The sequence below is a fragment of the Pan troglodytes genome, chromosome 6 (assembly GCF_028858775.2).
Source record: "Pan troglodytes isolate AG18354 chromosome 6, NHGRI_mPanTro3-v2.0_pri, whole genome shotgun sequence".
Lineage (NCBI taxonomy): Eukaryota > Metazoa > Chordata > Mammalia > Primates > Hominidae > Pan > Pan troglodytes.
The window spans coordinates 998,746-1,142,924 of record NC_072404.2 but is presented as its reverse complement, the minus strand read 5'-3'; positions in this window follow the sequence as shown (position 1 = coordinate 1,142,924).

Genomic DNA, 144,179 nt, shown 5'->3' with positions numbered 1-144,179 from the left:
TGGTGGTGTAGATATTTTCATGCTTATACAGATAGCGGTGTGGCTATTACCATGTTTATACAGATGGCAGTGTAGATATATCCATGTTTATACAGATAGTGGAGTAGATATTTCCATGTTTATAAAGATAGCGGTGAAGATATTTCCAAGTTTATAGAGATAGCGGTGGAGATATTTCCATGTTTATACAGATAGCGGTGAAAACATTTCCATGTTTATAGGGATAGCGCTGTGGATATTTCCATATTTATACAGATAGCGGTGTAGATATTTCCATATTTATACGGATAGCGGTGTAGATATTTCCATGTTTATACAGATAGCGGTGTAGTTATCTCCATGTTTATACAGATGACTGTGTACATATTTCCATGTTTATACAGATGGCGGTGTAGATATTTCCATGTTTATACAGATGGCGGTGTAGATATTTACATGTTTATACAGATGGCGGTGTAGATATTTCCATGTTTATAGAGATAGCGGTGTAGATATTTCCATGTTTATACAGATAGCTCTGTAGATATTTCCATGTTTATAGAGGTAGCGGTGTAGATATTTCCATATTTATACAGATAGCCGTGTAGATATTTCCATGTTTATTCAGATGGCAGTGTAGATATTTCCATGTTTATACAGATAGCACTGTAGATATTTGCATGTTTATACAGTTAGCGGTGTAGATATTTCCATGTTTATACAGATAGCGGTGGAGATATTTCCATGTGTATAGAGATGGCGGTGTAGATATTTCCATGTTTCTTCAGATGACTGTTTAGATATTTCCATATTTTTAGAGATGGCGTTGTAGATATTTCCAGGTTTATACAGATAGCGGTTTAGCTCTTTCCATGTTTATTCACATAGCGATGTGGATATTTCCATGTTTATAGGGATGGCTGTGTAGATATTTCCATGTTCATACAGATGGCGGTGTAGATATTTCCATATTTATAGAAATAGCCATGTAGATATTTCCATGTTTATACAGATAGTGGTGTAGATATTTCCATGTTTATAGAGATAGCGGTGTAGATATTTCCATATTTATACAGATAGCGGTGTAGATATTTCCATGTTTATACAGATAGCGGTGTAGATGTTTCCATGTTTATGCAGATAGCGGTGTAGATATATCCATGTTTATACAGATAGTGGTGTAGGTATTTCCATGTTTATACAGAAAGCGGTGTAGATATTTCCATGTTTATACAGATAGCAGAGTAGATATTTCCATATTTACAGAGATAGATGTGTAGATATTTCCATATTTCCACAGATTGCGGTGTAGATATTTCCACCTTTATACAGATAGCAGTGTAGATATTTCCAGGTTTACACAAATAACGGTGTAGATATTTCCATCTTTATACAGATGACTTTGTAGACATTTCCATGTGTATACAGATGGCAGTGTAGATATTTCCATGTTTATGCAGATAGCGGTGTGGCTATTTCCATGTTTATAGAGATAGCGTTGAAGATATTTCCATGTTTATAGAGAAGGCTGTGTAGATATTTCCATGTTTATACAGATGGCAGTGTAGATATTTCCACGTTTATACAGATAGTGGTGTAGATATTTCCATGTTTATACAAATGACTCTGTAGGTATTTCTATGTATATACAGATGGCAGTGTAGATATTTCCATGTTTATAGAGATAGCAGTGTAGTTATTTCCATGTTTATACAGATGGCAGTGTAGGTATTTCCATGTTTATACAGATAGAAGTGATGTCATTTCCATGTTTATAGAGATAACATTGAAGATATTTCCATATTTATACAGATAGCGGTGTACATATTTCCATGTTTATACAAGTAGCAGTGAAGATATTTCCTAGTTTATACAGATCGCGGTGTAGACATTTCCTTCTTTCCAGAGATGGCAGTGTAGATATTTCTATGTTTATACAGATGGCGGGATAGATATTTACATGTTTATACATATGGCGGTGTAGATATTTCCATGTTTATGCAGATGGCGGTTTAGATATTTCCATGTTTATACAGATAGCGTTTTAGATATTTCCATGTTTATACAGATAGCGGTGGAGATCTTTCCATGTTTATACAGATGGCCGTGGAGATACTTCCATCATTATACAGATGGCGCTGTAGATATTTCCAAGTTTATACAGATAGCAGTGTAGATATTTCCATGTTTATACTGATATCGGTGTAGATATTTGCATGTTTATACAGGTACAAGTGTAGATATTTCCATGTTTATACAGATCGCGGTGTAGATATTTCCATGTTTATTCAGATGGTGGTGTAGATATTTCCATGTTTATAGAGATGGCGGTGTAGATATTTCTAAGTTTATAGAGATAGAGGTGTAGATGATTCCATGTTTATAGAGATGGTGGTGTATGTATTTCCATGTTTAAATAGATAGTGGTGTAGATATTTCCATGTTTATTCTGATAGCGGTGTAGATATTTCCATGTTTATACAGATAGTGGTGTTGATATTTCCATGTTTATACTCATAGCGTTGTATACATTTCCATGTTTATTCAGCTCGCGGTCTAGATATTTCCATGTTTATACAGATGGCAGTGTAGGTATTTCCATGTTTTTGCAGATAGCGGTGTAGATATTTCCATGTTTAAAGAGATAGCAGAGTAGATCTTTCCATGTTTATAGAGATAGCGGTGTAGGTATTTCCATGTGTATTCAGATAGCGGTGCAGATGTTTCCAGGTTTATACTGATGGCTGTGTAGATATTTCCATGTGTATACATATGGCAGTGAGGATATTTCCATGTTTATAAGGATGGTGGTGTAGATATTTCCATGTATATACAGATGACTGTGTAGATATTTCCATGTTTATACACATGGCGGTGTAGATATTTCCATGTTTACAGAGATAGCGGTGTAGATATTTCCATGCTTTTAGAGATAGCGGTGCAGATATTTCCATGTTTATAGAGATAGCGGTGCAGATATTTCCATGTTTATAGAGATAGCGGTGTAAATATATCCATGTTTGCACAGATTGCGGTGCAGATATTTCTGTCTTTACACAAATTGCGGTGTAGATATTTCCATGTTTACACAGATAGCAGTGTAGACATTTCCATGTTTACACAGATAGCGTTGTAGATATTTCCATGTTTATACTGATAGCAGTGTAGATATTTCCATGACTATACAGATAGCTGTGTAGATGTTAGTCATGTTTATACAGATGACTGTGTAGGTATTTCCATGTTTATACAGACTGCGGTGTAGATATTTCCATGTTTTTACTCATGTCGGTGAAGATATTTCCATGTATATACCGATAGCGGTGTGGATATTTCCATGTTTTTACAGTCAGCGGTGTAGATATTGCCATGTTTACACTGATAGCGGTTTAAATATTTCCATATTTGCACAGATTGCGGTGTAGATATTTCCATCTTTACAAATACAGCGGTGTAGATATTTCCATGTTTACACAGATTGCAGTGTAGATACTTCCATGTTTACACAGATAGTGGTGTAGATGTTTCCATGTTTATACAGATAACTGTGTAGGTATTTCCATGTTTATACAGATGGCAGTGTAGACATTTCTATGTTTATACAGAGGGCGGTGCCGATATTTCCATGTTTATACAGAAGCCGGTGAAGATATTTCCATGTTTATGCAGTTGGCGGTGTAGATATTTCCATGTTTGTGGAGATGGCGGTGTAGATATTTCTATCTTTATAGAGATAGCTGTGTAGATATTTCCATGTGTATAAAGATGGCGGTGTAGGTATTTCCATGTTTATAGAAATAGCGGTGCAGATATTTCCTTGTTTATACAGATAGTGGTGTAGATATTTCCAGGTTTATAGGGATAGTGGTGTTGGTATGTCCATGTTTATACGGACAGCTGTGTAGATATTTCCATGTTTATACAGTTCGCGGTATAGATATTTCCATCTTTATACAGATGGCAATGTAGGTATTTACATGTTAAAGCAGATAGCCGTGTAAATATTTCCATGTTTATACAGATGGCGGTGTAGGTATTTCCATGTTTATACAGATCGTGGTGAAGATATTTCCATGTTTATACAGCTCGCGGTGTTGATTTTTCCATCTTTATACAGATGGGAGTGGAGATATTTCCATCTTTATACAGATAGCGGTGTAGATATTTCCATGTCTATAGAGATAGTGGTGTAGGTATTTCCATATTTATACAGATTGCAGTGTAGATATTTCCATTTTTATAGAGATGGCGGTGTAGATATTTCCATGTTTTACAGATAGCGGTGTAGATATTTCCATGTCTATAGAGATAGTGGTGTAGGTATTTCCATAGTTATACAGATTGCAGTGTAGATATTTCCATTTTTATAGAGATGGCGGTGTAGATATTTCCATGTTTATACAGATAGAAGTGAAGGTATTTCCATGTTTATACAGATAGTGGTGTAGATATTTCCAAGTTTATACAGATGGCGGTGTAGATACATCCATGTTTCTGAAGATGGCGGTGTAGATATTTTCATGTTTATAGAGATGGCGGTGTAGATATTTCCATGTATATAGAGATTGCGGTGTAGGTATTTCCATGTATATAGAGATTGCAGTGTAGATATTTCCATGTTTACAGAGAAAGCGGTGTAGGTACTTCCATGTTTATAGAGATAGCGGTGGAGATATTTCCATATTTATACAGATAGCGGTGTAGGTATTTCCATGTTTATACAGATTGCGGTGTAGATATTTCCATGTTTCTACAGATGGCAGTGTAGATATTTCCTTGTTTATACAGACAGCGGTGTAGATATTTCCATGTTTATACAGGTAGCGGTGTAGATATTTCCATGTTTACAGAGATAGCGGTGTAGTTATTTCCATCTTTGCACAGATTGCCGTGTAGATATTTCCATGTTTACGCAGATAGCTGTGTAGATATTTCCAAGTTTACACAGATAGCTGTTTAGATATTTACATGGTTACACACATAGTGTTGTAGATATTTCCATGTTTATACAGATTGCGGTGTAGATATGTCCATGTTTATACAGAAAGCGGTGTAGATATTTTCATGTTTATACAGATTGCGGTGGAGATATTTCCAGGTTTATAGAGACTGCGGTATACATATTTCCATGTTTATACAGATAGCGGTGTAGATATTGCCATGTTTACAGAGATAGCAGTATAGATATTTCCATCTTTGCACAGATTGCTGTGTAGATATTTCCATTTTTACACAGATAGCTGTGTAGATATTTCCAAGTTTACACAGAGAGCTGTGTAGATATTTCCATGTTTACACAGATAGCGTTGTAGATATTTCCATGTTTATACAGATAGCGGTGTAGATATTTCCATGTTTATAAAGATAGCGGTGTAGATATTTCCATGTTTATACAGATAGCAGTGGAAATATTTCCATGTTTATACAAATAGCAGTGGAGTTAAATCCCTGTTTCTACAGATAGCGATGTATATATTTCCATGTTTCTACAGATAGCGGAGTAGATATTTCCATGTTTATAGAGATAGCAGTGTAGATATTTCCATGTTTATACAGATGGCTGTGTAGATTTTTCCATGTGTATACAGACGGCGGTGTAGAAATTTCCATGTTTATACAGATGGCGCTGTAGATATTTCCATGTTTATACAGATGGCAGTGTAGATATTTCCATGTTTATGCAGATATCGGTATAGATATTTCCATGTTTACAGAGTTAGCGGTGTAGGTATTCCCATCTTTGCACAGATTGTGGTGTAGGTATTGCCAAATTTACACAGATAGCGGTGTAGATATTTCCAAGTTTACACAGATAGCTGTGTAGGTATTTCCATGTTTACAGAGATAGCATTGTAGTTATTTCCGTGTTTATACAGATTGCGGTGTAGTTATTTCCATGTTTATACAGATAGCGGTGTAGATATTTCCATGTTTATACAGGTAGCGGTGTAGAAATTCCCATGTTTATACAGATCGCTTTATAGACATTTCCATTTTTCTACAGATGTCAGTGTAGATATTTCCAAGTTTATACAGAAAGCAGTGTAGATATTTCCATGTTTATACATATGTCTGTGTAGATATTTCCATGTTTATTCAGATGGCGGTGTAGATATTTCCATGTTTATAGAGATGGCGGTGTAGATATTTCCATGTTTATTCAGATGTCTGTGTAGATATTTCCATGTTTATGCAGATAGCGGTGTAGATATTTCCATGTTGATACTGATGGCACTGAAGAGATTTCCATGTTTATACAGATAGTGGTGTAGATATTTCCATGTTTATACAGATGGCGGTGTAGATACATCCATGTTTCTGAAGATGGCGGTGTAGATACTTTCATTTTTATAGAGATGGCGGTGTAGATATTTCCATGTTTATTCAGATGTCTGTGTAGATATTTCCATGTTTATGCAGATATCGGTGTAGATATTTCCATGTTTATAGAGATGGCGGTCTATTTATTTCTAAATTTATGGAGATAGCAGTGTAAATATTTCCATGTTTATAGAGATGGTGGTGAAAGTATTTAAATGTTTATAGAGATAGCGGTGTAGATATTTCCATGTTTATACAGATAGCGGTGTTGGTATTTCCTTGTTTATACAGATGGCGGTGTAGATATTTCCATGTTTTTACAGCTCGCGGTGTAGATATTTCCATCTTTATACACATGGCAGTGTAGATATTTCCATGTTTATATAGATAGCGGTGTAGATACTTCCATGTCTATTGAGATAGCGGTGTAGATATTTCCATATTTATACAGATTGCGGTGTAGATATTTCCATCTTTATACAGACGGCGGTGTAGATATTTCCATGTTTATACAGATGGCAGTGAAGGTATTTCCATGTATATACAGATAGTGGTGTAGATATTTCCATGTTTATACAGATGGCGGTGTAGATACACCCATGTTTCTGAAGATTGCGGTGTAGATATTTTCACGTGTATAGAGATGGAGTTGTAGATATTTCCATGTATATAGAGATAGCCGTGTAGATATTTTCATGTTTATGGAGAAAGCGGTGTAGGTATTTCCATGTTTATACAGATGGCAGTGTAGATATTTCCATGTTTATACAGATATCGGTGTAGATGTTTCCATGTTTACAGAGATAGCGGTGTAGGTATTTCCATCTTTGCACAGATTGCGGTGTAGGTATTGCCAAATTTACACAGAGAGCGGTGTAGATATTTCCAAGTTTACACAGATAGCTGTGTAGATATTCCCATGTTCACAGAGATAGCATTGAACATATTTCCATGTTTATACAGATTGCGGTATAGTTATTTCCATGTTGATACAGATAGCGGTGTAGATATTTCCATGTTTATACAGGTAGCGGTTTAGAAATTCCCATGTTGATACAGATCGCTTTGCAGACATTTCCATCTTTCTACAGATGTCAGTGTAGATATTTCCAAGTTTATACAGATGGCAGTGTAGATATTTCCATGTTTATGCAGAGGTCTGTGTAGATATTTCCATGTTTATGCCGATGGCGGTGTAGATATTTCCATGTTTATAGAGATGGTGGTGTAGTTATTTCTATGTTTATAGAGATAGCGGTGTAAATATCTCCATGTTTATAGAGATGGTGGTGTAAGTATTTTCATGTTTATAGAGATAGCGGTGTAGAAATTTCCATGTTTATACAGATAACGGTGTTGTTATTTCCATGTTTGTACAGATAGCGTTGTAGATATTTCCAGGTTTATACAGCTTGCGGTGTAGATATTTCCATCTTTATACAGATAGCAGTGTAGATATTTCCATGTTAATACAGATAGCGGTGTAGTTATTTCCATGTCTATAGAGATAGCGGTGTAGTTATTTCCATATTTATACAGATTGCGGTGTAGATATTTCCAACTTTGTATAGGCGGCGGTGTAGATATTTCCATGTTTATACAGATGGCAGTGAAGATATTTCCATGTTGATACAGATAGCGGTGTAGATATTTCCATGTTCATACAGATGGTGGTGTAGATACATCTATGTTTCTGAAGATGGCGGTGTAGATATTTTCACGTTTATAGAGATGGCGGTGTAGATATTTCCATGTTTATACAGATGTCTGTGTAGATATTTCCATCTTTATGCAGATAGCGGTGTAGATATTTCCATGTTCATAGAGATAGCTGTATAGTTATTTCTAAGTTTATAGAGATAGCGGTGTAAATATTTCCATGTTTATAGAGATGGTGGTGTAAGTATTTTCATGTTTATAGAGATAGCGGTGTAGATATTTCCATATTTATACAGATGTCTGTGTAGATATTTCCATGTTTATCCCGATGGCGGTGTAGATATTTCCATGTTTATAGAGATGGCGGTGTAGTTATTTCTATGTTTATAGAGATAGCGGTGTAAATATCTCCATGTTTATAGAGATGGTGGTGTAAGTATTTTCATGTTTATAGAGATAGCGGTGTAGAAATTTCCATGTTTATACAGATAACGGTGTTGTTATTTCCATGTTTGTACAGATAGCGGTGTAGATATTTCCAGGTTTATACAGCTCGCGGTGTAGATATTTCCATCTTTATACAGATGGCAGTGTAGATATTTCCATGTTTATAGAGATAGCGGTGTAGATATTTCCATGTCTATAGAGATAGCGGTGTAGGTATTTCCATGTTTATACAGATTGCGGTGTAGATATTTCCAACTTTGTATAGGCGGCGGTGTAGATATTTCCATGTTTATACAGATGGCAGTGAAGATATTTCCAGGTTTACAGAGATAGCGGTGTAGATATTTCCATGTTTATACAGATGTTGGTGTAGATACAGCCATGTTTCTGAAGATGGCGGTGTAGATATTTTCATGTTTATAGAGATGGCGGTGTAGATGTTTCCATGTTTATACAGATGTCTGTGTAGATATTTCCATCTTTATGCAGATAGCGGTGTAGATATTTCCATGTTCATAGAGATGGCTGTATAGTTATTTCTAAGTTGATAGAGATAGCGGTGTAAATATTTCCATGTTTATAGAGATGGTGCTGTATGTATTTTCATGTTTATAGAGATAGCGGTGTAGATATTTCCATATTTATACAGATAGCGGTGTTGGTATTTCCATGTTTATACAGATGGCTGTGTTGGTATTTCCATGTTTATACAGATAGCGGTGTAGATATTTCCATGTTTATACAGCTCGCGGTGTAGATATTTCCATGTCTATAGAAATAGCGGTGTAGTTATTTCCATATTTATACAGATTGCGGTGTAGATATTTCCATCTTTATACAGATGGCGGTGCAGATATTTCCATGTTGATACAGATGGCAGTGAAGATATTTCCATGTTTATACAGTTAGTGGTGTAGATATTTCCATGTTTATACAGACGGCGGTGTATATACATGCATGTTTCTGAAGATGGCGGTTTAGATATTTTCATGTTTATAGAGATGGAGTTGTAGATATTTCCATGTATATAGAGATAGCAGTGTAGATATTTTCATGTTTATAGAGAAAGCGGTGTAAGTATTTCCATGTTTATAGAGATAGCGGTGTAGATATTTCCATATTTATACAGATAGCGGTGAAGGTATTTCCATGTTTATACAGATTGCGGTGTAGATATTTCCATGTTTATACAGATTGCGGTGTAGATATTTCCATGTTTCTACAGATGACGGTGTAGATATTTCCTTGTTTATACAGACAGCGGTGTAGATATTTCCATGTTTATACAGGTAGCAGTGTAGATATTTCCAAGTTTACAGAGATAGCGGTGTAGTTATTTCCATCTTTGAACAGATTGCCGTGTAGATATTTCCATGTTTACGCAGATAGTTGTGTAGATATTTCCAAGTTTACACAGATAGCTGTGTAGATATTTCCATGTTTACACACATACCGTGGTAGATATTTCCATGTTTATACAGATTGCGGTTTAGATATGTCCATGATTATACAGATAGCGGTGGAGATATTTCCATGTTTATAGAGACTGCGGTATAGATATTTCCATGTTTATACAGATTGCGGTGTAGATATTTCCATGTTTACAGAGATAGCAGTGTAGATATTTCCATCTTTGCACAGATTGCTGTGTAGATATTTCCATTTTTACACAGATAGCTGTGTAGATATTTCCAAGTTTACACAGATAGCTGTGTAGATATTTCCATGTTTACACAGTTAGAATTGTATATATTTCCATGTTTATAGAGAGAGCGGTGCAGATATTTCCATGTTTATACAGATAGCGGTGTAGTTATTTCCATGTTTATACAGATAGCGGTGGAGATATTTCCCTGTTTATACAGATAGCGATGTAGATATTTCCATGTTTATACAGATAGCGGTGTATATATTTCCATGTTTATAGAGATAGCGGTGTAGATATTTCCATGTTTTTACAGATGGCTGTGTAGATATTTCCATGTTTATACAGATGGCACTGTAGATATTTCAATGTTTATACAGATGGCAGTGTAGATATTTCCATGTTTATACAGATAGCGGTGTTGATATTTCCATGTTTACGGAGATAGCAGTGTAGATATTTCCATCTTTGCACAGATTGCGGTGTTGGTATTGCCAAATTTACACAAATTGCGGTGTAGATATTTCCAAGTTTACACAGATAGCTGTGTAGATAGTTCCATGTTTACAGAGATAGCATTGTAGATATTTCCATGTTTATACAGATGGCAGTGTAGTTATTTCTATGTTGATAGAGATAGTGGTGTAGATATTTCCATGTTTATACAGGTAGCGGTGTAGAAATTCCCATGTTTATACAGATCACTTTGTAGACATTTCCATCTTTCTACAGATGTTAGTGTAGATATTTCCAAGTTGATACAGATGGCAGTGTAGATATTTCCATGTTTATATAGATGTCTGTGTAGATATTTCCATGTTTATGCAGATGGCGGTGTAGATGTTTCCATGATTATAGGGATGGCGGTGTAGTTATTTCTATGTTTATAGAGATAGCGGTGTAAATATTTCCATGCTTTTAGAGATGGTGGTGGAAGTATTTCCATGTTTATACAGATAGCGGTGTAGATATTTCCATGTTTATACAGCTCGCGGTGTAGATATTTCCATCTTTATACAGATGGCAGTGTAGATATTTCCACGATTATACAGATAGCGGTGTAGATATTTACATGTTTATAGAGGTAGCGGTGTAGCTATTTCCATATTTATACAGATTGCGGTGTAGATATTTCCATCTTTATACAGATGGCGATGTAGATATTTACATGTTTATACACATGGCAGTGAAGATATTTCCATGTTTATACAGATAGTAGTGTAGATATTTCCATGTTTATACAGATGGCGGTGTAGATACATCCATGTTTCTGAAGATGGCGGTGTAGATATTTTCATGTTTATAGAGATGGCGGTGTAGATATTTCCGTGTATATAGAGATTGAAGTGTAGATATTTCCATGTTTATAGAGAAAGCGGTGTAGGTATTTCCATGTTTATAGAGATAGCGGTGTGGATATTTCCATATTTATACAGATAGCTGTGTAGGTATTTCCATGTTTATACAGATGTCGGTGTAGATATTTCCTTGTTTATACATATAGCGGTGTAGATATTTCCATGTTTATACAGATATCGGTGTAGATATTACCAGGTTTATACAGAGAGCGTTGTAGACATTTCCATGTTTTACAGATAGTGGTGTAGATATTTCCATCTTTATACAGATAGCGGTGCTGATATTTCCATGTTTACACAAATAGCCGTGTAGATATTTCTATGTTTACACAGATAGAGTTGCAGATGTTTCCATGTTTATAAAGATAGCGGTGCAGATATTTCCATGTTTATACAGATAGCGGTGTGGGTATATCCATGTTTATACAGATAGCGGTGTGGGTATTTCCATGTTTATACAGATAGCGGTATAGATATTTCCATGTTTATAGAGATGACTGTCTAGATATTTCCATGTATATACAGCTTTCCGTGTAGATATTTCCATGTTTATACAGATAGCGGTGTAGATATTTCCATGTTTATACAGATAGCTGTGTAGATATTTCCATGTTTATACAGACAGCAATGTAGATATTTCTATGTTTATAGAGATAGCAGTGTAGATATTTTCATGTTCATACAAACAACAGTGTAGATATTTTCATGTTTATGGAGATAGCGGTGTAGATATTTCCATTTTTATAGACATAGCGGTGTAAATATTTCCAAGTTTTTACAGATAGCAGTGTAAATATTTCCATGATTATACAGATAGCAGTGTAAATATTTTCATGTTTATAGACATAGCGGTGTAGATATTTCCATGTTTTTAGAGATAGCGGTGTAAATATTTCCATGTTTATACAGATAGCCGTGTAAATGTTTACACGTTTACAGGGATAGCGGTGTAGATATTCCTACGTTTATACAGATAGCGGTGTAGATATTTCTCAGTTTATAGAGATAGCGGTATAGTTATTTCCACGTTTATACAGATAGCGGTGAAGATATTTCCACTTTTATACAGATTACGGTGTAGAAATTTCCAAGTTTATACACACAGCGGTGCTGATATTTCCACGTTTATACACATACCGGTGTAGATATTTCCATGTTTTTACAGATAGCGATGTAGATATTTCCACGTTTGTGGACATAGCGATGTAAATATTTCCACGTCTATACTGATTGCGGTGTAGGTATTTCCACATTAATACAGATAACGGTGTAGATATTTCCAGGCTTATAGAGACAGCGGTGTAGATATTTCCATGTTTCTACAGATAGCGGTGTAGATATTTCCATGTTTATAGAGACAGCGGTGTAGATATTTCCATGTTTATACAGATAGCGGTGTAGATATTTCCACGTTTATACAGTCAGTGGTGTACATATTTCCATGTTTAAACAGATAGCCGTGTATATATTTCCATGTTTATACAGACAGCGGTGTAGATATTTCCATGTTTTACAGATAGTGGTGTAGATATTTCCATGTTTATAGAGATAGCGGTGTAGATTTTTCCATGTTTATAGAGATAGCTTTGTAAATATTTCCATGTTTATACAGATAGCGGTGTAAGTATTTCCATGTTTATAGAGATAGCTGTGTAGATATTTCCATGTTTATACAGATAGCGGTGTAGATATTTCCACATTTATACTTATAGCGGTGTAGATATTTCCAGGTTTATAGAGTTAGCGGTGTAGATGTTCCCACGTTTATAGAGATAGCGGTGTAGGTATTTCCATGTTTTTAGAGATAGCGGTGTATATATTTCCACGTTTATAGAGACAGCGGTGTAGATATTTCCATGTTTCTAGAGACAGCGGTGTAGATATTTCCATGTTCATAGAGATAGCGGGGTAGATATTTCCATGTTCATAGAGACAGTGATGTAGATATTTGCGTGTTTATAGAGATAGCATTGTAGATATTTCCATGTTTATAGAGACAGTGGTGTAGATATTTCCATGTTTATACAGATAGAGGTGTAGATATTTCCATGTTTATAGAGACAGCAGTGTAGATATTTCCATGTTTATACAGATAGAGGTGTAGTTATTTGCATGTTTATACAGATAGCGGTGTAGATATTTCCATGTTTATAGAGATAGCGGTGTAGATATTTCCATGTTTATAGAGATGGCGGTGTAAACAGTTCCATGTTTATACAGATAGCGTTGTAAATGTTTACTCTTTTACAGAGATAGCGGTGTAGATATTTCCACGTTTACAGAGATTTTATGTAAAGTTATTTTATGAAGACCAAACAAGTCATTGGGGTACCTTCCTTATGTCATTTTTTACATTGAGAGTGTTAAAAATACCCCTCCCCTAACCAAAACCCTGACATATAGAGCCAGGAAAGGCCATGCAATAAGGGATTCTTGGGCTTGTATGCCTGATAACAAAAACTTATCACAGAAGACTGCAAAAAACACAATCTTGCACAAAGCCCATTGCAACTTTGCACAGAACAATGCTTTTGAAGGATATTTGCCCAACAACTGCCTGTCCAACCTGGGCCTGGCATCACCTTTGTTATTGATCTTTGTAGCCAAGGATAGTCATTTCCAAATGATCATATAATCTTCCTCATTTTTTCTTTTGTCTTCCTTTACCTCCGTGAATATGCATATAGTTTACTCTGGCTTGCCTGTTTCTATTGCAAGGCTCTGTTTCCAAACGAATATCTTTTTCTTGTGGAGAGCCTCTCTCTGTTTGTTATTTAGGTTGATAAGAGAAATGTGAACATTTGAGAGCTCAGGTAAAAGGCCTTAGTCTACAGTGAAACTTTTTTGCACCCTTAGATGCTTACTTCCACTACAACTTGCAGGTGGGCCTTGAAAAGTTCTTGGAATAAGTTTGAGCTTTGGTCTTCTCCGATTCATTTAGCATAGATTCTCAAAATGTGGTCCCTGGACCCACAGCATCAGCATCACCTGGAGATTGTTAGAAATGCACATCATCGGGCCTCATTCCAGACCCTCAGCTGGAAACTCTAGGGGCATGGCCAGACCCTCTGTAGCTGAACAAGCCATCCAGGTGGTTTTGATGCAGCTAAAGTTTTGGAACAACTAATGTAGCCCCATTTGGAAAACTTGCCTCTACAGGCCTCCCTAGCTGGTAAGCTGCTAGCATCTTTTGTTTGTTTGTTTCTTTGTTTTGATACAGGGTCTTGCTCTGTTGACCAGACCGTGACCTCCTGGGTTCAAGCGAGGACTCAGCCTCCTGAGTAGCCGGGACTACAGGTATGTGCCACCACCATGCCCAACTACTTTTTGTATTTGTTTTTTGTAGGGATGGGGTTTTAGCCCAGGCTAGTCTCAAACTCCTGGACTCAAGCAATCTGCCCACTTTGGCCTCACGAAGTGCTGGGATTATAGGCATGGGTCAACACTCCTGGCCCAAAGTTCATATTTTAACTACTAACCTAAATTATTTTAAAAACAAAATTCTCCTTGGACTCAAACCAGGTCAGAGTGACATGATCATGTGCCTGTTTTGTGCAGGGTGAAGTGAGATTATTATCTAGGAAATAGCTGAAATGTCCTGAGGGTGACAAAGAGGAGCTGTGTTTTCAGCCAAATATCAGAACCAGGGCCACTGCCTGCCGCTGAACCCCAGCGGGGACCCCTACTTTGTGTTTATCTGTGGTGGCTACGCTTGCCCACCTGGGTGGGAACCCCGAGAATGACTCCAGACTTTTCCAGGGACTGCATGCCAGGGTATTTTTACAATTTATGTGTAGACTTTGTTCGGGTGGAAAAGTTATTTTATGAAGACGAAACAAGCAATTGGGGTACCTACCTTATGGCATTTTTTACATTGAGGGTGTTAAAAATACCCCTCCCCTAACCAAAACCCTGACAAATAGAGCCAGGGAAGGCCATGCAATAAAGGATTCTTGGGCTTGTATGCCTGATAACAAAAACTTATCACAGAAGACTGCAAAAAACACAATCTTGCACAAAGCCCATTGCAACTTTGCACACAACAATGCTTCTGAAGGATATTTGCCCAACAACTGCCTGTCCAACCTGGGCCTGGCATCACCTTTGTTATTGATCTTTGTAGCCAAGGATAATCATTTCCAAATGATCATATAATCTTCCTCATTTTTTCTTTTGTCTTCCTTTACCTCCGTGAATATGCATATAGTTTACCCTGGCTTCCTGTTTCTATTGCAAGGCTCTGTTTCCAAACGAACATCTTTTTCTTGTGGAGAGCCTCTCTCTGTTTGTTATTTAGGTTGATAAGAGAAATGTGAACATTTGAGAGCTCAGGTAAAAGGCCTTAGTCTACAGTGAAACTTTTTTGCACCCTTAGATGCTTACTTCCACTACAACTTGCAGGTGGGCCTTGAAAAGTTCTTGGAATAAGTTTGAGCTTTGGTCTTCTCCGATTCATTTAGCATAGATTCTCAAAATGTGGTCCCTGGACCCACAGCATCAGCATCACCTGGAGATTGTTAGAAATGCAAATCATCGGGCCTCATTCCAGACCCTCAGCTGCAAACTCTAGGGGCATGGCCAGACCCTCTGTAGCTGAACAAGCCATCCAGGTGGTTTTGATGCAGCTAAAGTTTTGGAACAACTAATGTAGCCCCATTTGGAAAACTTGCCTCTACAGGCCTCCCTAGCTGGTAAGCTGCTAGCATTTTTTGTTTGCTTGTTTGTTTGTTTTGATACAGGGTCTTGCTCTGTTGACCAGACCGTGACCTCCTGGGTTGAAGTGAGGACTCAGCCTCCTGAGTAGCCGGGACTACAGGTATGTGCCACCACCATGCCCAACTACTTTTTGTATTTTTTTTTTGTAGGGATGGGGTTTTAGCCCAGGCTAGTCTCAAACTCCTGGACTCAAGCAATCTGCCCACTTTGGCCTCACGAACTGCTGGGATTATAGGCATGAGCCACTGTGCCCGGCCCTGCCAGCTTTGTATAAGCTGAGGAGTTTTTAAAAATACCTAGACTCAGGTCAAACCCCAGACACTTAAGTCAGATTCTCTGGGAGGTGAAGCCCAGGCACTGGTATTTTTAAAGTCTCTACAGATGGTTCCAATGTGCTGCTAAGTTAGAGAACCGCTGATCTATACCAGGCCTTTTCAAACTTAATGTGCACGTGAATTACCTGGACCTTGTTAAAATGCAGATTCAGTCTGCATAGGCCTGGGGTGGAGCCTGAGCTTCTGCATTTTTAACAAGTCTCTAGAGGATGCTGCTGCATCTGGGCTGCTAACTACACTTGGAGATAGGAGGTTCTGGAGAGCAGAGGAAAGAGCATGAACCATAACCTAGGGGCTGGTAGTCCTGACTTCCGAGCCAAGGTTTGCCTTTATGTGGCTGGCAACTTGCTTGGACTCCTACCTCAATTCTTTGGGCCCAAGGTTTGTCCTGCCTCAGAAGGATGTCAAGAAAATTGAGTGAGTAATGCAGAATTGTTTCTTAAAGTGTGTGCAGATGCTCCATGAATTTAGAGAGTATGTGGATGCACATTAGTAAATTTGAATAGTTGTGACCATCTTGTTATGAGTACTTAGAACAAGTAATAATGGCTTTTGATGTATAGTAGTAAGAAAGCTTCTTTTAAAAGGCGTGTATTTAAGTTTCAAAAGTGGGTCTATTTAAAAATATATGAAATAAATAATAGTAGAGGTAATTGACAGATCAAAATTAGGAAGGCAGGATGAGAATTACTCAAGTTTGGGAAATGCTGAGAAAGCAGATGCCCAAGGGCTATGAAAACTTAAAAAAATAGGTAGCACTTGATTTTGATTGGCTGAATGAGATGATGTGTTTGATTATTTATGGGGTTGGCATTTGGCAACATGCACTGGGTGGCTGGGATCACTGTTTATTAAAAAATATTTGAGTCTCCACTTTGCACTAGATACTCTTTTAGTCTCTTGGAAAAGGGATTGGGGGGCAGGCAGGATAAAAACAAATCATTTATGCCCACAAGAAAATTGCAGGAAGATAAAAGTCATGAAATAAACTCTATGCTTCTAATTTAATATTTTTTATAGATTATGAGAAAAAAGTTTTGCTCACTATCAGCTAGGAAAGCTGTCTTAGCACAACCATTCATTCTTGCACAAATCAAAATCAAGACGAGCCAGATTTAATTTAATATTTTTTCACAGATTATGAGAAAAAAGTTCTAATTTAATTTTTTTATAGATTATGAGAAAAAAGTTTCGCTCTCTATCAGCTAGGAAAGCTGTCTTAGCACAACCATTCATTCTTGCACAAATCAAAATCAAGATGAGCCAGAAGGCTCCATTCTGACAGCTTCTAATGGAGAAGCTACATTTACTGGACATGGGGAAAGTTGCTGGGCTCTAAGGACTGTGCTCATTTCTTGAACTAGATAAATGGTCTTGGTGTAGCATAATACCAAAACTTCTTGTCGCAGCCTGTAAGGACAGAACTCAATCAGCCTGAAAAGGAAGTCAGTGACTCCGACTCAACACAGGAATGTTCTGTGATTCCTAAAGAAGGATGTAGGAGTGTGGCACAATTCAACCACAGTCTGTGGCCCTGTGCCTCTGCCTTGACATGAGTGGGATTTCCCAGCTGGTCATTTTCTTCTTATCTAAGACATTGGGAACAAATTACTTGACCTCCTCTGGGCTTCAGTACTCCCACTCATGAAATTAGAGGACTGGGCAGTCGCTAGGCTCTCTTTAGGCATCATATTTTAGTTTCTGTGATTTTAAATTTGAGAAGGGGTGTCTAAGGGAGAATACATAGGGGAGGGGGAAAGGCTTATTAAAAGTGTAGTTAGACACTGAATTTTTAAGAATTGCATTTTGTAATAATACCTTTACCTAATCAGGACTGACAATCTTACCTGATGACAGCACCTGGAGGAATGGCTGCATTCAAAAATAAAAATGAAATAAAACAAGACCTTATTTGAACTTAGCAATAATGCTGATTCCTCTTTTTGATTTGAGGAGGTTATAGCTGTTTTAAATGCTTGAATTGGGTCTGCCCAGGCAAAACGGAGTCAAGAGTCCATGTCGGATGAATTTTAACAATGTAGACAATAGAAAGGGTTGCTTAAACTGCCCCTCTTTTACCAAAACACATTTACAAATGAAAGAACAACACTTCCATTTTTTAAAAACATTTTTTGAGATGAAGTCTTCCTTTGTCACCCAGAGTGGAGTGCAGTGGTGCGATCTTGGCTCACTGCAAACTTTGACTCCCGGGTTCAAGTGATTCTCCTGCCTCATCCTCCCGAGTAGCTGGGACTACAGGCGCCCACCACCATTCCTAGCTAATTTTTGTATTTTTAGTAGAGACAGGGTTTCACCATGTTGGCCAGGCTGGTCTCGAACTCCTGACCCCAGGTGATCCGCCGACCTCGGCCTCTGAAAGTGCTGGGATTACAGGCGTGAGCCAACAGGCGTGGCCAAAAAATTTCCATTTTTAATTGCAGGGTCTGGGGAATTAAAATGCATCCGTAATTTCTTGCATCTCTCCGCTCGGGCTTGCACGAATGCAGAGGGATGGGGAGGACTTCTTGAGGCAAGCATCCCCCTCTTGTCGCCTGCCATCTAGAGAGAGAGGGCTGTGATTTATCTCACTTTAATCAGGAAGGACCCGATGTGTGGATGGAGAGGTCTGACGGCTTTGTTGCTCCATGTGGGAAAGAAACGGACAGAGTGAATTTGTGTATGATCCCTAAGGAGAAAGCGTCTTTGTGCTCTATTTCTTTTTGACCTGGAGCCCCTGAAAGCAAGCTAGTTACAAGTTGAAATAGGCCGTTTCTAAAGTGTGATTTTGTTTGTGTATGAGCCTTGATTACAAAGGGGAAAAAACCCGCTTAATTTACATACACCACATGTAGTGCAGGATCCCCTGGGCTGTCTTTTCAGGTATCAGGGAACTTTGATGAAAGTCGCTTGTCTCATCTAGGAGTCATTTCATATTGTTTAGCAGAGCCTGGCATTAACATTTCCTTCCAACTGTTTACTGGAATCTGTGTGTTCCCTTCAAGTGATGCATACTAGGTGCACAGGCTTCCTGCCACTGTCATCCTAATCTTTCCGTGCAGACAGGAGCAGAGGGGAGAGCGCTGAGCCAGGCCCCAGCTTGCTTTTCTTTCCTGACACAGCCCGGCTCCACTGCACTTCTCAGCTCTTGCTCTAGGTGGTGCTGTTTGACCATTTTCTTCATGTGACCCTCCACTCGGTAATATAAATTCATTCGGAGGATGACCTGATATCAAAAAAAATTCCTTTTGATTAGTAGAATCAACTTGTTTCTTCACACGATACTCTTCCCACTGAGACACATGCAGACAATTCTGACTCCAGGTTTGCAACCTTGAGATTTCTCTCAGATGCAATAAAAAAAACAAAAAAGCATTTTGAGTGGCACAGTGATGCCTAGTGCATGATCATGTTTGTCTGCTCAAACATTAAAGGGAAACTTGTGGGTTTGAGGATGCCCAGCAGCACGACAGCTGCCAATGTAAATGAGCCGTATAGAGAGAGAGGGGGCGGGAGGGGACTACAAACTTCAGAATATGAGCTGATCGTTTATAAGTTAAAAAAAAAAAAAAAACAAGTCAAAAGGTAGCCCAGGATGGTGCAAGAAAGAGGAGAAAGGAAGATTTTCCTTGCAGCTAATCAGGAGAGTTCATAAGGGCTGATTACATGAGTGGAAGCCTTAAGTTCTTTTTTTTAAAAAATGTGAAAATTTGCATGTATGTATGTATGTATGTATGTATGTATAGCTTCGTGTATTACCATTATTATTGCAATCAGCAAATGGATTTACTTCCTTTATCTCATGGGCTCCTTCCCACTCACTTCTGGCAGCACATTTTCCTTTCTCCTTCATCCCAGAACACCAAAGAACAGATGCGCTTCCTAACCCTGGCTCCAGTGGACTTTATACAATGTAAACAGTGCACCTCTAACATGGTTCACTGCTTAGAGAACGTGTGTCCCATTTTAAAACTGCGACTCCTTTATATTTTGCAGTGCTTATTTTAATAAGAGACATTGGACTTGTGACTTATTTTTCATGGAGGAGTGAGCTTAATGGTTGAAAGTAATCGATAAACTTGTTTTTCCTCTGATGCCATCAGCCAAGATCCTATGGCAATAGTAAGAGGATGACACTGGGCTGGCACCCCCTCCATAACATATTTGGACCATGTTTTCCCCCCAGAATGCACATGCAATAGCTTTGGTTTGGTAAGAGAGAGATGGTGTACTTGGTTTCCTTCTGTCACACTTTTGGTGAAATGAATTAGACTTTTAAATCAGGAAATTCAGCGAGATGAGTTAGATTTTTACACAAGAGCAGTGGAGGACTTCCAGCTGGTTGGGGGAATGATACGGAAATATCTTGCTAAATCAGGGTCTGGTGGAATGCTGCTCCCCTGGCAGGCTCCTCTTCACAGGGAGCAATCTGTGGGTTGCTTATAGAACAGAGCGAGCAGGAGGCATAGCATGGTCTTGCTCAGGGGAAGACCCGGTGTTCAGATGTTTGTCATTAGGAACTGGGTGTGGGCTTTTTCAAGTTAAACTGAAGCAGCAGTTCTATTAGGAAGAGCCTCCCAGATCAGCATCTTCTGTTTCTGGATACTCTCCCTTTGAAAAGCCAGATTTCAGCAAAAAGCTTTGCTAATGGTGAAATTGCACAACGGAAACCCTATGGGAGCAATGGGAAAGATGGAGAAAGAGGTGGTTATATCATGTACTTCAACAGTTTATTTAGAGGCTGTTGACGTTAGAATAACAAGCCAAGACAAACAAAAATACTCATTTTGGATGAAAATATTGTCTTTTCATGTTATTATAGATAGCTGAGTCCTAAGACTTCTACAGAAACACATTTTCCTAATGAGTGGCTGATTTTTCTGGTTGTGCAAGTAATATCCAAATTATTGTACAAAGTTTTGGCTCAGGAGCAAACATTGTATTGTATATTGAGCTAATCACTTGCCCTTTCTAAGGTAAGCCCTTACCTCTGCTTTCCCTTCATCTTGTCATTTCTGTTTGTTGGGTACAGGTTTCCTGTTGGTTCTTTCTGTTGGCTCTGATGTAACATGAATGAAGTTCTTAACATCCTTTCAGACATAAACACAACTTAGCTCATTGTTTCTGAGTTCATATAGAGGTTTTATTGCCCCTGAGACTTTCGTGTCAGACAGCTGGATGTTGCTGTGTTCAAGGCTCTATATGTTGATTTTGTATCCTACAACTTTACTGATATCACCTATCAGTTCAGTTCTAACAGTTTTCAAATTTTATTTATTTGTTTTTGTTTTTTAAATATTGCATGTTTCATTTTAGAGTCAGGAGGGTAGATGTACAGGTTTCTTAAACAGGTATATTGCATGGTGCTGAGGTTTGGGCTTCTAATGATCCCACCACCCAAGCAGTGAGCATAGTAATCGATAGGTAGTTTTTCAACCCTTGCTCCCACCATCCTTCCCTCCCACCTCTGGAGTCCCCCAGTGTCTATTGTTCCCTTCTTTGTGTTGAGTTCTAACCTTTTTTTAGTGAAGTTTGTAGGGTTTTCTATATATAACAAGATCATGCCGTCACTAGAGACAGTTTCACTTCTTCCTTTCCTATTAAGATGCCTTTTATTTCTTTCTTTTGCCTAACTACCCTGAGAAGTGGTGTCTGTGGGCATCCTTGTCTTGTTCCTGATGGTAGAGGAAAAGTTTCAACTTTTCACCATTGATCATGGTGTTAGCTATGGGTTTGTCATATATGGCCTTTATTTTGTTGGGATACAGTCCCTCAATACGTGATCTGTTGGGTGTTTTTTTTTTTTCACCATGAAAGGGTTTCGAATTTTGTCAAAAGCTTTTTCTATATCTATTGTGATGGCCATATAGTTTCTATCCTTTATTTTTCTAATATGGTATATTATATGTATTGATTTGCTTATGTTGAACCATGACATGATCATGGTGAATGATTCTTTCAATGTGCTATTGAATTTGGTTTGCTAGGATTTTGTTGAGGATTTTTGCATCTATGTAGATCAAGGATATTGGCCTGTCATTTTCCTTTCTTGTAGTGTTCTTGTCTGGCTTTGGAATCAGGGTAATGCTGGCCCTGTAAGATGAGTTTGGAAGTATTCCCTCCACTTCAGCTTTTTGGAAGAGTTTGAGAAGGACTGGTATTAGTTCTTCTTAAAATATTTGGTAGAATTAATCTGGGAAGCCATCTGGTTTTGGGTTTTTCATTGATAGGAGACATTTTCTTACGGATTCAACCTCCTTGCTTGCTATTAGTCTGTTCAGATTTTTAAATTTCTTCATGAGTCAATCTTGGTAGGTTTTATGTGTCTGGGAATTTATCCATTTCTTCTAGATGATCCAATTAGTTAGTGTGTAAGTATACCTAGCAGTTTCTTAGGATCCTTTGTATTTGTGTGATATTGGCTATGATGTTTCATCTTTCATTTCTGATTTTATGCTCTATTGAAAACATGAGGCATAGCAGGTAGGGGGCACTGGTCAGGACTTGGGGTATAAACTGGCAGATGTTAAGGTGGGTGATTCTGGTTAACTCAGAAACTCCGAAGTCCCGTGTGGAAGAATTGACTGCCTGTACTCACCTAGTAATGTATATCCTTGGTCAAAAAAGATCCAGCTGAGAATGTTGGATGAAGGGACCAAATCAATATTCATCATTATATTGAAAACAAGTCAGATTGGCTGTGGTCTTTTGACAGCAGGTCAGTGGCTAAGTCTATTTGAACAAAGTTAGGGCAGGTTCAAGGGAGAATCCTGTGATCGGTATTCTTTGTTCCATACAAACTTGCCTTTCAGTTTCTTCTCCCCATGCCTCCAGGATGTCCCTGCACGGCCCGTAGGGCCCCCTCCTTCAGTACCTTGCCTTACGAAGGGGAGAAAATGAGTTTTCCAATGTTAGCATATATTTAGCCTTCCAAAATTTTCTATTTCTATTTTAGGGGAGCTCTAGGAAAACAGCAGATTACTCTAAATCCCCAGGTAAAAATCTGAAATGGTGGAATTTCATATGACCAGGAGACATATTTTGGGGCAAGTGGGCTTTTCACAATCACTTGGACATGAAGGCATCTGCTTCTTCTATGCCTAAAATAGTCCTTCAATTTAGTAGTTTAATTCCTCTTCCACTTTTTCAAATTTCAAGACAATGCATGTAGTGACTGAACAATTTGGATCCAAGTTTCACTATTTAACTGCCAGTGTGACCTTGGGCGAGTCACTTAATCTTTTCAAGGCTCAATTTCATCATGTAAAGTAGAAGTACAAACAATCCCTGACTTAGAATATTTCGACTTACGATTTTTCAACTTTAAGATAGTTTGAAAGCAATACACATTCAGCAGAAGCTGTACTTTGAGTACTCATACAACCATTCTGTTTTCCACTTTCAGTGCAGTGTTCATTATATTACATGAGATATTCAAAGCCCACTTTATTATAAAATGGGCTTTCTGTTAGATGATTTTGCCTAACTGTAGGTTAATGTGAGTGTTTAAGGTAGGCCGAGCTAAGCTATGATGTTTAGTAGGTTAAGTGTATTAAATGCATTTTCAGCTTACAATATTTTCATAAGTTTATTGGAATATAACCCCATTGTAAATTGAGGGGTATTTGTAATAATGATATCTCTTCAAGGAGACTTTGTGAGCCTCTCATAGGAAAATGCATACACAGATGCATATAAATATATAATCTTTCTTTTCCATACATATGATATTCTTTAAGGATATTCAAAAATCTGGAAACAGTTGCCTCCAGGGAGATAAATGGTAGTGGGTTGGGAAACTTTTAACTGTATACGCTTTTGTACCTTTTGCATTTTGAATCAGATGAATGTATAATCTACATAAAATATTAAGATTAAAACATCACCGAATAACTTATCAGGAGTTTGGTGAACATAAGGGAAGGCCACCTATGGTGGCTGTATTTTATTCAGTGTTGGTCACTGTTGGGCACTTCATAGAGCTTATTTCATTTCATCCTCACAAGCGCCGTAGGAGGAAGGGGCCCCAGAGGGATTCATGGTTAGAATAGCAGAGTAGGAGCATTTGGCAGCTATATTCTGTGTAGGTGATAACTTTAAAGATATTTTTGTTATAAAATGTTTCAAACATACAAAAATATAGAGAAGCAGTTTTCTATACTTATTAAATATTGTTAATGGGTAGTCACAGAAATTATCATCCAAAGTGGGATATTCTTGAGAGAAAAAGGAGGTTCTATTTATAATTATGGTGGGATAACAAACTTAAGATGAACAGCTCTGGACAAACTGGGTTGTATGGTTCCTGGAAAACAAGGATTACTGTAAATGTGAGTCCCGCCTTGTGCTTCTCTCTGTCCCACCAAGAAAATATGATCTTGATACAGATGTTCATTGTGTCAAGGCAACCATGGCAACCATGATCTAGATACACTGTTCAAGTTTTATGCTGATCCTACCTAGGTATGTCTCAGGAACTTTCCAGAGTTTCCTTTGAGTGCTTCTAAATTTTGCATAAATGGTATGTTGTCCCTTGTCTCTTTTTAAAACCAGTAAGCCATTTTCCCTTCTTTTCCTGGAAAATTAAAGGAACAAAGACCAGGAAATAACAACGTATTAGCTAAGGTTCTGTTGATTGAAAGCAACAGAACCTAATTCTGGCTAGCTTAAACCATGCTAGGATTTAATGAAGAATACTGCAGAATCTTAGATATCTTATGACTGGGAAAGAGGAGGTTCAGGCAGTTCCTGGGATGTCAGCAACAGGTAGCTGTCAATTAACTGCCCCCACACCACCCACTGCTGCCGTCATCAATATAGCACACCACGATGGCTCCCAGCCTCTGTACGTCTGGGTTCCGGTGTTCAAATTCTAGAGACAGCAAGAGAAATCCCATTGAGTCAGGGATCCTTCCCTGGGTCACACTCCCTGCATATGGTCAGAAATGCAGAATTATGTACTAAAGACACAGCTAAAGAGGACCCACTTCACTGTTTTGGGACCATTTGCAGGGGAGGCAAAATTATGAGCTACTCACTTAAAGAGGTGATAACCATAAGTTTGCAGGAAAAAAAAAATTGGAGAAGAGAAGGATAACACTATCCTACGGTTTCTTCTGAAAATGGACTAAGGGAACAGCATTTCCATTTGGAAATTCTCTCCTGGCATTTCAATATTTATGGATTCTGAATTCTGAGAAAAATCAGTTGAGAAATTAGGAAAATGGGAAGGAACATTCTAATTTTCCTGTGAAAATTACAGCTTAATAGTCAGTATAGAGAACTTACTGGCTTGAAGAAATGCACTGACTTCAAGTCAAGCAAGATGAGGAAGCACTGACATGTGGAGATGAAAGTTAAGGTGAACAGGACAGGAGCAGTAAAGGAGCCTCAGTCAGACTTTCTTGTATCTGTTGCTGTGTTACAAGTGTGTGTTCATGGCCTTGTCCACTGCTAACAGTGAACCATTTCTGCAAATAAATATTAATGTGTTCCTAGGCATAGTATATGTTTTACAAATCCTATGAGAGGTTTTCTAAGAAATGCCAAGTTTTAGAAACAAAATATGCCCTTAAATCGGCAATTTTGACAGTTGCTTCTTTCTAGTGCTATTCATCTTGCCAGGAGATCAGAATGTTATGTTATTTAAATGGTATTGGAGGGGATGATTGATGCCTTGTTTAACAATGTCATGTAAACAACGATTAAAGCATTAAGTATTTGTGGTGTTACCTTTCAATCTTTAAAGGACTTTTCTTTAGCATTTGTTTTGTGATAATATTCATTTCTTTTTAATGTTTTCTCTATTAATGCTATTGGATTTTATAATCTTGTTACAATATGTTGGCTCATAATAATAATAAATCATCATTTGTTATCATATCTTTTAAAAACAGAAGACTACTAAAACTTTTCATATAATCCTGTTACAGAAAAAAACGACTATTTGCTTGTTATTATAGTCACTTATTATTTTTCAAAAACTTGTAAGTGAAGTGTTATGAAAATCATATGAATTTGGGAATTCCCAAGCATTCTCAGAAATTCTATTTCCTTGTTCCCAAATCCCAATGATTAATATCTGCCAGGAGTCGGAAAACAGTGAAAGGAAGTAACATCCTATGTTGGATACCTGGTAGGGTTAGTGAAGAAACGTTATTGCTGAGCTCTGTGTTACGCTCACGAATGATGCCATTGAGGAAGTCACGCTTGTTGAAAGGAACACAGATACACAAAGAGTTTTGCTGCTGTCTGTTGGATAAGAACCCCCTGGTCGATTTCAGCTCCTACTGCAAGTTACAAAAATCAATCCAATGATAAATGAAAAGTGCCCAGTGTGCTGGGAAATAACTTATTTTTTGGCTTCAGAGGAAATTTTAGAAACAGTGCCAAGTGAAACGTAAAAACAAACTATGAAGACGTTCATGAATTTCCCTCTGAAGCTGACAGCCGTATTTTAGCAGATGGAACTCCTACTATTAGCCCAACTCTTGGGTTGAAACAGTGTGTCCAGGAAACCCTATGTTAAAATGCAATGTGTTGGGGATATTGTTCCTCTATTTGCTTGAGTTAATTTTCAAATTAGTGTACTCTTGCTTAGCTGTGCTCTGAGGGAATGAACAAAAGATTGGTAAACTCTGATGGAGAACACTGGTCAGGCAGGGCACATAGAATCCCTGGGGATGGTGGTTCCTGGCAAATGGGGGAGGAGGCCCTGAGCCAGGCTTGGGCTGGGCTGGAGGAACATGAAGATGGGATCTACTCACAACCCCCAAAACTGAGGGGTCCTGGTAACACATTATTTCACCCTCAGCCATGCAAATTTATTATTTTTATGGATAAAATAGCTTTAAAAAACTAATTTACATTGAAATGTTAAAATATTTATATAGAGATTAGAAATATTTATATAGAGATTATTGGGAATCCCCTCCTAAAGCCCAAACATAAAAACTACCAAAAAAAGAAATTCCGTGTAGGCTAAGATTGCAAATGACTGATGGAATGTCATTTAAATTAAACATGGAAAATATATTTCCTCTTTAATAAAGATCTAAATTCTATTCTTTTTAGGAGCCTTCAGAAATGAAATTCAACTATTAAAAAAAGTATAGAGAAGCCTTTAGAAAAGAAACTTTTCTTTTGCTGTATTATATATTAAAGAACTTTGATGAGAATAGTTCTAAAGTGTTTAATACTCGATTCCACTGATGTTTCTAGGTATTGTGGGGAACACCTAGAAATTAAATCTTCATCTTTGGCAGATCAGAGGCCTATTATTTTTAGGTAAAACAATTAAAATCTGCTTTTAATAAATCACAAATTTTGCAAGTTAACCATTAATAGTAAGTGCTTTTCAAAGTTTGGCCCAATACATGAAAAAGCCAGAAAAACATACCTGCATTAGTTTTGCCCATCACCTTCTTATGCTGGCCTCAGGAGATTTATTAACAGCATTCAATATTTTAGGTAGGCTGGATGTGGTGGCTCATGCATGTAATCCCAGCACTTTGGGAGGCTGAGGTGGGAGGATGGCTTGAGACCAGGAGTTCAAGACCAGCCTGGTCAACCTAGTGAGCCCCTCGGTCTCTCTGAAAAGAAAAAAAATTTAGGTATCCTGTGGCTACCTCCAAAAACAAACTCCAGAGAAACTGAATTTTTTTTTTTTATTTCATGTGTTGGGATAATGGCTTCTTTTGCAGTTACTTACGAAGAATTTAAGGGTCAGTAAAAATATTTTTTCATCCTTAATAACATGAATTCTCTAATTTGTGTGTGATATAATGCTAGATATTGTGCCAAAAGTGTTACATAGACATAATCCATGCCCATTTTCAAAGATAATACTAATATAGAGAATAAGAATCATTATTATTGTAGTAATTATTATTTTAGTAATAGTAGTAATAATCAAAACAATTACATCAAACACTTATTAAAACCTTATTATGTGATAGGTACTGTGTAAGCAATTTCCACATATTAGCTCCTTATATGTGATCACTAACCCCATGAGGTAGGTAGCATTATGTCCATTTTATAGATGCAGAAACTGAGCTTTGAAGAGGGAAAGCAACTTGCCCAAGGCCATGCAGGCAGTCATTGATAAGGGTGGGGAGCGAGAAGTTGAAGTCTGAGATGTAAGTTCACAGACACGAGTACACAAACACGTACAAGATACTCGTATGACATGTGGGGTTGCTTGAAATATGTAATTGACTTTCCCCAGCACAAGAAAGTGTTTGGACAGATTTCAAAGGGATCTAACACTTCCTCAGAGGACTGCCCTACGACATTTTTCCGTGTGCTTTTCTGCCTCTTGTCCTATACTTTTGGCATTTCTTCTGCTCTTAGAGGCAATGAGTCAACAGCATATTTTTAGCACCTCCTGTGTGCATAGAAGTGGCCCCTGACTCAATGGGAGTGTATAACTACCATGGGCCAAATCAGTGTGCTTTCCTGTTAGCCAGGGGATTATAGAAGAACACGCTCCCCTGATTCCAACAGAACTTGCTGCCACTCTGATGTCTTCATTGTAAGGCCTCTAAATGAATGTTCAAGAAATTCATGTTAAAGGCACGTGTCATATGTGTAACTTGTAAACATTTGTGTACTTGTCTCTGTGTCCTTACACCTCAGGCTTCAACTCTTGTTTTTACCTTTATCAATGACTACCTGTGTGCTGTGTGGCTTTGGACCAATTGCTCACCCCCTCTAAAGCTCAGTTTCTGCATCTGTAAAATGGATATAATGCCATATATACATAGATATAGATATACATACACCAATATATATACACACATATATATGTGTGTATACATATATACACACATATATATGTGTGTATATACATACATATATATGTGTGTATGTACATATATATATAATATACAAACTGAAATATATAGTTATATAAATATTTCACTTTAAGTTTCAAAAATCACTGGAGGGTATTTTTATAATACCCTTCAGCAATTTTACCTGCTGCCTTTGCACATTCTGGTGAATTTCTAAATGGAAGTCTGATAGAGATTAATCTTTTAATGCATCATAAATAAAAAAGAAAATCACAGAATGATGTAGCTGGAGAGGACCCTGGGGATCTAGTGTTTCATGAAAGATTAATGTCCTTGATCTGTTTGTAAGTGTTTTGGAAAAATCTTCCATGGTCAAATAAAACTTGGCAATGTTGGATTAAAGTTAAATAGGTTTTTTTTTCCTGCAGAACTTCATAGTCTTTAATATGCTAATATGTTTTGTGAATCTACAAGGAATGAAGTGTTTCAATGCTTATTTTACCCAGATTCTCATTTTGGGACAGGCTGGTCAAGCTGAGTCAGATAGTATATTCTCTAGATGGAGATGATGGCTGATTCCTTTTTGAGAGCAAGAGAGTCCCCAGGGGAAGCAAGGGTATATCAGTTGCTCCATTTCATGCCAAGGATCCTCAGTCTTTAGAGGCTCAGAGAAGGCTGAAAGGCTACTCTAGGCTATCAGGGCTACCATTCATTGTGACCCATGCTACAGAGAAGCTTTGAGCTCAGTGCAAAGGAGTGACCAGCCCTTGAGAATCAGGAAAATTTATTTATTCCTGACCTAGTCCACTGAGGACATACAAGGAATGGGGCAGGGGAGTGTCACCAGCTATGGTTACAAGCTAGTCTGATTCTCTTTCATTAAGAAAACTGGTCCCTGTGAGTTTAGATTGGGAAGCACCAGGTTAAAAAAATTTTAGGCCAGGAGTGGTGGCCACTGTACTCCAGCCTGGGTGACAGAGTGAGAATCTGTCTTAAAAAAAAAAAAAAAAAGTTAAGTGATGTCTTCTGTTGAGGACCTCTCAGAACTTCTAATATGAAAGTGTGCATTGTGAAGAATGGGAGTAGAGTGTACAGGAGTTTTAAAAGCTACTTGGTCATGAAACTCTTGCTTTGTGCAGGATTCGAGGGGCACTAACATTCTGAGGAAAATATTTTGGGAAACATTGATCTAATCCAAACTTCGCATTTTACCAGCAAACAACTGTGGGGCCCTCTAAGTTTCCTTTCTCCATCATTGTGACAAATTCATTGGAATTAATTCAATCAAACCTGGGGTCAGCTTTGAAGGGATTTATTTAGCAGGTAAATCTGTTTTGTACATTTTGAGGGAGTTCTGAGTTTCCATAGTCAAAAACCACAGATCAATTTAACCAACCTTTATGGAATATCACCTATGGCCCAAAGACCCTTTAGCTACAGTGATGGTCTACAAAATTATAAACTGTAATTCTTGCAATACAGGAGATTAGTAATAATGGTAAATATAATGATGATGACACCATGAATAGCTAACATTTATTGAATGCCTTTCTATTAGTCAGGCACTTTACTAAGTATTTTAATCCTCCCAAAAATTTATGAGGTAGGGATTATAATAATTCCCATCTTATAGTGAGGACACTGAGGTTAGGAAATTATCCTAGCCTAAATGTTAAGTATAAGCATGAATAGAAAGGTGTTATTAGCCTATAAGACATTCCTTTATGAGTGATATAAAGTCCTATGTAAATTCAGAGAAAAGAAAAGTGGTTTTAGAAATCCTTGATCAGTGAGTGTGAAGCATGTGGTGGCCCGGTTACTGTTTGGTTGCCCATCTGTCCTCCCTCTGGGATCAGCACCCCCTTACTTTGGAAGAATTGTTTTCCTTTTCACTGTAAGGTTCTTTCTGGCTATGCGATGGGGCACATTGCCTCAAACTAGCCCTGTTCCAGTCTTTGAGAACCTTGAAATTGGAACCAAGGGAAGAGGATTGCCTCTTGAATGGTAATTCTCTAAAATCTAGTCTGAGGTGCTGGTGCCTAATCCCTGGGTCTGTGGAAGGAGCTGGGCTGTGAGAGGGGAGAATGATGTTGATGTCAAGAGAGAGGCAGGTGCTAGGAGCAGAGAAATGGAGGCCTGGAGGGTTTCTGGGCTTCTCTGAGGCTTAGGGTTTGGATCATTGTCTTCGTTACTGGAACAAAGGATTTACCATACCTGCTCTTCTGGGAATGAAACTGTCCTGCTTTGCAAAATAAAGTGTCATTAGAAAGAGATCTTAAAAACCCCACACCATAGACAGGTGCACAGATCCGTAGAAGTGTTAAAGTTCTGTCTGTTGGATGCTAAGCCAAGACTCTTAAGTATGTTCTAAAGAGAAACTGGTGTGTGTAGGCTGTGCACTCCCAGGGAGATAAAAAGTTAGGAACTTTATGGGTTGGGCTTGGTGGCTCCCACCTGTAATCCCAGCACTGTGGGAGGCTAAAGTGGGCAGATTGATTGAGCTGAGGAGTTCGAGACCAGCCTAGGCAACATGGTGAAACCCCATGTCTACAAAAGCTACAAAAATTAGCTGGGCGTTGTGGCATGTACCTGTAGGCGGGAGGATCGCTTGAGCCCAAGAGGGAGAGGGTGCAGTGAGCCATGATTGTGCCACTGCACTCCACCTGGGTGACAGGAACTGTATGGGGAATGGGATCTTGGAGACTGAGTAGAGACTAGAGGAAAAAAAAAAAAAAACTACCTCCCCAACTGGCCACACTATTATTTTAAAAAATGTTAATTGACAAGTTAAAATTGTATGTATTTACGGAGGTATAATGTGATGTTATGTTATATGTATACATTGTGGAATAATTAAATCCAGAGAATTAATAGATTCATCACCTCAAAACCTATCTTTTTTGTGGTGAGAACATTTGAAATTTATTGTCTTAGCAATTTTGAAATACACAATACTTCATTGTTAACTACAGTCACCATGCTGTGCTGTAGATCTCAACAAAATGTATTCTTCCTGTCTCAACTAAAACATTGTACTCTTTGACAACATTTCCCCATTCCTCTCACCCCCTCCAAAAACACCCATTCTTTATGTTGAAGAGAATGGCTAAAAAGTCCCAGCAGGTTTCAACTGACGGCTTCAGTGGTTGTCCCATCACACTTCAATGTTATTAATAGAAAGGGGAGGGGCAATACATAATTTGGACAGGCGGAAAGTACCACTGTAACCACTTTCCTGACTTCACAGAAAAAGTCCTCTTGTTTTCATCTGTAAAATGGGAACTGCGTGAATACCATTCTTCTTTTCTTCAGCCTCCAAAGAAAAAACAGATGCAAAGCCTTTTATCAATTGCAAAACAGTATACAATGTGTGTTATTACTCACAGTTGTCTTACTGTGACCAAACACTTTATAAGCCTGTGGCAAGTCAGCCTTACTCTCAGGAAGTGGACAATATTTGGGGAAGGAGAAGCAGCAGGATCTTTCAGGACAGTAGCCTTGGTGGGTCCAAAAATTCCTTGAGCGATATGGGAGACAAAACTTTCTTCCTGCTTTGGGGTTTATCCTGTTAGTCTTTTCTTTCTTCACTCCTATTTTCTATGGAGAATTTCCTGGTTTTGGAGTTTGGGTGCGTTTTATGGAGAGGAGGCAGAACATCTTTAGCTCCAGCAGAATGAAAGTATACATGCAAAGGAACCTAGCACAGTATGTGGTACCCAGTTCCCCTTTAACTTGGCTTTATTCATTCACTCCTGGTAGGGCATTAATAAGGGATTTAGGCCCCCCCTATTGAAAACGATTAATTCAGGGAAGAGTTCAGGCAGTGTGGACAGATACAGTGTAGGCCAAGCCTGTTTCTAAGGCAGGAGCTGGGTAGGGAGGGTGAGAAGGGCGAGAAGAATAGGGAAATATGTGTCGTCTGTGTTGCTGCTGTTGCAACCACCAAAACAAACAAACAAGTGAAAAAAAAAAAAGAATTGTCCATACCGGAAAGTGTGCTGTTTTGGAGGAGGCTGGGGAAAGTGTGGATGGCTCGAGTGGGTCCTGTTGGATTGAAGTCTGACAGTGGTGATTCCCTTCAACAAATGGTCGGGGTGGGAGGGTACACACACACATACACACACACACACACCCCACACGCAGCACCAAGCCTCCGATTTCAGCGCTGGCAGGAGATGACCATTCTTAGCTCGCCTTTCCAGGGTTATTTTTGGCTGAGGCTGTTCGCTGATGGCAAAAGGTTTCAGCCCCCTCCCAAATCCCTCCCCATGCTTGTTCTAAAGAGAAACTGGTGCGTGTAGGCTGCGCACTCCCAGGGAGACAGGGAGACGGGCCTGGCGCCGGAGAGGAACCCGGACTCTGCCCAAAGTCTCGCAGCCCGCCCGCTGTTTTCTGGCGGAGGGTGTGCCCCGGAGGGCGGCGATCGCGCGTGAAGGCTGGGGCCAGGCGCGGGTGCAGGCGTCACCGGGGTCGGGCTAGCAGGCCCTGGAATCAGGCTTTTGGGACACCCCAAAAGTGAGTACAACTTGGGGAGAAACTGAGGACACCTCGGGCGGTCTGGCAGCGGAGAAGGTGGGCGGGAGAAAACTTTACAGGAAGGCAGAAGCAATCTCCGCCAAGGGAGTCAGTGAGCGGCGGCGTGGAGAGGAGGGGCGGGCGGTCCCCAGGCGGGCGGGCGCAGGGCGCAGGGTGCCGACCTGCCGGAGAGGGGGCCCGGGCGCGAGGCGGAGTCCCGACACGCGGCCAGGCTGGTGGAGGCCCCCGGCAGGCTGCAGATTCCCTCCGGCCCCGGGAGCCACAGCAGGACCGGCCAGGAGGCACCACGGAGGGGAGCCCCATCCCGGTGCTGACAGTGCCCACCGTGCCCTACGAGGACTTGCGGCGGGCCGGCGGCGGGGTTCTGCGGCGACCTACAGGCCTCTTTGAGGGCCAGCGCAACTACCTGCCCAAATTCATCCAGAGCGTGCTATCGTCCATTGACCTGCGCGACCGTCGGGGCTGCACCACGGTGGTGGGCAGCGACGGCAGGTACTTTAGCAGGACGGCCATCGAGATCGTGGGGCAGATGGCCGCGGCCAACGGGGTGAGTGTCCAGATGCCCCTCGCTTCCCGCCGCGCTGCCGCCATGCCCTCTCCTAGCCCTTGTCCCCCTGCTGCCTCCGGGCCCAGCTGGGAGGCCCCTGCCCGGCCCAGGCTTTGCTTCCTCACTCCCGCGTCCTCACCCTCCAGCGCCCCACTCCCACCGTGCTTGCAGCCTCCCCGGCGCACCCCGGACACTGGGTTCTATTAGTACCCACCGCCCCCAAAAGCCTTGAGGGGTGTCCGTCGTTCCTGGAGCCACTCTGGGCGCCCTGGACTCTTCTCCGACTCTGCACACATCCCGCACCTGCTCATTTTTCTTTCGGACATTCTCTTACCCGGCCCTGTAGATTCCAAGGCAGCTCCCAGTTTTCCATATTGTTCCCAACGCGTTCACTGCCCACAGTCCCCACACAAACTTCTTTCCCAGGCTCACAACATAGTCCCTCTGCCCCGTGCCCTTTTTGCAATAATCTGCCAGTCCCCTAAGTCTTAGCTCTGCCTATTTAACAGTAGTGGTGTCTCAGAACACACACACACACACACACACACACACACACACGATCCCTGACATATTTGGCAAGAGTAGGCCCTGAAGGTTTTTAATATTTTGGTTCTTTAACCCAGTGGAATTACTGAATGATTTATTGAATTAGGGTAGGGATGGAGTGGATCCATTTGTTTGATGCTAAACAGCCTGAGCTCGCAGTTCCCAGGGGGCATATCTCTAAATGGTCTGAAACGAGATTTGCAGTGGTTTTCTTAATGCAATTCCCAACTTCTCTCCAAATGCCTTTTGACATTTGACAACATTTCATGCCTCTTCCCCTTTCGCTTTTCATCCTTGTTTTCTCTCCCTTCTCCCACGACCTCGGTAGTCTTCTGCAATCCAGATTCTCAGACTTTGGGTTTTTCTCCCTCTGCCCCTTTCCTCTCTGTCCTATAACTAGAAGCACCTTTTGGCATAGACCCGTATCCCAGTTTCCTCTTTCCCAGGTCCAGCAGCATCTCAAGGACATCTACAAGAGGGATACCTCACTTCAGGGGTCTCTGAATGATATGTGGGAAACATCGTCTAAAAAGGTAATTTTATCCTTATTCATGCAACCAGACCCACACTCATAGAACTTTTCTTTAAGGGGAGTGTCTTGCAGATGTATAAATGAGTGTTAACATCTTTAAAAGCGAAACTGCACAATTCCCTGGCATTTGAATTCCCTCCTTCTTTCCCAACCCTCTCCTTTTCATTTTCTCATTTATTATTAAAAACATTTTTAAAGGATCTCCATGCTTCATATTTATCTACTATAATTCCTCCTTCTCGGTGTTGCACGGATGGGGAAAGAGGATTTTTTAAAAAAACACAATAAAAAGCAATTGGGAGAAACAGGGCCAATGGTGTTGGGGTGGGTAGTGGAATTGTGATTTTTGACTCCAGTAGACAATGATGCTGGATATATGGGGTTTGATTTCTCTCTGGCTCCTCACTTGAGATTGATGAAGTTTGGCTAGAATCAGGGAGTTGAAGAGAGGTTGACAAATGGTCTTTCACTCTTCTCTGACAGGCTGTTCCTGTGGAGTGATGGAGAATAATGAGCCTTGGGAGAGCTATGGGAGCTCTCATACTCCTTCCCGAGCCAATTTTTTAGGGAGTGAGAGAAACATGGCCTGTCCAATACTTGTTGTGGGTCAAGATATTTTTGAAGCTACGGTTGTTGATTTGCATGGGAAAATTATTATGTCTTATTATTTCTTGTCCCACTTTATCATAAGGGCTCCTCCGCTTCTTACTTCAGTGGGTCTTCCATGACACACACATTTTATTAACTCTAAGAGTGGAATTTATTTTAACAGATAATTAGCATAGGTCAATATATGCTGAAAATAGAGTCAAATTAAACCTACTAGCTGTTATAAAGGACAGATGACAAAATCCACATAGAAGCATCGACTCTTAAATAATCTGAAAGTACTACTTCTAAGAGGGGCGGGCATGGGTGAAGGGAATGGTGGACATGTTTCAGAATTTCAAATGCCAACTTTAACCAATCGTTTCCTCATTTTGTTCACCTTCTTGGGGGCTTATGCTAAAGTGAAGTGAATAGCCATAAGGCTGGCTTCAGGAGAAAGGTGGTCTAAAAGAACTGGATAATTATAAGCAAAATTGGTCTCGAATGATTGAAAATTGATGAGAATGTGCTTGTCTCCTGATTTGGCATCCTGAGTTAGACTCAGGAATACTGAACATGGATCCCAAAGGCTTTGGTCTTTTTTGATATCCTATTGGATAATCATAAGCAGGCTAGAAAAATAGGAAACTAGAATTTATTCTCTTTGAACTGACAAATCTGACCAGTGGGCTGCATTCTCTATATCTGAAAAATCTTGGTTTTGATTGAAAAATTAATTTTACAAAGCAATTTTCTTTTTTTCAATTAAATTTCATTTTTTTTTTGACACAGGGTCTCACTTTGTTGCCCAGGCTGGAGTGCAATAGTACAGTCTTGGCTCACTGTAGCCTTGACCTCCCCAGATTCAGGTGATCTTCCCACCTCAGCCTCCTGAGTAGCTGGGGCTATAGGTGCACGCCACTACGCACAGCTGATTTTTGTGTTTTTACTACTCATAGGGTTTCTCTGTTGCCCAGTCTAGTCTCAAACTCCTGATCTCAAGAGATCTGCCTGCCTTGGCCTCCTAAAGTGTCATGAACCACCATGCCCAGCCTACAAAGCAATGTTCTAGGAAAAACTACAGTTACTCTTTGATTATGTAATTGCTGGAGAAGAAAAGCATGGCATTTCTAAAATGATGAACTATATTACTTATATTTTAATATCTCATAAAGTTTGAAATAGACATTTCAAACATAAACATGTATAAAAATTTTTATAAATTATAAAATCAAAAACATTTTACAATTATTTTATTATAAAATTATTATAGAATCAAAAACATTATAAATTTAAACAACTTTTTAAAAAATTTATTTTGGGATTTCCCATGGAGTGATGGAGAATAATGAGCCTTGGGAGAGCTATGGCAGCTCTCATACTCCTTCCTGGGCCAACTTTTTTAGGAAATGGGAGAAATATACCCTGTTCAATGTTTATTGTGGGTCAGGATATTTTTGAAGCTATAGTTGTTGATTTGCTTCAAACTTTAAAAAAATTATTATAAAATTATGGGATGTAAAAAAATTTATTATAAAACTTTGAAATTTTCAAACTTTCAGAAAAGCAGAGAGATGAGATTAATGGCACTCACAGGCAAGCATAGAACATAGATTGTAAACATTTTGCTATATTTGTGTCATGACTATTTTTTGCTTGTGTTTGAAAGTGTATTAAAGAAAATGATATTTTACCCCTAAATTCTTTAGTACAGATTTCTAAAAAAAAAGAACATTTTCCTGTATAGTTACAAAATCATCTTTTCAAACAAAATAAAAAATGGCTTTTTTATATCATTTATTACCCAGTCCACATTCAGATTTCCTCAATTATTATGAAATGTCCTTTTATTTTTTGAGACAAAGTCTTGCTCTTTCACACAGCCTGAAGTGCAGTGAAACAATCATAGCTCATTGCAGCCTCAAACTCCTGGGCTCAAGTGATCTTCCTGCCTCAGCTTCCTGAGTAGCTAGGACTAGAGGTGCACACCACCATGCCCAGCTAATTTATTGTTTTTGTAGAGATGGAGGTCTTACTACGTTGCCCAGGCTGGTCTCAAACTCCTGGCCTCAAGTGATCCTTCCAGCTTGGTCTCCCTGAAATATATTTTGTGGCTGGTTTGTTCAAATTAGTTTCTTCTAATCAAGGGATACACATTGCATTTGATTATTTAGCTCAAGACTTTTTTAACCTGGAAAATACCCATACTCTTTGTTTATGTATTTATTTAGTGAAATTGACTTGTTGAAAAACTAGTCAGTTGTCCTGTAGAATATTTCCCCTTCTGGAATTTTCTGGTTGCTTTTTATGGTGTCATTTAACTTTTCACTCTGTTTATTCCTGGTTAACTGGAAGTTAGTTCTAAAGGCTTTTAGGCCTGCTATAACAAAATACCAAAAACTGGATGACTTATAAAGAACAGAAATTTATTTCTCACAGTCCTAGAGGCTAGCAAGTTTAAAATCAAGGAGCATGTGGTTTTGATATCTGGTTAGGACCAACTTTCTGGTTCATAGATTGGCCTTCTTGCTGGGCCCTCACATAGTGGGAGAGACTAGCTAGCTCTCTGGGGCCTCTTTTATAAGGGCACTAATTCCAATCATGAAGCCTCTGTCCTTATGATCTAATGACCCCCTAAAGGCCCCACCTTTTAATACCAGCACCTTTGGGGTTAGGATGTCAACATATTAATTTTGGGAAGACATACACGTTCAGCCCATTGCAAGGTTTAGTTAGATTCAGGTTCAACTTCTTTTTTTAAAGACTATTTCATAGGCAATAATGTGTATTCACATCCCATCATTAGTGATGGTGAGATGATCGCAAGGTTAGGGTGATCACTGCCTATCTCCTCTGCTATATTCCCCCTTGGGTCAAGCCAGTAGTCTGTGACGTGAACTTTGTACCATGTGTATATTCAGTTATATTCTGTATCAATAGTTACTTGATTGTTTTAGCATTTATTAATGATCCTTGCTTGAGTTGATTATTTCATTAGGGGTTTCCAAATGGTGAATTTCTAATTCTCTAATTCTATCTACATGTTTTAGCTGGCATTTTTCTATAAGCAGACCATTTTCTTCACAACTGGGTTATTTGGCTACCCTGAAACATAGTTCCTTCCGGGAAGGCAGAACATATGTTTATTTCTGTCTTTTAAAAATTACTGGTGTTTGGAGTGAAGATTAGGTGAGCTAACTACCTCCACAGGTGACAAATGAATTTTGTTTTGTCTCACTTTTGCTTTTTTGAATATCACTGTGGCTGCTTGGATTTTTATATTTAATTTGAATGGATTAGGGAATAAATGAGAAGATAGGTTTTATCTGTTTCTGTAGTTTTTATGTGGCTGTGTGAACTTACTTTTAAAAATTCCCAGAAATATTTTAATTCCCCTTTAAAGATATAAACTATGTCATACTATAAAGCAAAAGAAAAACCAATCATGTGAAGAGTAAATAGTATCGTTTAAACGAATTGTGGTTAAGCTTAGTTTGTAACTAATTAGTTTTTTATTTTCTTTCTACTTTTATCTGCTTCAGAGCCTCTTCAGTGGTTTAGATCTTCTATGTGTCAAATTATTCTAATCTCTTAAAAAGTTTAAGAGCTAAAATACAACACAATGACTACAGGAATGCCCTTGTCCTTTTCTGGGTAGGTACACCTAAGGCAACTTCTTTTTCTCTTCTTTGTTCTCTTCTTCTTTCTTATTCTTAAATCATCTTCAATATTGGACAGATGACAGCACTATGCCTGCCTCAAGATGTTTCTGACTTTTTCTTTTTTTTTTTTTTTTTTTTTTTTGAGATGGAGTCTTGCTCTGTCACCCAGGCTAGAGTGCAGTGGCACAATCTTGGCTCACTACAACTTCTGTCTCCTGGGTTGCAGTGATTCTCCCAACTCAGCCTCCTGAGTAGCTGTGGTTACAGGCATGCACCACCACGCCTAGCTAATTTTTTGTATTTTTACTAGAGACGGGGTTTCACCATGTTGGCCAGGCTGGTCTTGAACTCCTGACCTCAAGGGATCTGCCTGCCTTGGCCTCCCAAAGTGCTGGGATTACACGTGTGAGCCACTGCGCCCGGCCGTTTCTGACTTTTTCTAAAGTCTTCTTTCTCTGGAGATGACATTATATAATAGCACTGTTCAATAGAAGTTTCTCTGATGATGGAACTGTTCTATAATCTGCATTGTCCCAGCCACTAGCCATATGTGACTACTGTAACACTTGAAATGTGGCTAGAGCAACTGAAGAACTGAATTTTGCATTTTACTGAATTGTAATTAATTAAAATAGAAATGCAAATAACCATAAGTGGTTAGTAGCTACCATACTGGACAGCAAAGATCTATAATTCAGCATTTAAAATCGATTTTGTTTTGTTTTCAAAAATGGAGTCAGACTGTTACAACCCAAAAGAACTGTAGGTTAAATTAAGGTAAATCCCCAAATACTACATACACATTTGGGAAATCCAAACCAGATTTTTTCATGTGATAACCACACCCTCTTTTGACTTTAGCCTTGGAGGTAATGGAGTATGGCAGAAAAAACCCTGTATCAGCAGCTGGAAGACTCACCTTCTTTTCCTAGCTCTGCCATATATTGACCAAAAGAGTCAAAGTCCATTCAGATGGTTGAAGGGCCTTGGAATTTTGTTTTTGGTTTTCACATACAAGTTGGAGGGCAGATGCGTTAGCCTCTTGAAATAGCCAGAAACCACTTGTTTCCTCATCTAAAAATCAGGTATGACAGGATCATTTAATTATCCTGGAAATCAGATGAAGCACTGCATATGAAAGCACTTTGTAACATCGATAGCACTGGGAAATGTAAAGACCTTTTACTGAAATATAAAGGTGTATGGTCAACTGAATATATCTCAGATAGTTAGGATTTGACTGTATATATTGAATATAACCTGTAGTGGGCCCCTTGGTAAACAGCTTACAGTTTTGTTGCAAGTTTTAGCCAAGAGAAAATTTATTTGTTGACTAGTCATGCCCTTTATTGGCCACATGATGAGCAGCCAAGGTATTAACACACAGTGCACCTTGCAGAATTCAAGAATGTCTCAGTGTCTTGTGAACTAGGAAGCTGAAATGCAGTGGTATGCAGAAGGCTGGCTCAGTAGGAGCCTTGGGAGTGTCCTCCAGATAGATGTTTGTGCAGGTTGTGTTTGATTCCAGTTGGCCATGAAAAGCTGGTTGCTCTAAAGAATGAGAATATACTTGGTTTTGCATTTACTAGAACTATCTGGGGAACAAATCTTGGGGTGGAAGAAAGAAGGGAGGGAGGGAAAGCTGTGCTTCAATACCTAGGGCTTCTTTCCTGGAATGGATCTGAGAATCTGGGATTGGGTGGCTAATAGCTCATCTCTAGAAGGGAGAAAGAACTGGGTGGTGATGGCTTTGTATTTTCTATTGGAGTTCACTAGAGAATAGGTGAATGGAATGGGCTGCTATGATCCAGACATTAGGGAGGACAGGTTTGTGATACATTAGAAAACTTGAATGAGCCCTTCTATGATTCTCTCTTCCCTCTTTCTGCTTCCCGTTCTTAATCACCATCCGCAGGTTGTGGAATTAGCAAATCTATTATGTGAGCAATAGCAAACTTACAGGAGCCCTTGGCTCCATCTATCTCCCTGTTTGTGTCAGTTCCTTCTGGATGCTTTTAGTCTGTGGTCTTCATTCACTCTTTTTATGGGGAAGTAAAAGGAGTGGGACAGATTATGAGAACAGCTGGGTCCTCCCAGTTGCTGGGGTGGTTATTTTAAGCTTTGTTTAATGTGTCCAGAGACCCAGATGGCATTTTTAACTAAGCTGCTTTATTAAATCTTGTGATAAAGCATAGTGATGTTTATTGAAAAGGCAGACACGCATCAGCAACATTATGCGTGAAACTTGCTCTAAGAATTTTCTATAAAACATCTGTTCTCTTTGAGCCTTTTGTGAACTCTGGAAGTTTGCTAGTTTCTATACAGACTTGAGGACAAGAAGTTGGAACCCACTTTTGGAGATGTCCAAGCATAGGTATTGGAATCATTAATCCTAACCCTCTCAGTTTTAAGGCCCCGGATACCCTTCTGTTAGACAACAGTAACATGAGCAAGCACTGTAATAACCTTTAAACAAGATTATTTGGAAATAATGGACAAGAAAAATTAGTATAAATTGTTTGGGGATTTTAAAATTAAAGATAAAAAGCTAGGGCTTCAATGACCTGTGCCAGCCTATAGCCTTAAGAGTCAATTTGCAAACACTCAAGATTTGGCCAATATGCCTCTACTACTTCTACTTAACACAGTCAAAGGGAAATTTTTAGATTCTTTCATCTGATTTGACTCTCTTAGTTACGAATAAGAGGATATCTAGAATATATATGTGACTTGTTAAAATGAAAATCCACCTTCTCTGAGTCTTCAAATATCTTTCATATCTTACATTTTTTAGTCACATCAACTTTTGAAGTCATGTCCGTAGTTGTATGAAAAGAAAAATTTCAGGAACATTCAACCTCAAAAGTTCTTTTTCTTAGTCTGAAGTCGTAGAAGCATTGGACTTTTACTTTCTCTTTTTAAGTTTGTACTAGTAGGTATTTTGTATAAATATAATATTTAATTATTGCCTTTGTATTCTTTTTCTCTAGTAAACATCCTGGTTTTTAGCTATCAATATGTAGTTTTACATTTAGGGATTTCTAATGGAAAGAGAAAGGAATCTGAAATCAGAGGACGAGAGTTTATTCTACTTGACCAAACACATACACAATACTGGAAGGAGAGTTTTACAACAAATATTTAATATCTATGACATGTAAAACGTTTTTTGAAATCAAGAAAATTCAAACAATTCAATACAAATATCATCAATAATAAGACATGAACAGGTGGCCAACCTTATTAATAACCAGAGAAATATAAATTAAAACAATCCATCAACTTGTAAAAAAGATGAAATTACCCAGAGTTGGTGTAGGTGATGGAAAATTGTCATGTTTGTATACTGTTCATAGAAGTTAAATTGACATAACTTTTTGGTCAGGCAATTTGGAAGTATATATCTAAATTAATAGAGTAGTTTTCTAATAACCCGGGAATCTCTTAATCTAAGAATCTTCGCTGTAGATTTTTCTAGAACAAATGTACAAACATCTGTGTACAAGGGTACTCACTGCAGCATTTTGCTAAGGAAAACCTCAGAAAAAATCTATATGTTCAACAGAGAACAGGTACATAATTTATGACACAACTGCACAATATACACCACTAAAATAAAGGATATAAATTTATATGTAGTATGAAAAAGATGTGAATGATAGCTTGTTGGTGAAAAACAGCAATGACTGGAATATTGTGTGTAACGTAATCCTGCTTTTCTGTATATAATGTAGGCATAGAAAATAGGATTGAAAGGACATACTCTAGTCAACAGTGTATATAGCTTGGGTGGAGGGGGTGTATAATGGGGAAGGAGAGTCCCTTTTCCTATCTATTCCATATACATCTCTGGATTTAAAAGATCATACATGCATATGCATTACCTTCAAAATTAAAATGATAAAGACAAAAGGAGAAGCTTTGGATTTGAATCATGATACTACTGTTTGCAACTTCTATGACCGTGGGGAAGTCGCCTAGCCTCCTGGGGTTTATTTCCTCATTTATAAAAATAGGGAAAGTAATAATACTTGTCTACATATCTTCTAGGGTTGTTGGGAGGATTGAATGTGATAATGGGTTACAGCATTATGAATTATTTATTCATAGAACACAATTATTATAAAAATAGTTTGCTCTGATTAAAATAAAAGAAGGACGAGATCGTGGGTGTTTTTTAGTCCCAGTAGCTTTACTAAGCAGAAAGCGCCTGCTGATGTGGTGATCACAGTTGCTTTGGTGCAGCTTCCTGTTGACTTTTGGCAATTCTCCACGCTGCTAGCTAAGGCTGAGGTGGCGACTGTGGAAGGTGTGATCTCCTCCCCCTCCCAGCACACATTTGTGTGCATACTCACACTCATGCACACACAAACACACACATGCACACTCTATCACAGTACATGAGGTGGCAGCAGCTGCTCCGGCATAGACTTTCACACAACATAAAGGGCTTTTTTGGTGTGGTCTGTGCATTATTTCCTGTTAAGCATGAGCTGAGTCAGTGCCATGCTTTTCCATCTGAAACCTTTCTGAGGCTCAGGCTGTGTTAAGAGCAAACCCTCTCCCCTCCATGCCCACCCCATGGCCCTCTACTGAAGCCAGATCATAATCTGCTCATTTCATGAGGATTTTCAAACCGAATGGACTGTGCCATGTGAGAGATCACTGAAAGGAACAGACCAAGCAGAGGCTAAGAGACTCCACGCTAATCTGCTGAGTCATCTGAAAATGCACAGCTGTGGCAGCTCACGGTGCTTTAAAGTACTTTGGCAGGATGTTTGTTCAGGGGGCCTGTTCCTGCAGCCCTGCTGAATGTTTGGTTAGGAGGCATAATTATTTTTTGTTCAGGATCTCCCAAATGTAAGGTGATAGATGCTAATGTGGAATATAATACAGAAGATCCAGCTTGGATGTCATAAATAACAATAAATTGTTTAATCTTGCTGAGTTGTAAATCTATGATTGCCAGAGGTCTTTAGTTCACTGGAACATAGTATGGGGGCAGGGGCACTTAGCAAATAGGCAGTTATTATTTTCCAACCAGACAGAAACTTGTCTGATGAAATTTATCTAAAAAGGCATACACATGTATTTTAATTAATTGTGACAATTACTCAGAGAAAACACATGGCCCTAAAGAGGCTGAGGGTTTTTTTGTTCTACCTATAAATGTATATGTATATTCACCTATATTCTACCTATGTATAAGTAAGAGAATGAGTTTTTGTTTTGGGGATATATATTTATACGTATCTATACAGACAGATATACACATACTTAATTTCTGTGTACCTATTAAGGTGCGGTGACAGATGGAAAGTATTTTTAAGCATTTAGATAGCTTATTCTATAGCATATGTGTGCATATAGCCCCCCCATAAAGCTTTGTGTCTTTTCTGGATATATTTAACAAGAGGCTAGAACAGAGTCCAAAATGTCAGAAATGTTTGAACATTCCATAGAAATGAAGGAGGTGTTTCCAAATGACCTATGTTTCTATGGCAATAAATAGAACTTGTGCTGCGTTGGATGGGTCAGGAGTAAGGAATATAAACAGTGTAAGTATGGCTATTCCAGGCAGAAATCTACCTTGTAAGAACAGCTTTGTGCAGTGAGCTCGACAACATTGATCAGTTAGCAGTCCGGTTCAGTACAACATTGATCAGGTAGCAAGACGGTTCGGCAGTGCCAGTCGGAGACACAGATGGGGACAATCAAAGAAGATGCAGGTCAGGACAAGGATGCAGACATGTACCTGTCACTACCATGGACTTCAGCAGCTTCTTAGTGAGCAGGTTTATGATCAAAGAAGAAAGACATCGTTGATATGTAAGCATGTTACAATTAATTTGCTGTTTAGTTACTAGCAAACTACATCCATTTTTAGTTTTTAGGTTTTTTTTTCTTTTTTCTTTTTTGAAACAGGTTCTTGTTCTGTCATCCAGGTTGGAGTGCAGTCGTTATCCAAGCTCACTGCAGCCTTAAAATCCTGTGCTCCGAAGATCCTCCCACCTCAACCTCCTAAGAAGCTGGGACTACAGGTGCACACGACAATGGCCAGCTAATATTTCTAATTTTTTTGTAGAGATGAGGCCTTGCTGTATTGCCCAGGCTGCTCTTGAGCTCCTGGCAGTGTAGATATTTCCATGTTTTTAAAGATGGTGGTGTAGATATTTCCATGTTTATAGAGATGGTGGTGTAGATATTTCCATTTTTATACAGGTAGCGGTGTAGATATTTCCATGTTTACACAGATGGCGGTGTAGATATTTCCATGTTTATTGAGATAGCGGTGTAGACATTTCCATGTTTATACAGATAGTGGTGTAGATATTTCCATGTTTATAGAGATAGCGGTGTAGATTTTTCCATATTTATACATATAGCGGTGTAGATATTTCCATGTTTATAGTGATAGCGGTGTAGGAATTTCCATGTTTATAGTGGTAGCGGTGTAGATATTTCCATGTTTATACAGATAGCAGTGTAGATATTTCCATGTTTATACGGATAGTGGTGTTGATATTTTCATGTTTATACAGATAGCGGTGTAGGAATTTCCATGCTAATACAGATAGCGGTGTAGATATTTCCATGTTTATACAGATGGCTGTGTAGATATTTCCATGTTTATACAGATGGCAGTGTAGATATTTCCATGTTTATGCAGATGGTGGTGTTGATATTTTCGTGTTTACAGAGATAGCGGTGTAGATATTTCCATCTTTGCACAGATTGCGCTGCAGGTATTTCCATCTTTACACAGATAGTGCTGTAGATATTTCCGAGTTTACAAAGATAGCTGTGTAGATATTTCCATATTTACACAGATGGCGTTGTAGATATTTCCATGTTTACACAGATAGCGTTGTAGATATTTCCATGTTTAAACAGATAGCGGTGTAGGTATTTCCATGTTTATACGGAGAGCGGTGTAGATATTTCCATGTTTATAGAGATAGCAATGCAGATATTTCCATGTTTGTACAGATGGCGGTGATGATGTTTCCATCTATACACAGATTGCCGTGTAGGTATTTCCATGTGAATACAGATGGCATTGTAGATATTTCCAAGTTTATACAGATGACTGTACAGGTATTTCCATGTTTATACAGATGGCGTTGTACATATTTCCATGTTTATAGAGATAGCGGTGTAGATATTTCCATATTTATACAGATAACGGTGTAGAAATTTCCATGTTTATACAGATATCGGTGTAAATATTTCCATGTTATACAGATCACGGTGTAGAAATTTCCATGTTTATACAGATATCGGTGTAAATATTTCCATGTTTATACAGATCACGGTGTAGATATTTCCATGTTTATAGAGATAGCGGTGTATATATTTCCATGCTTATACAGATAGCGGTGTAGGTATTTCCATGTTTATACAGACCGCGGTGTAGATATTTCCATGTTTATACAGATAGCGGTGCAGATATTTCCATGTTTGTACAGATGGCGATGTTGATATTTCCATCTATACTCAGATGACCGTGTAGATATTTCCATGCTTATACAGATGGCGGCGCAGATATTTCTATGGATATGTAGATGGCGGTGTAGATATTTCCATGTATATACAGATAGCGGTGTAGTTATTTCCATGTTTATATAGAGAGCGGTGTAGGTATTTCCATGTATGTACAAATGGCTGTGTAGATATTTCCATGTTTATACAGATGGCGGTGTAGATATTTCCATGTTTATACAGATAACTTTGTAAGGATTTCCATGTTTATACAGATGGCGGTGTCGATATTTCGATGTTTATAGAGATAGCAGTGGAGATATTTCCATGTTAATACAAATATCTGTGTAGTTATTTCCATGTTTATATATATAGCGGTGTAGATATTTCCATGTATATACACATGGCTGTGTAGATATTTCCATGTTTATACAGATGGCGGTGTAGATATTTCCATGTTTATACAGATAACTTTGTAAGTATTTCCATGTTTATACAGAAGGCGGTGTAGATATTTCGATGTTTATAGAGATAGCAGTGGAGATATTTCCATGTTTATACAGATAGCGGTGTAGATATTTCCATGTTTATACCGATCACGGTGTAGATATTTCCATGTTTATAGAGATGGCGGTGTAGATATTTGCATGTTCATGGAGATAGCGGTGTTGATTTTACCATGTTTATAGAGATAGCTGTGTGGATATTTCCATGTTTATACAGATAGGGGTGTAGGTATTATCATGTTTATAGAGATGGCGGTGTAGATATTTCCATGTTTATACAGATCACGGTGTAGCTATTTCCATGTTTATACAGATCACGGTGTAGATATTTCCATGTTTATACAGATCATGGTGTAGATATTTCCACGTTTATACAGATCGCGGTGCTGATATTACCATGTTTATAGGGATAGCGGTGCAAATATTTCCACATTTATACAGATAGCGGTGTAGTTATTAGCATGTTTATACAGATAGCGGTGTAGATATCTCCATGTATAAACAGATGTCTGTGTATATATTTCCATGTTTAAACAGATGGCGGTGTAGATATTTCCTTGTTTATACAAATAGCGGTGTAGTTATTTCCATGTTTATACAGATAGCGGTGTAGATATTTCCATGTATATACAGATGGCTGTGGAGATATTTCCATGTTTATACAGATGGCTGTGTAGATATTTCCATGTTTATGCAGATGACTTTGTAGTTATTTCCATGTTTATACAGCTGGCGGTGTAGGTATTTCCATGTTTATAGAGATAGCTGTGTAGATATTTCCATGTTTATACAGATCGCGGTGTAGATATTTCCATGTTTATACAGACAGCAGTGGAGATATTTCCATGTTTATACACATAGCGGTGTACATATTTCCATGTTTATAGAGACAGCGGTGTAGGTATTTCCATGTTTATACAGATAGCGGTGCAGATATTTCCATGTTCATACAGATGCCTATGCAGATATTTCCATATTTATACAGAGGGCTCTGTAGATATTTCCATGTTTATACAGATGGCAGTGTAGATTTTTCCATGTTCCTACACATGACTGTGTAGTTATTTCCATGTTCATACTGATGGATTTGTAGATATTTCCATGATTATAGACATAGCGGTGTAGATATTTCGATGCTTATACAGATAGCGGAGTAAATATTTCCATGTTTATACAGATCGTGGTGTAGATATTTCCATGTTTATACAGATACCGGTGTAGAAATTTCCATGTTTATACAGACCGCAGTGTAGATATTTCCACGTTTATACACATAGCGGTGTAGATATTTCCATGTTTGTACAGATGGCGGTGTTGATGTTTCCATCTATACACAGACTGCTGTGTAGGTATTTCCATGTGTATACAGATGGCATTGTAGTTATTTCCATGTTTATAGAGATGGTGGTGTAGATATTTCCATGTTTATACATATGACTGTACAGGTATATCCATGTTCTTACAGATGGCATTGTAGATATTTCCATGTTTATAGAGATAGCAGTGTAGATATTTCCATGTTTATACAGATGGCGGTGTAGATATTTCCATGTTTATAGAGATAGCGGTTTTGATATTTCATATTTATACAGATAGCGGTGTAGATATTTCCATGTTTATACAGATCACGTTGTAGATATTTCCATGTTTATAGAGATAGCGGTGTATATATTTCCATGCTTATACAGATAGCGGTGTAGATACTTCCATGTTTATACAGACCGCGGTGTAGATATTCCCATGTTTATACAGATAGCGGTGCAGATATTTCCATATTTGTACAGATGGCGATGTTGATATTTCCATCTAAACACAGATGACCGTGTAGATATTTCCATGCTTATACAGATGGCGGCGCAGATATTTCTATGGATATGTAGATGGCGGTGTAGATATTTCCATGTAGATACAGATAGCGGTGTAGTTATTTCCATGTTTATATAGAGAGCGGTGTAGATATTTCCATGTATGTACACATGGCTGTGTAGATATTTCCATGTTTATACAGATGGCGGTGTAGATATTTCCATGTTTATACAGATAACTTTGTAAGTATTTCCATGTTTATACAGATGGCGGTGTAGATATTTCGATGTTTATAGAGATAGCAGTGGAGATATTTCCATGTTTATACAAATAGCGGTGTAGTTATTTCCATGTTTATATATATAGCGGTGTAGATATTTCCATGTATATACACATGGCTGTGTAGATATTTCCATGTTTATACAGATGGCGGTGTAGATATTTCCACGTTTATACAGACAACTTTGTAAGTATTTCCATGTTTATACAGAAGGCGGTGTAGATATTTCGATGTTTATAGAGATAGCAGTGGAGATATTTCCATGTTTATACAGATAGCGGTGTAGATATTTCCATGTTTATACTGATCACGGTGTAGATATTTCCATGTTTATAGAGATGGCGGTGTAGATATTTGCATGTCCATGGAGATAGCGGTGTTGATTTTACCATGTTTATAGAGATAGCTGTGTGGATATTTCCATGTTTATACAGATAGGGGTGTAGATATTATCATGTTTATAGAGATGGCGGTGTAGATATTTCCATGTTTATACAGATCACGGTGTAGATATTTCCATGTTTATACAGATCATGGGTTAGATATTTCCACGTTTATACAGATCGCTGTGCTGATATTACCATGTTTATAGGGATAGCGGTGCAAATATTTCCACATTTATACAGATAGCGGTGTAGTTATTAGCATGTTTATACAGATAGCGGTGTAGATATCTCCATGTATAAAGAGATGTCTGTGTATATATTTCCATGTTTAAACAGATGGCGGTGTAGATATTTCCTTGTTTATACAAATAGCGGTGTAGTTATTTCTATGTTTATACAGATAGCGGTGTAGATATTCCCATGTATATACAGATAGCTGTGTAGATATTTCCATGTTTATACAGATGGCTGTGTAGATATTTCCAGGTTTATGAAGATGACTTTGTAGGTATTTCCATGTTTATACAGATGGCGGTGTAGGTATTTCCATGTTTATAGAGATAGCTGTGTAGATATTTCCATGTTTATACAGATAGCGGTGTAGATATTTCCATGTTTATACAGATCGCGGTGTAGATATTTCCATGTTTATACAGACAGCAGTGGAGATATTTCCATGTTTATACAAATAGCGGTGTACATATTTCCATGTTTATAGAGACAGCGGTGTAGGTATTTCCATGTTTATACAGATAGCGGAGCAGATATTTCCATGTTTATACAGATGCCTATGCAGATATTTCCATATTTATACAGAGGGCTCTGTAGATATTTCCATGTTTATAAAGATGGCAGTGTAGATTTTTCCATGTTCCTACACATGACTGTGTAGTTATTTCCATGTGTATACAGTTGGATTTGTAGATATTTCCATGATTATAGAGATAGCGGTGTAGATATTTCGATGCTTATACAGATAGCGGAGTAAATATGTCCATGTTTATACAGATCGTGGTGTAGATATTTCCATGTTTATACAGATACCGGTGTAGAAATTTCCATGTTTATACAGACCGCAGTGTAGATATTTCCACGTTTATACAGATAGCAGTGTAGATATTTCCATGTTTGTACAGATGGCGGTGTTGATGTTTCCATCTATACACAGATTGCCGTGTAGGTATTTCCATGTGTATACAGATGGCATTGTAGTTATTTCCATGTTTATACAGATGTTGGTGTAGATATTTCCATGTTTATGCATATGACTGTACAGGTATATCCATGTTTTTACAGATGGCATTGTAGATATTTCCATGTTTATAGAGATAGCAGTGTAGATATTTCCATGTTTATACAGATGGCGGTGTAGATATTTCCATGTTTATAGAGATAGCGGTTTTGATATTTCATATTTATAAAGATAGCGGTGTAGATATTTCCATGTTTATACAGATTGCGGTGTAGATATTTCCATGTTTATACAGATAGCGGTGTAGATATTTCCACGTTTATACAGATGGCGGTGTAGATATTTCCATCTTTCTACAAATGGCAGTGTAGATATTTCCATGTTTATAGAGATGGCGGAGTAGATATTTCCATGTTTATATACATGGCAATGTAGATATTTTCTTGTTTGTGTAAATGGCGTTGTAGATATCTCCATGTTTAAAGAGATGGCGGTGTATATATTTCCATGTTGATGCAGATAGCAGTGTAGATATTTCCATGTTTATAGAGATAGCGGTGTAGTTATTTCCATGTTTATAGAGATAGCGTTGTAGATATTTCCATATTTCTACAGATGACTGTGTAGGTATTTCCATGTTTGTACAGATGGCAGTGTAGATATTTCCATGTTTATAGAGATAGCGGTGTAGATACTTTCATGTTTATTCAGATTGCGGTGGAGATATGTCCATGTTTATACAGATAGCAATGGAGATGTTTCCACGTTAATACACATAGCGGTGTAGATATTTCCATGTTTATACTGATAGCGGTGTAGATATTTCCATGTTTATACAGATGGCTGTGTCGATATTTCCATGTTTATACCGAGTTCTCTGTAGATATTTCCATGTTTAGATAGATGACTGTGTAGATATTTCCATGTTTTTACAGATGGCAGTGTAGATATTTCAATGTTTATAGAGATGGCGCTGTAGATATTTCCGTGTTTATACACATAAAGGTGGAGATATTTCCATGTTTATACAGGCAGCAATGGAGATATTACCATGTTTATACACATAGCGGTGTACATATTTCCACGTTTATAGAGACAGCGGTGTAGGTATTTCCATGTTTATACAGATAGCGGTGCGGATATTTCCATGTTTATACAGATGCCTATGCAGATATTTCCATATTTATACAGAGGTCTGTGTAGACATTTCCATGTTTATACAGATGGCAGTGTAGATATTTCCATATTCCCACACATGACTGTGTAGTTATTTCCATGTTTATACAGATTGCTTTGCAGGTATTTCCTTTTTTATAGAGATAGCGGTGTAGATATTTCAATTTTCACAGATAGCGGTGTAAATATTTCCATGTTTTATACAGATCGTGGTGTAGATATTTCCATGTTTATACAGACCGCAGTGTAGATATTTCCATGTTTATACAGATAGCGGTGTAGATATTTCCATGTCTGTACAGATGGCGTTGTTGATGTTTCCATATATACACAGATTGCCGTGTAGGTATCTCCATGTGTATACAGATGGCATTGTAGATATTTCCATGTTTATACAGATGGTGGTGCAGGTATTTCCATGTTTCTACAGATGGCGTTGTAGTTATTTCCATGTTTATAGAGATAGCGGTGTAGATATTTCCATGTTTATACAGATAGCGGTTTAGATATTTCCATGTTTATACAGACCGCGGTGTAGATATTTCAATGTTTATACAGATTGCGGTGAAGTTATTTCCATGTTTGTACAGATGGCGGTGTTGATATTTCCATCTATACACAGATGACCGTGTAGATATTTCCATGTTTATACAGATGGCGGGGCAGAAATTTCCCTGGATATGTAGATGGCGGTGTAGATATTTCCATGTTCATAGAGATAGCGGTGTTGATTTTTCAATGTTTATAGAGATAACGCTGTGGATATTTCCATGTTTATACAGATAGGGCTGTAGATATTTCCATGTTTATAGAGATGGCGGTGAAGATATTTCCATGTTTATACAGATCACGGTGTAGATATGTCCTTGTTTATACAAATAGCTGTGTAGTTATTTCCATGTTTATACAGATAGCGGTGTAGACTTTTCCATATATATACAGACGGCTGTGTAGATATTTCCATGTTTATACAGATGGCTTTGTAGATATTTCCATGTTTATACAGATGACGTTATAGGTATTTCCACATTTATACAGATGGAGGTGTAGAAATTTCCATGTTTGTAGAGATAGCTGTGTAGATGTTTCCATGTTTATACAGATAGCGGTGTAGATATTTCCATGTTTATACAGATCGCGGTGTAGATATTTCCATGTTTATACAGATCGCGGTGTAGATATTTCCATGTTTATACAGATAGCGGTGTAGATATTTCCATGTTTTCACAGATATCGGTGTAGTTATTTCCATGTTTACACAGATTGCGGTGTAGATATTTCCATCTTTCTACAGATGACATTGTACATATTTCCATGTTTATACAGATGGCGGTGTAGATATTTCCATGTTTATATAGATGGTGGTGTAGATATTACCATGTTTATACAGATAGCGGTGTAGATATTTCCATGTTTAAACAGATCGTGGTGAAGATATTTCCATGTTTATACAGATCGCGGTGTAGATATTGCCATGTTTATACAGATCGCGGTGTAGATATTTCCATGTTTATACATATAGCAGTGTAGATATTTCCATGTTTATACAGATAGCGGTGTAGATATTTCCATGTTTATAGAGATAGCGGTGTAGGTATTTCCATGTTTATAGACAGAGCGGTGTAGATATTTCCATGTTTATATAGATGGCGTTGTAGATATTTCCATGTTTATACCGATAGCGGTGTTGGTATTTCCACGTTTATACAGATAGCGATGTAGATATTTCCATGTTTATACAGCTCGCGGTGCAGATATTTATATATTTATACAGATGGCATTGTAGATATTCCCTCATTCACACAGATGTCGGTGTAGATGTTTCCATGTTCATACAGATGGCGAAGTAGTAAGTTCCATGTTTATGGAGATGGCAGTGTAGATATTTTCATGTTTATAGAGATGGCGGTGTAGATATTTCCATGTTTATAGAGATAGCATTGTAGATATTTACATGTTTATACAGATGTCTGTGTAGATATTCCCATGTGTATACAGATGGCATTGTAGATATTTCCATGTTTATACAGATGACTGTATAGGTATTTCCATGTTTTTACAGATGGCAGTGCAGATATTTCCATGTTTATAGAGATAGCGATGTAGATATTTCCATGTTTGTACAGATGGCGGTGTTGATATTTCCATCTATACACAGATGGCCGTGTAGATATTTCCATGTTTATACAGATGGCGGCATAGATAATTCCATGGACATGCAGATGGCGGTGTAGATATTTCCATGTTTATACAGATAGCGGTGTAGATATTTCCATGTTTACACAGATGGTGGTGTAGATATTTCCGTGTTTATACACATGACGGAGTAGATAATTCCATCTTTATGGAAATGGCAGTGTAGATATTTTCATGTTTATAGAGATGGCGGTGTACATATTTCCATATTTATAGAGATAGCGGTGTACATATTTCCATCTTTCTACAGATGGCAGTATACATATTTCCATGTTTATACAGAAGGCCGTGTAGATATTTCCATATTTTTACAGATGTCTGTGTAGATATTTCCATGTGTATACAGATGGTATTGTAGGTATTTCCATGTATATACAGATGGTGGTGTAGATATTTCCATGTTTATTCAGATGACTGTGTAGATATTTCCATGTTTTTACAGATGGCAGTGTAGATATTTCAATGTTTATAGAGATGGCGTTGTAGATATTTCCATGTTTAAACAGATGGATTTGCAGATATTTCCATATTTATACAGAGGGCTGTGTAGATATTGCTATGTTTATACAGATGGCAGTGTGGATATTTCCATGTTCCTACACATGACTGTGTAGGTATTTCCATGTTTATACAGATGTCTTTGTAGATATTTCCATGTTTATAGAGATAGCGGTGCAGATATTTCCATGTTTATACAGATAGCGCTATATATATTTCCATGTTTATACAGATCGTGGTGTAGATATTTCCATGTTTATACAGATACCGGTGTAGATATTTCCAAGTGTATACAGATGGCGGTGTGGATATTTCGATGTTTATGGAATAGCAGTGTAGATATTTCCATGTTTATACAGATAGTGGTGTAGATATTTCCATGTTTATACTGATCGTGGTGTAGATATTTCCATGTTTATAGAGATGGCGGTGTAGATATTTCCAGGTTCATGGAGATAGCAGTGTTGATTTTTCCATGTTTATAGAGATAGCGGTGCGGATATTTCCATGTTTATACAGATAGGGGTGTAGATATTTCCATGTTTATAGAGATGGCGGTGTAGATATTTCCATGTTTATACAGATCACGGTGTCGATATTTGTTTGTTTATACAGACAGCAGTGGAGATATTTCCATGTTTATACACATAGCAGTGTACATATTTCCATGTTTATACAGATGCCTATGCAGATATTTCCATATTTATACAGAGGGATGTGTATATATTTCTATGTTTATACAGATGGCAGTGCAGATATTTCCATGTTCCTACACATGACTGTGTAGTTATTTCCATGTTTATACAGATGGCTTTGTAGATATTTCCATGTTTATAGAGAAAGCGGTGCAGATATTTCCATGTTTATACAGATAGCTGTGTATATATTTCCATGTTTGTACAGATCGTGGTGTAGATATTTCCATGTTTATACAGATACCGGTGTAGATATTTCCATGTTTATACAGACCGCAGTGTAGATATTTTCATGTTTATAGAGATGGCAGTGTAGATATTTCCATGTATGTACAGATGGCGGTGTTGATGTTTCCATCTATACACAGATTGCCGTGTAGGTATTTCCATGTGTATACAGATGGCATTGTAGATATTTCCATGTTTATACAGATGGTGGTTTAGATATTTCCATGTTTACACAGACGACTGTATAGGTATTTCCATGTTTATACAGATGGCGGTGTGGATATTTCCATGTTTATAGAGATAGCGGTGTAGATATTTCCATATTTATACAGATAACGGTATAGAAATTTCCATGTTTATGCAAATATCAGTGTAAATATTTCCATGTTTATACAGATCACGGTGTAGATATTTCCATGTTTATAGAGTTAGTGGTGTATATATTTCCATGTTTATACAGTTAGCGGTGTGGATATTTCCATGTTTATACAGATCGCAGTGTAGATATTTCCAGGTTTACACAGATAGCGGTGCAGATATTTCCGTGTTTGTACAGATGGCGGTGTTGATATTTCCATCTATACACAGATGACCGTGTAGATATTTCCGTGTTTATACAGATGGCGGCACAGATATTTCTATGGATATGTAGATGGCGGTGTAGATATTTCCATGTACATACAGATAGCGGTGTAGTTATTTCCATGTTTATATAAAGAGCATTGTAGATATTTCCATGTATGTACACATGGCTGTTTAGATATTTCCATGTTTATTCAGATGGCGGTGTAGATATTACCATGTTTATACAGATAATTTGTAAGTATTTCCATGTTTATACAGATGGCGGTGTAGATATTTCGATGTTTATAGAGATAGCACTGGAGATATTTCCATGTTTAGACAAATAGCGGTGTAGTTATTTCCATGTGTATATAGATAGCGGTGTAGATATTTCTATGTATATACACATGGCTGTGTAGATATTTCCATGTTTATACAGATCACGGTGTAGATATTTCCTTGTTCATAGATATAGCGGTGTAGATATTTCCATCTTTATAAAGATAGCGGTTTAGATATTTCCATGTTCATACAGACCGCGGTGTAGATAATTCCATGTTTATACAGATAGCGGTGCAGATATTTCCATGTTTGTACAGATGGCGGTGTTGATATTTCCATCTATACACAGATGACCGTGTAGATATTTCCATGTTTATACAGATGGCGGCGCAGATATTTCCATGGTTATGTAGTTGGCGTTGTAGATATTTCCATGTTTATACCGATAGCGGTGTTGGTATTTCCACGTTTATACAGATAGCGATGTAGATATTTCCATGTTTATACAGCTCGTGGTGCTGATATTTATATCTTTATACAGATGGCATTGTAGATATTTCCTTATTCACACAGATGGCGGTGTAGATGTTTCCATGTTTATACAGATGGCGGAGTAGATATTTCCATGTTTATACAGATGGCTTTGTAGATATTTCCATGTTTATACAGATGACTTTGAAGGAATTTCCATGTTTATACAGATGGCGCTGTAGATATTTCCATGTTTATAGAGATAGCTGTGTAGATATTTCCATGTTTATACAGTTCGCGGTGTAGATATTTCCATGTTTATACAGATCGCGGTGTAGATATTTCCATGTTTATACAGATGGCGGTGTAGATATTTCCATGTTTATACAGATAGCGGTGTAGATATTTCCGTGTTTTTACAGATATCGGTGTAGATATTTCCATGTTTACACAGATTGCAGTGTAGATATTTCCATCTTTCTACAGATGGCATTGTAGATATTTCCATGTTTATACAGATGGCGGTGTAGATATTTCCATGTTTATATAGATGGTGGTGTACATATTACCAGGTTTATACAGATAGCGGTGTAGACATTTCCATGTTTATACAGATCGTGGTGAAGATATTTCCTTGTTTATACAGATCGCGGTGTAGATATTTCCATGTTTATACAGATCGCGGTGTGAATATTTCCATGTTTATACAGATAGCGGTGTAGATATTTCCATGTTTATACAGACAGCGGTGTAGATATTTCCATGTTAATAGAGATAGCGGTGTAGGTATTTCCATATTTATAGACATAGCGGTGTAGATATTTCCATGTTTATATAGATGGCGTTGTAGATATTTACATGTTTATACCGATAGCGGTGTTGGTATTTCCACGTTTATACAGATAACGATGTAGATATTTCCATGTTTATACAGCTCGCAGTGCAGATATTTCTATCTTTATACAGATGGCATTGTAGATATTTCCTTATTCACACAGATGGCGGTGTAGATGTTTCCATGTTTATACAGATGGCGGAGTAGTTATTTCCATGTTTATGGAGATGGCAGTGTAGATATTTTCATGTTTATAGAGATGGCGGTGTAGATATTTCCATGTTTATAGAGATAGCAGTGTAGATATTTACATGTTTATACAGATGGCTCTGTAGATATTTCCATGTGTATACAGATGGTATTGTAGATATTTCCATGTTTATACAGATGACTGTATAGGTATTTCCATGTTTTTACAGATGGCAGTGCAGATATTTCCATGTTTATAGAGATAGCGGTGTAGATATTTCTATGTTTGTACAGATGGCGGTGTTGATATTTCCATCTATACACAGATGGCCATGTAGATATTTCCGTGTTTATACAGATGGCGGCATAGATATTTCCATGGGCATGCAGATGGCGGTGAAGATATTTCCATGTTTACACAGATGGTGGTGTAGATATTTCCGTGTTTATACAGATGTCTGTGTAGATATTTCCATGTGTATACAGATGGTATTGTAGGTATTTCCTTGTTTATACAGATGGTGGTGTAGATATTTCCATGTTTATTCAGATGACTGTGTAGATATTTCCATGTTTTTACAGATGGCAGTGTAGATTTTTCAATGTTTATAGAGATGGCGCTGTAGATATTTCCATGTTTATACAGATAACGGTGGAGATTTTTCCATGTTTATACAGAGAGCAGTGGAGATATTTCAATGTTTATACACATAGCGGTGTACATATTTCCATGTTTATAGAGATAGCGGTGTAGGTTTTTCCATGTTTATACAGATAGCGGTGCAGATATTTCCAGGTTTACACAGAAGCCTATGCAGATATTTCCATATTTATACTGAGGGCTGTGTAGATATTTCTATGTATATACAGATGGTAGTGTAGATATTTAAATGTTCCTACACATGACTGTGTAGGTATTTCCATCTTTATACAGATGGCTTTGTAGGTATTTCCATGTTTATAGAGATAGCGGTGCAGATATTTACATGTTTATACAGATAGCGGTGTATATATTTCCCTGTTTATACAGATCATGGTGTAGATATTTCCATGTTTATACAAATACCGGTGTAGATATTTCCATGTTTATACAGACCGCAGTGCAGATATTTCCATGTTTATAGAGATAGCAGTGTAGATATTTCCATGATTGTACAGATGGCGGTGTTGATGTTTCCATCTATACACCGATTGCCGTGTAGGTATTTCCATGTGTATACAGATGGCATTGTAGATATTTCCATGTTTATACAGATGGTGGTGTAGATATTTCCATGTGTACACAGATGACTGTATAGGTATTTCCATGTTTATAGAGATGGCGGTGTAGATATTTCCATGTTTATAGAGATAGCAGTGTAGATATTTACATGTTTATACAGATGGCTGTGTAGATATTTCCATGTGTATACAGATAGGGGTGTAGATATTTCCATGTTTATAGAGATGGCGGTGTAGATATTTCCATGTTTATACAGATCACAGTGTAGATATTTCCTTGTTTATACAAATAGCGGTGTAGTTATTTCCATGTTTATAAGGATAGCGGCGTATATATTTCCATGTTTATACAGATAGTGGTGTAGATATTTCCATGTTTATACAGATAGTGGTGTAGATATTTCCATGTTTATACAGATGGTGGTGTAGATACAGCCATGTTTCTGAATATGGCAGTGTTTATATATTCATGTTTACATAGACGGCGGTGTAGATATTTCCATGTTTACAGAGATTGCGGTGTAGATATTTCCATGTTAATAGTGCAAGTGGTATAGGTATTTCCATGTTTATAGCGATAGCGGTGTAGACGTTTCCATATTTATACAGGTAGCGGTGTAGGTATTTCCATATTTATACAAATGGCGGTGTAGATATTTCCATGTTTCTAAAGATGGCAGTGTAGATATTTCCTTGTTTATACAGATAGCGGTGTAGATATTTCTATGTTTATACAGATAGCGGTGTAGATATTTCCATGTTTATACAGATAGCGGTGTAGATATTTCCATGTTTACAGATATAGCGGTAAAGATATTTCCATCTTTGCACAGATTGCGGTGTAGACACTGCAAACTTTACACAGATAGCGGTGTAGATATTTCCAAGTTTACACAGATAGCTGTGTCGATATTTCCATGTTTACAGAGATATCATTGTAGATTTTGCCATGTTTATACAGATAGCGGTGTAGTTATTTACATGTTGATACAGATAGCGGTGTAGATATTTTCAGGGTTATACAGATAGTGGTGTAGACATTTCCACGTTTTACAGATAGCTGTGTAGATATTTCCCTGTTTACACAGATTGCGTTGTAAATATTTCCATGTTTACACAGATAGCGTTGCAGATATTTCCATGCTTACACAGATTGCGGTGTAGATATTTCCAAGTTTACACAGATAGCTGTGTAGATATTTCCATGTTTACACGGATAGCGTTGTAGATATTTCATTGTTTATAGAGATAGCGGTGTAGTTATTTCCATGTTTTTAAAGATACCGGTGTAGGTATTTCCGTGTTTATAAAGATAGCGGTAGAGATATTTCCATGTTTATACAGATAGCTGTGTAAAAATTTCCATGTTTATACAGATAGCGGTGTAGTTATTTCCATGTTTATACAGATAGCGGTGTAGATATTTCCATGTTTATAGAGACTGCGGTGTAGATATTTCCATCTTTGCACAGATTGCTGTGTAGATATTTCCAGGTTTATACAGACTGCGGTGTAGTTATTTCCATGTTGATACAGATAGCGGTGTAGATATTTCCATGTTTATACAGGTAGCGGTGTAGAAATTCCCATGTCTATACAGATCGCTTTGTAGATATTTCCATCTTTCTACAGATGTCAGTGTAGATATTTCCAAGTTTATACAGATGTCTGTGTATATATTTCCATGTTTAAGCAGATGGCGGTGTAGATATTTCCATGTTTATAGAAATGGCAGTGTAGTTATTTCTATGTTTATAGAGATAGCGGTGTAAATATTTCCATGTTTATACAGATAGTGGTGTTGCTACTTCCATGTTTATACAGATAGCGGTGTAGATATTTCCATGTTTACACAGATAGCGGTGTAGTTATTACCATGTTTATACAGCTCGCGGTGTAGATATTTCCATCTTTATACAGATTGGAGTGGAGATATTTCCATGTTTATACAGATAGCGGTGTAGATATTTCCATGTCTATAGAAATAGCGGTGTAGGTATTTCCATATTTATACAGATTGCGGTGTAGATATTTCCATGTTTCAACAGATGGCGGTGTAGATATTTCCTTGTTTATACAGATAGAAGTGAAGCTATTTCCATGTTTATACAGATAGTGGTGTAGATATTTCCAAGTTTATACAGATGGCGGTGTAGATACATCCATGTTTCTGAAGATGGCGGTGAAGATATTTTCATGTATATAGAGAGGGCGGTGTAGATATTTCCATGTATATAGAGATTGCAGTGTAGATATTTCCATGTTTATAGAGAAAGTGGTGCAGTTATTTCCATGTTTATAGAGATATCTGTGTAGGTATTTCCATGTTTATACAGATAGCGGTGTAGATATTTCCATGTTTATACAGATCGTGGTGTACATATTTCCATGTTTATAGAGACAGCGGTGTAGGTATTTAGATGTTTATACAGATAGCGGTACAGATATTTCCATGTTTATACAGATGCCTATGCAGATATTTCCATATTTATACAGAGGGCTGTGTAGGTATTTCCATGTTTATACAGACCGTGGTGTAAATATTTCCATGTTTATACAGAAAGCGGTGTAGTTATTTCCAGGTTTATATAGATAGCGGTGTAGATATTTCCATGTATATACACATGGCTGTGTATATATTTCCATGTTTATACTGATGGCGGTGTAGATATTTCCATGTTTATACAGATAACATTGTAAGAATTTCCATGTTTATACAGATGGCGGTGTAGATATTTCGATGATTATAGAGATAGCAGTGGAGATGTTTCCATGTTTATACAGATAGCTGTGAAGATATTTCCATGTTTATACTGATCGCGGTGTAGATATTTCCATGTTTATAGAGATAGCGGTGTGGATATTTCCATGTTTGTACAGATAAGGGTGCAGATATTTCCATGTTTATAGAGATGGCGGTGTAGATATTTCCATGTTTATACAGATTACGTTGTAGAGGTTTCCATGTTTATACAGATCATGGTGTAGATATTTCCATGTTTATACAGACCGCGGTGTTGATATTACCATGTTTATAGGGATAGCGGTGCAAATATTTCCATATTTATACAGATAGCGTTGTAGTTATTAGCATCTTTATACAGATAGCGGTGTAGATATTTCCGTGTATAAACAGATGTCTGTGTATATATTTCCATGTTTAAACAGATGGCGGTGTAGATATTTCCTTGTTTATACAAATAGCGTTGTAGTTATTTCAATGTTTATACAGAGAGCGGTGCAGATATTTCCATGTTGTACAGATGGCGGTGTTGATATTTCCATCTATACACAGATGACCGTGTAGATATTTCCATGTTTATACAGATAGCGGTGTAGTTATTTCCATGTTTATATAGATAGCGGTGTAGATATTTCCATGTATATACACATGGCTGTGTAGATATTTCCATGTTTATACAGATGGCGGAGTAGATATTTCCATGTTTATACAAATAACTTTGTAAGTATTTCCACGTTTATACAGATGGCGGTGTAGATATTTCGATGTTTATAGAGGTAGCAGTGGCGATATTTCCATGTTTATACAGATAGCGGTGTACATATTTCAATGTTTTTACTGATCGCGTTGTAGATATTTCCATGTATATACAGATGGCGGTGTAGATATTTCCATATTTATACAGATGTCTGTGTAGATATTTCCATGTGTATACAGATGGTATTGCAGATATTTCCATGTTTATACAGATAGCGGTGCTGATATTTCCATGTTTATACAGATGCCTATGCAGATATTTCCGTATTTATACAGAGGGCTGTGTAGATATTTCCATGTTCCTACACATGACTGTGCAGTTATTTCCATGTTTATACTGATGGCATTGCAGGTATTTCCTTGTTTATAGAGATAGCGGTGTAGATATTTCCATGTTTATACAGATAGCGGTGTAAATATTTCCATGTTTTATAAAGCTCGTGGTGTAGATATTTCCATGTTTATACAGATACCGGTGTAGATATTTCCATGTTTATACAGACCGTAGTGTAGATATTTCCATGTGTGTTCACATGGCGGTGTTGATATTTCCATCTATACACAGATTATCGTGTAGGTATTTCCACGTGTATACAGATGGCATTGTAGATATTTCCATGTTTATACAGATGGTGGTGTAGATATTTCCATGTTCCTACAGATGGCGTTGTAGGCATTTCCATGTTTATACAGATAACGGTGTAGTTATTTTCATGTTTATACAGATAGCGGTGTAAATATTTCCATGTTTATACCGATCACGGTGTAGATATTTCCATGTTTATAGAGATAGCGGTGTAGATATTTCCATGTTTATACAGATAGCGGTTTAGATATTTCCATGTTTATAGAGACCGCGGTGTAGATATTTCCATCTTTATACAGATTGCGGTGCAGATATTTTCATGCTTGTACAGATGGCGCTGTTGATATTTCCATCTATACACAGATGACCGTGTAGATATTTCCATGTTTACACAGATGGCGGCGCAGATATTTCCATGGATATGTAGATGGTGGTGTAGATATTTCCATGTTTATACAGATAGCGGTGTAGTTATTTCCATGTTTATATAGATAGCTGTGTAGATATTTCCATGTATATACACATGGCTGTGTAGACATTTCCATGTTTATGCAGATGGCAGTGTAGATATTTTCATATTTATACAGATAACTTTGTAAGTATTTCCATGTTTACACAGATGGCGGTGTAGATATTTTGATGTTTATAGAGATAGCAGTGGAGGTAATTCCAGGTTTATACAGATAGCGGTGTAGCTATTTCCATGTTTATACTGATCGTGGTGTAGATATTTCCATGTTTATAGAGATGGCGATGCAGATATTTCCATGTTTATACAGATGGCGGAGTAGTTAGTTCCATGTTTTTTGAGATGGCAGTGTAGATATTTTCACGTTTACAGAGATGGCGGTGTAGATATTTCCTTGTTTATAGAGATAGCAGTGTAGATATTTACATGTTTATACAGATGGCTGTGTAGATATTTCCATATGTATACAGATGGCATTGTAGATATTTCCATGTTTATACAGATGACTGTATAGGTATTTCCATGTTTTTACAGATGGCATTGCAGATATTTCCATGTTTATAGAGATAGCGGTGTAGATATTTCCATGTTTGTACAGATGGCTGTGTTGATATTTCCATCTATACACAGATGGCCGTGTAGATATTTCCATGTTTATACAGGTGGCGGCGTAGATATTTCCATGGACATGCAGATGGCGGTGTAGATATTTCCATGTTTATACAGATAGCGGTGTAGATATTTCCATGTTTTCACAGATGGTGGTGTAGATATTTCCGTGTTTATACACATGGTGGAATATATACTTCCATCATTATGGAGATGGCAGTGTAGATATTTTCATGTTTATAGAGATAGCAGTGTAGATATTTTCATGTTTATAGAGATGGCGGAGTAGATATTTCCATATTTATCGAGATAGCGGTGTAGATATTTCCATCTTTCTACAGATGGCAGTGTAGATATTTCCATGTTCATACAGATGGCGGTGCAGTTATTTCCATATTTCTACAGAAGTCTGTGTAGTTATTTCCATGTGTATACAGATGGTATTGTAGGTAATTCCATGTTTATACAGATGGTGGTGTAGATATTTCCATGTTTATTCAGATGACTGTGTAGATATTTCCATGTTTTTACAGATGGCAGTGTAGATATTTCAATGTTTATAGAGATGGCGCTGTAGATATTTCCATGTTTATACAGATATCGGTGGAGATATTTCCATGTTTATAGAGACAGCAGTGGAGATATTTCTATGTTTATACACATAGCGGTGTACATATTTCCATGTTTATAGAGACAGCGGTGTAGGTATTTCCATGTTTATACAGGTAGCGGTGCCGATATTTCCATGTTTATACAGATGCCTATGCAGATATCTCCATATTTATACAGAGGGCTGTGTAGATATTTCTATGTTTATACAGATGGCAGTGTAGATATATCCATGTTCCTACACGTGACTGTGTAGGTATTTCCAAGTTTATACAGATGGCTTTGTAGATATTTCCATGTCTATAGAGATAGCGGTGCAGATATTTCCATGTTTATACAGATAGCGGTGTATATATTTCCATGTTTATACAGATTGCGGTGTAGATATTTCCATGTTTATACAGATACCGGTGTAGATAATTCCATGTTTATACAGACCGCAGTGTAGATACTTCCATGTTTATAGAGATGGCGGTGTTGATATTTCCATATTTATAGAGATAGCGGTGTAGATATTTCCGTCTTTCTACAGATGGCAGTGTAGATATTTCCATGTTTATACAGCTGGCGGTGTAGATATTTCCATATTTATACAGATGTCTGTGTAGATATTTCCGTGTGTATACAGATGGTATTGTAGGTATTTCCATGTTTATACAGATGGTGGTGTAGATATTTCCATGTTTATTCAGATGACTGTGTAGATATTTCCATGTTTTTACATATGGAAGTGTAGATAATTCAATGTTTACAGAGATGGCGCTGTAGATATTTCCATGTTTATACATATAGCAGTGTAGATATTTCCATGTTTATACAGATAGCGGTGTAGATATTTCCATGTTTATAGAGATAGCGGTGTAGGTATTTCCATGTTTATAGACATAGCGTTGTAGATATTTCCATGTTTATACCGATAGCGGTGTTGGTGTTTCCACGTTTATACAGATATCGATGTAGATTTTTCCATGTTTATACAGCTCGCGGTGCAGTTATTTATATCTTTATACAGATGGCATTACAGATATTTCCTTATTCACACAGATGGCAGTGTAGATGTTTCCATGTTTATACAGATTGCGGAGTTGTTAGTTCCATGATTATGGAGATGGCAGTGTAGATATTTTCATGTTTATAGAGATGACGGTGTAGATATTTCCATGTTTATAGAGATTGCAGTGTAGATATTTCCATGTTTATACAGATGGCTGTGTAGATATTTCCATGTGTATACAGATGGCATTGTAGATATTTCCATGTTTATACAGATGACTGTATAGGTTTTTCCATGTTTTTACAGATAGCAGTGCAGATACTTCCATGTATATAGAGAGAGCGGTGTAGATATTTCCATGTTTGTACAGATGGCGGTGTTGATATTTCCATCTATACACAGATGGCCGTGTAGATATTTCCATGTTTATACAGATGGCAGCATAGATATTTCCATGGACATGCAGATGGCGGTGTAGATATTTGCATGTTTATACAGACAGCGATGTAGATTTTTCCATGTTTTCACTGATGGTGGTGTAGTTATTTCCGTGTTTATACACGAGGCGGAGTAGATACTTCCATCTTTATGGAGATGGCAGTGTAGATATTTTCATGTTTATAGAGACGGCGGTGTAGAAATTTCCATATTTATAGAGATAGCGGTGTAGATATTTCCATCTTTCTGCAGATGGCAGTGTAGATATTTCCATGTTTATTCAGATGGCGGTGTAGATATTTCCATATTTCTACAGATGTCTGTGTAGATATTTCCATGTGTATACAGGTGGTATTGTAGGTATTTCCATGTTTATACAGATGGTGCTGTAGATATTTCCATGTTTATTCAGACGACTGTGTGGATATTTCCATGTTTTTACAGATGGCAGTGTAGATATTTCAATGTTTATAGAGATGGCACTGTAGATATTTCGATGTTTATACAGGTAGCGGTGTAGATATTTCCATGTTTTTACAGATATCGGTGTAGATATTTCCATGTTTACACAGATTGCGGTGTAGATATTTCCATCTTTCTACAGATGGCATTGTATATATTTCCATGTTTATACAGATGGCGGTGTAGATATTTCCATGTTTATAGAGATAGCGGTGTAGATATTTCCATATTTATACAGATAACGGTGTAGAAATTACCATGTTTATACAGATAGCGGTGGAAATATTTCCATGTTTATACAGATCACGGTGTAGATATTTCCTTGTTCATAGATATAGCGGTGTAGATATTTCCATCTTTATAAAGATAGCGGTTTAGATATTTCCATGTTCATACAGACCGCGGTGTAGATAATTCCATGTTTATACAGATAGCGGTGCAGATATTTCCATGTTTGTACAGATGGCGGTGTTGATATTTCCATCTATACACAGATGACCGTGTAGATATTTCCATGTTTATACAGATGGCGGCGCAGATATTTCCATGGTTATGTAGTTGGCGTTGTAGATATTTCCATGTTTATACCGATAGCGGTGTTGGTATTTCCACGTTTATACAGATAGCGATGTAGATATTTCCATGTTTATACAGCTCGTGGTGCTGATATTTATATCTTTATACAGATGGCATTGTAGATATTTCCTTATTCACACAGATGGCGGTGTAGATGTTTCCATGTTTATACAGATGGCGGAGTAGATATTTCCATGTTTATACAGATGGCTTTGTAGATATTTCCATGTTTATACAGATGACTTTGAAGGAATTTCCATGTTTATACAGATGGCGCTGTAGATATTTCCATGTTTATAGAGATAGCTGTGTAGATATTTCCATGTTTATACAGTTCGCGGTGTAGATATTTCCATGTTTATACAGATCGCGGTGTAGATATTTCCATGTTTATACAGATGGCGGTGTAGATATTTCCATGTTTATACAGATAGCGGTGTAGATATTTCCGTGTTTTTACAGATATCGGTGTAGATATTTCCATGTTTACACAGATTGCAGTGTAGATATTTCCATCTTTCTACAGATGGCATTGTAGATATTTCCATGTTTATACAGATGGCGGTGTAGATATTTCCATGTTTATATAGATGGTGGTGTACATATTACCAGGTTTATACAGATAGCGGTGTAGACATTTCCATGTTTATACAGATCGTGGTGAAGATATTTCCTTGTTTATACAGATCGCGGTGTAGATATTTCCATGTTTATACAGATCGCGGTGTGAATATTTCCATGTTTATACAGATAGCGGTGTAGATATTTCCATGTTTATACAGACAGCGGTGTAGATATTTCCATGTTAATAGAGATAGCGGTGTAGGTATTTCCATATTTATAGACATAGCGGTGTAGATATTTCCATGTTTATATAGATGGCGTTGTAGATATTTCCATGTTTATACCGATAGCGGTGTTGGTATTTCCACGTTTATACAGATAACGATGTAGATATTTCCATGTTTATACAGCTCGCAGTGCAGATATTTCTATCTTTATACAGATGGCATTGTAGATATTTCCTTATTCACACAGATGGCGGTGTAGATGTTTCCATGTTTATACAGATGGCGGAGTAGTTATTTCCATGTTTATGGAGATGGCAGTGTAGATATTTTCATGTTTATAGAGATGGCGGTGTAGATATTTCCATGTTTATAGAGATAGCAGTGTAGATATTTACATGTTTATACAGATGGCTCTGTAGATATTTCCATGTGTATACAGATGGTATTGTAGATATTTCCATGTTTATACAGATGACTGTATAGGTATTTCCATGTTTTTACAGATGGCAGTGCAGATATTTCCATGTTTATAGAGATAGCGGTGTAGATATTTCTATGTTTGTACAGATGGCGGTGTTGATATTTCCATCTATACACAGATGGCCATGTAGATATTTCCGTGTTTATACAGATGGCGGCATAGATATTTCCATGGGCATGCAGATGGCGGTGAAGATATTTCCATGTTTACACAGATGGTGGTGTAGATATTTCCGTGTTTATACAGATGTCTGTGTAGATATTTCCATGTGTATACAGATGGTATTGTAGGTATTTCCTTGTTTATACAGATGGTGGTGTAGATATTTCCATGTTTATTCAGATGACTGTGTAGATATTTCCATGTTTTTACAGATGGCAGTGTAGATTTTTCAATGTTTATAGAGATGGCGCTGTAGATATTTCCATGTTTATACAGATAACGGTGGAGATTTTTCCATGTTTATACAGAGAGCAGTGGAGATATTTCAATGTTTATACACATAGCGGTGTACATATTTCCATGTTTATAGAGATAGCGGTGTAGGTTTTTCCATGTTTATACAGATAGCGGTGCAGATATTTCCAGGTTTACACAGAAGCCTATGCAGATATTTCCATATTTATACTGAGGGCTGTGTAGATATTTCTATGTATATACAGATGGTAGTGTAGATATTTAAATGTTCCTACACATGACTGTGTAGGTATTTCCATCTTTATACAGATGGCTTTGTAGATATTTCCATGTTTATAGAGATAGCGGTGCAGATATTTACATGTTTATACAGATAGCGGTGTATATATTTCCCTGTTTATACAGATCATGGTGTAGATATTTCCATGTTTATACAGATACCGGTGTAGATATTTCCATGTTTATACAGACCGCAGTGCAGATATTTCCATGTTTATAGAGATAGCAGTGTAGATATTTCCATGATTGTACAGATGGCGGTGTTGATGTTTCCATCTATACACCGATTGCCGTGTAGGTATTTCCATGTGTATACAGATGGCATTGTAGATATTTCCATGTTTATACAGATGGTGGTGTAGATATTTCCATGTGTACACAGATGACTGTATAGGTATTTCCATGTTTATAGAGATGGCGGTGTAGATATTTCCATGTTTATAGAGATAGCAGTGTAGATATTTACATGTTTATACAGATGGCTGTGTAGATATTTCCATGTGTATACAGATAGGGGTGTAGATATTTCCATGTTTATAGAGATGGCGGTGTAGATATTTCCATGTTTATACAGATCACAGTGTAGATATTTCCTTGTTTATACAAATAGCGGTGTAGTTATTTCCATGTTTATAAGGATAGCGGCGTATATATTTCCATGTTTATACAGATAGTGGTGTAGATATTTCCATGTTTATACAGATAGTGGTGTAGATATTTCCATGTTTATACAGATGGTGGTGTAGATACAGCCATGTTTCTGAATATGGCAGTGTTTATATATTCATGTTTACATAGACGGCGGTGTAGATATTTCCATGTTTACAGAGATTGCGGTGTAGATATTTCCATGTTAATAGTGCAAGTGGTATAGGTATTTCCATGTTTATAGCGATAGCGGTGTAGACGTTTCCATATTTATACAGGTAGCGGTGTAGGTATTTCCATATTTATACAAATGGCGGTGTAGATATTTCCATGTTTCTAAAGATGGCAGTGTAGATATTTCCTTGTTTATACAGATAGCGGTGTAGATATTTCTATGTTTATACAGATAGCGGTGTAGATATTTCCATGTTTATACAGATAGCGGTGTAGATATTTCCATGTTTACAGATATAGCGGTAAAGATATTTCCATCTTTGCACAGATTGCGGTGTAGACACTGCAAACTTTACACAGATAGCGGTGTAGATATTTCCAAGTTTACACAGATAGCTGTGTCGATATTTCCATGTTTACAGAGATATCATTGTAGATTTTGCCATGTTTATACAGATAGCGGTGTAGTTATTTACATGTTGATACAGATAGCGGTGTAGATATTTTCAGGGTTATACAGATAGTGGTGTAGACATTTCCACGTTTTACAGATAGCTGTGTAGATATTTCCCTGTTTACACAGATTGCGTTGTAAATATTTCCATGTTTACACAGATAGCGTTGCAGATATTTCCATGCTTACACAGATTGCGGTGTAGATATTTCCAAGTTTACACAGATAGCTGTGTAGATATTTCCATGTTTACACGGATAGCGTTGTAGATATTTCATTGTTTATAGAGATAGCGGTGTAGTTATTTCCATGTTTTTAAAGATACCGGTGTAGGTATTTCCGTGTTTATAAAGATAGCGGTAGAGATATTTCCATGTTTATACAGATAGCTGTGTAAAAATTTCCATGTTTATACAGATAGCGGTGTAGTTATTTCCATGTTTATACAGATAGCGGTGTAGATATTTCCATGTTTATAGAGACTGCGGTGTAGATATTTCCATCTTTGCACAGATTGCTGTGTAGATATTTCCAGGTTTATACAGACTGCGGTGTAGTTATTTCCATGTTGATACAGATAGCGGTGTAGATATTTCCATGTTTATACAGGTAGCGGTGTAGAAATTCCCATGTCTATACAGATCGCTTTGTAGATATTTCCATCTTTCTACAGATGTCAGTGTAGATATTTCCAAGTTTATACAGATGTCTGTGTATATATTTCCATGTTTAAGCAGATGGCGGTGTAGATATTTCCATGTTTATAGAAATGGCAGTGTAGTTATTTCTATGTTTATAGAGATAGCGGTGTAAATATTTCCATGTTTATACAGATAGTGGTGTTGCTACTTCCATGTTTATACAGATAGCGGTGTAGATATTTCCATGTTTACACAGATAGCGGTGTAGTTATTACCATGTTTATACAGCTCGCGGTGTAGATATTTCCATCTTTATACAGATTGGAGTGGAGATATTTCCATGTTTATACAGATAGCGGTGTAGATATTTCCATGTCTATAGAAATAGCGGTGTAGGTATTTCCATATTTATACAGATTGCGGTGTAGATATTTCCATGTTTCAACAGATGGCGGTGTAGATATTTCCTTGTTTATACAGATAGAAGTGAAGCTATTTCCATGTTTATACAGATAGTGGTGTAGATATTTCCAAGTTTATACAGATGGCGGTGTAGATACATCCATGTTTCTGAAGATGGCGGTGAAGATATTTTCATGTATATAGAGAGGGCGGTGTAGATATTTCCATGTATATAGAGATTGCAGTGTAGATATTTCCATGTTTATAGAGAAAGTGGTGCAGTTATTTCCCTGTTTATAGAGATAGCGGTGTAGATATTTCCATATTTATACAGATAGCGGTGTAGATATTTCCATGTTTCAACAGATGGCGGTGTAGATATTTCCTTGTGTATACAGACAGCGGTGTAGATATTTCCTTGTTTATACAGGTAGCAGTATAGATATTTCCATGTTTACAGAGATAGCGGTGTAGTTATTTCCATCTTTGCACAGATTGCCGTGTAGATATTTCCATGTTTACGCAGATAGCTGTGTAAATATTTCCAAGTTTACACAGATAGCTGTGTAGATATTTCCATGTTTACACACATAGCGTTGTAGTTATTTCCTTGTTTCTACAGATTGCGGTGTAGATATTTCCATGTTTATAGAGATAGCTGTGTAGATATTTCCATGTTTATACAGTTCGCGGTGTAGATATTTCCATGTTTATACAGATCGCGCTGTAGATATTTCCATGTTTATACAGATGACTCTATAGGTATTTCCATGTTTTTACAGATGGCAGTGCAGATATTTCCATGTTTATAGAGATAACTGTGTAGATATTTCCATGTTTGTACAGATGGTGGTGTTGATATTTCCATCTATACACAGATGGCCGTGTAAATATTTCCATGTTTATACAAATGGCAGAGTAGATATTTCCATGGACATGCAGATGGCGGTGTAGATATTTCCATGATTATACAGACAGCGGTGTATATATTTCCATGTTTACACAGATGGTGGTGTAGATATTTCCGTGTTTATACACATGGCGGAGTAGATACTTCCACCTTTATGCAGATGGCAGTGTAGATATTTTCAGGTTTATAGAGATGGCGATGTAGATATTTTCATATTTATAGAGATAGCGGTGTAGATATATCCATCTTTCTAGAGATGGCAGTGTAGATATTTCCATGTTAATACAGATGGCGGTGTAGATATTTCCATGTTTATATAGATGGTGGTGTAGATATTACCATGTTTATACAGATAGCGGTGTAGATAATTCCATGTTTATACAGATCGTGGTGAAGATATTTCCATGTTTATACAGATCGTGGTGTAGATATTTCCATGTTTATACACATGGCGGTGTAGATATTTCCATGTTTATACAGATAGCGTTGTACATATTTCCATGTTTATACAGATAACGGTGTAGATATTTCCATGTATACACAGATAGCAGTGTAGATATTTCCATTTGTATAGAGATAGCGGTTTAGATATTTCATATTTATACAGATAGCGGTGTAGATATTTCCATGTTTATACCGATGCCTATGCAGATATCTCCATGTTTATACAGAGGGCTGTGTAGCTACTTCCATGTTCCTACACATGACTGTGTAGGTATTTCCATGTTTATACAGATGGCTTTGTAGATATTTCCATGTCTATAGAGATTGCGGTGCAGATATTTCCATGTTTATACAGATAGCGGTGTATATATTTCCATGTTTATACAGATCGTGGTGTAGATATTTCCAAGTTTATACTGATACCGGTGTAGATATTTGCATGTTTATACAGACCGCAGTGTATATATTTCCATGTTTATAGAGATAGAAGTGTAGATATTTCCAAGTTTGAACAGATGGCGGTGTTGATGTTTCCATCTATACACAGATTGCCGTGTAGGTATTTCCATGTGTATACAGATGGCATTGTTGATATTTCCATGTTTATACAGATGGTGGTGTAGATATTTCCATGTTTACACAGATGACTGTATAGGTATTTCCATGTTTATTCTGATGGCGGTGTAGGTATTTCCATGTTTATAGACATAGCGGTGTAGATATTTCCATGTTTATATAGATGGCGTTGTAGATATTTCCATGTTTATACCGATAGCGGTGTTGGTATTTCCACGTTTATACAGATAGCGATGTAGATATTTCCATGTTTATACAGCTCGTGGTGCAGATATTTATATCTTTATACAGATGGCTTTGTAGATAGTTACTTATTCACACTGATGGCGGTGTAGATGTTTCCATGTTTATACAGATCGCGGAGTAGTTAGTTCCATGTTTATGGAGATGGCAGTGTACATATTTTCATGTTTATAGAGATGGCGGTGTAGATATTTCCATGTTTATAGAGATAGCAGTGTAGATATTTACATGTTTATACAGATGGCTGTGTAGATATTTCCATGTGTATACAGATGGCATTGTAGATATTTCCATGTTTATACAGATGACTGTATAGTGATTTCCATGTTTTTACAGATGACAGAGCAGATATTTCCATGATTATAGAGATAGCGGTGTAGATATTTCCATGTTTGTACAGATGGCGGTGTTGATGTTTCCATCTATACACAGATGGCCGTGTAGATATTTCCATGTTTATACAGATGGCGGCGTAGGTATTTCCATGGACATGCAGATGGCGGTGTAGATATTTCCATGTTTATACAGACAGCGGTGTAGATATTTCCATGTTTTCACAGATGGTGGTGTAGATATTTCCGTGTTTATTCACATGGCGGAGTAGATACTTCCATCTTTATGGAGATGGCACTGTAGATATTTTCATGTTTATATAGATGGCGGTGTAGATATTTCCATATTTATAGAGATAGCGGTGCAGATATTTCCATCTTTCTACAGATGGCAGTGTAGATATTTCCATGTTTATACAGATGGCGGTTTAGATATTTCCATATTTATACAGATGTCTGTGTAGATATTTCCATGTGTATACTGATGGTATTGTAGTTATTTCCATGTTTATACAGATGGTGGTGTAGATATTTCCATGTTTATTCAGATTACATTGTAGATATTTCCATGTTTTTACAGATGGCAGTGTAGATATTTCAATGTTTATAGAGATGGCGCTGTAGATATTTCCATGTTTATACAGATCGCGGTGTAGATATTTCCATGTTTATGTGGATGGTGGTGTAGATATTTCCATGTTTTTAAAGATATCGTTGTAGATATTTCCATGTTTACACAGATTGTGGTGTAGATATTTCCATATTTCTACAGATGGCATTGTAGATATTTCCATGTTTATACAGATGGCGGTGTAGATATTTCCATGTTAATATAGATGGTGGTGTAGATATTACCATGTTTATACAGACAGCGGTGTAGATATTTCCAAGTTTGTACAGATCGTGGTGAAGTTATTTCCAGGTTTATACAGATCGAGGTGAAGATATTTCCATGTTTATACACATCGCGGTATAGATATTTCCATGTTAATATAGATCGCGGTGTATATATTTCCATGTTTATACAGATAACGGTGTAGATATTCCCTTGTTTATACAGATAGCGGTGTAGATATTTCCACGTTTATAGAGATAGCGGTGTAGTTATTTCCATGTTTATAGACATATCGGTGTAGATAATTCCATGTTTATATAGATGGCGTTGTAGATATTTCCATGTTTATACCGATAGCCGTGTTGATATTTCCACGTTTATACAGATAGCGATGTAGATATTTCCATGTTTATACAGCTCGTGGTGCAGATATTTATATCTTTATACAGATGGCATTGTAGGTATTTCCATGTTTATACAGCTCACGGTGCAGATATTTATATCTTTATACAGATGGCATTGTAGATATTTCCTTATTCACACAGATGGCTGTGTAGATGTTTCCATGTTTATACAGATGGCGGAGTAGTTAGTTCCATGTTTATGGAGATGGCAGTGTAGATATTTTCATGTTTATAGAGATGGCGGTGTAGATATTTCCATGTTTATGGAGATAGCAGTGTAGATATTTACATGTTTATACAGATGGCTGTGTAGATATTTCCGTGTATATACAGATGGCACTGTAGATATTTCCATGTTTATACAGATGGCGGTGTAGATATTTCCTTATTTATATAGATATCTGTGTAGATATTTCCATGTGTATACAGATGGTATTGTAGGTATTTCCATGTTTATACAGATGGTGGTGTAGATATTTCCATGTTTATTCAGATGACTGTGTAGATATTTCCATGTTTTTACAGATGGCAGTGTAGATATTTCAATGTTTATAGAGATGGCGCTGTAGATATTTCCATGTTTATACAGATCGTGGTGTAGGTATTTCCATGTTTATACAGATAGAGGTGTAGATATTTCCATGTTTTTACAGATATTGGTGTAGATATTTCCATGTTTACACAGATTGCGGTGAAGATATTTCCATCTTTCTACAGATGGCATTGTAGATATTTCCATGTTTATACAGATGGCGGTGTAGATATTTCCATGTTTCTATAGTTGGTGGTGTAGATATTACCATGTTTATACAGATAGCGGTGTAGTTATTTCCATGTTTATACAGATCGTTGTGAAGATATTTCCATGTTTATACAGATCGCGGTGTAGATATTTCCAGGTTTATACAGAACGCGGTGTAGATATTTCCATGTTTATACAGATAGCGGTGTTGACATTTCCATGTTTATACAGATAGCGGTATAGATATTTCCATGTTTATAGGGATAGCGGTGTAGGTATTTGCATGTTTATAGACATAGCGGTGTAGATATTTCCATGTTTATATAGATGGCCTTGTAGAGATTTCCATGTTTATACCGATAGCGGTGTTGGTATTTCCACGATTATACAGATAGCGATGTAGACATTTCCATGTTTATACAGCTTGCGGTGCAGATATTTATATCTTTATACAGATGGCATTGTAGATATTTCCTTATTCACACTGATGGCGGTGTAGATGTTTCCATGTTTATACACATCGCGGAGTAGTTATTTCCATGTTTATGGAGATGGCAGTGAAGATATTTTCATGTTTATAGAGATGGCTGTGCAGATATTTCCATGTTTATAGAGATAGCAGTGTTGATATTTACATGTTTATACAGATGGCTGTGTAAGTGTTTCCATGTGTATACAGATGGCATTGTAGATATTTCCATGATTATACAGATGACTGTATAGGTATTTCCATGTTTTTACAGATGGCAATGCAGATATTTCCATGTTTATAGAGATATCGGTGTAGATATTTCCATGTTTCTACAGATGGCGGTGTTGATATTTCCATCTATACACAGATGGCCATGTAGATATTTCCATGTTTATACAGATGGCGGCGTAGATATTTCCATGGACATGCAGATGGCGGTGTAGATATTTCCATGTTTATACAGATAGCCGTGTAGATATTTCCATGTTTTCACAGATGGTGGTGTAGATATTTCCGTGTTTATACACATGGAGGAGTAGATACTTCCATCTTTATGGAGATGGCAGTGTAGGTATTTTCATGTTTATAGAGATGGTGGTGTAGATATTTCCATATTTATAGAGATAGCGGTGTAGTTATTTCCATCTTTCTACAGATGGCAGTGTAGATATTTCCATGTTTATACAGATGGCCGTGTAGATATTTCAATATTTATACAGATGTCTGTGTAGATATTTCCTTGTGTATACAGATAGTATTGTAGGTATTTCCATGTTTATACAGATGGTGGTGTAGATATTTCCATGTTTTTACAGATGGCAGTGTAGATATTTCAATGTTTATAGAGATGGCTGTGTAGATATTTCCATGTTTATACAGATGGCTGTGTAGATGTTTCCATGTATATACAGATGACTTTGTAGGTGTTTCCCTGTTTATACAGATGGCGGTGTAGATATTTCCATGTTTATAGAGATACCTGTGTAGATATTTCCATGTTTATACAGATAGCGGTGTAGACATTTCCATGTTTATACAGATCACGGTGTAGATATTTCCATGTTTATACAGATCGCGGTGTAGATATTTCCATGTTTTTACAGATGGCAGTGTAGATATTTCAATGTTTATAGAGATGGCACTGTAGATATTTCCATGTTTAAACAGATAACGGTGGAGATATTTCCATGTTTATACAGACAGCAGTGGAGATATTTCCATGTTTATACACATAGCGTTGTACATATTTCCATGTTTATAGAGACAGCGCTGTAGGTATTTCCATGTTTATACAGATAGCGGTGCAGATATTTCCATGTTTACACAGATGCCTATGCAGATATTTCCATATTTATACAGAGGGCTGTGTAGATATTTCTATGTTTATACAGATGGCAGTGTAGATATTTCCGTGTTCCTAAACATGACTGTGTAGGTATTTCCATCTTTATACAGATGGCTTTGTAGATATTTCCATGTTTATAGAGTAGCGGTGCAGATATTTCCATTTTTATACAGATAGCGCTGTATATATTTCCATGTTTATACAGATCGTGGTGTAGATATTTCCGTGTTTATACACAGGGCGGAGTAGATACTTCCATCTTTATGGAGATGGCAGTGTAGATATTTTCATGTTTATAGAGATAGCCGTGTAGATAATTCCATATTTATAGAGATAGCAGTGTAGATATTTCCATCTTTCTACAGATGGCAGTGTAGATAATTCAAAGTTTATACAGATGGCCGTGTAGATATTTCCATATTTATACAGATGACTGTGTAGATATTTCCATGTGTATACAGATGGTATTGTAGGTATTTCCATGTTTATACAGATGTCGGTGTAGATATTTCCATGTGTATACTGATGGCATTGTAGATATTGCGATGTTTATACAGATGACTGTATAGGTATTTCCATGTTTTTACAGATGGCGGTGCAGATATTTCCATGTTTATAGAGATAGCGGTGTAGATATTTCCATGTTTGTACAGGTGGTGGTGTTGATATTTCCATCTATACACAGATGGCCGTGTAGATATTTCCATGTTTATACAGATGGCGGCGTAGATATTTCCATGGACATGCAGATGGCGGTGTAGATATTTCCATGTTTATAGAGATAGCGGTGTAGATATTTCCATATTTACCCAGATAGTGGTGTAGATACTTCCGTGTTTATACACATGGCGGAGTAGATACTTCCATCTTTATGGAGATGGCAGTGTAGATATTTTCATGTTTATAGAGATGGCGGTGTAGATATTTCAATATTTATAGAGATAGCGGTGTTGATATTTCCATTTTCTACAGATGGCAGTGTAGATATTTCCATGTTTACACAGACGGCAGTGTATATATTTCCATATTTACACAGATGTCTGTGTAGATATTTCCTTGTGTATACAGATGGTATTGTAGGTATTTCCATGTTTATACAGATGTTGGTGTAGATATTTCCATGTTTATTCGGATGACTGTGTAGATATTTCCATGTTTTTACAGATGGCAGTGTAGATATTTCAATGTTTATAGAGATGGCGCTGTAGATATTTCCATGTTTATACAGATAGCGGTGTAGATATTTCCATGTTTTTACAGATATCGGTGTACATATTTCCATGTTTACACAGATTGCGGTGTAGATATTTACATTTTTCTACACATGGCATTGTAGATATTTCGATGTTTATAAAGATGGTGGTGTAGATATTTCCATGTTTATGGAGATACCTGTGTAGATATTTCCATGTTTATACAGATAGCGGTGTAGACATTTCCATGTTTATACAGATCGCGGTGTAGATATTTCCATGTTTATACAGATCGCGGTGTAGATATTTCCATGTTTTTACAGATGGCAGTGTAGATATTTCAAAGTTTATAGAGATGGCGCTGTAGATATTTCCATGTTTAAACAGATAACGGTGGAGATATTTCCATGTTTATACAGACAGCAGTGGAGATATTTCCATGTTTATACACATAGCGTTGTACATATTTCCATGTTTATAGAGACAACGCTGTAGGTATTTCCATGTTTATACAGATAGCGGTGCAGATATTTCCATGTTTACACAGATGCCTATGCAGATATTTCCATATTTATACAGAGGGCTGTGTAGATATTTCTATGTTTATACAGATGGCAGTGTAGATATTTCCGTGTTCCTACACATGACTGTGTAGGTATTTCCATCTTTATACAGATGGCTTTGTAGATATTTCCATGTTTATAGAGTAGCGGTGCAGATATTTCCATTTTTATACAGATAGCGCTGTATATATTTCCATGTTTATACAGATCGTGGTGTAGATATTTCCGTGTTTATACACAGGGCGGAGTAGATACTTCCATCTTTATGGAGATGGCAGTGTAGATATTTTCATGTTTATAGAGATGGCGGTGTAGATATTTCAATATTTATAGAGATAGCGGTGTTGATATTTCCATTTTCTACAGATGGCAGTGTAGATATTTCCATGTTTACACAGACGGCAGTGTAGATATTTCCATATTTACACAGATGTCTGTGTAGATATTTCCATGTGTATACAGATGGTATTGTAGGTATTTCCATGTTTATACAGATGTTGGTGTAGATATTTCCATGTTTATTCAGATGACTGTGTAGATATTTCCATGTTTTTACAGATGGCAGTGTAGATATTTCAATGTTTATAGAGATGGCGCTGTAGATATTTCCATGTTTATACAGATAGCGGTGTAGATATTTCCATGTTTTTACAGATATCGGTGTACATATTTCCATGTTTACACAGATTGCGTTGTAGATATTTACATTTTTCTACACATGGCATTGTAGATATTTCGATGTTTATAAAGATGGCGGTGTAGATATTTCCATGTTTATATAGATGGTGGTGTAGATATTACCATGTTTATACAGATAGCGGTGTAGATATTTCCATGTTTATGCAGATCGTGCTGAAGATATTTCCATGTTTATACAGATCGCTGTGTAGATATTTCCATGTTTATACAGATCGCGGTGTAGATATTTCCATGTTCATACAGATAGCGGTGTAGATATTTACATGTTTATACAGATAGCTGTGTAGATATTTCCATGTTTATAGAGATAGCGGTGTAGGTATTTCCATGTTTATAGACATAGCAGTGTAGATATTTCCATGTTTATATAGACGGCGTTGTAGAGATTTCCATGTTTATACTGATAGCGGTGTTGGTATTTCCACGTTTATACAGATAACGATGTAAATATTTCCATGTTTATACAGCTCGCGGTGCAGATATTTATATCTTTATACAGATGGCATTGTAGATATTTCCTTATTCACACAGATGGCGGTGTAGATGATTCCATGTTTACAAAGATGGCGGAATAGTTAGTTCCATGTTTATGGATATGGCAGTGTAGATATTTTTATGTTTATAGAGATGGCGGTGTAGATATTTCCATGTTTATAGAGATAGCAGTGTAGATATTTACATGTTTATACAGATGGCTGTGTAGATATTTCCATGTGTATACAGACGACATTGTAGATATTTCCATGTTTATACAGATGACTGTATAGGTATTTCCATGTTTTTACAGATGGCAGTGAAGATATTTCCATGTTTATAGAGATAGCGGTGTAGATATTTCCATGTTTGTACAGATGACGGTGTTGATATTTCCATCTATACACAGATGGCCGTGTAGGTATTTCCATGTTTATACAGATGGCGGCGTAGATATTTCCATGGAAATACAGATGGCGGTGTAGATATTTCCATGTTTATACAGATAGCGGTGTAGATATTTCCATGTTTACACAGATGGTGGTGTAGATATTTCCGTGTTTATACACATGGCGGAGTAGATACTTCCATCTTTATGGAGATGGCAGTGTAGATATTTTCATGTTTATAGAGATGGCGGTGTAGGTATTTCCATATTAATAGAGATAGAGGTGTAGATATTTCCCTCTTTCTACACATGGCAGTGTAGATATTTCCATGTTTATACAGATGACGGTGTAGATATTTCCATATTTATACAGATGTCTGTGTAGATATTTCCATGTGTATACAGAAGGTATTGTAGCTATTTCCATGTTTATACAGATGGCAGTGTAGATATTTCAATGTTTATACAGATCGCGGTGTAGATATTTCCATGTTTATACAGATCGCGGTGTAGTTATTTCCATGTTTATACAGATTGCGGTGTAGATATTTCCATATTTATACAGATGTCTGTGTAGATATTTCCATGTGTATACAGATGGTATTGCAGGTATTTCCATCTTTTTACAGATGGTGGTGTACATATTTCCATGTTTATTCAGATGACTGTGTAGATATTTCCATGTTTTTACAGATGGCAGTGTAGATATTTCAATGTTCATAGAGATGGCGCTGTAGATATTTCCATGTTTATACAGATAGCGGTGGAGTTATTTCCATGTTTATACAGACAGCAGTGGAGATTTATCCATGTTTATACACATAGCGGTGTACATATTTCCATGTTTATAGAGACAGCGGTGTAGGTATTTCCATGTTTATACAGATAGCGGTGCCGATATTTCCATGTATATACAGATGCCTATGCAGATATCTCCATATTTATACAGCGGGCTGTGTAGATATTTCTATGTTTATACAGATGGCAGTGTAGATATTTCCCTGTTCCTACACATGACTGTGTAGGTATTTCCATGTTTATACAGATGGCTTTGTTGATATTTCCATGTCTATAGAGATAGCGGTGCAGATATTTCAATGTTTATACAGGTAGCGGTGTATATATTTTCATGTTTATACAGATTGTGGTGTAGATATGTCCATGTTTATACAGATACCGGTGTAGATATTTCCATGTTTATACAGACCGCAGTGTAGATATTTCCATGAATATAGAGATAGCCGTGTAGATATTTCCAAGATTGTACAGATGGTGGTGTTGATGTTTCAATCTATACACAGATTGCCGTGTAGGTATTTCCATGTGTATACAGAAGGCATTGTAGATATTTCCATTTTTAAACAGATGGTGGTGTAATTATTTCCATGTTTACGCAGATTACTGTATAGGTATTTCCATGTTTATACAGAGGGCGGTGTTGATATTTCCATGTTTATAGAGATAGCGGTGTAGATATTTCCATATTTATACAGATAACGGTGTAGAAATTTCCATGTTTATACAGATAGCGGTGTAAATATTTCCATGTATATACAGATCACGTTGTAGATATTTCCTTGTTTATACAAATAGCGGTGTAGTTATTTCCATGTTCATACAGATAGCGGTGTAGATATTTCCATGTATATACAGATGGCTGTGTAGATATTTCCATGTTTATACAGATGGTTTGTACATATTTCCATGTTTATACAGATGACCTTGTAGGTTTTTCCATGTTTATACAGATGGCGGTGTAGTTATTTCCATGTTAATACAGATCGCGGTGTAGATATTTCCATGTTTATACAGATAGCGGTGTAGATATTTCCATGTTTTTACCGATATCAGTGTAGATATTTCCATGTTTACACAGATTGCGGTGTAGATATTTCCATCTTTCTACAGATGGCATTGTAGATATTTACATGTTTATACAGATGGCGGTGTAGATATTTCCATGTTTATATAGATGGTGGTGTAGATATTACCATGTTTATACAGATAGCGGTGTAGATATTTCCATGTTTATGCAGATCGTGGTGAAGATATTTCCATGTTTATGCAGATCGCGGTGTAGATATTTACATGTTTATACAGATGGCTGTGTAGATATTTCCATGTGTATACAGACGGCATTGTAGATATTTCCATGTTTATATAGATGACTGTATAGGTATTTCCATGTTGTTACAGATGGCAGTGCAGATATTTCCATGTTTATGGAGATAACGGTGTAGATATTTCCATGTTTGTACAGATGGCGGTGTTGATATTTCCATCTATACACAGATGGCCGTGGAGATATTTCCATGTTTATACAGATGGAGGCGTAGATATTTCCATGGACATGCAGATGGCGGTGTAGATATTTCCATGTTTATACAGATAGCGGTGTAGATATTTCCATATTTTCACAGATGGTGTTGTATATTTTTCCGTGTTTATACACATGGCGTAGTAGATTCTTCCATCTTTATGGAGATGGCAGTGTAGATACTTTGATGTGTATAGAGTTGGCGGTGTAGATATTTCCATATTTATAGAGATAGCGGTGTAGATATTTCCATCTTTCTACAGATGGCAGTGTAGATATTTCCATGTTTATACAGATGGCGGTGTAGATATTTCCATGTTTATACAGATGTCTGTGTAGATATTTCCATGTGTATACAGATGGTATTGTAGGTATTTCCATGTTTATACAGATGGTGGTGTACATATTTCCATGTTTATTCAGATGACTGTGTAGATAATTCCATGTTTTTACAGATGGCAGTGTAGATATTTCAATGTTTATAGAGATGGCGCTGTAGATATTTCCATGTTTATACAGATAACGGTGGAGTTATTTCCATGTTTATACAGACAGCAGTGGAGATATATCCATGTTTATACACTTAGCGGTGTACATATTTCCATGATTATAGAGACAGCGGTGTAGGTATTTCCATGTTTATACAGATAGCGGTGCAGATATTTCCATGTATATACAGATGCCTATGCAGATATCTCCATATTTATACAGCGGGCTGTGTAGATATTTCTATGTTTATACAGATGGCAGTGTAGATGTTTCCACGTTCCTACACATGATTGTGTAGGTATTTCCATGTTTATACAGATGGGTTTGTAGATATTTCCATGTCTATAGAGATAGCGGTGCAGATATTTCAATGTTTATACAGATAGCGGTGTATATATTTCCATGTTTATACAGATTGTGGTGTAGATATTTCCATGTTTATACAGATACCGGTGTAGATATTTCCATGTTTATACAGACTGCAGTGTAGATATTTCCATATTTATAGAGATAGCAGTGTAGATATTTCCAAGTTTGTACAGATGGTGGTGTTGATGTTTCCATCTATACACAGATTGCCGTGTAGGTATTGCCATGTGTTTACAGATGGCATTGAAGATATTTCCATGTTTAAACAGATGGTGGTTTAGATATTTCCATGTTTACACAGATGACTGTATAGGTATTTCCATGTTTATACAGATGGCGGTGTTGATATTTCCATGTTTATAGAGATAGCGGTGTAGATATTTCCATGTTTTTACAGATATCGGTGTAGATATTTCCATGTTTACACAGATTGCGGTGTAGGTATTTCCATCTTTCTACAGATGGCATTGTAGATATTTGCATGTTTATACAGATGGCGCTGTAGATATTTCCATGTTTATATAGATGGTGGTGTAGGCATTACCATGTTTATACATATGGCAGTGTAGATATTTCCATGTTTATACAGATCGTGATGAAGGTATTTCCATGTTTATACAGATCGCGGTGTAGATATTTCCATATTTATACAGATCGCGGTGTAGATATTTCCATGTTTATACAGATCGCCATGTAGATATTTCCATGTTTATACCGATAGCGGTGTAGATATTTCCATGTTTATAGAGATAGCGGTGTAGGTGTTTCCATGTTTATAGACATAGCGGTGTAGATATTTCCATGTTTATATAGATGGCGTTGTAGATATTTCCATGTTTATACCGATAGCGGTGTTGGTATTTCCACGTTTATACAGATAGCGATGTAGATATTTCCATGTTAATCCAGCTCGCGGTGCAGATATTTATATCTTTATATAGTTGGCATTGTAGATATTTCCTTATTCACACAGATGGCGGTGTAGATGTTTCCATGTTTATACAGATGGCCGAGTAGTTAGTTCCATGTTTGTGGAGTTGGCAGTGTAGATATTTTCATGTTTATAGAGATGGCGGTGTAGATATTTCCATGTTTATAGAGATAGCAGTGTAGATTTTTACATGTTTATACAGATGGCTGTGTAGATATTTCCATGTGTATACAGATGGCATTGTAGATACTTCCATGTTTATACAGATGACTGTACAGGTTTTTCCATATTTTTACAGATGGCAGTGCAGATATTTCCATGTTTATAGAGATAGTGGTGTAGATAATTCCGTGTTTGTACAGATGGCGGTGTTGATACTTCCATCTACACACAGATGGCCGTTTAGATATTTTCATGTTTATACACATGGCAGCGTAGATATTTCCATGGACATGCAGATGGCAGTGTAGCTATTTCCATGTTTATACAGATAACGGTGTAGATATTTCCATGTTTATACAGATAGCGGTGTAAATATTTCCATGTTTATACAGATCACGGTGCAGATATTTCCATGTTTATAAAGATAGTGGTGTAGATATTTCCATGTTTCTACAGATAGCGGTTTAGATATTTCCATGTTTATACAGAACGCGGTGTAGATATTTCCATGTTTATACAGATTGCGGTGCAGATATTTCCATGTTTGTGCAGATAGCGGTGTTGATAATTCCATCTATACACAAATGACCGTGTAGATATTTCCATGTTTATACAGATAGTGTTGTAGTTATTTCCATGTTTATATAGATAGCGGTGTACGTATTTCTATGTATATACACATGGCTGTGTAGATATTTCCATGTTTATACAGATTGCGGTGTAGGTATTTCCATGGTTGTAGAGATAGCTGTGTAGACATTTCCATGTTTATAGAGATAGCGGGGTAGATATTCCCATATTTATACAGATAGCGGTGTAGATATTTCCATGTTTATACAGATGGCTTTGTAGATATTTCCATGTTTATACAGATGACTTTGTAGGTATTTCCATGTTTATACAGATGGCGGTGTAGGTATTTCCATGTTTATAGAGATAGCAGTGTAGATATTTACATGTTTATACAGATGGCTGTGTAGATATTTCCATGTGTATGCAGATGTCATTGTAGATACTTCCATGTTTATACAGATGACTGTATAGTTATTTCCATGTTTTTACAGATGGCAGTGCAGATATTTCCATGTTTATAGAGATAGCGGTGTAGATATTTCCATGTTTGTACAGATGGCTGTGTTGATATTTCCATCTATACACAGATGGCCGTGTACATATTTCCATGTTTATACAGATGGCGGCGTAGATATTTTCATGGACATGCAGATGGCGGTGAAGATATTTCCATGTTTATAAAGATAGCGGTGTAGATATTTCCATGTTTTCACAGATGGTGGTGTAGATATTTCCGTGTTTATACACATGGCGGAGTAGATACTTCTATATTTATGGAGATGGCAGTGTAGATATTTTCATCTTTATAGAGATGGCGGTGTAGATATTTTCATATTTATAGAGATAGCGGTGTAGATATTTCCATCTTTCTACACATGGCAGTGTAGATATTTTCATGTTTATACAGATGGTGGTGTAGATATTTCCATGTTTATTCAGATAACTGTGTAGATATTTCCATGTTTTTACAGATGGCAGTGTAGATATTTCAATGTTTATAGAGATGGCGCTGTAGATATTTCCATGTTTATACAGATACGGTGGCGATATTTCCATGTTTATACAGACAGCAGTGGAGATATTTCCATGTTTATACACATAGCGGTGTACATATTTCCATGTTTATACATATACCGGTGTATATATTTCCAAGTTTATACAGATCGTGGTGTAGATATTTCCATGTTTATACAGATACCGGTGTAGATATTTCCATGTTTATACAGACCGCAGTGTAGATATTTCCATGTTTATAGAGATAGCAGTGTAGATATTTCCATGTTTGTACAGAGGGTGGTGTTGATATTTCCATCTATACACAGATTGCCGTGTAGGTATTTCCATGTGTATACAGATGGCATTGTAGATATTTCCATGTGTATACAGATGGTGGTGTAGATATTTCCATGTTTACACAGATGACTGTATAGGTATTTCCATGTTTATAAAGATGGCGGTGTAGATATTTCCATGTTTATAGAGATAGCGGTGTAGATATTTCCATATTTATACAGATAACGGTGTAGAAATTTCCATGTTTATACAGATAGCGGTGTAAATATTTCTATGTTTATACAGATCACGGTGTAGATATTTCCTTGTTTATACAAATAGCGGTGTAGTTATTTCCATGTTTATACAGATAGCGGTGTAGATATTCCCATGTATATACAGATGGCTGTGTAGATATTTCCATGTTTATACAGATGGCGGTGTAGATATTTCCATGTTCATACTGATGTCTGTGAAGATATTTCCATGTGTATACAGACGGTATTGTATGTATTTCCATGTTTATACAGATGGTGGTGTAGATGTTTCCATGTTTATTCAGATGACTGTGTAGGTATTTCCATGTTTTTACAGATGGCAGTGTAGCTATTTCAATGTTTATACAGATGGCGCTGTAGATATTTCCATCTTTATACAGATTGCGTTGTAGATATTTCCATGTTTATACAGATAGCGGTGTAGATATTTCCATGTTTTTACAGATATCTGTGTAGATATTTCCATGTTTACACAGATTGCGGTGCAGGTATTTCCATTTTCTACAGATGGCATTGTCGATATTTCCATGTTTATACAGATGGCGGTGTAGATATTTCCATATTTATATAGATGGTGGTGTAGATATTACCATGTTTAAACAGATAGCGCTGTAGATATTTCCATGTTTATATAGATGGCGTTCTAGATATTTCCATGTTTATACCGATAGCGGTGTTGGTATTTCCACGTTTATACAGACAGCGATGTAGATATATCAATGTTTATTCAGCTCGCGGTGCAGATATTTATATCTTTATACAGATGGCATAGTAGATATTTCCTTATTCACACAGATAGCGGTGTAGATATTGCCATGTTTATACAGATGACTGTGTAGTTATTTGCATGTTTTTACAGATGGCTGTGTAGCTATTTCCATGTTTACACAGATAACGATGTTGGTATTTCCATGTTTATACAGATATTGGTGTAGATATTTCCATGTTTGTACAGCTCGCCGTGTAGATATTTCCATTTTTCTACAAATGGCAGTGTAGTTATTTCCAAGTTTTTACATATGGCGGTGTAGATATTTCCTTGTTTATAGAGATGGCATTTTAGTTAGTTCCATGTTTATGGAGATGGCAGTGTAGATATTTTCATGTTTATAGAGATGGCGGTGTAGATATTTCCATGTTAATAGAGGTAGCGGTGTAGGTATTTCCTTGTTTATACAGATGGCTGTGTAGATATTCCATGTGTATACAGATGGCATTGCAGATATTTCCATGTTTATACAGATGATGGTGTAGATATTTCCATATTTATACAGATGACTGTGTAGATATTTCCTAGTTTATACAGATAGCGGTGTAGGTATTTCCATGTTTATACAGATGGCGGTGTAGGTATTTTCATGTTTATACAGATGGCATTGTAGATAATTCCATGTTTGCACAGACAGCGGTGTAGATATTTCCATGTTTACACAGATAGCGGTGTAGATATTTTCATGTTTATGCAGATGGCGGTGTAGATATTTCCATGTTTATAGAGATAGCGGTGTAGATATTTCCTTATTTATACAGATGGCGGTGTGGATACTTCCATGTTTATACATATAGCGGTGTATGTATTTCCATGTTTATAAAGATAGAAGTGTAGATATATCCATATTTATAAAGAAGGCGGTCTAGTTATTTCCATGTTTATAGACATTGCAGTGTAGATATTTCCATGTTTATACAGATAGCAGTGTAGATATTTCCATGTTTATACAGATAGCGGTGTTGCTATTTTCATGTTTGCAGATATCGGTATAGATATTTCTATGTTTACACAGCTCGCCGTGTAGATATTTCCATTTTTATACAGATTATGGTGTAGATATTTCCATGTTTATACATATGGCGGTGTAGATATTTCCATGTTTATACAGAAGGCGGTGTAGATATTTCCATGTTTATTCAGATGACTGTGTAGGTATTTCCATGTTTATACAGAAGGCGGTGTAGATATTTCCATGTTTCCACACATAGTGGTGTAGATATTTCCATCTTTACAGAGATAGCGGTGTAGATATTTCCATTTTTATATAGATAGCGGTATAGATATTTCCATGTTTACACAGATAGCGGTGTAGATATTTCCATCTTTACAATGATAGCGATGTAGATATTTCCATCTTTTCACAGATAGCGGTGTAGATATTTCCATGTTTACACAGATAGCGGTGTAGACATTTCCATGTTTACCGAGATAGCGTTGTAGATATTTCCATGTTTATACAGATAGCGGTGTTGGTATTTCCATGTTTATACAGATATCGGTGTAGATATTTCCATGTTTATACAGCTCACTGTGTAGATATTTCCATTCTTCTACAGATGGCAGTGTAGGAATTTCCAAGTTTTTACATATGGCAGTGTAGTTATTTCCATGTTTATAGAGATGGCATTGTAGTTACTTCCATGTTTATGGAGATGGCAGTGTAGATATATTCAAGTTTATAGAGATGGCGGTGTAGATATTTCCATGTTTATAGAGATAGCGGTGTAGGTATTTCCTTGTTTATACAGATGGCTGTGTACACATTTCAATGTGTATACAGATGGCATTGTAGATATTTCCATGTTTATACAGATGGTGGTGTAGATATTTCCATATTTATACAGATGACTGTGTAGATATTTCCATGGTTATACAGATAGCGTTGTAGGTATATCCATGTTTATACAGATATCGGTGTAGATATTTCCATGTTTATACAGACAGTGGTGTAGATCTTTCCATGTTTATGCAGATCGTGGTGTAGATATTTCCATGTTTATACAGATATCGGTGTAGGTATTTCCATGTTCATACAGATAGCTGTGTAGATATTTCCATATTTATACAGATAGCGGTGTATATATATCCATGTTTATACAGATAGCGGTGTAGATCTTTCCATGTTTAAACAGATCGTGGTGTAGATATTTCCATGTTTATACAGATAACGGTGTAGATATTTCCATGTTTATACAGATGGTGGTGTAGTTACTTCCATATTATACAGATATCAGTGTTGATAGTTCCATGTTTATACAGATGGCAGTGAATGTATTTCCATGTTTATACAGATGGCGTTGTAGATATTTCGATGTTTGCACAGACAGCGGTGTAGATATTTCCATGTTTACACAGCGGTGTAGATATTTCCATGTTTATACAGATAGCGGTGTAGATATTTCCATGTTTATAGAGATAGAAGTGCAGATATTTCCATGGTTATACACATCGTGGTGTAGATATTTTCATGTTTATACAGATAACGGTGTAGATATTTCCATGTTTATACAGATGGTAGTGTAGATTCTTCCATATTTTACAGATATAAGTGTTGATAGTTCCATGTTTATACAGATAGCGGTGTAGTTATTTACATGTTTATACAGATAGCAGTGTAGATATTTCCATATTTATACAGATAGCGGTGTAGATCTTTCCATGTTTATACAGATCGTGGTGTAGATATTTCCATGTTTATACAGATAGCGGTGAAGTTATTGCCATGTTTATGCAGATGGCGGTGTAGATATTTCCATGTTTATACAGATGGCGTTGTAGATATTTCCATGTTTATACAGATGGTGGTGTAGATATTTCCATGTTTATACAGACGGCGGTGTCGATATTTTCATGTTTATACAGATGGCGGTGTAGATATTTCCATGTTTGCACAGATCTCAGTGTAGATATTTCCAGGTTTACAGAGATAGCGGTGTAGATATTTCCATGTTTATATGGATAGCGGAGTAGATATTTCCATGTTTACACAGATAGCGTTGTAGATAGTTCCATGTTTACACAGATAGTGGTGTAGATATTTCCATGTTTACACAGATAGCGTTGTAGATATTTCCATCTTTACACAGATAGCGGTGTAGATATTTCCATGTTTACACAGATAGTGTTGTTGGTATTTCCATGATTATACAGATAGCGGTGTAGATATTCGCATGTTTATACAGTTCGCCGTGTGGGTATTTCCATTTTTCTACAGATGGTGGTGTAGATTTTTCCAAGTTTTTACATATGTCGGTGTAGATATTTCCATGTTTATAGAGATGGCGTTGTAGTTAGTTCCCTGTTTATGGAGATGGCGGTGTAGATATTTTCATGTTTATGGAGATGGCGGTGTAGATATTTCCATGTGTATACAGATGGCATTGTAGGTAGTTCCATGTTTATACAGATCGTGGTGTAGATATTTCCATGTTTATACAGATGACTGTGTAGATATTTCCATGTTTTTACTGATGACTGTGTACTTGTTTCCATGTTTATAGAGACAACGGTGTAGATATTTCCATGTTTATGCGGATGGTGTTGTGGATATTTCCATGTTTCTAGAGAAAGCGGTGTACATATTTCCAGATTTATACCGATGACAGTGTAGATATTTCCATGCTCATACAGATAGCAGTGTAGTTATTTCCATGTTTAAACAGACAGCGGTGTAGATATTTCCATGTTTATAAAGATGGCGGTGTAGTTAGTTCCCTGTTTATGGAGATGGCAGTGTACATATTTCCATGTTTGCACAGATAGCGATGTAGATATTTCCATGTTTACACAGATAGCTGTGTAGATATTTCCATGTTTACACTGATAGCGGTGTAGATATTTCCATCTTTACACAGATAGCGTTGTAGATATTTCCATGTTTATATAGATAGCGGTGTAGATATTTCCATCTTTATACATATAGCGATGTAGATATTTCCATGTTTACACAGATAGCACTGGAGATATTTCCTTGTTTATACAGATAGCGGTGTATTTATTTCCATGTTTATAGAGATGACGGTGTAGATATTTCCATGTTTTTAGAGATAGTAGTGTAGATATTTCCATGTTTATAGAGATAGCGGTGTAGGTATTTCCATGTTTATAGACATAGCAGTGTAGATATTTCCATGTTTATACAGACGGCTGTGTAGATATTTTCATGTTTATACAGATGGTAGTGTAGACATTTCCATGTTTATACAGATGACTGTGTAAATATTTCCATGTTTTTACTGATGCTGGTGGAGATATTTCCATATTTATACAGACAGCAGTGTAGATAATTAAATCTTTATGCAGATGGCGGTGTTGATATTTCCATGTTTATACTGATGGCGGTGTAGATAGTTCCATGTTTATGGAGATGGCAGTGCAGATATTTCGATGTTTAAAGAGATGGCGGTGTAGATATTTCCCTGTTTATAGAGACAGTGGTATAGATATTTCCATGTTTATAGAGATAGCGGTGTAGATATTTCCATGTTTATACAGATAGCGGTGTTGGTATTTCCATGTTTATACAGATATCGTTGTAGATATTTCCATGTTTATACTGCTCGCCGTGTAGATATTTCCATTGTTCTACAGATGGCGGTGTAGGTATTTCCAAGTTTTTACATATGGCGGTGTAGATATTTCCATGTTTATAGAGACGGCATTGTAGTTAGTTACATGTTTATGGAGATGGCAGTGTAGATATTTTCATGTTTATAAAGATGGCGGTGTAGATATTTCCATGTTTGTAGAGATAGCGGTGTAGGTATTTCCTTGTTTATACAGATGTCTATGTACATATTTCCATGTGTATACAGATGGCATTGTAGATACTTCCATGTTTATACAGATGGTGGTGTAGATATTTCCATATTTATACAGATGACTGTGTAGATATTTCCATGTTTATACAGATAGCGGTGTAGTTATTTTCATGTTTATACAGATAGCGGTGTAGATATTTTCATGTTTATACAGATGGCGGTGTAGATCTTTCCATGTTTATACAGATCGTGGTGTAGATATTTCCATGTTTATACAGATAGCGGTGTAGGTATTTCCATGTTCATACAGATACTTGTGTAGATATTTCCATAGTTATACAGATAGCGGTGTAGATATATCCATGTTTATACAGATAGCGGTGTAGATCTTTCCATGTTTATACAGATGGTGGTGTAGAAACTTCCATATTATACAGATATCATTGTTGATAGATCCATGTTTATACAGATAGCGGTGTTGATATTTCCACGTTTATATGGATGGCAGTGTAGATATTTCCATGTTTATACAGATGGCGGTGTAGGTATTTCCATGTTTATACAGATAGCGGTGTAGGTATTTCCATGTTTATACAGATATCGGTGTAGATATTTCCATGTTTATACTGCTCGCCGTGTAGATATTTCCATTGTTCTACAGACGGCTGTGTAGATATTTCCATGTTTATACAGATAACTTTGTAAGTATTTCCATGTTTATACAGATGGCAGTGTAGGTATTTCGATGTTTATAGAGATAGCAGTGGAGATATTTCCATGTTTATACAGATAGCAGTGTAGATATTTCCATGTTTATACTGATCGCGGTGTAGATATTTCCATGTTTATAGAGATGGCGTTGTAGATATTTCCATGTTCATAGAGATAGCGGTGTTGATTTTTCCATGTTTATAGAGATAGCGCTGTGGATATTTCCATGTTTATGCAGATAGGGGTGTAGATATTTCCATGTTTATAGAGATGGCGGTGTAGATATTTCCATGCTTATACAGATCACGGTGTAGATATTTCCATGTTTATAGTGATAGCGGTGTAGATATTTCCATGTTTATACAGATAGCGGTGTAGATATTTCCATGTTTATACAGACCACGGTGTAAATATTTCCATGTTTACACAGATAGCGTTGCAGATATTTCCATGTTTGTACAGATGGCGGTGTTGATATTTCCATCTATACACAGATGACCATGTAGATATTTCCATGTTTATACAGATGGCGGCGCAGATATTTCTTTGGATATGTAGATGGCGATGTAAATATTTCCATGTTTATACAGATAGCAGTGTAGTTATTTCCATGGTTATATAGATAGCGGTGTAGATATTTCCATGTAGATACACATGGCTGTGTAGATATTTCCATGCTTATACAGATGGCGGTGTAGATATTTCCATGTTTATACAGATAACTTTGTAAGTATTTCCATGTTTATACAGATGGCAGTGTAGATATTTCGATGTCTATAGAGATAGCAGTGGAGATATTTCCATGTTTATACAGATAGCAGTGTAGATATTTCGATGTTTTTACTGTTCGCGGTATAGATATTTCCATGTTTATAGAGATGGCGGTGTAGATATTTCCATGTTCATAGAGATAGCGGTGTTGATTTTTCCATGTTTATAGAGATAGCGCTGTGGATATTTCCATGTTTATGCAGATAGGGGTGTAGATATTTCCATGTTTATAGAGATGGTGATGTAGATATTTCCATGCTTATACAGATCACGGTGTAGATATTTCCATGTTTATACAGATCATGGTGTAGATATTTCCATGTTTATACAGATCGCGGTGTTGATATTACCATGTTTATAGGGATAGCGGTGCAAATATTTCCATAATTATACAGATAGCGTTGTAGTTATTATCATGTTTATACAGATAGCGGTGTAGATATTTCCATGTATAAACAGATGTCTGTGTGTATATTTCCATGTTTAAACAGATGGCGGTGTAGATATTTCCTTGTTTATACAAATAGCGGTGTAGTTATTTCCATGTTTATACAGATATCGGTGTAGATATTTCCATGTTTATAGAGATAGCAGTGTAGATATTTCCATGTTTGTACAGATGGCGGTGTTGATGTTTCCATCTATACACAGATTGCCGTGTAGTTATTTCCATGTGTATACAGAAGGCATTGTAGATATTTCCATGTTTATACAGATGGTGGTGTAGATATTTCCATGTTTATACAGATGATGGTATAGGTATATCCATGTTTTTACAGATGGCATTGTAGATATTTCCATGTTTATAGAGATAGCAGTGTAGATAATTCCATGTTTATACAGATGGCGGTGTAGATATTTCCATGTTTATAGAGATAGCGGTGTAGATATTTCCATATTTATACAGATAACGGTGTAGATATTTCCATGTTTATACAGATGGCAGTGTAAATATTTCCATGTTTATACACATCACGGTGTATATATTTCCATGTTTATAGAGATAGCAGTGTAGATATTTCCATGTTTGTAGAGATAGCGATGCAGATATTTCCATGTTTATACAGACAGCAGTGTAAATTTTTCTATGTTTATACAGATAGCGTTGCAGATATTTCCATGTTTCTACAGATGGTGGTGTTGATATTTCCATCTATACACAAATGACCGTGTAGATATTTACAAGCTTATACAGATGGCGGCGCAGATATTTCAATGGATATGTAGATGGCGGTGTAAATATTTCCATGTTTATACAAAAAGCGGTGTAGTTATTTCCATGTTTATATAGATAGCGGTGTAGATATTTCCATGTATATACACATGGCTGTGTAGATATTTCCATGTTTATACAGATGGCGGTGAAGATATTTCCAGGTTTATACAGATAACTTTGTAAGTATTTCCATGTTTATACAGATGGCGGTGTAGATATTTCGATGTTTATAGAGATAGCAGTGGAGATATTTCCATGTTTATACAGGTAGCGGTGTAGATATTTCCATGTTTATACTGATCGTGGTGTAGATATTTCCTTGTTTATAGAGATGGCGTTGTAGATATTTCCATTTTCATAGAGATAGCGGTGTTGATTTTTCCATGTTTATAGAGATAGCGGTGTGGATATTTCCATGTTTATACAGATAGGGGTGTAGATATTTCCATATTTTTAGAGATGGCGGTGTAGATATTTCCATGTTTATACAGATCACGGTGTAGAGGTTTCCATGTTTATAGAGATAGTGGTGTAGATATATCCATGTTCATAGAGATAGCAGTGAGGATATTTCCATGTTTATACAGATAGCAGTGTAGATATTTCCATTTTTATAGAGATAGCGGTTTAGATATTTCATATTTATACAGATAGCGGTGTCGATATTTCCATGTTTATACAGATTGCGGTGTAGATATTTCCATGTGTATACACATGACTGTGTAGGTATTTATATGCTTATACAGATGGCTTTGTAGATATTTCCATGTTAATAGAGATAGCGGTGCAGATATTTAGATGTTTATTCAGATAGCGGTGTAGATATTTCCATGTTTATACAGATCGTGGTGTAGATATTTCCATGTTTATACAGATACCGATGTAGATATTTCCATGTTTATACAGATGGTGGTGTAGATATTTCCATGTTTATACAGATGACTGTATAGGTATTTCCATGTTTTTAAAGATGGCGCTGTAGATATTTCCATGTTTATAGAGATAGCAGTGTAGATATTTCCATGTTTATACATATGGCGGTGTAGACATTTCCATGTGTATACAGATGGCATTGTAGATATTTCCATGTTTATACAGATGACTGTATAGGTATTTCCATGTTTTTACAGATGGCATTGTAGTTATTTCCATGTTTATAGAGATAGCAGTGTTGATATTTCCATGTTTATACAGATGGCGGCGCAGATATTTCAATGGATATGTAGATGGCGGTGTAAATATTTCCATGTTTATACAGATAGCGGTGTAGTTATTTCCATGTTTATACAGATAGCGGTGTAGTTATTTCCATGTATATACAAATGGCTGTGTAGATATTTCCATGTTTATACAGATGGCTTTGTAGATCTTTCCATGTTTATACAGATGACTTTGTAGGTATTTCCATGTTCGTAGAGATGGCGGTGTAGATATTTCCATGTTTATAGAGATAGCTGTGTAGATATTTCCATGTTTATACAGTTAGCGGTGTAGCGATTTCCATGTTTATACAGATCGCGGTGTAGATATTTCCATGTTTATACAGATCGTGGTGTAGATATTTCCATGTTTATTCAGATAGCGGTGTACATATTTCCATGTTTATAGAGACAGCGGTGTAGGTATTTCCATGTTTATGCAGATAGCGGTGCAGATATTTCCATGTATATACAGATGCCTATGCAGATATCTCCATATTTATTCAGAGGGCTGTGTAGATATTTCTATGTTTATACAGATGGCAGTGTAGATATTTCTATGTTCCTACACATGACTGTGTAGGTATTTCCATGTTTATACAGATGGCTTTGTATATATTTCCATGTCTATAGAGATAGCGGTGCAGATATTTCCATGTTTACAGATACCGGTGTATATATTTCCATGTTTACACCGATCGTGGTGTAGATATTTCCATGTTTATACAGATACCGGTGTAGATATTTCCATGTTTATACAGACCGCAGTGTAGATATTTCCATGTTTATAGAGATAGCAGTGTAGATATTTCCAAGTTTGTACAGATGGCGGTGTTGATGTTTCCATCTATACACAGATTGCCGTGTAGGTATTTCCATGTGTATATAGATGGCATTGTAGATATTTCCATGTTTATACAGATGGTGTTGTAGATATTTCCATGTTTGTACAGATGACTGTATAGGTATTTCCGTGTTTATACAGATGGCGGTGTAGATATTTCCATGTTTATAGAGATAGCGGTGTAGATATTTCCATATTTATAAAGATAACGGTGTAGAATTTCCATGTTTATACAGATAGCGGTGTAAATATTTCCATGTTTATAGAGATCACGGTGTAGATATATCCTTGTTTATACAAATAGCGGTGTAGTTATTTCCATGTTTATACAGATAGCGGTGTAGATATTTCCATGTTTAAACAGATCGCGGTGTATATATTTCCATGTTTATACAAATCGCGGTGTAGATATTTCCATGTTCCCACACATGACTTTGTTGGTATTTCCATGTTTATACAGATGGCTTTGTAGATATTTCCATATTTATAGAGATAGCGGTGTAGATATTTCCATGTTTATACAGATAGCGGTGTTTATACTTCCATGTTTATACAGATCGTGGTGTAGATATTTCCATGTTTATACAGATACCGGTGTAGAAGTTTCCATGTTTATACAGATGGCGGTGTTGATGTTTCCATCTATACACAGATTGCCGTGTAGGTATTTCCATGTGTATACAGATGGCATTGTAGATATTTCCATGTATATACCGATGGTGGTGTAGATATTTCCATGTTTATACAGATGGCACTGTAGATATTTCCATGTTTATACAGATGATGGTGTAGATATTTCCATGTTTATACAGATGACTCTGTAGGTATTTCCATGTTTTTTGCAGATGGCATTTTAGATATTTCCATGTTTATAGAGGTAGCAGTGTAGATATTTCCATGTTTATACAGATGGCGTTGTAGATATTTCCATGTTTATAGAGATAGCGATTTAGATACTTCCATGTTTATACAGATAGCGGTTTAGATATTTCCATGTTTATACAGACCGCGGTGTAGATATTTCCATGTTTATGAAGAAGGCGGTGTTGGTATTTCCATCTCTACACAGATGTCCGTGTAGATATTTCCATGTCTATACAGATGGCGGCGCAGATATTTCCATGGATATGTAGATGGTGGTGTAGATATTTGCATGTTTATACAGATAGCGGTGTAGATATTTCCATGTTTATATAGATAGCGGTATAGATATTTCCATGTATATACACATGGCTTTGTAGATATTTCCATGTTTATACAGATGGCGGTGTAGATATTTCCGTGTTTATACCGATAACTTTGTAAGTATTTCCAAGATTTGACAGATGGCGGTGTAGATATTTCGATGTTTATAGAGATAGCAGTGGAGATATTTCCATGTTTATAGAGATAGTGGTGTACATATTTCCACATTAATACTGATCGCGGTGTAGATATTTCCATGTTTATAGAGATGGCCGTGTAGATTTTCCATGTTCACAGAGATAGCGGTGTTGATTTTTCCATGTTTATAGAGATAGCGCTGTGGATATTTCCATGTTTATATAGATAGGGGTGTAGATATTTCCATGTTTATAGAAATGGCGGTGTAGATATTTCCATGTTTACAGATCATGGTGTAGATATTTCCATGTTTATACAGATCGCGGTGTTGATATTACCATGTTTATAGGGATAGCGGAGCAAATATTTCCACATTTATACAGATAGCGGTGTTGTTATTAGCATGTTTATACAGATAGTGGTGTAGATATTTCCATGTATAAACAGATGTCTGTGTATATATTTCTATGTTTAAACAGATGGCGGTGTAGATATTTCCTTGTTTATACAAATAGCGGTGTAGTTATTTCAATGTTTATACAGATCACAGTGTAGATATTTCCTTGTTTATACAAATAGCATTGTAGTTATTTCAATGTTTATACAGATAGCGGTGTAGATAATTCCCTGTTTATACAAATAGCAGTGTAGATATTTCCATGTTTATACAGATCACGGTGTAGATATTTCCTTGTTTATACAAATAGCGGTGTAGATATTTCCATGTTTATACAGATCGCGGTGTATATATTTCCATGTTTATGCAGATCGCAGTGTAGATATTTCCATGTTTATACACATAGCGGTGTAGATATTTCCATGTTTTTACAGATATTGCTGTAGATATTTCCATGTTTACACAGACTGCGGTGTAGATATTTCCATCTTTCTACAGATGGCATTGTAGGTATTTCCATGTTTATACAGATGGTGGTGTAGATCTTTCCATGTTTATATACCATGTTTATAGAGATAGCGGTGTAGATATTTCCATATTTATACAGATAACGGTGTAGATATTTCCATGTTTATACAGATCACGGTGTAGATATTTCCTTGTTTATACGAATAACGGTGTAGTTATTTCCATGTTTATACAGATAGCGGTATAGATATTTCCATGTATATACAGATGGCTGTGTACATATTTCCATGTTTATACAGATAGCTGTGTAGATATTTCCATGTTTATACAAATGACTTGTAGGTATTTCCATGTTTATACAGATGGCGGTGTAGATATTTCCATGTTTATAGAGATAGCTGTGTAGATATTTCCATGTTTATACAGATAGCGGTGTAGATATTTCCATGTTGATACAGATGGCGGTGTAGATATTTCCATGTTTATGCAAGTAGCGATGTAGATATTTCCATGTTTTTACAGATATTGGTGTAGATATTTCCATGTTTACACAGATTGCGGTGTAGATATTTCCATCTTTCTACAGATGGCGGTGTAGATATTTCCATGTTTATATAGATGGTGGTGTAGATATTTCCATCTTTATACAGATAGCGGTGTAGATATTTCCAGGTTTATACAGATCGTGGTGAAATATTTCCATGTTTATACAGATAGCGGTGTAGATATTTCCATGTTTATAGAGATGGTGGTGTAGATATTTCCATGTTCATTGAGATAGCGGTGTAGATATATCCATGTTCATAGAGATAGCAGTGAGGATATTTCCATGTTTATACAGATAGCAGTGTAGATATTTCCATTTTTATAGAGATAGCGGTTTTGATATTTCATATTTATACACATAGCGGTGTAGATATTTCCATGTTTATACAGATTGCGGTGTAGATAATTCCACGTTTATACAGATAGTGGTGTAGATATTTCCACGTTTATACAGATGGCGGTGTAGATATTTCCATCTTTCTACAAATGGCATTGTAGATATTTAAATGTTTATAGAGATGGCGGTGTAGATATTTCCATGTTTATATAGATGGCAATGTAGATATTTTCTTCTTTATGTAGATGGCGTTGAACATATCTCCATGTTTAAAGAGATGGGGGTGTATATATTTCCATCTTGATGGAGATAGCGGTGTAGATATTTCCATGTTTGTGCAGATGGCACTGTAGATATTTCCATGTTTATAGAGATAGCGGTGTAGATATTTTCATGTTTATACAGACTGCGGTGGAGATATGTCCATGTTTATTCCGATAGCAATGGAGATATTTCCACGTTAATACACATAGCGGTGTAGATATTTCCATGTTTATAGAGATAGCGGTGTAGATATTTCCATGTTTATACAGATGGCGGTGTAGATATTTCCATGTTTGTACAGATGGCGGTGTTGATATTTCCATTTGCACACAGATTGCCGTGTAGATATTTCCATGTTTATACAGATGGCGGCGCAGATATTTCTATGGATATGCGGATGGTGGTGTAGATATTTCCATGTATATACAGATAGCGCTGTACATATTTCCATGTTTATATAGAGAGCGGTGTAGATATTTCGATGTATGTACACATGGCTGTGTAGATATTTCCATGTTTATACAGATGGCGGTGTAGATATTTCCATGTTTATACAGATAACTTTGTAAGTATTTCCATGTTTATACAGACGGCGGTGTAGATATTTCTATGTTTATAGAGATAGCAGTGGAGATATTTCCATGTTTATACAGATAGCGGTGTAGTTATTTCCATGTTTATATAGATAGCGATGTAGATATTTCCATGTATATACACATGGCTGTGTAGATATTTCCATGTTTATACAGATGGCGGTGTAGATATTTCCATGTTTATACAGATAACTTTGTAAGTATTTCCATGTTTATACAGATGGAGGTATAGATATTTCGATGTATATAGAGATAGCGGAGTAGATATTTCCATGTTTATACAGACCGCGGTGTAGATATTTCCATATTTATACAGATAACGGTGCAGATATTTCCATGTTTGTACAGATGGCGGTGTTGATATTTCCATCTATACACAGATGGCTGTGTAGATATTTCCATGTTTATACAGATGGCGGCGTAGATATTTCCATGGACATGCAGATGGCGGTGAAGATATTTCCATGTTTATACAGATAGTGGTGTAGATATTTCCATGTTTACACAGATGGTGGTGTAGATATTTCCGTGTTTATACACATGGCGGAGTAGATACTTCCATCTTTACGGAGATGATAGTGTAAATATTTTCATGTTTATAGAGATGGCGGTGTAGATATCTCCATCTTTCTACAGATGGCAGTGTAGATATTTCCATGCTTATATAGCTGGCGGTGTAAATATTTCCATATTTATACAGATGTTTGTGTAGATATTTCCATGTGTATACAGATGGTATTGTAGGTATTTCCATGTTTATACAGATGTTGGTGTAGCTATTTCCATGTTTATTCAGATGACTGTGTAGATATTTCCATGTTTTTACAGATGGCAGTGTAGATATTTCAATGTTTATAGAGATGGCGCTGTAGATATTTCCATGTTTATACGGATAACGGTGGAGATAATTCCATGTTTATACAGACAGCAGTGGAGATATTTCCATGTTTTTACACATAGCGGTGTACATATTTCCATGTTTATAGAGCCAACGGTGTAGTTATTTCCATGTTTATACAGATAGCGGTGCAGATATTTCCATGTTTATACAGATGCCTATGCAGATATTCCCATATTTATACAGAGGGCTGTGTAGATATTTCCATGTTTATACAGATGGCATTGTAGATATTTCCAAGTTCCTACACATGACTGTGTAGGAATTTCCATGTTTATACAGATGGCTTTGTAGATATTTCCATGTTTATACAGATGGCTTTGTAGATATTTCCATGTTTATAGAGATAACAGTGCAGATATTTCCATGTTTATACAGATAGCGGTGTATATATTTCCATGTTTATACAGATTGTGGTGTAGATATTTCCATGTTTATACAGATACCGGTGTAGATATTTCCATGATTATACAGACCGCAGTGTAGATATTTCCATGTTTATAGAGAAAGCAGTGTAGCTATTTCCATGTTTGTACAGATGGCGGTGTTGATATTTCCATCTATACACAGATTTCCGTGTAGGTATTTCCATGTGTATACAGATGGCATTGTAGATATTTCCATGTTTATACAGATGGTGTTGTAGATGTTTCCATGTTTACACAGATGACTGTATAGGTATTTCCATGTTTATACAGATGGCGGTGTAGATATTTCTATGGTTATAGAGATAGCGGTGTAGATATTTCCATATTTATACCGATAACGGTGTAGAAATTTCAATGTTTATACAGATAGCGGTGTAAATATTTCCATGTTTATACAGATTCCGGTGTAGATATTTCCATGTTTATAGACATAGCGGTGTAGATATTTCCATGTTTTTACAGATATCGGTGTAGATATTTCCATGTTAACACAGATTGCGGTGTAGATATTTCCATCTTTCTACAGATGGCATTGTAGATATTTCCATGTTTATACAGATGGCGGTGTAGATATTTCCATGTTTATATAGATGGTGGTGTAGATATTACCATGTTTATACAGATGACATTGTAGGTATTTCCATGTCTATACAGATGTCTGTGTAGATATTTCCATGTTTATACAGATGACTTTGTAGATATTTCCATGTATATACCGACCGCGGTGTAGATATTTCCATGTTTATACAGATAGCAGTGCAGATATTTCCATGTTTGTACAGATGGCGGTGTTGATATTTCCATCTATACACAGATGACCGTGTAGATATTTCTATATTAATACAGATGGCGGTGCAGATATTTCCATGGATATGTAGATGGCGGTGTAGATATTTCCATGCTTATAAAGATAGCGGTGTAGTTATTTCCATGTTTATAGAGACAGCGGTGTAGTTATTTCCATGTATATACACATGGCTGTGTGGATTTTAACATGTTTATACAGATGGCGGTGTAGATATTTCCATGTTTATACAGATACCGGTGTAGATATTTCCATGTTTATACAGACGGCAGTGTAGATATTTCCATGTTTACAGAGATAGCAGTATAGATATTTCCATGTTTGTACAGATGGCGGTTTTGATGTTTCCATCTATACACAGATTGCCGTGTAGGTGTTTCCATGTGTATACAGATGACATTGTAGAAATTTCCATGTTTATACAGATGGTGGTGTAGATATTTCCATGTTTACACAGACGACTGTATAGGTATTTCCATGTTTATACAGATGGCGGTGTAGGTATTTCCATGTTTTTACAGATGGCGGTGTAGATATTTCCATGTTTATAGAGATAGCGGTGTAGATATTTCCATATTTATACAGATAACGGTGTAGAAATTTCCATGTTTATACAGATAGCGGTGTAAGTATTTCCATGTTTATACAGATCACGGTGTAGATATTTCCATGTTTATAGAGATAGCTGTGTAGATATTTCCAGGTTTATACAGATCACGGTGTCGTTATTTGCTTGTTTATACAAATAGCGGTGTAGTTATTTCCATGTTTATACAGATAGCGGTGTAGATATTTCCATGTATATACAGATGGCTGTGTAGATATTTCCATGTTTATACACATGGTTGTGTAGATATTTCCGTGTTTATACAGATGACATTGTAGGTATTTCCATGTTTATACAGATGGCTGTGTAGATATTTCCATGTTTATACAGATGACTTTGTAGGTATTTCAATGTTTATAGAGATGGCGGTGTAGATATTTCAATCTTTATCGAGATAGCTGTGTAGATATTTCCATGTTTATACAGATAGTGGTGTAGATATTACCATGTTTATACAGATCGCGGTGTAGATATTTCCATGTTTATACAGATAGCGGTGTAGATATTTCCATGTTTTTAAAGATATCGGTGTAGATATTTCCATGTGTACACAGATTGCGGTGAAGATATTTCCATCTTTCTACAGATGGCATTGTAGATATTTCCATGTTTATATAGATGGCGGTGTAGATATTTCCATGTTTATATAGATGGTGGTGAAGATATTACCATGTTTATACAGATAGCGGTGTAGATATTTCCATGTATATACAGACCGTGGTGAAGATATTTCCATGTTTATACAGATCGCGGTGTAGATATTTCCATGTTTTTACAGATCGCGGTGAAGATATTTCCATGTTTATACAGATAGTGGTGTAGATATTTCCATGTTTATAGATATAGCAGTTTAGGTATTTCCAAGTTTATAGACATAGCGGTGCAGATATTGCCATGTTTATATAGATGGCGTTGTAGATATTTCAATGTTTATACCGATAGCGGTGTTGGTATTTCCACGTTTATACAGATAACTGTGTAGATATTTCCATGTTTATACCGACCGCGGTGTTGATATTTCCATGTTTATACAGATAGCAGTGCAGATATTTCCATGTTTGTACAGATGACGGTGTTGATATTTCCATCTATACACAGATGACCGTGTAGATATTTCCATGTTAATACAGATGGCGGTGCAGATAATTCCATGGATATGTAGATGGCGGTGTAGCTATTTCCATGCTTATAAAGATAGCGGTGTAGTTATTTCCATGTTTATAGAGATAGCGGTGTAGTTATTTCCATGTATATACACATGGCTGTGTAGATATTTCCATGTTTATACAGATGGCGGTGTAGATATTTCCATGTTTATACAGATAACTTTGTATTTCCATGTTTATACATATGGCGGTGTAAATATTTCAATGTTTATAGAGATAGCAGTGGAGATATTTCCATGTTTATACAGATAGCGGTGTAGATATTTCCATGTTTATACTGATCGTGGTGTAGATATTTCCACGTCTATAGAGATGGTGGTGTAGATAGTTCCATGTTCATAGAGATAGCGGTGTTGATTTTTCCATGTTTATAGTGATAGCGGTGTGGATATTTCCATGTTTATACAGATAGGGGTGTAGATATTTCCATGTTTATAGAGATGGCGGTGTAGATATTTCCATGTTTATACAGATCACGGTGTAGATATTTGCTTGTTTATACAAATAGCGGTGTAGTTATTTCCTTGTTTATACAGATAGCAGTGTAGATATTTCCATGTATAAACAGATGGCTGTGTAGATATTTCCATGTTTATACAGATGTTATTGTAGCTATTTCCATGTTTATACAGATGGTGGTGTAGTTATTTCCATGTTTATTCAGATGACTGTGTAGATATTTCCATGTTTTTACACATGGCAGTGTAGATATTTCAATGTTTATAGAGATTTCGCTGTAGATATTTCCATGTTTATACAGATAACGGTGGAGATATTTCCATGTTTATACAGAGTCAGTGGAGATATTTCCATGTTTATACACATAGCGGTGTACATATTTCCATGTTTATAGAGACAGCGGTGTAGGTATTTCCATGTTTATACAGATAGCGGTGCAGATATTTCCATGTTTATACAGATGCCTATGCAGACATTTCCATATTTTTACAGAGGGCTGTGTAGATATTTCTATGTTTATACAGATGGCAGTGTAGATATTTAAATGTTCCTACTCATGACTGTGTAGTCATTTCCATGTTTATACAGATATCTTAGTAGATATTTCCATGTTTATAGACATATCCGTGCAGATATTTCCATGTTTATACAGATAGCGGTGTGTATATTTCCATGTTTTTACAGATCGTGGTATAGATATTTCCATGTTTATACAGATACCGGTGTAGATATTTCCATGTTTATACAGACCGCAGTGTAGATATTTCCATGTTTACAGAGATAGCAGTATAGATATTTCCATGTTTGTACAGATGGCGGTGTTGATGTTTCCATCTATACACAGATTGCCATGTAGGTGTTTCCATGTGTATACAGATGACATTGTAGAAATTTCCATGTTTATACGGACGGTGGTGTAGATATTTCCATGTTTACACAGACGACTCTATAGGTATTTCCATGTTTTTACAGATGGCGGTGTAGATATTTCCATGTTTATAGAGATAGCGGTGTAGATATTTCCATATTTATACAGATAATGGTGTAGAAATTTCCATGTTTATACAGATAGCGGTGTAAGTATTTCCATGTTTATACAGATCACGGTGTAGATATTTCCATGTTTATAGAGATAGCGGTGTAGATATTTCCATGTTTATACAGATCACGGTGTAGTTATTTGCTTGTTTATACAAATAGCGGTGTAGTTATTTCCATGTTTATACAGATAGCAGTGTAGATATTTCCATGTATATACAGATGGCTGTGTAGATATTTCCATGTTTATACACATGGTTGTGTAGATATTTCCGTGTTTATACAGATGACATTGTAGGTATTTCCATGTTTATACAGATGGCTGTGTAGATATTTCCATGTTTATACAGATGACTTTGTAGGTATTTCCATGTTTATAGAGATGGCGGTGTAGATATTTCAATCTTTATCGAGATAGCTGTGTAGATATTTCCATGTTTATACAGATAGTGGTGTAGATATTACCATGTTTATACAGATCGCGGTGTAGATATTTCCATGTTTATACAGATAGCGGTGTAGATATTTCCATGTTTTTAAAGATATCGGTGTAGATATTTCCATGTGTACACAGATTGCGGTGAAGATATTTCCATCTTTCTACAGATGGCATTGTAGATATTTCCATGTTTATATAGATGGCGGTGTAGATATTTCCATGTTTATATAGATGGTGGTGAAGATATTACCATGTTTATACAGATAGCGGTGTAGATATTTCCATGTATATACAGACCGTGGTGAAGATATTTCCATGTTTATACAGATCGCGGTGTAGATATTTCCATGTTTTTACAGATCGCGGTGAAGATATTTCCATGTTTATACAGATAGTGGTGTAGATATTTCCATGTTTATAGATATAGCAGTTTAGGTATTTCCAAGTTTATAGACATAGCGGTGCAGATATTGCCATGTTTATATAGATGGCGTTGTAGATATTTCAATGTTTATACCGATAGCGGTGTTGGTATTTCCACGTTTATACAGATAACTGTGTAGATATTTCCATGTTTATACCGACCGCGGTGTTGATATTTCCATGTTTATACAGATAGCAGTGCAGATATTTCCATGTTTGTACAGATGGCGGTGTTGATATTTCCATCTATACACAGATGACCGTGTAGATATTTCCATGTTAATACAGATGGCGGTGCAGATAATTCCATGGATATGTAGATGGCGGTGTAGCTATTTCCATGCTTATAAAGATAGCGGTGTAGTTATTTCCATGTTTATAGAGATAGCGGTGTAGTTATTTCCATGTATATACACATGGCTGTGTAGATATTTCCATGTTTATACAGATGGCGGTGTAGATATTTCCATGTTTATACAGATAACTTTGTATTTCCATGTTTATACATATGGCGGTGTAAATATTTCAATGTTTATAGAGATAGCAGTGGAGATATTTCCATGTTTATACAGATAGCGGTGTAGATATTTCCATGTTTATACTGATCGTGGTGTAGATATTTCCACGTCTATAGAGATGGTGGTGTAGATAGTTCCATGTTCATAGAGATAGCGGTGTTGATTTTTCCATGTTTATAGTGATAGCGGTGTGGATATTTCCATGTTTATACAGATAGGGGTGTAGATATTTCCATGTTTATAGAGATGGCGGTGTAGATATTTCCATGTTTATACAGATCACGGTGTAGATATTTGCTTGTTTATACAAATAGCGGTGTAGTTATTTCCTTGTTTATACAGATAGCAGTGTAGATATTTCCATGTATAAACAGATGGCTGTGTAGATATTTCCATGTTTATACAGATGTTATTGTAGCTATTTCCATGTTTATACAGATGGTGGTGTAGTTATTTCCATGTTTATTCAGATGACTGTGTAGATATTTCCATGTTTTTACACATGGCAGTGTAGATATTTCAATGTTTATAGAGATTTCGCTGTAGATATTTCCATGTTTATACAGATAACGGTGGAGATATTTCCATGTTTATACAGAGTCAGTGGAGATATTTCCATGTTTATACACATAGCGGTGTACATATTTCCATGTTTATAGAGACAGCGGTGTAGGTATTTCCATGTTTATACAGATAGCGGTGCAGATATTTCCATGTTTATACAGATGCCTATGCAGACATTTCCATATTTTTACAGAGGGCTGTGTAGATATTTCTATGTTTATACAGATGGCAGTGTAGATATTTAAATGTTCCTACTCATGACTGTGTAGTCATTTCCATGTTTATACAGATATCTTAGTAGATATTTCCATGTTTATAGACATATCCGTGCAGATATTTCCATGTTTATACAGATAGCGGTGTGTATATTTCCATGTTTTTACAGATCGTGGTATAGATATTTCCATGTTTATACAGATACCGGTGTAGATATTTCCATGTTTATACAGACCGCAGTGTAGATATTTCCATGTTTACAGAGATAGCAGTATAGATATTTCCATGTTTGTACAGATGGCGGTGTTGATGTTTCCATCTATACACAGATTGCCGTGTAGGTGTTTCCATGTGTATACAGATGACATTGTAGAAATTTCCATGTTTATACGGACGGTGGTGTAGATATTTCCATGTTTACACAGACGACTCTATAGGTATTTCCATGTTTTTACAGATGGCGGTGTAGATATTTCCATGTTTATAGAGATAGCGGTGTAGATATTTCCATATTTATACAGATAATGGTGTAGAAATTTCCATGTTTATACAGATAGCGGTGTAAGTATTTCCATGTTTATACAGATCACGGTGTAGATATTTCCCTGTTTATAGAGATAGCGGTGTAGATATTTCCATGTTTATACAGATCACGGTGTAGTTATTTGCTTGTTTATACAAATAGCGGTGTAGTTATTTCCATGTTTATACAGATAGCAGTGTAGATATTTCCATGTATATACAGATGGCTGTGTAGATATTTCCATGTTTATACACATGGTTGTGTAGATATTTCCGTGTTTATACAGATGACATTGTAGGTATTTCCATGTTTATACACATGGTTGTGTAGATATTTCCGTGTTTATACAGATGACATTGTAGGTATTTCCATGTTTATACAGATGGCTGTGTAGATATTTCCATGTTTATACAGATGACTTTGTAGGTATTTCCATGTTTATACAGATGGCGGTGTAGATATTTCAATCTTTATCGAGATAGCTGTGTAGATATTTCCATGTTTATACAGATAGTGGTGTAGATATTTCCATGTTTATACAGATCGCGGTGTAGATATTTCCATGTTTATACAGATCGCGGTGTAGATATTTCCATGTTTATATAGATGGCGTTGTAGATATTTCCATGTTTATATAGATGGTGGTGCAGATATTACCATGTTTATACAGATAGCGGTGTAGATATTTCCATGTATATACAGACCATGGTGAAAATATTTCCATGTTTATGCAGATCGCGGTGTAGATATTTCCATGTTTTTACAGATCGCGGTGAAGATATTTCCATGTTTATACAGATAGCGGTGTAGATATTTCCATGTTTATAGACATAGCGGTGTAGATATTTCCAAGTTTATAGACATAGCGTTGCAGATATTTCAATGCTTATATAGATGGCGTTGTAGATATTTCCATGTTTATACCGATAGCGGTGTTGGTATTTCCACTTTTATACAGATAACTGTTTAGATATTTCCATGTTTATACCGACCGCGGTGTTGATATTTCCATGTTTATACAGATAGCAGTGCAGATATTTCCATGTTTGTACAGATGGCGGTGTTGATATTTCCATCTATACACAGATGACCGTGTAGATATTTCCATGTTAATACAGATGGCGGTGCAGATAATTCCATGGATATGTAGATGGCGGTGTAGCTATTTCCATGCTTATAAAGATAGCCGTGTAGTTATTTCCATGTTTATAGAGATAGCGGAGTAGTTATTTCCATGTATATACACATGGCTGTGTAGATATTTCCATGTTTATACTGATGGCGGTGTAGATATTTCCATCTTTATACAGATAACTTTGTATTTCCATGTTTATACATATGGCGGTGTAAATATTTCGATGTTTATAGAGATAGCAGTGGAGATATTTCCATGTTTATACAGATAGCGGTGTAGATATTTCCATGTATATACAGATGGCTGTGTAGATATTTCCATGTTTATAGAGATGGCTGTGTAGATATTTCCATGTTTATACAGATGGCGGCATAGTTATTTCCATGGACATGCAGATGGCGGTGTAGATATTTCCATGTTTATACAGATAGCGGTGTAGATATTTCCATGTTTACACAGATAGTGGTGTAGATATTTCCGTGTTTATACACATGGCGGAGTAGATACTTCCATCTTTATGGAGATGACAGTGTAGATATTTTCATGTTTATACAGATGGCGGTGTAGATATTTCCATATTTATAGAGATAGCGGTGTAGATATTTCCATCTTTCTACACATGGCAGTGTAGATATTTCCATGTTTATACAGATGGCGGTGTAGATATTTCCATATTTATACAGATGTCTGTGTAGATAATTCCATGTGTATACAGATGGTATTGTAGTTATTTCCATGTTTATACAGATGGCGGTGTAGATATTTCCATGTTTATTCAGATGACTGTGTAGATATTTCCATGTTTTTACAGATGGCAGTGTATATATTTCAATGGTTATAGAGAAGGCGCTGCAGATATTTCAATGTTTATACAGATAACGGAGGAGATATTTCCATGTTTATACAGAGAGCAGTGGAGATATTTCCATGTTTATACACATAGTGCTGTACATATTTCCAAGTTTATAGATACAGCGGTGTAGGTATTTCCATGTTTATACAGATAGCGGTGTAGATATTTCCATGTTTATACAGACCGCGGTTTTAATATTTCAATGTTTATACAGATAGCGTTGAAGATATTTCCATGTTTGTACAAATGGCGGTGTTGATATGTCCATCTATACACAGATGACCGTGTAGATATTTCCATGTTTATACAGATGGCGGCGCAGATATTTCTATGGATATGTAGATGGCGGTGTAAATATTTCCATGTTTATACAGATAGCGGTGTAGTTATTTCCATGTTTATATAGATAGCGGTGTAGATGTTTCCATGTATATACACATGGCTGTGTCGATATTTCCATGTTTATACAGATGGCAGTGTAGATATTTCCACGTTTATACAGATAACTTTGTAAGTATTTCCATGTTTATACAGATGGCGGTGTAGATATTTCGATGTTTATAGTGATAGCAGTGGAGTTATTTCCATGTTTATACAGATAGCGGTGTAGATATTTCCATGTTTATAATGATCGCGGTGTAGATATTTCCATGTTTATAGAGATGGCGGTGTGGATATTTCCATGTTCATAGAGATAACGGTGTTGATTTTTCCATGTTTATAGAGATAGCGGTGTGGATATTTCCATGTTTATACAGATAGGGGTGTAGATATTTCCATGTTTACAGAGATGGCGGTGTAGATATTTCCATGTTTATACAGATCACGGTGTAGATATTTCCATGTTTACACAGATCATGGTGTAGATATTTCCATGTTTATACAGATCGCGGTGTTATTACCATGTTTATAGGGATAGCGGTGCAAATATTTCCATTTTTATACAGATAGCGGTGTAGTTATTATCATGTTTATACAGATAGCGGTGTAGATATTTCCATGTATAAACAGATGGCGGTGTAGATATTTCCTTGTTTATACAAATAGCGATGTAGTTATTTCCATGTTTATACAGATATCGGTGTATGTATTTCCATGTATATACATATGTCTGTGTAGATGTTTCCATGTTTATACAGATGGCTGTGTAGATATTTCCATGTTTATAAAGATGACTTTGTAAGTATTTCCATGTTTATACAGAACGCAGTGTAAATATTTCCATGTTTATACAGATCGCGGAGTAGATATTTCCATTTTTATACAGATAGCGCTGTAGATATTTCCATGTTTATACAGATGGCGGTGTAGATATTTCCATGATTATTGAGATGGCGGTGTAGATATTTCCATGTTTATAGAGATAGCGGTGTAGATATATCCATGTTCATAGAGATAGCAGTGAGGATATTTCCATGTTTATACAGATAGCAGTGTAGATATTTCCAATTTTATAGAGATAGCCGTTTAGATATTTCATATTTATACAGATTACGGTGTAGATATTTCCATGTTTATACAGACCGCGGTGTAGATATTTCCATGTTTATACAGTTAGCGGTGCAGATATTTCCATGTTTGTACAGATGGCGGTGTTGATATTTCCATCTATACACAGATGACCGTGTGCATATTTCCATGTTTATACAGATGGCGGCACAGATATTTCCATGGATATGTAGATGGCGGTGTAGATATTTCCATGTTTATACAGATAGCGGTGTAGTTATTTCTATGTTTGTATAGATAGCGGTGTAGATATTTCCATGTATATACACATAGCTGTGTAGATATTTCCATGTTTATACAGATGGCGGTGTAGATATTTCTATGTTTATATAGATAAATTTGTAAGTATTTCCATGTTTCTACAGATGGCGGTGTAGATATTTCGATGTTTATAGAGATAGCACTGGAGATATTTCCATGTTTATACAGATAGCGTTGTAGATATTTCCATGTTTATACTGATCGTGGTGTAGATATTTCCACATTATAGAGATGGCGGTGTAGATACTTCCATGTTCATAGAGATAGCGGTGTTGATTTTTCCATGTTTATAGAGATAGCGGTGTGGATATTTCCATGTTTATACAGATAGGGGTGTAGATATTTCCATGTTTATAGAGATTGCGGTGTAGATATTTACATGTTTATACAGATGGCTGTGTAGATATTTCCATGTGTATAAAGATGGCACTGTAGATATTTCCATGTTTATACAGATGACAGTATAGTTATTTCCATGTTTTTACAGATGGCAATGCAGATATTTCCCTGTTTATAGAGATAGCGATGTAGATATTTCCATGTCTGCACAGATTGTGGTGTTGATATTTCAATCTATACACAGATGGCCATGTACATATTTCCATGTTTATACAGATGGCGGCGTAGATATTTCCATGTTCATGGAGATGGCGGTGTAGATATTTCTACGTTTATACAGACGGTGGTGTAGATATTTACTTGTTTCTACAGGTAACGGTGTAGATATTTCCATCTTTGCACAGATTGCGTTGTAGATATTTCCATCTTTAAACAGAGAGCTGTGTAGATATTTCCAAGTTTATACAGATATCTGTGTAGATATTTCCATGTTTACACAGATACCGTTGTAGATATTTCCATGTATATACAGATAGCGTTGTAGATATTTCCATGTTTATACAGATAGCGTTGTAGATATTTCAATGTTTATACAGATGGCGATGTAGATATACCATGTTTTTCAGATAGTGGTGGAGATATTTCCATGTTACAGAGATAGCGGTGTAGATATTTCCATCTTTGCACAGATTGCGTTGTAGATATTTCCATCATTACACAGATAGCGGTGTAGATATTTCCAAGTTTACACAGATATCTGTGTAGATATTTCCGTGTTTACACAGATACCGTTGTAGATCTTTCCATGTTTATACAGATAGCGTTGTAGATATTTCCATGTTTATACAGATAGCACTGTAGATATTTCAATGTTTATACAGATAGCGGTGTAGATATTTCCATGTTTATACAGATAGCGGTGTAGATATTTCCAGGTTTATACTGTTAGAAGTGGAGATATTTCCATATTTATACAGTTAGCAATGTAGATATTTCCATGTTTATAGAGATGGCGGTGTATATATTTCCGTGTTTATAGAGTTTGCGGTGTAGATATTTCCATGTTTATAGAGATAGCGGTGTAGGTATTTCCATGTTTATAAAGATAGCGGAGTAGATATTTCCATGTTTACACAGATGGCTGTGTAGGTATTTCCATGGGTATTCAGATGGCGGTGTAGTTATTTCCATGTTTGTACAGATGCTGGTGTAGATATTTCCTTGTTTATACAGATAGCGGTGTATATATCTCCATGTTTATACAAATGGCTGTGTAGACATTTCCTTGTTTATATAGATAGCGGTGTAGATATTTCCATGTTTATATAGAGAGCGGTGTTGGTATTTCCATGTTTACAGAGATCGCGGTGTAGATATTTCCATATTTATACAGGTAGCTGTGTAGTTATTTCCATGTTTATACAGATCACGGTGTAAATATTTCCATCTTTGCACAGATGGCAGTGTAGATATTTCTATGTTTATAGAGATGGTGGTGTCGATATTTCCTTGTTTATACAGATAGCTGTGTAAATATTTCAATATCCATGCAGATGGCGGTGTAGATATTTCCATGTTTATAGAGATGGCGGTGTAGATATTTCTACGTATATAGAGATAGCGGTGTAGATATTTCCATGTGTATAGAGATGGCAGTGTAGGTATTTCCATGTTTATACACATGATGGTGTAGATATTTCCTTGTTTATACAGATAGCGGTGTAGTTATTTCCATGTTTATACAGAGAGCAGTGAAGATATTTCCATGTTTACTGAGATAGCGGTGTAAATATTTCCATTTTGCACAGATTGCGGTGTAGATATTTCCATGTTTACACAGATATCGTTGTAGATATTTCCATGTTTATAGAGGTAGCGGTGTAGATATTTCCATGTTTATACAGATAGCGGTGTAGATATTTCCATGTACATACAGATGGCTGTGTAGTTATTTCAATGTTTATACAGATGGCTGTGTAGATATTTCCATGTTTATACAGATGACTTTGTAGGTATATCCATGTTTATGCAGATGGCGGTGTAGATATTTCCATGTTTATAGAGATAGCTGTGTAGATATTTCCATGTTTATACAGATCGCGGTGTAGATATTTCCATGTTTATACAGATGCCTATGCAGATATTTCCATATTTATACAGAGGGATGTGTAGATATTTCTATGTTTATACAGATGGCAGTGTAGATATTCCCATGTTCCTACACATGACTGTGTAGTTATTTCCATGTTTATACAGATGGCTTTGTAGATATTTCCATGTTTATAGATATTGTGGTGCAGATATTTCCTTGTTTATACAGATCGTGGTGTATATATTTCCATGTTTATACAGATACCGGTGTAGATATTTCCATATTTATACAGACCGCAGTTTAGATATTTCCATGTTTATAGAGATAGCAGTGTAGATATTTCCATGTTTGTACAGATGGCGGTGTTGATGTTTCCATCTATACACAGATTGCCGTGTAGGTATTTCCATGTGTATACAGATGGCATTGTAGATATTTCCATGTTTATACAGATGGTGGTTTAGATATTTCCATGTTTACACAGATGACTGTATAGGTATTTCCATGTTTATACAGATGGCGGTGTAGATATTTCCATGTTTATAGAGATAGCGGTGTAGATATTTCCATATTTATACAGATAACAATGTAGAAGTTTCCATGTTTATACAGATAGCGGTGTAAGTATTTCCATGTTTATACAGATAACGGTGTAGATATTTCCATGTTTATAGAGATAGTGGTGTAGATATTTCCATGTATATACAGATAGCGGTGTAGATATTTCCATGTTTTTACAGACCGCGGTGTAGATATTTCCATGTTTATACCGATAGTGTTGCAGATATTTCCATGTTTGTACAGATGGCGGTGTTGATATTTCCATCTATACACAGATGGCCATGTAGATATTTCCATGTTTATACAGACGGCGGCGTAAATATTTCCATAGACATGCAGATGGCGGTGTAGATATTTCCATGTTTATAAAGATGGCGGTGTAGATATTTCCATATTTATAGAGATAGTGGTGTAAATATTTCCATCTTTATACAGATGGCAGTGTAGATATTCCCATGTTTATACAGATGGAAGTGTAGATATTTCCATATTTATACAGATGTCTGTGTAGATATTTCCATGTTTATACAGATGGTATTGTAGGTATTTCCATGTTTATACAGATGGTGGTGTAGATATTTCCATGTTTATTCAGATGACTGTGTAGATATTTCCATGTTTTTACAAATGCCAGTGTAGATATTTCAATGTTTATAGAGATGGCGCTGTAGATATTTCCATGTTTATACAGATAACGGTGGAGATATTTCCATATTTATACAGAGAGCAGCGGAGGTATTTCCATGTTTATACACATAGCGGTGTACATATTTCCATGTTTATAGAGACAGCGGTGTAGGTATTTCCATGTTTATTCAGATAGCGGTGCAAATATTTCCATGTTTACACAGATGCCTATGCAGATATTTCCATATTTATACAGAGGACTGAGTAGATATTTCTATGTTTATACAGATGGCAGTGTAGATATTTAAATGTTCCTACACATGACTGTGTAGGTATTTCCTTGTTTATACAGATGTTTTGTAGATATTTCCATGTTTATAGAGATAGCGGTGCAGATATTTCCATGTTTATACAGATAGCTGTGTATATATTTCCATGTTTATACAGATCATGGTGTAGATATTTCCACGTTTATACAGATACCGGTGTAGATATTTCCATGTTTATACAGACCGCAGTGTAGATATTTCCATGTTTATAGAGATAGCAATGTAGATATTTCCATGTTTGTACAGATGGCGGTGTTGATGTTTCCATCTATACACAGATTTCCGTGTAGGTATTTGCATGTGTATACAGATGGCATTGTAGATATTTCCATGTGTATACAGATGGCTGTGTAGATATTTCCATGTTTACACAGATGGCTGTGTAGATATTTCCATGTTTATACAGATGACTTTGCAGGTATTTCCATGTTTATACAGATGGCGGTGTAGGTATTTCGATGTTTATAGAGATCGATGTGTAGATATTTCCATGTTTATACAGATAGCGGTGTAGATATATCCATGTTTATACAGATCGCGGTGTAGATATTTCCATGTTTATCCAGACAGCAGTGGAGATATTTCCATGTTTATACACATAGCGGTGTACATATTTCCATGTTGATAGAGACAACGGTGTAGGTATTTCCATGTTTAAACAGATAGCGGTGCAGATATTTCCATGTTTATACAGATGCCTATGCAGATACTTCCATATTTACACAGAGGGCTGTGTAGATATTTCCATGTTTATACAGATGGCAGTGTAGATATTTCCATGTTCCTCCACATGACTGTGTAGGTATTTCCTTGTTTATACAGATGGCTTTGTAGATATTTCCATGTTTATAGAGATAGCGGTGCAGATATTTCCATGTTTATACAGATACCGGTGTAAATATTTCCATGCTTATACAGATCGTGGTGTAGATATTTCCATGTTTATACAGATACCGGTGTAGATATTTCCATGTTTATACAGACCGCAGTGTAGATATTTCCATGTTTATAGAGATAGCGGTGTAGATATTTCCATGTTTGTACAGATGGCGGTGTTGATATTTCCATCTATACACAGATTGCCGTGTAGTTATTTCCATGTGCATACAGAAGGCATTGTAGATATTTCCATGTTTATACAGATGATGGTGTAGGTATTTCCATGTTTATACAGATGACTGTATAGGTATTTCCATGTTTTTATAGATGGCATTGTAGATATTTCCATGTTTATAGAGATAGCAGTGTAGATATTTCCATGTTTATACAGACGGCGGTGTAGATATTTCTATGTTTATAGAGATAGCGGTGTAGATATTTCCATATTTAGACAGATAACGGTGTAGATATTTCCAGGTTTATACAGTTAGCCGTGTAAATATTTCCATGTTTATACAGATCACGGTGTAGATATTTCCATGTTTATTGAGATAGCGGTGTAGATATTTCCATGTTTATACAGATAGCGGTGTAGATATTTCCATGTTTATACAGACCGCGGTGTAAATATTTCCATGTTTATACAGAGAGCGTTGCAGATATTTCTATGTTTGCACAGATGGAGGTGTTGATATTTCCATCTATACACAGATGACCGTGTAGATATTTCCATGTTTATACAGATGGCGGCGTAGATATTTCTATGGATATGTAGATGGCGGTGTAAATATTTCCATGTTTATACAGATAGCGGTGTAGTTATTTCCTTGTTTATATAGATAGCGGTGTAGATATTTCCATGTATATACACATGGCTGTGTAGATATTTCCATGTTTATACAGATGGCGATGTTGGTATTTCCATGTTTATACAGATAACTTTGTAAGTATTTCCATGTTTATACAGATGGCCGTGAAGTTATTTCGATGTTTATAGAGATAGCAGTGGAGATATTTCCATGTTTATACAGATAGCGATGTAGATATTTCCATGTTTATACTGATTGCGGTGTAGATATTTCCATGTTTATAGACATGGCGGTGTAGATATTTCCATGTTCATAGAGATAGCGGTGCTGATTTTTCCATGTTTATGGAGATAGCGCTGTGGATATTTCCATGTTTATACAGATAGGGGTGTAGATATTTCCATGTTTATAGACATGGCTGTGTAGATATTTCCAAGTTTATACAGATCACGGTGTAGATATTTCCATGTTTATACAGATCATGGTGTAGATATTTCCTTGTTTATACAGATCACGGTGTTGATATTACCATGTTTATAGGGATAGCGGTGCAAATATTTCCACATTTATACAGATAGCGGTGTAGTTATTATCATGTTTATACAAATAGCGGTGTAGATATTTCCATGTATAAACAGATGTCTGTGTATATATTTCCATGTTTAAACAGATGGCGGTGTAGATATTTCCTTGTTTATACAAATAGCGTTGTAGTTATTTCCATGTTTATACAGACATCGGTGTAGATATCTCCATGTATATACAGATGGCTGTGTAGATATTTCCATGTTTATACAAACGGCTGTGTAGATATTTCCATGTTTATACAGATGACTTTGTAGGTATTTCCATGTTTATACAGATGGCAGTGTAGATATTCCAATGTTTATAGACATAGCTGTGTAGATATTTCCATGTTTATACAGATCGCGGTGTAGATATTTCCATGTTTATACAGATCCCGGTGTAGATATTTACATGTTTATACAGATCGCGGTGTAGATATTTCCATGTTTATACAGATCGCAGTGTAGATATTTCCATGTTTATACAGATAGCGGTGTAGATATTTCCATGTTTATACAGATAGCGCTGTAGATATTTCCATGTTTATACAGATGGCGGTGTAGATATTTCTATGTTTATAGAGATGGCGGTGAAGATATTTCTATGTTTATGGAGATAACGGTGTAGATATATCCATGTTCATAGAGATAGCAGTGAGGATATTTCCATGTTTATATAGATAGCAGTGTAGATATTTCCATTTTTATAGAGATAGCGGTTTAGATATTTCATATTTATACAGACAGCGGTGTAGATATTTCCATGTTTATACAGATAGCGGAGCAGATATTTCCATATTTATACAGAGTGCTGTGTAGATATTTCTATGTTTCTACAGATGGCAGTGTAGATATTTCCATGTTTGTACAGATGGCAGTGTAGATATTTCCATATTTATAGAGATAGCCGTGTAGATATTTTCATGTTTATAAAGATTGCGGTGGAGGTATGTCAATGTTTATACAGATAGAAATGGAGATATTTCCACGTTAATACACATAGCGGTGTAGATATTTCCATGTTTATACAGATAGCGGTGTAGATATTTCCATGTTTATACAGATGGCTGTGCCGATATTTCCATTTTTATACAGAGTTCTCTCTAGATATTTCCATGTTTTTATAGATGACAGTGTAGATATTTCCAGGTTTATACAGATGGCGGTGTAGATATTTTCATGTTTATAGAGATAGCGGTTCAAATATTTGCATCTTTATACAGATAGTGGTGTAGATATTTCCATGTTTATACAGATGGCGGTGTAGATACAGCCATGTTTCTGAAGATGGCAGTGTAGACATTTTCATGTTTACATAGATGGCGTTGTACATATTTACATGTTTACAGAGATTGCGGTGTAGATATTTCCATGTTTATAGTGCAAGTGGTGTAGGTATTTCCATGTTTATAGAGATAGCGGTGTAGACATTTCCATATTTATACAGGTAGCGGTGAAGCTATTTCCATGTTTATACAGATGGCGGTGTAGATATTTCCATGTTTCTAAAGATGGCGGTGTAGATATTTCCTTGTTTATACAGATAGCGGTGTAGATATTTCCATGTATATACAGATGGCTGTGTAGGTATTTCCATGTGTATACAGATGGCGGTGTAGATATTTCCATGTTTATACATATAGCGGTGTAGAAATTTCCATGTTTACAGATATAGCATTAAAGATATTTCCATCTTTGCACAGATTGCGGAGTAGACATTGCACACTTTACAAAGATACCGGTGTAGATATTTCCAAGTATACACAGATTTCTGTGTCGATATTTCCATGTTTACAGAGATATCATTGTAGATATTTCCAAGTTTATACCGATAGCGATGTAGTTATTTACATGTTGATACAGATAGCGGGATAGATATTTTCAGGGGTATACAGATAGTGGTGTAGATATTTCCACGTTTTACAGATAGCTGTGTAGATATTTCCCTGTTTACACAGATAGCGTTGTAAATATTTCCATGTTTACACAGATAGCGTTGTAGAAATTTCCATGCTTACACAGATTGCGGTGTAGATATTTCCAAGTTTACACAGATGGCTGTGTAGATATTTCCATGTTTACACAGATAGCGTTGTAGATATTTCATTGTTTATAGAGATAGCGGTGTGGGTATTTCCATGTTTTTAAAGATACCGTTGTAGGTATTTCCGTGTTTATAAAGATAGTAGAGGAGATATTTCCATGTTTATACAGATAGCGGTGTAAAAATTTCCATGTTTATACAGATAGCGGTGTAGTTATTTCCATGTTTATACAGATAGCGGTGTAGATATTTCCATGTTTATACAGATGGCTGTGTAGATATTTCCATGTGTATACAGATGGCGTTGTAGATATTTCCATATTTATACATATAGCGGTGTAGAAATTTCCATGTTTACAGATATAGCGGTAAAGATATTTCCATCTTTGCACAGATTGCTGTGTAGATATTTCCATGTTTATACAGATTGCGGTGTAGTTATTCCAATGTTGATACAGATAGCGGTGTAGATATTTCCATATTTATACAGGTAGCGGTGTAGAAATTCCCATGTTTATACAGATCGCTTTGTAGATATTTCCATCTTTCTACAGATGTTAGTGTAGATATTTCCAAGTTTATACAGATGTCTCTTTGGATATTTCCATGTTTATGCAGATAGAAGTGAGGATATTTCCATGTTTGTACAGATAGTGGTGTAGATATTTCCAAGTTTATAGAGATGGTGGTGTAAATATTTTCATGTTTAGAGAGATAGCGGTGTAGATATTTCCATGTTTATACAGATAGCGGTGTTGCTACTTCCATGTTTATACAGATAGCGGTGTAGATATTTCCATGTTTATACAGCTCGTGGTGTAGATATTTACATTTTTATACAGATGAGAGTGGAGATATTTCCATGTTTACACAGATAGCGGTGTTGATATTTCCACGTCTATAGAGATAGCGGTGTAGATATTTCCATATTTATACAGATTGTGGTGTAGATATTTCCATCTTTATACAGATGGCGGTGTAGATATTTCCATGTTTATACAGATAGAAGTGAAGATATTTCCATGTTTATACAGATAGTGGTGTAGGTATTTCCAAGTTTATACAGATGGCGGTGTACATACATCCATGTTTCTGAAGATGGCGGTGTAGATATTTTCATGTTTATAGAGATCACGGTGTAGATATTTCCATGTATATAGAGATTGCAGTGTAGATATTTCCATGTTTATAGAGAAAGCGGTGTAGGTATTTCCATGTTTATAGAGATAGCGGTGTAGATATTTCCATATTTATACAGATAGCGGTGTAGGTATTTCCATGTTTATACAGATTGCGGTGTAGATATTTCCATGTTTCCACAGATGGCGGTGTAGATATTTCCTTGTTTATACAGACAGCGGTGTAGATATTTCCATGTTTATACAAATAGCGGTGTAGATATTTCCATGTTTACAGAGATAGCGGTGTAGTTATTTCCATCTTTGCACAGATTGCCGTTTAGATATTTCCACGTTTACGCAGATAGCTGTGTAGATATTTCCAAGTTTACACAGATAGCTGTGTAGATATTTCCATGTTTACACACATAGCGTTGTAGATATTTCCAAGTTTATACAGATTGCGGTGTAGATAAGTCCATGTTTATACAGAAAGCGGTGTAGATATTTTCATGTTTATACAGATAGTGGTGGAGGTATTTCCATATTTATAGAGACTGCGGTATAGATATTTCCATGTTTATACAGATAGCGGTGTAGATATTTCCATGTTTACAGAGATAGCAGTGTAGATATTTCCATCTTTGCACAGATTGCTGTGCAGTTATTTCCATTTTTACACAGATATCTGTGTAGATATTTCCAAGTTTACACAGATAGCTGTGTAAATATTTCCATGTTTACACAGATAGCGGTGTAGATATTTCCATGTTTGTACAGATAGCGGTGTAGATATTTCCATGTTTATACAGATAGCGGTGGAGATATATCCCTGTTTATACAGATAGCGATGTAGATATTTCCATCTTTGTACAGATAGCGGTGTAGATATTTCCATGTTTATAGAGATAGCAGTGTAGATATTTCCATGTTTATACAGGTAGCGGTGTAGATATTTCCATGTTTATAGAGATGGCGCTGTAGGTATTTCCATGTTTATAGAGATAGTGGTGTAGATATTTCTATGTTTATACAGACAACAGTGAAGATATTGCCACGTTTATACAGATAGCGGAGTTGGTATTTCTATGTTTATACAGATAGCGTTTTAGATATTTCCATGTTTATACAGCTCGCGGTATAGATATTTCCATCTTTATACAGATGGCAGTGTAGATGTTTCCATGTTTATACAGAAAGCGATGTAGATATTTCCAAGTTTATACAGATGGTGGTGTAGTTATTTCCATGATTATGGAGATGGTGGTGTAGATATTTTCTTGTTTATAGAGATGGTGGTGTAGATATTTCCATGTTTATAGAGATAGCTATGTAGGTATTTCCATGTTTATAGAGATAGCAGTGTAGATATTTCCATGTTTATAGAGATGGCTGTGTAGATATTTCCATATGTATACAGATGGCAGTGTATATATGTCCATGTTTATAGAGATGGTGGTGTAGATATTTCCATGTTTATAGAGATAGTGGTGTAGATTTTTCCATATTTCTACAAATAACGGTTTAGATATTTCCATGTTTATACCCATCCGGTTGTAGATATTTCCATGTTTATACAGATGTTGGTGTAGAGATTTCCATGGTTTTAGAGATAGCGGTGTAGATATTTCCATGTTTATACAGATCGTGGTGTATATATTTCCATGTTTATACAGATAGCGCTGTATATATTTCCATGTTTATAGAGATATCCGTGTAGATATTTCCATGTTTACACAGATAGCAGTGTAGCTAATTCCATGTTTATAGAGCTAGTAGTGGAGATATTTCCATGTTTATATAGATAGCGATGTAGATATTTCCATGTTTATTCAAATAGTGGTGTAGATATTTCCATGTTTATACAGATGACTTTGTAGTTGTTTCCATGTTTATACAGATGGTGGTGTAGATATTTCCATGTTTACAGAGATAGCGGTGTAGATATTTCAATCTTTGCAAAGATTGCGTTGTAGATATTTCCATCTTTACACAGATAGCGGTGTAGATATTTCCAAGTTTACACAGATAGCTGGGTAGATATTTCCATGTTTACACAGATAGCGTTGTAGATGTTTATAAAGTTAGCATTGTAGTTATTTCAGGTTTACACAGATAGCGTTGTAGAAGTTTCCATGTTTATAAGGGCAGCGGTGTAGGTATTTCCATGTTTATACAGATAGCATTGTACATATTTCCATGTTTATAGAGATAGTGTTGTAGATATTTCCATGTTTATACAGATAGCGATGTAGATATATCCATGTTTCTACAGATAGCGGTGTAGATATTTCCATGTTTACAGAGATAGCGGAGTAGAAATTTCCATGTTGATACAGATGACTGTGTAGATATTTCCATGTATATAGATATGGCTGTCTACATATTTCCATGTTTATTGAGATGGTGGTGTAGATATTTACATGTTTATACAGACGACTGCATAGATATTTGCATGTTTATACAGATGGCGGTGTAGTTATTCCATGTTTATACAGATAGCGGTGTAGATATTTCCATGATTATACAGATAGCAGTGTAGATATTCCCACGTTTACAGAGATAGCAGTGTATATATTTCCTCTTTGCACAGATTGTGATGTAGTTTTTTCCATCTTTACACAGATAGCAGTGTAGATATTTCCAAGTTTACACAGACAGTTGTGTAGATGCTTCCACGTTTACTCAGATATCATTGCATATATTTCCATTTTTATACAGATAGCGGTGTAGATATTTCCATGTTTATACAGATAGCGGTGTAGATATTTCCAGGTTTATACAGATAGCAGTGTAGATATTTCCACGATTATACAGATAGCTGTGTAGATATTTCCATCTTTATAGAGATAGCGGTGTAGATATTTCCAAGTTTACACAGAGAGCGGTGTAGATATTTCCATGGTTACACAGATACCGTTGTAGATATTTCCATGTTTATACATATAGCGGTGTAGATATTTCCATGTTTATACAGATGGCGGTGTGGATTTTTCCAAGTTATAGACATACCGGTGTACGTATTTCCATGTTTATAGTGATAGCGGTGTAGATATTTCCATGTTTATACAGGTAGCTGTGTAGATATTTCCATGTTTATGCAGATAGCGGTGTTGGTATTTCCATGTTTATAGGGATAGCGGTGTAGATATTTCTATGGTTATACAGATAATGGTGTAGGTATTTCCATTTTTATACAGTTAACAGTGTAGATATTACCATGTTCACAGAGATGGCTGTGTAGATATTTCCATGTTTATATAGATGGCAGTGTAGATATTTCCATGTTTATACAGATGTTGGTGTAGATATTTTCATGTTTATAGAGATATCGGTGTAGATATTTCCATGTTTATACAGATAGCGGTGTAGGTATTTCCATGTTTATAGAGATATTGGTGTAGATATTTCCATGTTTATACAGCTCGCGGTATAGATATTTCCATCTTTATACATATGGCAGTGTAGATGTTTCCATGTTTATACAGTAAGCGGTGTAGATATTTCTACGTTTATACAGATGGCGGTGTAGTTAGTTCCATGATTATGGAGATGGCGGTGTAGATATTTTCATGTTTATAGAGATGGCGGTGTAGATATTTCCATGTTTATAGACATTGCGGTGTAGATATTTCCATGTTTCTAGAGATAGCTGTGTAGGTATTTCCATGTTTATGGAGAATGCAGTGTAGATATTTCCATGTTTATACAGATGGCTGTGTAGATATTTCCATGTGCATACAGACGGCAGTGTATATATTTCCATGTTTATAGTAATTTTGGTGTAGATATTTCCATGTTTATAGAGATAGTGGTGTAGATATTTCCATATTTATTCAGATAGCGGTTTAGATATTTCCATGTTTATACAGATCCCGTTGTAGATATTTCCATGTTTATACAGTTGGCGGTGTAGTTATTTCCATGTTTACAGAGATACCGTTGTAGATATTTCCATCTTTGCACAGATTGCCGTGTAGATATTTCCATCTTTACACAGATAGCGGTGTAGATATTTCTAAGTTTTCACAGATAGCTGTGTAGATATTTACAGGTTTACACCGATAGCGTAGTAGATATTTCCATGTTTATACAGATATCGGTCGAGATATTTCAATCTTTATGCAGATAGCGATGTAGACATCTCCATGTTTATACAGATAGCGTTTTAGATATTTCCATGTTTATAGAGATAGCGGTGTAGATATTTCCATGTTTATACAAATGGCTGTGCAGATATTTCCAAGTGTATACAGATGGCAGTGTAGATATTTCCAAGTTTTTAGAGATGGTGGTGTAGATATTTCCATGTTTATACAGATGATTGTGAGAATATTTGCATGTTTATACAGATGGCAGTGCAGATATTTCCATGTTTATAGAGATAGCGGTGTAGACATTTCCAAGTTTATACAGATAGCGGTGTAGATATTTCCATGTTTGTAGAGAGAGCGGTGTAGATATTTCCATATTTTTACAGATAGCGGTGTAGATATTTCCATGTTTACACAATTAGCGTTGTAGATATTTCCATATTTATAGAGATAGCAGTGTAGGTATTTCCATGTTTATACAGATAGCGGTGTAGATATTTCCATATTTATACAGATTGCATTGCAGATATTTCCATGTTTATACAGATAGCCGTGTAGATATTTCCAAGTTTATACAGATAGCGGTGTAGACATTTCCATGTTTATAGAGATAGCAGTGTAGATATTTCTATATTTAAAGATATACTGGTGTTGGTATTTCCATGTTTATACAGATAGCGGTGTAGACATTTACATGTTTATACAGATAGCGGTGTAGTAATTTCCATATTTATAGAGATAGCGGTGTTGATATTTCCATGTTTATACTGATGTCCGTGTAGATATTTCCATGTGTGTACAGATGGCAGTGTAGATATTTCCATGTGCATACAGATGACTTTGTAGATATTTCCAGATTTTTACAGATGGCGGTTTAGATATTTCCATGTTTATACTGATGGCGGTGTGGATATTTTCATGGTTATACAGATGCCGGTGTTGATATTTCCATGATTATAAAGATCGTGGTGTAGATATTTCCATGTTTACACAGATAGCGGTGTTGGTATTTCCATCTTTATACAGAGAGCGGAGTAGATATTTCCATGTATCTACAGCTCACGGTGTAGATATTTCCTTGTTTATACTGATGGTGGTGTAGATATTTCCATGTATATACCGATGGCGGTTTACATAGTTCCATGATTATGGAGATGGCAGTGTAGATATTTTCATGTTTATAGAGATGGCGGTGTAGATATTTCCATGTTTATAGAGATAGTGGTGTAGGTATTTCCATGTTTATAGAGATAGCAGTATAGATATTTCTATGTTTATAGAGATAGCGATGTAGATATTTCCAAGATGATACAGATGGTTTTGTAGATATTTCCATGCTTATAAAGATAGCGGTGTAGGTATTTCCATGTTTATACAGATAGCATTGTAGATATTTCCATGTTTACACAGATAGCATTGTATATGTTTCCATGTTTATAGAGATAGTGGTTTATATATTTTCATGTTTACACAGATAGCATTGTAGATATCTCCACGTTTATGGAGAGAGCGGTTTAGGTATTTCCAAGTTTATCCAGATAGCGGTGTAGACATTTCCATGTTTATAGAGATATCGGTGTAGATATTTCCATGTTTATACAGATAGTGGTGTAGATATTTCTATGTTTATACAGATCGTGGTGTAGATATTTCCAAGTTTATACAGATAGCGGTGTAGATATTTCCACATTTATACAGATAGCGTTGTAGATATTTCCATGTTTATAGAGATGGCGGTGTAGATATTTCTATGTTTATAGACATAGTATTGTAGAAAATTCCATGTTTATAGAGATGGAGTTGTAGGTACTTCCATGTTTATGGGTATAGTGGTGTAGATATTTCCATGTTTATATAGATAGCGGTGTCGATATTTCCATGTTTATACAGGTAGCTGTGTTGGTATTTCCATGTTTATACAAATAGCGGAGTAGATATTTCCATGTTTATACAGACAGCGGGGTTGGTATTTCCATGTTTATACAGATAGCGTTGTAGACATTTCCATGTTTATTCAGCTCACGATGTAGATATTTCCATCGTTATACAGATGGCAGTGTAGATATTTCCATGTTAATACAGATATCGGTGTCGTTATTTCCATGTTTACACAAATGGTGGTGTAGATAGTTCCATCTTTATGGAGATGGTGGTGTAGATATTTTCATGTTTATAGAGATGGCGGAGTAGATATTTACATGTTTATAGAGATTGCGGTGTAGATATTTCCATGTTTATAGAGATAGCGGTGTAGGTATTTCCATGTTTATACAGATAGCGGTGTAGATATTTCCATATTTATACAGATAGCATTGCAGATATTTCCATGTTTATACAGATAGCCGTGTAGATATTTCCATGTTTATACAGATGGCGGTGTAGATATTTCCATGTTATAGAGATAGCGGTGTTGGTATTTCCATGTTTGTAATGATAATGGTGTAGATATTTCTATGTTTTTACAGGTAGCGGTGTACATATTTCCATGTTTATACACATAGCGGTGTAGGAATTTCCATGTTTATAGAGATAGCGGTGTAGATATTTTCATGTTTATACTGATGCCTGTGTAGATATTTCCATGTGTATACAGATGGCAGTGTAGATATTTCCATGTTTATACTCACAGAGGTGTACATATTTCGATGTTTATACAGATGACTGTGTAGATATTTCCATGTTTTTACAGATGGCGGTGTAGATATATCCATGTTTATAGAGTTAGCGGTGTAGTTATTTCCATGTTTATACAGATAGCGGAGTAGGTATTTCCATGTTTATACAGATAGCGGTGTAGATATTTCCATGTTTACACAGATAGCGTTGTAGATATTTCCATGTTTGTAGAGATAGCGGTTTATGTATTTCCATGTTTACACAGATAGCTTTGTAGTTATTTCTAAATTTATAGAGATAGCGGTTTAGATATTTCCAAGTTTATACAGATAGCGGTGTAGACATTTCCATGTTAATAGAGATAGCAGTGTAGATATTTCTATATTTAAAGATATACTGGTGTTGGTATTTCCATGTTTATACAGATAGCGGTGTAGACATTTACATGTTTATACAGATAGCGGTGTAGTAATTTCCATGTTTATAGAGATAGCGATGTTGATATTTCCATGTTTATACTGATGTCCGTGTAGATATTTCCATGTGTGTACAGATGGCAGTGTAGATATTTCCATGTGCATACAGATGACTGTGTAGATATTTCCAGATTTTTACAGATGGCGGTTTAGATATTTCCATGTTTATACTGATGGCGGTGTGGATATTTCCATGATTATACAGATGCCGGTGTTGATATTTCCATGATTATAAAGATCGTGGTGTAGATATTTCCATGTTTACACAGATAGCGTTGTTGGTATTTCCATCTTTATACAGAGAGCGGACTAGATATTTCCATGTATCTACAGCTCACGGTGTAGATATTTCCTTGTTTATACTGATGGTGGTGTAGATATTTCCATGTATATACCGATGGCGGTGTAGATAGTTCCATGATTATGGAGATGGCAGTGTAGATATTTTCATGTTTATAGAGATGGCGGTGTAGATATTTCCATGTTTATAGAGATAGTGGTGTAGGTATTTCCATGTTTGTAGAGATAGCGGAAAAATATTTCTATGTTTATAGAGATAGCGATGTACATATTTCCAAGATGATACAGATGGTTTTGTAGATATTTCCATGCTTATAAAGATAGCGGTGTAGGTATTTCCATGTTTATACAGATAGCATTGTAGATATTTCCATGTTTACACAGATAGCGTTGTGTATGTTTCCATGTTTATAGAGATAGTGGTTTATATATTTTCATGTTTACACAGATAGCATTGTAGATATCTCCACGTTTATGGAGAGAGCGGTTTAGGTATTTCCAAGTTTATCCAGATAGCGGTGTAGACATTTCCATGTTTATAGAGATATCGGTGTAGATATTTCCATGTTTATTCAGATAGTGGTGTAGATATTTCTATGTTTATACAGATCGTGGTGTAGATATCTCCAAGTTTATACAGATAGCGGTGTAGATATTTCCACATTTATACAGATAGCGTTGTAGATATTTCCATGTTTATAGAGATGGCGGTGTAGATATTTCTATGTTTATAGACATAGTATTGTAGAAAATTCCATGTTTATAGAGATGGAGTTGTAGGTACTTCCATGTTTATGGGTATAGTGGTGTAGATATTTCCATGTTTATACAGATAGCGGTGTCGATATTTCCATGTTTATACAGGTAGCTGTGTTGGTATTTCCATGTTTATACAAATAGCGGAGTAGATATTTCCATGTTTATACAGATAGCGGGGTTGGTATTTCCCTGTTTATACAGATAGCGTTGTAGACATTTCCATGTTTATTCAGCTCACGATGTAGATATTTCCATCGTTATACAGATGGCAGTGTAGATATTTCCATGTTAATACAGATATTGGTGTCGTTATTTCCATGTTTACACAAATGGTGGTGTAGATAGTTCCATCTTTATGGAGATGGTGGTGTAGGTATTTTCATGTTTATAGAGATGGCGGTGTAGATATTTCCATGTTTATAGAGATTGCGGTGTAGATATTTCCATGTTTATAGAGATAGCGGTGTAGGTATTTCCATGTTTATACAGATAGCGATGGAGATATTTCCATGTTTGTACAGATAGCGGTGTAGATATTTCCATGTTTATGCAGATAGTGGTGTAGATAGCTCCATGTTTATACAGGTTGCGGTGTAGATATTTCCATGTTTATACAGATATCGGTGCAGATATCTCCATGTATATACAGATAGCGGTGTAGATATTTCCATTTTTATACAGATAGCTGTGTAGATATTTCCATGTTTATAGAGATAGCGGTGTAGATATTTCCATATTTATAAAGATAGCGGTGTATGTATTTTCATGTTTATTCAGATGGCAGTGTAGATATTTCCACATTTATACACAAAGCGGTGTGGATATTTACATGTTTATATAGATGCAGTGTAGATATTTCCATGTTTATACAGATAGTGGTGTAGATATTTCCATGTTTATACAGATGAATGTGTAGGTATTTCCATGTTTATACAGATGACGGTATAGATATTTCCATCTTTATAGCGATATCCATGTAGATATTTCCATGTTTATACAGATAGCGGTGTAAACATTTCCATGTTTATAGAGATAGGGGTGTAGTTATTTCCATGTTTATACAGATAGCGGTGTAGATATTTAGGTGTTTATGCAGATAGCGGTGTAGATATTTCCAAGTTTTTACAGATAGCAGTGTAGATATTTCCATGTTCATACATAAAGCGGTGTATATATTTCCATGTTTACAGAAATAGCGGTGTAGGTTTTTCCATATTTGCACAGATTGTGGTGTAGATATTTCCATCTTTTCACAGAGAGCGCTGTAAATATTTCCATGTTTACACAGATAGCTGTGTAGATATTTCCATGTTTACACAGTTAGTGTTGTAGATAATTCCATGTTTATACAGACAGCGGTGTAAATATTTACATGTTTATAAAGATAGCAGCATACATATTTCCATGTTTATAGAGATAGCGGTGTAGATATTTCAATGTTTATACAGATAGCGGTGGAGATGTTTCCATCTTTATGCAGATAGCGATGTTGACATTTCCATGTTTTTACAGATAGCGGTGTAGATATTTCCATGTTTATAGAGATGGTGGTGTAGATATTTCCATGTTTATACAGATGGCTGTGAGGATATTCGCATGTTTATACACATGGCAGTGCAGTTATTTCCAGGTTTATAGAGATAGCGCTGTAGATATTTACATGTTTATGCAGATAGCGGTGTAGATATTTCCATGTTTGTAGAGATAGCAGTGTAGATATTTCCATATTTATACAGATAGCGGTGTAGATATTTCCATGTTTATACAGACGGCGGTGTAGATATTTCCATGTTTCTACAGATAGTGGTGGAGATATTTCCATGTTTACAGAGATATTGGTGTAGATATTTCCATGTTTATACAGATGGCTGTGTAGATATTTCCATGTGTATACAGACGGCAGTGTAGATATTTCCATGTTTATAGACATAGTGGTGTAGATATTTCCATGTGTATACAGAGAGCGGTGCAGATATTTCCATGTTATAGAGACAGCGGTGTAGATATTTCCATGTTTATACAGATTGCGATGTAGATATTTCCATGTTTATACAGATAGCGGTGTAGATATTTCCATGTTTACAGAGATACCGGTGTAGATATTTCCATCTTTGTACAGATTGCGGTGAAGATATTTCCATTTTTACAGAGATAGTGGTGTAGATATTTCCAAGTTTACACAGATAGCTGTGTAGATAATTAAACGTTTACACAGATAGTGCGGAATATATTTCCATGTTTATACAGATAGCGGTTTAGATATTTCCATGTTTACACAGATAGCGTTGTAGATATTTCTATGTTTATAGAGATAGCGGTTTATGTATTTCCATGTTTACACAGATAGCGTTGTAGATATTTCTATGTTTATAGAGATAGCGGTTTATATATTTCCATGTTTACACAGATAGCGTTGTGGTTATTTCTAAATTTATAGAGATAGCGGTTTAGAAATTTCCAAGTTTACACAGATAGCGGTGTAGATATTTCCATGTTTATAGAGATAGCAGTGTAGATATTTCTTAATTTTAAGATATACTGGTGTAGGTATTTCCATCTTTATACAGATAGCGGTGTAGATATTTCCATGTTTACACAGATAGCATTGTATATGTTTGCATGTTTATACAGATAGTGGTGTAGATAGTTCCATGCTTTTACAGGTAGTGTTGTAGATATTTCCATGTTTATAGAAATGGTGGTGTAGATATTTCCAGGCTTATACAGATGTCTGTGTAGATATTTCCATGTTTACAGATGGCGGTGTAGATATTTCCATGTTTATAGAGATAGCGCTGTAGATATTTCCATGTTTATACAGATAGCGGTGTAGCTATTTCCATGATTGTAGAGATGGCGGTGTAGATATTTCCATATTTATACAATTAGCGGTGTAGATATTTCCTTGTTTATACAGATGGCGGTGTAGATATTTCCATGTTTTTACAGAGAGCGGTGTAGATATTTACATGTTTATACAGATCGTTGTGTAGATATTTCCATGTTTATACAGATAGCGGAGTAGATATTTCCATGTTTATACAGGTAGCGCTGTAGATATTTCCATGTTTATACAGATCGCGGTGTAGACATTTCCATCTTTCTAGAGATAGCGGTGTAGATATTTCCATTTTTACACAGATGGTGTTGTAGATAGTTCCATGTTTATGGAGATGGCGGTGTAGATATTTTCATGTTTATAGAGATGACGGTGTAGATATTTAAAAGCTTATAGAGATGGCGGTGTAGACATTTCCATGTTTATAGAGACAGCGGTGGAGGTATTTCCAAGTGTATAGAGATGGCGGTGTAGATATTTCCATGTTTATACAGATAGCGGTGTAGATATTTCCATGTTTATAGAGATATCGGTGTAGATATTTCCATATTTATATAGATAGCCGTGTAGCTATTTCCATCTTTATTCAGATGGCGGTGTAGATATTTCCATGATTATACAGATATCGGTGTGGCTATTTCCATGTTTATACAGATAGCGGTGTAAATATTTCCATGTTTATGGAGATGGCTCTGTTGATGTTTCCATGTTTATACAGATGACTGTGTAGATATTTCCATGTTTATACAGATGGCGGTATAGATATTTACATGTTTATAGAGATAGCCATGAAGATATTTCCAATTTATATAGGTAGAGATCTGAACATTTCCATGTTTATAGGGATAGCGGTGTAGATATTTCCATGTCTATACTGATAGCGGTGTAGATATTTCCATGTTTATACAGACAGCGGTGGAGTTATTTCCATCTTTATACAGATAGCGGTGTACATATTTCCATGTTAACACAGATAGTTGTGTAGATAGTTCCATGTTTATACAGGTAGCGGTGTAGGTATTTCCATGTGTATACAGATAGCGGTGTAGATATTTCCATGTTTATACAGATAGCTGTGTAGATATTTCCATGTTTATACAGATGGCGGTGTACATATTTCCATGTTTACACAGATTGTGGTGTAGATATTTCCAAGTTTATGCAGATAGCGGTGTAGATATTTAAATGTTTTTACAGATAGCGGGGTAGAGATTTGCATGTTTATACAGATAGCGGTGTAGGTAGTTCCATGTTTATAGAGATAGCGGTATAGACATTTCTATGTTTATAGAGATACCGGTGTAGATATTTCCAAATTTATTAAAATAGCGGTGCAGATATTTCCATGTTTATACAGATAACGGTGGCGACATATTCATGTATATACAGATAGCGATGTAGATATTTCCATGTTTATACGGATAGCTGTGTAGATATTTCCATGTGTATACAGATGACAGTGTAGATATTACCTTGTTTATAGAGATGGTGGTGTAGATATTTCCATGCTTATACAGATGAGTGTGTACATATTTCCATGTTTATACAGATGGCGGTGTAGATATTTCCATGTTTATAGAGATAGCGGTGTAGATATTTCCATTTTTATACAGATAGCGGAGTAGATATTTCCATGTATTTACAGATGGCTCTGTAGATATTTCCATGTTTTTACAGATGGCTGTGTAGATATTTCCATGTTTATACAGATGACTTTGTAGGTATTTCCATGTTTATAAAGATAGCTGTGTGGATATCTCCATGTTTATACAGATAACGGTGTAGATATTTCCATATTTATACAGATCGCGGTGTAGTTATTTCCATGTTTATACAGACAGCAGTGGAGATATTTCCATGTTTATACACATAGCGGTGTACATATTTCCATGTTTATAGAGACAGCGGTGTAGGTATTTCCAGGTTTATACAGATAGCGGTGCAGATATTTCCATGTTTATACAGATGCCTATGCAGATATTTCCATATTTATACAGAGGGCTGCGTAGATATTTCTAAGTTTATACAGATGGCAGTGTAGATATTTAAATGTTCCTACACATGACTGTGTAGGTATTTCCATGTTTATACAGATGGCTTTGTATATATTTCCATGTTTATACTGATAGCGGTGTAGATATTTCCATGTTTATACAGATAGCGGTGGAGATATTTCCCTGTTTATACAGATAGCGGTGTAGATATTTCCATGTTTATACAGACCGCAGTGTAGATATTTCCATGTTTATAGAAATAGCAGTGTAGATATTTCCATGTTTGTACAGATGGCGGTGTTGACGTTTCCATCTATACACAGATTGCCATGTAGGTATTTCCATGTGTATACAGATGGCATTGTAGATATTTCCATGTTTATACAGATGCTGGTGTAGATATTTCCATGTTTACACAGACGAATGTATAGGTATTTCCATGTTTATGCAGATGGCGGTGTAGATATTTCCATATTTATAGAGATAGTGGTGTAGATATTTCCATAATTATACAGATAACGGTGTAGAAATTTCCATGTTTATACAGATAGCGGTGTAAATATTTCCATGTTTATACAGATCACGGTGTAGATATTTCCATGTTTATAGAGATAGCTGTGTAGATATTACCATGTTTATACAGATAGCGGTGCAGATATTTCCATGTTTATACAAACCGCGGTGTAGATATTTCCATATTTGCACAGATTGCGGGGTAGATATATCCGTCATTACATAGATAGTGCTGTACATATTTCCATGTTTACACAGATAGCTGTGTAGTATTTCCATGTTTAAACAGATAGCATTATAGATATTTCCATGTTTATACAGATAGCGCAGTAGATATTTCCATGTATATCAAGATAGTGGTGTAGATATTTCTATGTTTATAGAGATAGCGGTGGAGATATTTTCATGTTTATACAGAAAGCGAGGTAGATATTTCCATGTTTATGCAGATAGCGGTGGAGATCTTTCCATGTTTATACAGATAGCAGTGGAGATATTTACATGTTTATACAGTTGGCAGTGTAGATATTTTCAGGTTTATACAGATAGCGGTGTAGATATTTCCATGTTTATGATGATAGCGGTGTAGATATTTCTATGTTTTTACAGATTGTGGTGTAGTTATTTCCATGTTTATGGAGATAGCGGTGTAGATACTTCCATGTTTATACAGATGGCTGTGTAGATATTTCCATGTGTATTCAGATGGCAGTGTATATATTTCCATGTTTATACAGATGGCGGTGCAGATATTTCCATATTTATACAGATGGCCGTGTAGATATTTCCATGTTTATAGAGATAGTGTTGTAGACATTTCCATGTTTATACAGATGGTGGTGTAGATATTTCCATGTTTATACACTCGGCGGTGTAGATATTTCCATGTTTATACAGATGGCGGTGTAGATATTTCCATGTTTATAGAGATGGCAGAGTAGATATTTCCATGTTTATACAGATATCGTTTTGGATATTTCCACGTTTAATCAGATAGCAGAGTAGATATTTGCATGTTTATACAGATAGCAGAATACTTATTTCCATGTTTTCACAGATAGTGGTGCATATATTTCCATGTTTACATAGATATTGGTGTAGATATTTCCATGTTAATACAGATAGCAGTGTAGATATTTCCATTTTTATACAGATAGCGGTGTAGAGATTTCCATGTTTATTCAGATAGCGGTGTAGACATTTCCATGTTTATACACATAGCGGTGTAGGTATTTCCATCTTTATAAATATAACGGTGAAGATATTTCCATCTTTATACAGATGACGGTGTAAATCCTTCCATGTTTATGAACATAGAATTGTAGATATTTGCTCCTGTACTCAGACAGCAGTGTTCATATTTGCATGTTTACACAGATAATGTTGTTGATACTTGCATGTTTGTACCGATAGCGGTTTAGATATTTCCATGTTTATACAGATAGTGGTGTAGATATTTCCATGTTTATACAGATAACTTTGCAGATATTTCCATGTTTATACAGATAGCGGTGTAGATTTTCCATGTTTATACTGATAGTGCTGTAGGGATTTCCATGTTTATTCTGATGGCAGTGTTGATATTTCCATGTTTATACAGATGGCCGTGATGATATTTCCATGTTTATACAGATGGCGGTGTAGATATTTCCATGTTTATACAGATGGCGTTGTAGATATTTCCATGTTTATACAGATGGTGGTGTAGATATTTCCATGTTTGTACAGATAGCGGTGTAGATAATTCCATTTTAATACAGGTGGCGGTGTAGTTATTTCCATGTTCATGCAGATGGCGGTGTAGATAATTCCATTTTAATACAGGTCGCGGCGTAGATATTTCCATGTTCATGCAGATGGTGGTGTAGATATTTCCTCTTTTCCACAGAGAGCGGTGTACATATTTCCATGTGTATACAGATGGCAGTGTACGTATTTCCATGTTTATACAGATGGAGGTGAAGATACTTCCATGTTTCTTTAGATGACTGTGTAGTTATTTCCATGTTTTTACAGATGGCGGTGTACATATTTCCACGTTTATACAGATAGTGGAGTGGCTGTTTCCATGTTTATACAGATAGCGATGTAGATATTTCCATGTTTATAGGGATGGCTGTTTAGATATTTCCATGTTTATACAGATAGCGGTGTAGACATTCCATATTTATAGAGATAGCGGTGTAGATATTTCCATATTTATATTGATAGCGGTGTAGATATTTCCATGTTTATACAGATAGTCATGTAGATATTTCCATGTTTATACAGATAGAAGTGGAGATAATTCCATGTTTATACAGATAGCGGTGGAGATATTTCCATGTTTATACAGATAGCGTTGTGGATATTACCATGTTTATAGAGATGGCGGTGTAGGTATTTCCAACTTTATACAGATAGCGGTGTAGATATTTCCATGTTTATACAGATGGCGGTGTACATATTTCCATGTTTACACAGATAGCGGTGTAGGTATTTCCAAGTTTATAGAGATAGCGTTGTAGATATTTCCATGTTTTACAGATTGCTGTGTAGATATTTCCATGTTTATAGCGATAGCGGTGTACGTATTTCCATGTTTATATAGATGGAGGTGAAGATACTTCCATGTTTCTACAGATGACTGTGTAGATGACTCCATGTTTTTACAGATCGCGGTGTAGATATTTCCATGTTTATACAGATAGTGGTGTGGCTGTTTCCATGTTTATACAGATAGCGATGTAGATATTTCCATGTTTATAGAGATGGCTGTTTAGATATTTCCATGTTTATTCAGATAGCAGTGTAGACATTCCATATTTATACAGACAGCGGTGTAGATATTGCCATATTTATACTGATAGCGGTGTAGATATTTCCATGTTTATACAGATAGCGGTGTAGGTATTTCCATGTTTATACAGATATCGGTGTAGTTATATCCATATTTATACAGATGACTGTGTATATATTTCCATGTTTATACAGATAACGATGTAGATATTTCCATGCTTATACAGATAGCCGTGTAGATATTTCCATGTTTATACAGATAGCAGTGGAGGTAATTCCATGTTTATACAGATAGCGGTGGAGATATTTCCATGTTTATACAGATAGCGTTGGGGATATTACCATGTTTATAGAGATGGCGGTGTAGATATTTCCAACTTTATACAGATATAGGTGTAGATATTTCCACGTTTATAGAGATAGCGGTGTAGATATTTCCATGTTTACACAGATAGCGGTGTAGGTATTTCCATGTTTATAGAGATAGCGGTGTAGATATTTCCATGTTTTACAGATTGCTGTGTAGATATTTCCATGTGTATACAGATGGCAGTGTACGTATTTCCATGTTTATACAGATGGAGGTGAAGATACTTCCATGTTTCTACAGATGACTGTGTAGTTATTTCCATGTTTTTACAGATGGTGGTGTACATATTTCCATGTTTATACAAATAGTGGTGTGGCTGTTTCCATGTTTATACAGATAGCGATGTAGATATTTCCCTGTTTATAGAGATGGCTGTTTAGATATTTCCATGTTTATACAGACAGCGGTGTAGACATTCCATATTTATAGAGATAGCGGTGTAGATATTTCCATATTTATATTGATAGCGGTGTAGATATTTCCATGTTTATACTGATAGCCATGTAGATATTTCCGTGTTTATACAGATTGCAGTGGAGATAATTCCATGTTTATACAGATAGCGGTGGAGATATTTCCATGTTTATACAGATAGCGTTGGGGATATTACCATGTTTATAGAGATGGCGGTGTAGATATTTCCAACTTTATACAGATAGCGGTGTAGATATTTCCATGTTTATACAGATAGCGGTGTAGATATTTCCATGTTTACACAGATAGCGGTGTAGGTATTTCCAAGTTTATAGAGATAGCGGTGTAGATATTTCCATGTTTTACAGATTGCTGTGTAGATATTTCCATGTGTATACAGATGACAGTGTACATATTTCCGTGTTTATACAGATAGAGTTGAAGATACTTCCATGTTTCTACAGATGACTGTGTAGATGTTTCCATGTTTTTACAGATCGCGGTGTAGATATTTCCATGTTTATACAGATAGTGGTGTGGCTATTTCCATGTTTATACAGATAGCGATGTAGATATTTCCATGTTTATAGAGATGGCTGTTTACATATTTCCATGTTTATACAGATAGCGGTGTACACATTCCATATTTATAGAGATAGCGGTGTAGATATTTCCATATTTATACTGATAGCGGTGTAGATATTTCCATGTTTATGCAGATAGCGTTGTAGATATTTCCATGTTTATACAGATAACGGTGTAGTTATTTCCATGTTTATACAGATGACTGTGTATATATTTCCATGTTTATACAGATGACGGTGGAGATATTTCCAAGTTTATAGAGATTTCGGGGTAGACATTTCCATGTTTATTCATATAGCTGTGTAGATATTTCCATGTTTATAGAGATAGCGGTGTAGATATTTCCATATTTATAAAGATAGCCGTGTAGTTATTTCCATATCTATTCAGATGGTGGTGTATATATTTCCATGTTTATGCAGATAGCGGTGTGGCTACTTCCATGTTTATACAGATGGCAGTGTAGATATTTCCATGTTTATACAGATATCGAAGTAGATATTTCCAAGTTTCTACAGATAGCGGTGTAGATATTTCCATGTTTATACAGATGGCTGTGTAGATATTTCCATGTGTATACAGATGACAGTGTAGATATTTCCATGTTTATACAGATGGAGGTGTAGATATTTCCATGTTTACACAAATGAATGTGTAGATATTTCCACATATTTACAGATAAAGTTGTAGATATTTCCATGTTTATACAGATAGCGGTGTAGATATTTCCATGTATATAGAGATAGCGGTGTAGATATTTACATGTTTATACAGATAGCGGTGTAGCTATTTCCATGTTTATACTGATTGCGGTGGAGTTATTTCCATGTTTATGCAGATAGCGGTGTAGATAATTCCATGTTTATAGAGATAACGGGGGAGATATTTCCATGTTTGTACAGATAGCGATTTTGATATTTCCATGTTCATACACATAGCAGTGGAGGTATTTCCATGTTTATACAGATAGCGGTAGAGATATTTCCATGTTTATACAGATAGCGTTGGAGATATTTCCATGTTTATACAGATAGCGTTGGAGATATTTCCATGTTTATAGATATGGTGGTGTAGATATTTCCATATTTATACAGATAGCTGTGTAGATATTTCGACGTTTATTCAGATGGTGGTGTAGATATTTCCATGTTTATACAGATAGCGGTGTGGCTACTTCCATGTTTATACAGATGGCAGTGTAGCTATTTCCATGTTTATACAGATAGTGATGTAGATATTTCCATGTTTAAAGAGATAGCGGTGTAGATATTTCCATTTTTATGCAGATGGCTGTGTGGATATTTCCATGTGTATACAGTGAGCAGTGTAGGTATTTCCATGTTTACACAGTTGGAGGTGTAGGTATTTCCATGTTTACAGATGACTGTGTAGATATTTCCAAGTTTATAGAGATAGGGGTGTAGATATTTCCCTGTTTATACAGATGGCTATGAAGATATTTCCATGTTAATACAGGTAGCGGTGTAGATATTTCCATGTTTATACAGATAGCGGTGCAGATATTTCCATGTTTATACAGATATCGTTGTAGATATTTCCATGTTTATACAGATAATCGTGTAGATATTTCCATGTTTATACAGATAGTGGTGGAGATATTTCCATGTTCACACAGATAGTGATGGAGATATTTCCATGTTTATACTGATGGCGGTGCAGATACTTTCAAGTTCATACCGAAGGCGGTGTAGATTTTTCCATGTTTATACAGATAGCGGTGTAGATATTTCCATATTTACACAGATAGCAGTGTAGGTATTTCCATGTTTATAGAGATAGCATTGTAGATATTTCCATGTTTATTCAGATGGCTGTGTAGATATTTCCATGTTTATACAGATGACAGTGCAGATATTTCCATGTTTATACAGATAGTGGTGTAGATATTTCCATGTTTATACAGATGACTGTGAAGTTATTACCATTTTTAAAGAGATGACAGTGAAGGTACTTCCATGTTTACAGAGATAACCATGTAGATATTTCCATGTTTATACAGATACTGCTGTAGACATTTCCATTTTGTTAGAGATGGCAGTGTAGATATTTCCATATTTTTACAGATAGCTGTGTAGATATTTTCAAGCTTATACAGATAGCGGTGTAGAGATTTCCATGTCTATACAAATAGCGTTGTAGATATTTCCATGTTCACACAGATAGCGGTGGAGTTATTTCCATGTTTATTCACATGGTGGTGTATATATTTCCATATTTATACAGATAGCGGTGTGTCTATTTCCATGTTTATACAGATGGCAGTGTAGATGTTTCCATGTTTATTCAGATAGCGATGTAGTTATTTCCATGTTTCTTCAGACAGCGCTGTAGATATTTCCATGTTTATACAGATGGCTGTGTAGATATTTCCATGTGTATACAGACGGCAGTGTAGATATTTCCATGTTTATACAGATGGCTGTGTAGATATTTCCATGTTTATACAGATCACAGTGTAGATATTTCCATGTTTATACATATAGTGTTGTAGATATTTCCATGTTTATACAGATGACCGTGTAGGTATGTCTATGTTTATACAGATGGCTGTGTAGATATATCCAGGTTTATACAGATAGCGGTGTAGATATTTCCATGTGTATAGAGATAGCGGTGTAGATATTTCCATGTTTATACAGATGGCTGTGTTGATATTTCCATGTGAATTCAGATGACAGTGTAGATATTTCCATGTTTATACAGATGGAGGTGTAGGTATTTCGATGTTTCTACAGATGACTGTGAAGATATCTCCAAGTTTTTACAGATGGCAGTGTAGATATTTCCATGTTTACGGAGAT